This window comes from Pan troglodytes, chromosome 2 (genome assembly GCF_028858775.2).
Source record: "Pan troglodytes isolate AG18354 chromosome 2, NHGRI_mPanTro3-v2.0_pri, whole genome shotgun sequence".
NCBI lineage: Eukaryota > Metazoa > Chordata > Mammalia > Primates > Hominidae > Pan > Pan troglodytes.
Window position 1 is genome coordinate 138,931,635 of NC_086015.1, and position 131,475 is coordinate 139,063,109.

The 131,475-nt window shown below is 42.1% G+C and overlaps 1 long non-coding RNA gene across 1 annotated transcript; it reads right to left on the reverse strand.

Annotated features, from left to right (window-relative positions):
- Nucleotides 1-48,702: 48,702 nt before the first annotated feature.
- On the reverse strand, nucleotides 48,703-102,191 carry LOC107970508 (uncharacterized). Its single transcript, XR_001713104.3, has 4 exons — nucleotides 102,102-102,191; nucleotides 91,725-91,816; nucleotides 90,863-90,922; nucleotides 48,703-48,936 (listed from the first exon to the last, which is right to left on the reverse strand). It is a non-coding gene; the product is annotated as an uncharacterized LOC107970508 (long non-coding RNA).
- Between the last annotated feature and the right edge of the window lie 29,284 nt (nucleotides 102,192-131,475).

Genomic DNA, 131,475 nt, shown 5'->3' on the forward strand with positions numbered 1-131,475 from the left:
CAGTGAGTGAGTGATGGTGCATGTGATGTCCTAAGACATTGCTGTACCCTACTGTAGAATTTATGAACACTGCACACAGAGGCTACACTAGATTTACATAAAAAACTTTCCTCAATAATAAATTAACCTCAACATACTGTAACATTTTTACTTTATAAACTTTTTAATGTTTTTGACTTTTTGACTCTTATAATAATACTTAGCTTAAAACACACATTGTATAGCTGTACAAATATATCTTTTCTTTATATCCTTATTCTATAAGCTTTTTTCTATTTTACATTTTTTCTTACTTTTTGAACTTTTTTATTAAAAACTAAGACATAAACATACACATTGGCCTAGGCCTACACAGGGGCGAGATCAACAAGATGTCACTAAGCAATAGGAATTTTTCAGCTCCATTATAATCTTATGGGACCACCATCGGATATGCAGTCTATCATTGATCAAAAAGTTACGTGGCACATGACCGTAAATAAGTACTTGTGGCCAAGCGTGGTGGTTCACGCCTGTAATCCCGGCACTTTGGGAGGCCAAGGCAGGCGGATCACAAGATCAAGAGATTGAGACCATCCTGGCCAACATGGTGAAACCCCATCTCTACTAAAAATACAAAAATTAGTTGGGCATGGTGGTGCATGCCTGTAGTCCCAGCTACTCAGGAGGCTGAGGCAGAAGAATCACTTGAACCCAGGAGGTGGAGGTTGCAGTGAGTCGAGATCGTGCCACTGGACTCTAGCCTGGTGACAGAGCAAGACTCTGTCTCAAAAAAATAATAATAATATTTATTTATTTATTTATTTGTAAATATTAATACCCATTAACTACCCATGTCCACACCGTGGAAGCTGCATGTCGCCCCTTTCCTCCACATCTCCAGCACTTCTTCTTTCTTAAGACCAGCTCAAACATATCTCCCTTGTTAAAGCCTGCCCTGATGTTTCTAACCTCAAATACCGCCCCTTTTTTCTACGTTTACTTCAGTTCAGTTCAGTAAACATTAATTTAGTTCCTGCTATGTACTGGGCACTGGATATTTCCATAAGATTTTATTTACTTATTTCTGTTGCATTTACTACTCAAGAAAGTAAACAAAATATATTTTCTTAAAAAAAAAATAGGCCAGATGCGGTGGCTCACGCCTGTAATCCCAGCACTTTGGGAGGTTGGGAGGCAGAGGCGGGCGGATCACGAGGTCAGAAGATGACCAACATGGTGAAATCCCGTCTCTACTAAAACTACAAAAAAACCAGCCGGACATGGTGGCTCATGCCTATAGTCCCAGCCGCTCGGGAGGCTGTGGTGGGAGAATCACTTGACTCCGGGAGGCAGAGGTTGCAGTGAGCCAAGATCGCACCACTGCACTCCAGCCTGGGTGACAGAGCCAGACTCTGTCTCAAAAAAAAAAAAAAAAGGAATCCAAGGTTCCTTTCACGAGCATCCTCAATCCTAGCTCCTCCCAATCCTACCCAAAGGTGTCCACTATTATCACTGTTGCTTTGGTGGTAGCTTTCTGAAATTCTGGTCTTTGGTTGTTTTTTATTTTATATAGATATCTATGGCCCATAGAAAATGTATAAGTTTGTTTTGTGTTATTTTTTCTTTTGCTTTTTATTTTACATACGGTATATTATTCCATACATAATTACTTATCACTTAGTTTATTCAAAGGAGTTGTCCTAAAGATCTAGCGATAGATCTACCTTATTCTTCTTAATCTGTACAATTTTTCATGGTATTGCTTTAACCTCAGTTTATTTAGCTGCTCCCCTTTTGGTGGACATTTAGGCTGTTTGTAGAATAATATTACAAGCAGTACTTCATTTACCATACTTTCATATGCCCTATCTGTGCACATAAATGAATAGCCACCTGGTGTACAAACCAAGAAGTGAAAATGCTGGATCACAGAGTGTATCCATTTTTTACTTGGATGGATATTGCCAGATTGTCTTCGAAAATTACCCCGAAGGCAGATCTTAGTTAAATTTATCTCAGTATCCCGCCCCTCGCCTTGAGCCTTTCTCATAGTAAGCACTCAATAAGTATTTTTAAGTTGATGGATAAAAGAACGCATGGCAATAGTGAAAATATTCTGAATCATTTCTCTGACTCACCATGAGATGATTTACAATAATTTTCCTGAATGTCTTGTCTAGACTTCAACTGCTAAACCACAAATAATGTGTCTTCTATTTTCTGCATCACACATAGCAACTAGCACCTGCATGGGTGTTTAACAAATACTGGTGTTTGTTGAATCAATAAGCGGATATGTTTAATGTTAATAGTACAAATAAGTTGGACAAATAATCATTGTGATTATAGTAATACACAGTAAACATCACGTAAAGATGACATTGCACAGGCCAATTACTATGGGAAAGGATCTAGGCAGGTGGACATGTTTCTCTAGCCCAAATGACACAGTAATGAAGGTCATTAACTGGGAGCACAAAACAATTGGCTAGGTGCCATTCCTCTTCAGTAGCAATACATTACAGCAAGAGATGGTGGAATTGCACTGGGGAGGAGAATGTGGCTCCACTCCACATTAATGGGGCTCTCAATGTTCCACTGATATGCAAATGGGCCACAGGAAACATTCTAAAGCAAGGACAGTGGTGAGAAAGAGAACTGCCCTTGCTTCTGCTTTAAAGATCGTAGGAAGCAGTGTATCAGAGCTTCTTGATAAGTCTGACTTGCTTCTTGCCTAGACAGTTGGGCCTTGGAGCCATCACCCATGTCCAAAGTAGCCTCCAAAAAACCCACTATCTGAACCTACCTCTTTCTAATAGCATTGATTCTCAAAAGCCTCAGCCTTTCAGGTGAAATGAATCCCAATCATTAAAGCAAGAGAAATGCTACCTTCTCATTTCCACAAGTGTCCATTTCTTCTCAGTTTTTCTAATCATTTTCTCATTAGTCTCATTCTCAATCTCACTTCATTATTATTCTGTTTATGTAATGTCACTCACCAAGCACCTTCCAGACTCCTTCCCACCAGCATGCACAATAAATTCCAATTATGTAATTATGCCATTGTAATCAAATCATTAAGATTCACATTAAACATGTATTAAAGTTCACAAGGAAAAAAACGAGCACCAGACACAAGCACCAAGAGGGAGGGAAGCAGACAAACATGCTTATAATTGCAACTCACTTTTAATGAGCCTATGACTGTAGGTTTGGGGTCCTGCGAGGATTCTATAACTGAGAAGAGGTGGTTCATTTCTAAAAGTGAAAAGCAACTCTCCCCTCCCCACCCCTATGATTCCATTGAGCTAATCCCTTGATTATACAGTGAATTATAAGAAACAACCGAAAACAAGTTCACTGCATGTGGGGCACACACACATACACACACACACAGTGAATAAAACAGAAAGAACCATCCTGGAGACTTGCAAGCACTCACTGGCCTGGAAGAAATAATGCTGTACCTGTGAAGAAACTCAATTTACTAACTGATTTCAGTGGTGTGAGGTATCTACATAATCAATTTAGAAATACAAGACCAAACTAACTGAAGTTGATTTTTTTCTGTTGGACACAGTTGCTACAGTGCTACCAGTGGACAACAGGCAGACGATAAATCTACCCTGAGTTGGGTTGCCCAAGTCCAGTAGTAAGGCCAGTGATTTGCACATCTGGCAGCATATTAGAGAGTGTTGGTGGAGGGGAGCTTTAAAATAATACACAATACTGCTGCCCAGGCCCCATTTCAGACCAGTTAATCACACTCTCAAGGTGAGGAGTCCAGGATTTTTTTTTTTTTTTTACTAGACAGTTCTCTCTCTGTCCCCCAGGCTGGAGTGCAGTGATGTAACCACAGCTCACTGCAGCCGCAGCCTCATCCTCCTGAGTAGCAGGGACCACAAGTGTGCACCACCAGACCCAGTTAATTTTTTTATTTTTATTTTTATTTTTCTTCTGCAGAGATGAGGTCTCATTTGGTTGCCTAGACTGGTCTCAGACTCCTGGCTTCAAGCAATCCTCCTGCCTAGGCCTCCCAAAGTGCTGGGATTATAGGCATGAGCCACCTTTCTTGGCCAAGCAGCCATCATTATTTTTAAGAGCTTTCCCAGTACCTCTAATATGTAGCCAAAGTTGAGAGCTATTAGTACAGTACAGTAGTGATCAAAATGTGGTCCCAGACCAGCAGCATCAGCATTAGATAGGAACTTGTTAGAAATGCAAATTTTCAGGCCTCATCCAAGATGTACTGAATCAGAAACTTGGTGTTAGGTCATCATTTGTGTTTAAGCGCTGCAGGTGATTCTCAAGCACACTCAAGTTCCAGGACCACTGGGCTAAATCACGTCCAAGTCCAGACGATGAAGAGAAGAATACATGCACATTTTTAAAATAGCCACCATGCTATGGTCAGTGAGCTAGACACATTAGACATATCATTGCTTTTAATTTTTCAATAATTTACTTATTCACTTAATAAACATATCCTGTCTAATCCAGGACCTTGCTAGGCATTGAGAATATAAAGCTACATAAAACACAATGCCTTACATTCAAGGAGACTTGCGGTAAATAGATAATTTTAATATAAAGTGGTAACACTAATTGCTACACATATTGAGTGCTAATCATGTATCAAGGACTCTGCCAAGTGCTTTACCTACATTATACCTACATTATCTCTAATCCTCACAGCAATCTTAGAGGAACAGGTGGTGTTATTTCCAGCTCCCATTGGAGGAAACTGAAGACTTAAAGAGGTTAAATGAGCCACCCAAGGTCAAACACCTCACAAGTGGTAGAGCTGGGTTTGAGCCATGTTCTTAATTACTCACTACTCCAGTGGTTCCTAACCTATGGGCCCAATACTCTTAAGTACTATGTCATAGGAGTACAGAAAATCCACACATGCCCAAGCATTTTCCATAGCCTGATTAAATTCTAGGTCCAGTTCCTAGGTATACTTTTCAAGAGTTACTGACGTATTGTGCTCAATGAAAAACTGACTGCATTGTAACTGTTGTCATATATATTTTTCTTAAGGTACTATAAGTACAATTACAGTTTTATCGGAGAGCCACAAACTGTGGAGCTGTCAAAGCGGGATCTTCTTATTAAGAAATATTAGGAACCATGTACTATACCATACAACATTGAGAAGGCATGAAGTGTATTCCAATTATAAATAATGTATGAATGACTCCACATTAAAATAAGCAAAAATATACTTATAGTCCCCAAGTCTGTGAATTTTGTTGGAAAGCCACTTTATTAAAAGTTAAACACTTTCACTTCAGGTGACCACTTGCTGACAATTTGATTTTAAACATAAATACAAGTGTCTCTGCACTAAAAATCCACAGGAAAAAATTATCCATGGCAAATACTCTTACTCTTACAAACAGAACATGCAGTTGGTTCAAAACAAGCCTATTGGAAGATCCTTTTTTTTTTTTTTTTTTTGTCTACCTAGAATCACTTTGAGAAACCACCCCTCTACTCATTGTGCTTTCTGTTGTTCAAGTAGGGCTGACATCACCCTAAATTTCAGATTTGGGCCATTGGCCCCAACTTGGTTAATTAGAGAACCCCAGCCCATGGCACAGTGGCTCATTCAGGAATAATAGGCACATTGCCGGGCTGGGCAATTAGAGCCTTTTCTAGGTCTTCTAACAAAATTGTCAGAAAGAAGCATTCTATTTTTGCTGGAATACCAGTTATGAGAACAACATAAGCCAAGAACATAGGTTACCTTCTTTCCACCACCTGGAGCATCTGCTTGAGACAAAGCCAACACTGAGGAAAAATTGAGCCAGGAGATAGAGAAAAATATAGACTTCTGGTCTGTATACTTTTGAGCTATATGAGCTTCTGGATCCAGCCCCACCTAAGGCCACCTACATCCCTTGTACTTATTGGATACATGGGCCAACACCTTCCCTGAGCTTTTCATTTTTAAAGCTAGCGTTTTCTTTCCCTTACAGCCAAATGGGTCCTAGCCAATATATAAATCAGTACTAGGAATAGGATGTTATGAGTGACAGACCTACATGGAAGTGACAGAATTTAAGTAGACTGAGGTACAATAAGGATTCCCCTTTCCCACATTGAAGTTGGTAATCTTTTTATGGGATAGTGAAAGCGATGGTGAAACTGTCATGTTCCACCTTGGTACTCAACTTAGAAGAAAAAAATATCATGATGTTAGAGTGAGTTGCTATTTCAGTACAGACTGTCCAAACTAAAAGCGGAAAGGGAAGGAGATAGAGTCTTGCTAAGAGGCAGTGGCCAGAAACCTGAGATGTCTGGATAATATATTATCTTCCTAAAACTAAAGTTAGTGTAAGTACAGAAAGACAAATATGGCATCTTCTCACTCATATGTCGGAGCTAAAAAAGTTGATCTAATGGAGGTAGAGAGTAGAATGATAGATATCAGAGGCTGGGAAAGGTGTGAGGGGATGGCTAATGGGACAAACATACAGGTAGATAAAAGGAATAAGTTCTAGTGTTTAATAGCAGAGTAGGGTGACTATGATTAACAACAGAGTATCATATATTTCATAATAGCTAGAAGGGAGGACCTGAAATGTTCCCAACACATAGAAATGATAAATACTCAAGGGGATGGATACCCTAATTACCCTGACTTGATCATTACACATTCTATGCATGTAAAAAAGTCACATGTACCCCATAAACATGTACAAATATTATTCATCAATAAAAATAAATAGAAAATAAAAGTAGTGTAAATAAAGATAGTTAGGTGGGAAACACAGAAACAATTAATATTGGGACCTAGACAAAACCAGGACTATGGAGTGAGCCTAAAGGCCCAGGCCCCTTCCAACACCTCCTAAGTTTCACTTGCTGCTTGAAAAATATAACTACCTCCGTAGTAAAGACCTCCGGGGCAAAGGACACAACATTAGCCTTGCTTCAACCCATCGTTTGGACAGATAAGATGGAAGCACTTAAGCCCAAGGCTAGGGACATGCTCAGAGCTCTTGAGCTTATTGCTAAGAGAGAGATGCTATAAAAGCAATGTCAAAACTCACGGACCATGACTCCATAAGGTCTCTGACTTAGATTAATATTCCTTGAAATTTCTAGAAAGTTACCTACCTGGCCAGTTGATCCAAGCTCAGGTCCTGAAAATAAAGGCCTGTGATTGCTCAATCCCTCAGGTCAGCCCCGATGCCCTAGAACTCTCTCAACAGGAAGTGAACTAGGACAATAAAAACATCTTCTAGAAAAGAAGCATGCCCCATTGCCCATCTCACATATGGTTGTGGAGAGCAGTACATAAGGAGATGTTCTTGAGGCAGGGCAAGGCCAACCATCTTGGCCCAACGGGAACTCCTCCACTACCTCATCAGGGTGTCTGGAATGCTCACCCAGAACACTTTGGTATGTGGTACTCACTAATGTCAACAGCATCATTTCCACTATTCCCTGTTTTGTTTTTATTTTTGTTTTTCCCAAAAAAGAAGTTTCTTATAATGGCTATAGACTTTTATCTCCATCATTTCCTTCCTGGTATGTTGAGAATGATTAAATGTATGATTTGACCATGGTTTATATTTGAAGAGGCAGCACATCATACAGAGACAATGGCGAGAGGGGATGGGATAGGACTGATATATAAATGGAGCTTCAACTGCATCTATAATGCATTATTTCTTTCTTTCTTTGAATCGGTAGGGAAAAATTATATTTGAAGAGGGTTTCTTTATTTATAGTAAAAAATAAAATGCATTGGCTTATAGAATCCATATGGTATACTTTTAGTATTGCACTGGTTTAGGAGTCAAAACCTACATTTAAATCAAACCCTTTGTCTTCCCTCCCACACTAAAGGAAACTACTTTCTTTTAAATTGATGTTTTCTCTGTTTTTATACTTTCACTACCTTTGCACATGTTCATAAATACTATATGATATTGATTTGTGTTTTTAAAACTTAGATAAATAGTATGTTATGCTTATCCTTCAGAAAGTTGGCTTTCTCCCTCAGCATCATGTTTTTAAGATTTGTGCATTTGGATACGTTCATTCATTCTAACGAATTGGTAGTATTCTAACATATGAATAAATCACACTTTACTTATCCATTCGCATTCTGACTGCCAATTTGGATTTCTAAATTAGCATTACAGTTTATTTTAACAAACAAGGAACATCATTGGCCATATCTTCTTATATTACACATAAGAGAATTTTCTAGGGCATATACCTATACATGAGCTTGCTGGGCTGTATGGTCTGCCCAACTTCACATGTACTATGTATTGCTAAATTGCTTTCTGAACCATCTTTGACAAACCTACAGCCAACATCATACTGTACATGCAAAAACTGGAAGCATTCCCCTTGAGAACTAGAATAAAATAAGGATGCCCACTGTCACCACTCATGTTCAACATAGTACTGGAAGTCCTAGCCAGAGCAATCAGGCAAGAGGAAGAAATAAAAGGCATCCAAATAGGAAGAGAGGAAGTCATACTATCTCTCTTCATAGGCGATAGGATTCTATACCTAGAAAACCCCATAGTCTCTACCAAAAAGCTCCTAGATATGATAAACAACTTCAGCAAAGTTTCTGAATACAAAATCAATGCACAAAAATAAGTAGCATTGCTATATCCCAGCAACGTCCAAGCTGAGAGCCCAATCGGGAACACAATCGCATCCACAATAGCCACAAAAAGAATCAAATACCCAGGAATACAGCTAACCATGGAGATGAGAGAGTTCTACAATAAGAATTATAAAACACTACTGAAAAAGTCAGAGATTACATAAACAGATGGAAAAAACATTCCATGCGAGATTACATAAACAGATGGAAATCATTCCATGCTCATGGATAGGAAGAATCAATACTGTTTAAATGGCTATACTGCCCAAAGCAATTTACAGATTCAATACTATTTCTATCAAAGTACCAGTGAAATTCCTCACAGAATTAGAGAAAAAAACTCTCTTAAAATTCATATGGAATCATAAAAGAGCCCAAATAGCCAAAGCAATCCTAAACGAAAACAACAAAGCTGGGGGCATCACATTACCCAACTTCAAACTATACTACAAGGCTACAGTAATCAAAATGGCATGATAGTAGTACAAAAACAGACACATAGACCAGTGGAACAGAATAGAGAGTCCAGAAATAAGACCACATGCCCACAACCATCTGATCTTTGACAAAGTTCACAAAAACAACCAATGAGGAGTGGACCCCCTATTCACTAAATGGTGCTGGGATAACTGGCTAGCCATATGCAGAAGATTGAAATTGGATGCCTTCCTTACAACATATACAAAAATCAACTCAAGATGGATTAAACACTTAAATGTAAAACGTAAAACTATAAAAACCCTGGAAAATAACCTAGGAAATGCCATTCTAGACGTATACCCTGGCAAAGATTTCATGAAGATACCAAAAGCAATTGCAACAAAAACAAAAATTGACAAATGATCTCTAACTAAGCTGAAGAGCTTCTGCACAGCAAAAGAAACTATCAACAGAATAAACAAACAACCCACAGAATGGAAGAAAATATTTGCAAACTATGCATCTGACAAAGGTCTAATATCCAGAATCCATGAGGAATTTAAACAAGTTAACAAACAAAAAACAAACAACCCTATTAAAAAGTGGGCAAAAGATAGCAACAGACCACTTCTCAAAAGAAGACATACATGCAGCCAAAAAGCATATAAAAAAATGCTCAACATCACTAATCATTAGAGAAATGTAAATCAGAACCACAATGAGATATCATCTCACACCAGTCAGAATGGCTATTATTAAAAAGTGAAAAAATGGCAGTTGTTGGCAAGGTTGCAGAGAAAAGGGAACGCTTATGCACTGTTGGTAGGAGTGTAAATTTGCTCAGCCACTGTGGAAAGCGGTTTGGTAATTTCCCAAATAACTTAAAACAGAACTACCATTCAACCCAACAATCCCATTACCAGGCATATACCCAAAGGAATATAAATCATTCTACCATAAATACATATGCATGCATATGTTCATCACAGCACTATTCACAATAGCAAAGACATTGAATCAACCTAGATGCCCACCAACAGTAGACTGGATAAAGAAAATGTGGTACATATACACCACAGAACACCACACAGCCATAAAGAAGGAGGTCATGTCCTTTGTAGCAGCAAGGATGGAACTAGAGAACCTTATCCTAAGTGAACTAATGCAGAAGCAGAAAACCAAATACTACATATTCTCACCTTTAAGTGGCACCTAACATTGAGTACACATGGACACAAAGCAGGGAACAACAGACACTGGGGCCTATTTGAGAGTGGAGGGTGGGAGGAGGGTGAGACTCAAAAAACTATCAACAAGTACCATCCTTATTACCTGAGTGATTAAAAAATCTGTACACCAAACACCCGTGACATGTAACTTACCTGCACATGTACCCCGAAACTAAAATAAAAGTTTAAATAAAATAAAATAAATTGCTCTCTGGTGTAGTTTTACCATTTGACATTCCTACCAGTAGTGGATAGGAATTGCTGTTTGTGGTGTCTCCTGACCTGATGTGTGGTGGTTTGATTCATGAGGTTTGTCTGTTTTATATTGTAAGCTCCTCTTCATCGGGGCATTAGCTCTATGGAATTCTATGTGCCCTGGATTATGAAAGGATTCCTGCTGAGAAGTTTTATAGTTGCTTATACTGTAGCCTCCAGGGTTTCAATGATCCTTGACCAGGTTATGATAAATTCTCAGCTTGGATGTCCTGAACCAGATAGATAGTTTAAATTTGAATCACATGCCTTTACATACTTCAGGCCAGGAAATTTAGTTTTTCGAGTGATTTTTTTTTTCTACCTAAGGCTCTGGACAAATGGTGGCAAACTTCCATGTTGCCTCCCCTGGCCAATTTGTGCTGTTTTCCAGTATGCCTTTTATGAGCAGGGCAGCTCTTGGAGTTTCCAGGCTTTACACAGGCTTCTTCCTCTCTCTATCACCTGCGGTCTGGAGGTCACATAACCAGTCCTCATGTGTACATTAGAGGCCTAGCCCCAAGCCTTATATGGAACCCAAATGCCCATGAGTCTTCTTAGCATCAGGTCTCCCTTACTCACCCTCTCACAATAGCTTTCATCTCCTTTTCTTTCTGCTACACTTGAGATTGTCTTTTCTTTCTTTCAAGTTGAGCAATAGGGCTTTACCAATTTTTTTTTTTATCTAGCATGTCTACATATTCTAAGTTAAAGGGGGGATGATCAATTAACTTAGGCTGTCATGTGACCGAGAGTCTTCTAACATAATTAAGGTCACTTTCTAGTCTGATACACTACAATTTTAAGTAATTATAACAGACAAGTGAAGGAAGAGACACATTATGTAACAAGATCTAAAGAACCATACATACCTGGGTAAAAATGATGCCTAGTTCCCCTTAATAGTTGACTCCTATCACCTGTTACTTAACCTGACTCTGATACTCAGCCATTCATTGTAAACCCACTCACTCTTAGGTCAGAAATTTTCCCGGGGTATGCATAACATGATTCTTCAGTCTTTGCAGCCACAGAGGCACGGAAGAGTGAAGGCTAACAGCTTGTGCTTGATGCATTCTCCCTCTTCATCACATATGTGTCTTGTCAGGAAAGGTCAGTGAGTAGGTACATGCTTTATTCAAATTCCTCCACACAAGATCTGACTTCTTCCGCACCCAGAATAATCTTATTTCAGTAAACCTGCCACAATGAACTCCCTACACTGCCCTCCCCAACTGCTTGACCATACCAAAACAAGGCTTGAGAACATGCAGCCTGGTGTACAGGGGGCCTTCTGTTACGGTCCTGGGCTGCTGGCTTATCATGGCAATCCTCAGTACTTCATGTCCCTCCTTCTGTCTTCATAACAGTTATTTGCAGGCATGTCATTTCCACAGAAGGCTATAAACTCTTTGACAGTGGTGTTTACCTCTGCATATCCCATTATAGCTATCACAATGGCTAATACATGTAAGTACTCAATAAATTATTCTTGGATATGTTATAGCCAACCAGACACCATAAGTTGTGGGCACCCCCTTCCTAAATTCCCCTCATAGGACCCTGGTTGGCCCACAACCCTTCCTTTCATTGTTAACCTCCTATCCTTGGCATGTACCAACCTTTAGCTAAGGTGAAGGGCTGAAGACCATCTCTTTTAAAGACATCTGCTACAGCATGAAGACCAATAACCACATAAATGGAGTCAAGAGGGTTTCTTTGACTTCATATTGGGCAGAAATGGTTGAAAACCTGTGAGGGAAGGCTCTCTCTCCACTATGAGGAATGTGAGAAGTACACTTTTGTGAGAGGAGGCAAAACAAGGGGGAGAAGCACAGTGAGGGTTTGTTGGAGTGGGCCCTCCAGCTTGGCTGGTGAGGACACAGTAAGTACAAATGCTTGTAGAATCCAACTTCAAATTACGAATCAAGCACCTGAAATGCCCATGGGCTTTTTCTTGTCACCAGACTTCTAGAAACAGAACCTAACAAAATAACGCAAAAATAGGGGTGGGTGGGAACATATGCTTTAACAGTATCATTTCAATGATATAATGAAAATTTTTAAATGGCAAGCAATCTAAATATCAAAACACTCAAGAAAGGGTTATGTAAATTATTGTATTTTCACTAGAGGAAACATGCAATCATTAAAACTATGGTTATAAAGGCCATATAGCACCATGAAAAATGCTTATGACTGAATATAAGTGAAAAAAATAAAAGAAAATGTTTTATATACAGTAGGATTACTACTAGGTTTTAAAAGAAGGTGCATAGCAGAAAGCTTAGTAGGAAATATATCAACATGCTAACAGCAATTCTGTTATGTTGTTAGTATTATGGGTACTTTTCCTTTTCCTTTGAAATGTAGTTCTATTACCTTTAGAATGAGATACATTACACATAAATGTTCCAACTTTTTTTTAAATTGGAAAAAGAGTCAATCCTGGTGAAAAGCAGAAATGTTTTCCTTCATTCTTCCTCCCTTTCTTCCTTCCTTCTTTTTCTTCTTTCTTCGATAGGGTGAACAAAGGGGAACAGTTTAAAAATCAGGAAGAAGAAGTTTACTAAAAGTGTAAACTTCTTGAATAATTCTTTTTCCCTTTTGTATTAACAAAGGTAGAGAAAAATCCTGAAGAGAAACAGACACTGAAACCAGCAGCGAGGCTGTTCAGGGAGGTGGCACTGGGCATAGGTGCAATCAGTGAGTTTCAGGGAAATGCAGCAATCAGCAGCCCCGTGGAAACCAAGTGTCACGGGTATGAAGAATGATGGCAAAAGTTAATTTGGGGAAATGAGGGGCAAACATGGGCTAATCAGCATCGAATGACTGGGTAAAATACTATTTACAAAACACTATGGATGCTTTCCTGCTTTATCTAACCAGAATACAAAAAAACAGCTCCCACTGATTTTTGCTATGTTGTTGCTAGCAATGAATGTGGATTAAAGGATGAAGCAGGGATTGATTGTTATCTCTCATGGGCCTTGGGCTTGTACACATGAACTGTTCCCAGACACTTAGTTCAATCTCTGGTCACCAGTCAGGTCGTCCACATACCTGGAAACTGAAGTCTGATTAACTGCTCCCTCATGGTGCTCTCACAGGCTCAGCCTGCATGCTCGGCAGGCCCACAACTAAATCATGGTTGGTTTGGGAATTAACTCTTTTCCTGTCCATCTGCCTATCAACCATCTATATGTCTTATACAGCTCCATATCCAGGCAGGTCTTGGAAAGAAGAAGCCATGTGTCTAAGATAGCCCTCCTACAGCATCGACAGCCATGTTTGGGACAGTCAACCTGAGACCGTCGTCTTAGTCAAAAGATGGTGGAATCTTGAGGGACTGGCCTGAGTAAGGTGGGTCATTACCATCCACTCTGGCAGTCCTTGTTCAGGGTAATAACCAGGAAGCATACAGCCAGAGACTGAAAGAGAAGAGGCCACTACTGTTGTGGTAAGAGTGTTAGGAAGCCTGGGATCATAGGCACCTACAGAAGCTTGGAGCAGAAGTTTCTCTGACAGACGTCAAGGGCCTCTGCTACCTCTAAATTACAGCTTTCCCGCTTTAAACTCTCAGTCCTATTCATCTGATTGATTTTTGTTCTGTTTTGTTGTTGTTGTTGTTGTTGTTGTTGTTGTTGTTTGCTTGTTTGTACTTTTGAAACTCCTTCATAATCGAGTCCTTTTTCTTGGATAGAGAAGGTAGTCTTGACAGAAAATTGAACTCTCCAACACTTGACACTTGCCATTTTGTGCCATCCTTGCCTCTTCTTCATAACACCAATCAGAACCCAGACTAGGAGTAGCTATGGGATGGGGTGGGAACAGCCTAGAGCAGCCTGGCAAGTGCCTGAATGTGTGTTATAGCTCAGGGCCTCACAGAGGCCTGGGTCAACCTCCAGTGCCAGATCCCACCCAGAAAGGCGATAAGCACAATGTCCTTGTTTTCACCTCACTCATCTAAGTCTAGCCAGGATGAAATGTGCCTTAGACAGAACTGCTTCTCACTTTCCTCCAATGTGTCCTTTCTGGATTATTTTATATTCATAGGTTTCCCTCCCTACTTTTTCAAGTGTGGGATCACCCATCAACAGCAGCTGCTAAGAAATTATCTGTACTAGATGTGTGTACTTTAGTGAGAACTAACCTAATGGTGTTTCTCAAATGAAAACATCCATGAGTATCCTCAGAATTATTTTAGACAATGCACAGAAAACAATATTAATAGTTACATGTTTATTTTAATGTCGATTAAATATAATAAAATTAAAGCAATCATAACAAGCTTATGAGTTTATCACTATTAGTTAAAATAAGGCTAAGATAGGTAATTAAAATTAAAATAAATTTAAAGAAAAGTATTAAGTAATATCATTGGTGACATCTGCATATAACAAAAACCATAAGAAAGTGGGGCTTGATAATTGAAATTTGGGAAATACTCTGTAAATTACCTCCCTTAGATAATTTCACATTAAGCCTAAATCTGAGTAGGAATAAAAAGATGTGTCCCTCATTAATTCACATCAAGCAGACTGGGAAGGTGGACTTAGGGGAGGCAGCCTCCTGGCCCTGATGAAAGGTACCCACAGACAGGAGCACACACTGCTGAGATATAAGGCTAGGCTTGTTTCAGCAGCACAAATGATTGGGAGTTCTGCCAAGAATGAAACAGACTATCCCGCAGCTGTTATCTCATTTGTATGAGTAATATGAAAAACACTGCACAATTTAATATGCCATCTTATACTTTTATTCTTATCTCACCAGTAGGGCAGGTGATGGTATACACGTTCGAAAGCCAGTGCAGACTGGTACAGAGGGAGGGCCCCAAGAGATGATGTTAGCTGCTATCTGAGCTGAATAAAATGACATGAGCACGGATATTATTTTATAAAGGCAATCTCACTTGTATCTTTGCCAGTGAGATCTTAATCACAGCATGCAATGGAAGTGAATACCTCCTTTCCTGGTTATCTGGGTGCAGGATGACTGCCTCACCATCACTGGAAGAATGGTTATCTGTTATTTCACTTGTGAGAGACCAACAAGAACATTATCAGGGCATTTGTAACCAAACGTGTGTGGCTCCAAATGATAAAGGAAGGGGAAAGTGGCTCATCTCCAAGGATATGGAGATAATGCCACTTGTGGTGGGAGGAGATGGATGGTATTGTTGAAAGTGGTTTCAAATATTGGGAACTGATTAAGAATCTCTCACAGCAGCTCAAATTTTGGCTCAGGAGAAGAGATAAATAAATAAGAGGACGTGGGTGAAGAAAGAGACCCTGGATGAGCGAGTGATCATCTCAACCCCTTCAACCTTAAAAGAAATGTGGTTAAATAAATCTTTCATGACTCTCTGTATCTGAAGATGAACTACAGCAACCTTCAAACTACTGAGGGACACAAATAACATTTTTTCTTTCTCTTATTCTCAATCTTATTTATCTTTTCTTATTTTCTTTTTAAACAGCCAAGATCTCAAATAAGCTTTCAACAAATAAAACTGTTAAGACATTAAACAAAAAAGACGGGTTTGGGGGCACAAATTCTTTCCTGTAAAAGACACTAGAAAGAGGCTCCCTACTATAATACAGAAAGTGAACCCCAAAATAATCCATTCCTGTAATTTATAAGAATAAATAACAATGTCAGGTTAAAGAATCAGAACTCTACAATGGCATTTCTGTTAGGCTCAACTGCCTTTGACTTTTCACCAGTTTTTCCTGTGGTTGGGAAAAATCTATTTTTTTTTTTTTTTTGAGGCAGGGTCTCACTCTGGCACCCAGGCTGGAGTGCAGTGGAACAATGATAGCTCACTGCAACCTCGAACTCCTGGGCTCAAGTGATCCTCCTACCTCAGCCTCCGTAGTAGCTGGGACTACAGACACGAACCATCACGTCTGGTTAATTTCAGGGATTTTTTTGTTGAGACAGGGTCTCACTATGTTGCCCAGGCTGGTCTCAACTCCTGGTCTCAATTAATCCTCCTACCTCGGCCTTTCAAAGTGCTGGGATTACAGATGTAAGCCACAGGGCCTGACCCAAAACTCATTTTTTTTCTCTCCCATGAAGTCTGAAGTCCAAAGTGTTAATGCTCTGACTTTATTTCTTTTTCTCTCTTTCTCTTTTTTTGTTTCTTTTTTAACTTCACTTCTATCTCAATGGAATGATTAATCATGAAGATATTACTTATAACATTCAAACAAAACAGAAGTTTATTTAAAAGTCAATTAATTCCTCCTACCCTCAAACTCTCTCCCTTGAGGTAACTAATGTCAGTAGCTTAAGGTAATTGTTTTCATAACTTTTTTTAGGCCTCAATAATACACTTAATTTTTCCCTATAATAGAGATCCATTCAAGTCGATAAATATAAATCCAAGTCATGCTTTTTACTGGCATTATAATATTCTGTATGGTAAATGTATTGTAAGTTATTCAGTCATCCCCAAAATGATGAACATTCATGTTCTCCAACTCACAGTCTTTTTTATAATCACTGCTGCAATAACTACCTTTGTATTTTTCTTTTATGTATTACTACCTTTATTTCTCTGAAATAACGAAATTATTGGATCAAAAGATACGTGCATTGTTATTTTTTTAAATAAGTTTAAATTACTTCTTAATAAGGTGCTAGCTACTCACAAACCTACAAACAATAAATGAAAGAGCTAATTTTCCCCACACCACCTCAAGCTTTGGCAATCGTCAATCATTTATGTTTTGCCAATCAATTGAGTAAAGATGGCATTCCATTTTTTCAATATTCATTTTTCTGATTTCCATAAGAAGATCTTCCCCACCCCAGGAGCATATATGCTAATACTTGGAGGTTTTTTTGCATGCTTAATTTTATTTTGTTAAATTCTATAAAATGGAGAAATAGGATATACCTCGACGTGATCACTCAATTGGTTTCTGGAGATGTGGTCTTCTTGATATCACTCTATCATAACCTGGTTTTTTCAGCCCAAGCAACAGGCAAATAAATAATTCTTCCATCCCTCCTCCCAAAAAACAGTCAGTAAATATCAATAAGACAACTGAACTAAATAAAGTATACATCCTTTAGGGAAGGTGCAAGAAGTAGCATAAAAAATAGAAGAAGCAAGCTGTCAAAAGTCCAGGACGTTGACACTCAATCCCCACATGAGTGTCTAGACCTGATCCACCATTGAATCCCCACAGCAGCCCTCTCAGGGACTTGTACAGATTAAACACTTCAACAAGTATGCTTTTACTGGTTAGATGGATGGTTGGATGAATGGTTATCAAATAAACCTTTAACAAGCACATCTCCCACTAGAAAGTTAACTAAGAACAAATGTGAAGGAATTAGTGCTCAAAATTAAAACTCCTACAAATATAGTCTATATGCAATTAGTAGTTTACATTTCACTCATCTATGTAACAAAATCTATCTCTCAATTCATTCACAGCATGATTAAATTGCTTTCACAGAAACGTTTTCCACTTCAAGTAACAAAGAACTCTTAAGTAGCAGCCATCTGAGGTGGAAGTCATCGAGCCCAAAGGGAATCTATTTACCCTGTCTGGTCACTGAATGGCAAAAATGAGTCGCTCCTGATATGATTGTTGTGACAATATTAGAAACTGTGATACTACAGATGGCAAAAGGCTTTCTATACATTTTCACATATAATTCCCACACCCATTCTACAGATGAAGAAACTGAGTTCGAAAGAAGTTAAATGGCCTGGCCTGAACAACGAAACCAAGATTTAAATCAAGGGTTTTCTCTCTGTGAATCCCATTCTCTTGTCACTTGAGTAAATATATTCACCACCAACACCACAAACCTCATTCCCTAGCAAAGATGGAAAATAAAATTACGTGGTTATTGTCCCCTAAAGGGATAGTTACTTTTTACCTTCCAGGGATCTACACTTGAGCTTGCTTCTCTTTTGTCTGTTTGATAAAACCCACAGATTATCTTTAAATGGCACCAGAATCTTCGCCTTCCAATACATGGGTGTAGTTGAATTTTAAGCAGCAGAGACTTCTGTTTAAGCAACATATCTTACACCACGGTTACACCTCCACATTAGGGAGGTGGGAGGGAGACTGAACTCAGTCAAGTGAAGGATTCTTCTGAAATAATTGTAACAAGTAAGAATGTTGGTCCATGAACTCCAAGTGTAAAAGAATTATGACTTTCTATCAGTGAGCTTTGGGCAAGGTGGGGCTAGGGTGCAGCTATACATCTTCCTGGCATCTGCTGAAATGTCTTCACTACCGATTTGGGTGATCAGACCATGCAAGTCACTGCTGGGCCATTCTTGACTCCCAACACAAGCCTCCTTTGGATCTGACCTCTTCTACCTCCCACCCCTCTGCCACATTCACTTCACAATGATACCCAGGACACTCAATGTGGCCCTGTCTCTCTCTCTCTCTCTCCCTCTCTCTCTCTCTCTCTCTCTCCCTCTCTCTCTCTCTCTCTCTCTGCATTTCTAAGCCCACAAGCATCCTCAGGAATGGATATTCTCTTCTAGGCTACCCTAGGCCCTTTGCACCCCAACCCATAGCAACTCCCAGTCTTGGGTCTTGCCCTTCCCTAGTTCCTATCAAGGAAAGAAAACCCCTAAACCAGTAATTCTCAACCAGGACTGTTCCCATCCCCCATGGGATATTTTGGAAATTGGTGGACGTATTAATTTGTTGTCACAATTATGGGAGTAATATTACCCATGAATTTCATTTTACTTCAGGATAGTAAAGAGAACTTCATAAAATATTTACTACATAAAGGAGTTGTTAGTTTTAATAAGGTTGAGGATCACTGCCTTCAACTGACTGTTCTTCTGTCCTCTTCCCAGGATACACTGAAAAAGGGTAAGCACAGAGTCCTATGTTCTTGGGACCCTCACCCTCTTTTCACTCCCACTTACCCTCAGCTCTCCCTTCCTCCAGTCTTGGAAAATCCTATCCAATACTAGTGTACAGAAAGCCCAGTTGTGACTCCCTCTGACTTCACTATTCCTTGAAGCCCTTCACAGTCTCAGTGTTTTACACCCAAAGCCTGGCCAATGTTTCTGCTGTCATTTGCCTTCCCTGAGGCAAAGCTGCCCCAGGGTCCAGCTGCCCAGATAGAGCAAGGGTCCCCAGGTAAGGAATGGAATAGGAAAAACACGCCTGCTAGTATTTCCAATGTTATTCCACCACATAATCAAGAAAATACCTGATTACCAAGTGGTCATTTGAACCAGTTTCCAGAATGGTTTTATGGCCCCATCACGACCACAATACAGGATAGTTACTTAAGTGTGTACAAAGCTACTAGATGAATCTGACATTGCTAACAGCTGCAGCACCATCAAAAGATAGCAGACCCCTAACCAAGAGGATTTTATCAAGCATCAGGCTTGCATCTCCTTACCCTCTTCACCCAGAGAGCTCTTATTGGCCTTCAGGCCCTCGCCACAAACTCTCCTGATCCTGTTTACACAGAATCAATTGTTCTTGCTTCTGCTTCCCCATGGCACTTTTTAGAGTTCAGATCTAATGTGTTACATGCAGTAAGAGCTGTAGGTTTACCTCTGCATGTCTCCCTCTAGACTCTGAGCTTCTTTTGGGCAGAGGCCTTGTCATATTCACTCCTAAATTACCAAACTTCAGCATTGTACCCCTAGTTTAGCCCCCAGCATCCAAGGACTAAAAAAGAAAAAAAAATCAATCTAGTGCAATAGGCAGGACAGCTCTGAACCCATCTAAGAAATAGCATGTTTCTTAGTGTTTCTGACCACATAAATGTGAGTCAGCCCCAGCTACAAGGGTTGATGGGGAATTTTGGGAGATTCCTCACCCCACTTCTTGGGATCACCCAGGGAGTCCTGTGAAAATTCATGCAGCCCAGAATAATTGAGGCAGATATCTTGTTGTTGTTCCAGGTGCAACTGGCTGGGGCCAGCATCACAGGTGGTAAAAGAATTTACCAAGACAGTCATGGGTAAGAAAGGCAGATTTATTAGAGAAAGTACAAAGATAGATGGCAAGAAAGCAATGGGCAGCACACCACAGAAGGGACTGTCTGCCAAGAGACAGGGGCTGGAGGGAAGTTTTATAGGGTAATACTGCAGGGGCTACATGCAGATAAAGTGTGCAGATAAGGTATTGCTGCTGGGGCTACAAGCAGAATGAGGTATTTTGGAACAGAATGTTGTGCCAGTGGGTTGTCTGTGATTAGCAGTCACTCAGAACAATTGTTCTCCCCGAACTGGGACCACTTCCTTGTTGTTGCTTACTTATTAGGACTCCAGAGTTTTTCAGTTCCTAGTGTAATGGATAAACTACCTAATTTATAGAGCCCAGTACAGAATAAAAATGCAGGGCCCCTTGTTCAAAAAGTATGAAGAATTTCAATATGATGACAACAGAGCATGAAACCAAGCAGGAGGCCCTATACCACTGCACAGGTCACATGCCCATGAAGTCAGCTCTACTAGTGGGTATCCCTCCCATACTCCCAGCTCCAGAGCACAGGTGGTCTGTTCAGAAGCATGGGACTTCCCTGTGCCCTTGCCTGTTATAATGGGAGCCCATGTCCTGAGGTCACAGTGCCCAGGTCTACCCCCATGGGCATACAACTGGGACACTGCATAAGCAGGGGCTGGGTGTCTGCCACACAAGAAATGCATTATCTTCCATCTCCCACCTCTCAGAATGAACTCTTCCTGTCCCTGGCCCACAGAATTCTTTCATCCCCAGAGAGCAAGCCAGTCCCCTCTCCAGGCAGAAAGACCACGCTCCCTTTCTCCACTTCAGAGCCTTTTCCTTGATGAGCCTCTCCTTCCTAACAAAGGCCTGAGGTGGAGGATTTTTCTTCACAGAGGCCCCCTTAAATACAAAGAAGTGGTGCAAGAGGATCCTAAACCCAGAATATAAACCAAAGGGACAAGGTGGGCAACTCAGCCTCATTGTAGGGAGATGACGGTGAGTTATAGGTATGAGGAATGAACACTCAACATGTCATCCAAAGGGGTGACGATGGTGGTGTGCTAGTAAATGTTTAACTGGCTTACTGAGAGAAAAAAAATCTGACTTATAGCTTTTCATGGTATAAATACTCTCATCATGGCCGACTTCAATGATCTCAACCTACCAATGTAAAGCTGCTGAACATAGAACTGCTGAGCACAAATCTCTCTCAAAGGCCAGAGAGAGCCAGTTCCAGCCTACCACAGAGCAGCCACCACTGGCTGCAGCCCAGTATTAGCATGTGGACTGAGGCTGGCAGATCTAAACTTTTGAGAGACTGGAAATCAAATTTTCATGTTTGATGTCTTTGTTTCTAAATATTGGCTACTAGTTCAAATCTCTTTCAAACACTCTGGAGGTTAAAGTCATGCAGGCCCATGTGTCCCTGAGTTTGGAATCCTGACCTGGCCCAGAGAACTCTCGTGAGGAGATGCAAAGGGAAGTTTTGCCTATTGTCCTTCATATCTTCTACATTCGAAAACAAAACATTAACATTTCAAAAGATTACCCTACTCTACTGGGGCTCTCTCTTGTGCATTCACCATCAGTCTCACAGAACATTCTGGGGCTTGTGATCCCTCTGCCAGAACCATTCCCAGACACCACAGTGAAAGACCTAAAAGGTAGAGACTAATTCTTTGGTATCTCCTCAATGATATCCACAATATTGGGAAAGTATGAAAATAACTGATGGCAATAATAACGGTTGATGATGAAATGATTTTAAGAGCATGAGTCTCCAAGTTTGCTGGACCTTCAGGCCTCTGTTTTGGCCTTTTCCTCATCTCCTGTCATTTTTGATGATACTTTATGTATATTCCATGTCAATCAGCAGCTCCAGGAGATGGATGGCTATGGGAGCAAAGATAGCAGGTGGAAGCAGTGAGAATTTTCTCTTGCCTGCAGCAGATACATTTTTCAAGCCTGAAACATCACAGAAACGGAATGATTTTTTAGATGTCTTTTCTTTTATTTTCATTCACTTACTTTTTGTGAGTTTTTTTTTTAATTGCTCATTTTGCTTAAGGAGCCTCAAGGCTAGAGTGCAACCGAGTATCATTAATTAAAATATTTAAAATTATAGCAGTGGTGACAAAGCTCCCAAATAAGCCCAGGCAGCACAGACAGCAAACACAATTATTATCCATAATAACAGCCAAATCATCACTACCGCTCTCTATTCAGAAACAATGCATTCTTCCCGGAGTGCTAAGTGCCTGTGACAATGAGCAAATCATGACTACCTAAAATGGGACTAGACAGGATCTCTGGGGTGGTTCTCGATCTTTGAGGAAACCTTGCCATTTCTTCTCCCTCAGCCTCTCCTCACATGAGGGGTTTGGGAGCAGAAAGCTGCTGTGTGACAGCCACCCACTTCCCTTCACAGCTTTTCTCCAGGAGCCCAGGAGGATATGTGGCAGTGAACCACCCAGGGCCAGGGCCTGGTGTGTCAGTGGGTACACCATAAACATGTTAATGCTTTTCCTGCACCTGGAAGACCCCTCTGTAGGAAATGATTCCCATAAAATAAGTCTGCAAGAGTAGAAATGGTAATAATTTATGTGTAAACTTTTAGATACAGGAACATGTAGAGGATTACCAATGCTATCCCAAATGATGAAGAGAATTCTCCACCCATTTATTCATTTATTTATTCATTCATTCATTCAAAATTTATTGAGACCCCAGTATATGCCAGATTCTGGGCCAGGTCTTCTTCTAGGCACCCAGGGGTACTGAGGTGGAAAACTTGGTCTTCGTCTTCAGCAAGGTCAGAATTTAATGGGAGAGATGCAGACAGTTACAATACAGTGAAAGGCACATGGGATGGGAGCAAAGCAGAAGAGTACCCAACCCACTGCAGGAAGAAAACTAAGGGGGCATGGAGAACTTCCCACGGCAGGGGATGCCTAACTTGAATTCTAAAGGTACTCATAAAGAATGCTATGGGTGTCCCTTCCATATCTCCTTGGCACTTAACATGTCCCTGAAGTCCCAATTTCCAACTTCCAACTTCCAGCCCCTGCAACTCTGAGCCCTAGGGCTTCCTTCAGCTGCCACGTGAGCTCTGCCTGCTGGAGTGGCAGACAAGAAGTACCAAAGAATTAATCCTTCTTGGAGGCAGTCCTCCACTAATGGCTGACGGAAGTTAGTGGATATTCTAGGAACCTCGTCCCACAGGTAGAATAACTCAGAGTACAGATCTACACTGTTTCCCAGAGTTCCCCAGAGGGATTAAGTCAGTTGCCCGTAGGAATAACGTGCTTGCTCGACTGCCTTTACTTCCCTATCTCTTACCAGTGCACTTCCCCAATCTCCTGCCATTGTCTCATGGGATCACCTCTTAAAAGAACTACTTGCACTAAAAATTTGTGTCTCATGAGTTACAGGGAGCAACAAGGAAGAGGCAGGACACAGATATGAACTGGGTAAGGCTGAAGTACTGTTAGGTGAGAGAAGAGCTGGTCCCTGCAATAGTGACAGCCAAGGTTACAGATGCTTCTTAATATTTTGTTTTGTTTTTTCAGTCTGTGCCTTTGTGCAAGGAATACTCATATACACCACACATACTCAGGTTAAATATACAAAGTTGCTTACTTTGCTCCTTCATACCACTCTGGGTCTCATTCTGGTTTCCTCTTCTCATTTCATCCCATCTCAATTAAGTTATCTGGCTCCAGATACTTTTTCTTGGGGCAAGAGACCTGAAAGCCCCATATGACATCCTTATAGCCATTATTCTAATTCCAAAACCATTGGCACAAGAATCACTGGCCAGTCTCCAAGATGGCTCCCACTAACCCTACTGCACGCCAATATTCTTAGCTTGTGTAGTACCCTCTCACATTCTTTCAAGGTTGGTCTGTATGACAAAAAGAATATGAGAAAAACTGCAGCACGTGACTTTCAAGGCTAGGTTATCAAAACTGTTGTGGTTCTGCCTTTCCTTCTCTCTTGGATCACTCACTCTAGGAAAAGCCAGTTGCCATATTGTGAGAACCCTCAAGCAGCTCTGTGGTAAGGTCTATGTGGTGAGAAATGAAGGCCTCCTTCTAAAGGCCAGCAGAAACCCGAGGCCTCCATCCCACAGTTGTGTGAGTGAACCTTCTTGGAAGCAGACCCTTCAGCCAACCCCAGGCAAGTCTTCAGGATACTGCAGTCCCAGGCAGTATCTTGACTTTAACTTCATAAAACCCTCTGAGCTAGAACTACCCAGATATCCACTTCCAGATGCCTAACTCTCAGAAGCTGTGTTGTGTGAGATAACAAATATTTGTTGTTTTAAGGCACAAAGCTGTGGGGTACATTGTTATGCAGCAATAGATAACTAATACAGTGTCACATCCCCACTTTTTACCCAACCTAACCCCACCTCTCAATCAAGGTAAATAAGAAAGGAGGAAAGGATTATACCAAGAGATGAAAGAGATTATAGCAAGGGTGTTCATTTTGGACACCCTGAGGAACATCCAAAAGAAAATGATAGGAGATGAGCATTTGGAAATACGAAGCTGATATCAATGCAGGAAAAAACTAGGGTTGGAGCTCCAGTATATACTGATGAGTTGTCAGATATGAAGTCAGTGAAGACATTGTTGTGAAAGAAAAGGCCCAGGAAGTGCATATGTGGTATAAATTGTTTACATTTTCCCTCTCATAAACACTGGTACAGTGGGAAGGGGAAGGTAGAGTTACTCAGTTCTGAGAGTTGGGTTTAACAAGAAACTAAATCTATCATAGGTTTTTCTACTTTAAAGATTAAAAAGCTCAAAAATCCCAGGGAGCGCCAGTATTAGCTACTTATTGCTGCATAGCAATTTATTCCATTACTTACTGGCTTAAAATAATGAATGTTTATTATCTTACACAGTTTCTATGAATCTGAAATTCAGAAGCTGCTTAGCTGGGTGGTTCTGGAAATGTATACAAGAGCATTTATCATAATGTTGTTTATAATAGCAAAATATTAGAAACCATCCAAATGTGCAATAGGAAATGATCAAAAACTCTGTATCAGCTAAAAATGAGGTTTAAGAACTTTTGCTAACATGGGAAATTGCCCATAATATCACTGAAAAAGCATGTTGTAAAAGTATACAGTATGAACTCAATTTTATAAAAATTTTTAAGGTTTATTAAAAAACTAAAAGTGCATGTGCCAAAATGGTAATGGTACTTACATAAGTTATCTACTGATGAGTAACAGAGCACCTCAGAAATCAGTGGCTTAAAACAACCTTTAATTTGTTCATGATTCTGCAATCTAGATAGTTCTGCTGGTATCTCCTGGGGTCACCTATGCAGTTGCAATCACTTGGTAGCTTGACTGAGATTAGAAACCAAAAAGGGCTTCACTCACATGTCTGGCCCCTCAACTAGGATGGCTGGAACAGCTAGGGCCTGTATAAATATCTCTTTTCCTTTTCCTTTTCCTTTTCCTTTTCCTTCTCCTTCTCCTCCTCCTTCTCTTCCTCCTTCTCTGTCTTGTCATCTCTCTTGCCCACTCTCACTCTCACTCTCTCTCCATGGTCTTTCCAGAAGGGCAGCCAGGCCTCTTCACACACATTGACTTATATAATTGTGGGGGCTGGCAAGTCTAAAATCCATAGGGTAGGCCTGACAGGCTGAAAATTTAGATAAGAGTTAGGTTGCAGTCTTATTTTTTTTAATTGACACATTGTAATTGTATATTTTTATGGGGTAAAATTTGATGTTTTGATACTTGTATGTGTTGTATAATGATCAGATCAGAGTATTTAGCATGACCATCACCTTGTGCACTTAGCATTTCTTTGTGGTGATAACATTCAAAAGCCTCTCTTCTAGCTATTTTGCAACATTCCATATCTTACTGTTAAGCATCATCACTCTAATGTGCAATAGAACACTAGAACCTATTCCTTCTACCTAATTGTAATTTTGTACCAATAAACCAACATTTCCCCATCCTCCCCTCTTCTTGCCCCTCCCAGTCTCTGGTAATCACTGTTCTGCTCTCTGCGTCTATAATATCAACTTTGTCTTTTAATGTCCAATAATGAATGAATGGATAAAGAAAATGTGGTGTATATATACATAATGGAATATTATTCAGCCATAAAAAAGAATGAAATCCTGAAATTTGCCACAACATGTATGAACCTGAAGGACATAGTGTTAAGTGAAATAAGCCAGACACAGAAAGACAAATACCACACAATCTCTCTCATAGATGTTGTAGTCTTGAGTCTGAATTCCTCAAGGCAACAGGCTGGAAACTCAAGCCAGGCTTGTGTGTTGTAATATTGAGAGAATTATTTCTTCCTAGGAAAATCTCAATCTTTGCTCTTAAGACCTTCAACTGATCAGATGAGGATAATTTGTGTGACAGGTAATCTGCTTTACTCAAAGTCTACTGATTTAAATGTTAATCACATTTAGAAAATGCCTTCACAAAAACATCTACACTAGTGTTTGACCTAACAACTGGGCCCCATAGCCTAGTCAAGTTGGTGCATAAACTTACCCATCATACATGGCCAAGGCCTGAGTCATCATAGGAGGGGGCATGGATACCCAGAAGCATTGGTCATTAGGAGCCACCAATAGTAAATATATCTGGATGGCAGATTTTTCCTTTTCTTAGGTATGTTTTTCCTTTTCTTATGTATGTTTCAAATTTTCTGCAAAGAGCATGTATAACATTTTGGGACAACGATAAATGTTATCATTCACAGTCACTATTTTCAAAATGCAAGATATACAGAAAAGTACAAATCAGCAAATCACAAGAATTCTTATCAATCAGAAATGATCAGTGTTAACATTTGTGATCTTCCTTTAGACTCTCTCTGATACTTATACAGATGTTAGGATAGAAAGAGAGGGGGAAAGATGAGAGGGACAGAGAGATTTCTAAAAATAAGATAATCCTATAAATGCTATTTGCTATTTGCAAATTTAATTTTTTTCTTGAATGTAACAGAAAAGAAAAAAAAACAAAAGGAATTTGAAAGATTTATAGCCTATCCAATAAATATTTCTTCATCCCTAAGAGATATTACTACTTACAAATTACTCTAAGATTAAAAAAAAGAAAATATTATGAAAACCATTAGGAAGTTGCAGTTGTATTTTTTAAATAGAACTTTAAGTAGTGGACTAACTTGCTGTTACAAGCAGCATAGAGAGGATAATACTCTCACACTTCCACCTTCCCTCCCTCACCTTCCAATCAGGTTGGCTTTGCTTTGTCAGAATTTATAATAGTAGCATTCTATGCTACAACCATAATTTGCCTGGAAAAGTAGTTCTTTATTTAAATGAACTCAGTGCTCATCACCAGGCTTTTTTTTATAGCCTTGCCAAACCTGATCTCATCACCAAAGAGCTTTGGCTTTATGCAAGCCGGTTTTATAGATGTACCACTCCCACTGTTATTTCATACTTAAGACTGCTTATCTGTTGCCTTCATACATGGACAACTACTTGGGTGCATATAATTTTTTGAGGTCTCTCCAAACCTCAGAACTTTATAAACATTGCTCCATTATCTTTGAACACAGAAAATTACCATAGTGTATCTGAGGATGCCCTAATTTTTCCCACTGTCAGGAAATACTTTGTACCTAGATGCCTCAGGAATACCTTCTTTATTCTTTAAGTTTAATAATTCAACCTAGAAAAATCCTTGGTGTCTGTCATTGTGAGTTTGTTTTTCATGGTATGCAAGGTACCCTTCCTAGCTGCAGATCTGAGTCTTCTCTGAATACTTCCTCTGTCCTTTTGTTGGATTCTTTCCTGCAGGGACATCAATTACCTTATTTTGAATCACTTTTGTTTCTCTTCCTCTTCTAATTATTTAATCTCTTTTGCATGCAGTATGATTATCTCTAGCTTTCCTTTCATGTCTTTAATTCAGTTTTTAGCTATGTCTATTCTATTCCTTGCTATTTTATGTTACTTTATTTCAATTCATTTCCTTAGGTCTGCAATCTCCTTTTACAACTCATTCTGTTGTTTTATCATCTCATCTTTGAGCCCTTGTTTTATTACATTTATATTTCTACTAATTTATTCTCTACAGGAAAACATTCATGAGAAAGCCACTTTTATCACCCAACTTATATTTCATCCAGATTGGGTTCTGGACTTTTCCATAACATGCCTGACTTTTCCATACCATGCCTGACTTTTCGACTAATTGATTTTCCTGTAGTATATCTGCCTAGTTGCTCTGTCATTTCTTTTCATCTTGCTTATGTTTAATGTAAGCATCTCTGTCTCTGACACCCTTCTCTCCCTAACTGGAACAAGTTCACCTTCCCCCACTTTGTACTTCATACTGAGGCCTGGATGTTGTCAGTCTAGCCACTTTTCTGTAGCCTGAGAGAAGCCAGAGCTCAGCTAGGAATTAGATCTACTCTTGTTGAGGAATCTGTGCTCCAAGAGCACAGTGCCTTGTGTGTAGGAGACCACTAAATGCCTAAGACCAGGGCCCAGTGCCCAGTGCCCACAGCCGCAAGAGTGACCGACTCACCCCTTGGGCTTTGGCTCATCCTTCAACCAAGCCCAGTGTCTTGGATGATAACAAGCTCTCTACCCTGATAGTAGGATTGCAAACTGATAACCACCTTTCCAGAAAACAGTTTAGCAATAGGTATCAATATCTTAATATTTATAACTCCGATCCAGTAATGTCTCTTCTAAGATTCTAGTTGGAGAAAAAAGAGAAAATAAAGACTCACTTGCAAAAGAAATTCTTTGGAGCATCATAGATAATGGCAACAAATTGGAAACAAGTTAAATGTTCAGCATAGAGACATACTGTGATAAAGTTTGCAGCAAATAAAATAAGGTTTATGAAGAGCTTTTAAAGATATGACTAAATTATTATTATACTATACTGAGTAAAAAATCAGAATACAAAATTAAACATATGGTAATATCTCAATTATGTTTTCAAAAGGAAAGGAACCATACCCAGGAAGAACCACTAGACCAAAGCTCCAGGAGTGCAGGAACCATGACTGTTTTGTTCACTCCTATGTAACCAGAACCTAACATAGTGCTTGGCACATAACAGACATACAATGAATATTTATGAATAAATGAGTAAAATTAATTCAAAGCAAAAGAAATTTATCTCAAGTCTCAATAACAAGAATATTTTTGCTTCTGAATGGCTTTGATTTTATAGATTTGTGATCTTGCTTTGACTAGTTGAAACTATGACACATTTGATCTATCTGGATAGAGACTCTTACAAAACACATTTTGTATATCACCATCTCATTTTCCCTACCCTTATTTTCCCTTTGACAGGAATCATTTTTCAAAAAAGCAGCTTTGTTGAGATATAATTTGCATACCATACCATTCACCCATTGTAAGTGTACATTTCAATAATATTTAGTAACTTTATAGCATTATCAAAACCTAATTTTAGAACGTTTTCATCACCCCCAAAAATTTCGTCAGGCTCATTCGCAGTCAATCTCTATACCCACCCCTACTCCAAAGAACCACTGATCAGCCCTCTGCCTAAATCATTGTCTTAACTGCATATTTCATATAAATGAAATCATACAATATGAAGTCTTTAGCAACTGGCTTATTTCACTTAACGCTTTTGAGTTTCATCCATGTTGTAGCATGTATCAATACATCACTTCTTTTTATTGCTGAGGAGTATTCCATTGTATGGATAAACCAAACTGTGTTTAGCCAGTAGATGGACATTTGGATTCTTTCCAGTTAGAGGCTTTATGAATAATATTGCTAAGAACACTCTCATATAAGTCTTTGTGTACACACATATTTTCATTTCTCCTGAGTAGACTCCTAGGAGTGGAAATACTGGCTCATATGGTATGTTTTTATTTAACTTTTTTTAAATGTCAAAGTATTTTCCAAAGGGGCTGTACAACTTTATATCCCACCAGCAATGTAGGAGTGTTCCATTTTCTCCACATCCTAGCCAACACTTAATATCATCTATTTTCCTTGATTGTAGCCATTCTAGTGGTTGTATAGAGATACCACATTTAATTTTTAATTTGTACATCCCTATTGACTAATGTTGATCACTTTTTCATTTAATTGGCAGCCACTTATATTTATTCTTTAATGAAACACTTAAGTCTTTGTCCATTTTTAATTGACTTTTCTCATTATTGAGTTTTCAGAGTTCTTTATATATTATGGATAGAAATCCTTTATTAAATATATTATATGCAAATAGTTTCTCCATGTCTGTGGCTTGTCCTTGCATTTTTCTTAATGGTGTGTTGTAAAGTGCAAAACAGTTTTCATCTTAATTATGTCTAATTTATCATTTTGTTCTTTACCTTAAGCTTTTGATGTTATATTCAAGAATTCTTTGCCTAACCCAGTATCACAAAAATTTTTTCTGTGTTTTCTTTTAGAAGTTTTCTAGTTTATCTCCTATATTCAGATTTTTTATCATTTCAGTTAATTTGTGTATTGTATAAGTGTCTAAGTCCATTTTTATTTTTTCAGATGGATATTTAGTTGTCCTAGTTCCATTTGTTGGAAAGACTATTCCTTCCTCATTATCTTGGTACCTTTTTTGAAAATCAATTGACCATAAATGTAAGAAATCTCAGTTTTGTTTCATTGATCTATATGCCTGTTCTTATACCAATACCACACTGTTTTGATTACTGTAACTTTATATTAAGCTTAGAAATCAGGTAATGTAAGTATTCCAATTTCTTCTTTTTCAAAATTGTGTTTGCTATTTTAGGTCTTCGTATTTCCACATAAATGTTAGGATTTGCTTGATGCCAAGATACTGCTATAATAGACAATGTTCCAAATCAAGTAAGCCTCTTCTGGAAGTGGTATCAAAACAACTGGATTTCATGGCCTTTCCTACCCTATCCCGGATGAACTACTGCACCAGTAGAGCTGGAGTGAAGATGGGTGCAGCCCCAGATGAAAACATTATAGACTTTTACTGTTATTAACCATGACTCAGTAGTTTTCATAAATAAATGCTTTCGTCACTTTCCAGTAGACTAAAATTATTGTTCTTTATAGTTGTGTTCAGCTTTATAGTTGCATTGGGAGGGAAACATCTGTTGACCCCCTCACTTAGTCATGCTAGAAATCAATCAGGAAAACTTTTCTTTTAAGGTTTATTTTGTTTTTAATTGACACATAGTAATTATACATATGTATAGGGTACAGTGTGATGTTTTGATATATGTATGCACCATATAATGATCAAATTAGTGCAATTAGTATATCCTTTACCCAAATATTTATAATTTCTTTGTAGTGAGCACTTTCAAAATCATCTCTTCTAGCTATATGCAAATACGCAATACATTATTGTTAACTATAGTCATCCTACTGTGCAATCGAACACCAGAAATTATTCCTTCTATCTAACTGTAACTTTGTAACCACTGACCTACCTCTCCTCATTCTTCCATTTCCAGTATTCTCCCCAGCCTCTGACACCTACTATTTTACTCTCTACTTCTATGAGATAAACCTTTTTAGGTTCCACATATGGGTGAAATCGCATGGTATTTGTTCTTCTGTGCTTGGCTTATCTCACTTAATATAATGTCCTCTAGGTTCATCCATGTTGTCTCAAACAACAGGATTTTATTCCTGATATGATTTGGGTCTGTGTCCCCGCCCAAATCTCATGTCAAATTGTAATCCCCAATGTTGGAGGTGGAGCCTGGTGGAAGGTGATTGGATCATGAGGACAGATTTCCCCTTTGGTATTGTTCTTGTGATAGTTAAGTGTGTTATCATGAGATCTGGTTGTTTAAAAGTGTGTAGCACCTCCCCACTGCTCTCTCCCCCTTCCTCCTGCTCTGGCCATATGAAGACGTGCCTGCTTCCCCTTCGCCTTCTGCCATGATTGTAAGTTTCCTGAGGCCTCCTCAGGCATGCTTCCTTTACAGCCTGTGGAACCATGAGCCAATCAAAACTCTTTTCTTATAAATTACCCAGTTTCAAATATTTCTCTGTAGCAGGATGAGAATGGGTTAATACAATTCCTTTTTATGGCTGGATAGTATTCCATTGTGTAAACAGACACTTTTTTTAGCCATTCATCTGTTGATGGACACATAGGTTGATTCCATATTTTGGCTATTGTGAATATTCATGCAATAAACATGGAAGTACAGATATCTCTTCAACATACTGATTTTATTTCCTTTTAGATATATGCCCAGCAGTGGGATTGTTGGACCATATGGCAGTTCTATTTTTTATTTTTTGAGGAATCTTCATACTGTTTTCCCTAATGGCTGTACTAAATTATATCCCCACCACACTATATAAGAGTTGTTTCTCCATATTCTCTCCAGTATTTCTTATTTTTTGTCTTTTTAATAATAGCCATTCTAACTGGGATGACGTTCTCATTCTGGTTTTCATTTGCATTCCTCTGATGATTAGAGATGCTGAGTATTTTTTCATGTATCTATTGTCCATTTGTATGTCTTCCTTTGAGAAATATTTACTCAGGTCTTTTGCCCATGTTTAAATTAGATTGTTTTGTTTTGTTTTTCTGTTGAGTTGACCTTCTTATATATTCTGAATAATAGCCTCTTGTCAGATACATACTTTGAAAATTTTTTCTCTCATTTTGTAGGTTGCCTCTTCACTCTGTTGATTGTTTCCTTTGCTGTACAGAAGTTTTTAGTTTGCTATAATCCCATTTGTTTATTTTTGCTTTTGTTGCCTATGATTTTGCAGTCTTATCAAAAAAAGAAAAAAAATCCTCGCCCTGACCAATGTGATGAAGCATTTCCCTTGTGTTTTCTTCTAGTAGTTTCATAATTTCAGGTCTTATATTTAAGTCTTTAATCCATTTTTAGTTGAATTTTGTATACGATGAGACATAAGGGTATAGTTTCATTCTTCTGCAGATGTGTAAATATCCAGTTTTTTTAGCACCATTTATTGAAAAGACTGCCTTTTCCCCAATATGTGTTCTTGGCACTTTTGTGGAAAACCAGTTATTTGTAGGTGTGTGAATTTATTTCTGGGTTCCCTATTCTGTTCCATTGATCTGGGTGTTTGTTTTTAATGCCAGCCATGCTGTTTTGATTACTGTAGCTTTGCAGTATATTTTGAAGTCAGGTGGTGTGATGCTTCCAATTTTGGTCTTTTTGCTCAAGATTGCTTTAGCTATTCGGGGTCTTTTGTGGTTCCTTATGAATTTTAAGATTGTTTTTTCTAGTTCTATGAAGAATGTCATTGATATTTTGATAGATATTGCATTGAATCTGTAGGACACTTTGAGTAGTATGAACATTTTAACAATATTAATTCTTCCAATCAATGAACACGGGATATCTTTCATTTATTTGTTTCTTTCCATTTCTTTCATCAGTGTGTTAACATTTTCATCGTAGAGATCTTTACCTCCTTGCTTAAATTTATTCCTAGGTATTTTAATGTTTTTTAATTTTATTTAGGTTCAGGGGTACATGTGCAGGTTTGTTATATGTAAATTGCATGTCACAGGGGCTGACTACACAGATTGTTTTGTCACCCAGTTATTAAGCATAGTACCTGATTGATAGTTTTTTTACCCTCACCCTCCTTCCATCCTCCACCCTCAAGCAGGCCCTGGTCTCTGTTGTTCCCTGCCTTGTGTCCATGTGTACTCAATGTTTAGCTCCCACTTATAAGTAAGAACATGTGGTATTTGATTTTCTGTTCCTGCGTTAGTTCACGTAGGATAATGGCCTTCAGCTCCATTCATGTTGCTGCAAAGGACATGATCTCATTCTTTTTACAGCTGTGTAGCATTCCATGGTGTATATGTAGCACATTTTCTTTATCCAATCTATCATTGATGGGCATCTAGGTTGATCCCATGTCTTTGCTATTGTGAATAGTGCTGCAATGAACACATGTGCACATGTTTCTTTAGGGTAGAACAATTTACATTCCTTTGGGTAGGTATCCAATAATGGGATTGCTGGGTTGAATGGTAATTCTGCTCTGAGTTATTTGAGAAATCTCCAAATCGCTTTCCACAGTGGCTGAATGAATTTACATTCCCACAAGCACTGTATAAGTGTTCCGTTTTCCTTACAGCCTCACTAGGATCTGTTATTTTTTGACTTTTTAATAATAGCCATTCTGACTAGCATGGAATGGTGTCACATTGTGGTTTTGATTTGCATTTCTTTAATGATTAGTGATGTTGAGCATTTTCTATAAGCCTGTTGGCTGCATGTATGTCTTTTTTGAGAAGTGTCTGTTCATTTCCTTTGCCCATTTTTTAATAGGGTTGTTTGTTTTTGCTTGTGAATTTGTTTAAGTTCCTTATAGATTCTGGACATTAGACCTTTGTTGGATGAATAATAGTTTGCAAAAATTTTCTTCCATTCTCTAGGTTATCTGTTTACTCTGTTGATAGTTTCTTTTGCTGTGCAAAAGCTCTTCAGTTTAATTAGGTCTTATTTGACAATTTTTGTTTTTGTTGCAATTGCTTTTGGTATCTTCATCATGAAATCTTTGCCAGGGTCTATGTCTATAATAATATTTCCTAGGTTGTCTTTCAGGGTGTTTCTAGTTTTAGGTTTTTACATGTATGTCTTTAATCCATCTTGAGTTGATTTTTGTATATGGTGTAAGGAAAGTGTCCAGTTTCAAATATGGCTAGTTAGTTATCCCAGCACCATTTACTGAATAGGGAATCCTTTCTCCATTGCTTGCATTTGTCAACTTTGTTGAAGATCAGATGGTTGTAGATGTGCAGCATTATTTCTGGGCTCTCTATTATGTTCTATTGCCCTATGTGTCTGTTTTTGTACCAGTATCATGGCATTATGGTTACTGCAGCCTGGTAGTATAGTTTGAAGTTGAGTAATGTGATGCCTCTGGCTTGTTGTTTTTGCCTAGGATTGCCTTGGCTATTTGGGCTCACTTTTTATTCCATATGCATTTTAGAATAGTTTTTTCTAATTCGGTGAAGAATGTCAGTGGTAATTTGATACAAAGAACATTGAATTTGTAAATTTCTTCAGGCAGTATGGCCATTTTAACAATATTGATTCTTCCTATCCATGAGCATGGAATGTTTTTCCATCTGTTTATTCATCTCTGATTTCTTTCAGCAGTGTTTTGTAATTCTTGTTGTAGAGCTCTTTCACCTCCAGGGTTAGCTGTATTTCTAGGTATTTTATTCTTTTGGGGGCTATTATGAATGGGCTTGCATTCTTGATTTGGCTCTCAGCTTGGATGTTATTGGTGTATAAAAATGATACTGATTTTGGTACATTGATTTTGTATCCTGTGACTTTGCTCAAGTTATTTGTCAGACTGAGGAGCTTTTGGGCAGCAACTATGGGGTTTTCCAGGTATAAAATCATATCATATGTGAAGAGAGATAGTTTGACTTTTTCTCTTCCTATTTGGATGCCTTTTATTTCTTTCCCTTGTCTGATTGCTCTGGCTAGGACTTCCAGTACAATGTTGAGTAGGAATGGTGAAAGGAGGCATCCTTGTCTTGCTCTGGATTGCCAGGGAAATGTTTGCAGCTTTTGCCAATTCAGTATGATGTTGGCTGTGGGTTTTTTTACAGATAACTCATTATTTTGAAGTATATTCCATCAATACCTATTCTATTAAGAGTTTTTAACATGAAGCAGAGGTTGAATTTTATTGGAAGCCTTTTCTGCATCTATTGAGATGATTATGTGGTTTTTGGTTTTGGTTCTATTTATGTTGTTGATTTGCATACGTTGAAACAACCTTGCATCCCAATGATAAAGCCTACTTTATCTTGGTGAATTAGCTTTCTGATATGCTGCTGAATGTTGTTTGCTAGTGTTTTGTTGAGAATGTTTTAATCTATGTTAATCAAGGATACTGACTTGAAGTTTCTTTTTTGTTGTGTCTCCACTAGGTTTTAGCATCAGAATGGAACTACCCTCACAGAATGAGTTAGGGAGGAGTCTCTCTTCCTCAGTTTTTTGGAATAGAATAATTGCCCAATGGGTTCACCTTTCCTAATGCCTAGACAGAGCTGATCTATCAAGACATGGGAATTGCAATAGAAAAAGTGTAACTCAAACAGAGCCATCTGTGTGGGAGACCAGAGTTTTATTATTACTCAAATCAGTCTCCCCAAGCATTCAGGGATCAGAGTTTTTAAGGACAACTTAGTGGGTGAGGGGAAGCCAGTGAGCCAGGAGTACTGATTGGTCAGGTTAGAGATTAAATCATAGGGAGTCAAAGCTGTCTTATTATGCTGAGTCAGCTCCTGAGTGGGGGCAACAAGATTAGATGAGCCAGTTTATCAATCTGCGTGGTGCCAGTTGATCCACTGCAGGGTCTACAAAATATCTCAAGCACTAATCTTAGGAGCAGTTTAGGGAAGGTCAGAATCTTGTAGCCTCCAGCTGCATGACTCCTAAATCATAATTTCTAATCTTGTGGATAATTTCTTAGTCCTACAAAGACCGCCTAGTCACCATGCAAGAAGGAGGTTTGTTTTGGGAAAGGGCTACTATAATCTTTGTTTTAACCTATAAACTAAGTTCCTCCCATAGTTAGTTCAGCCTATGCCCAGAAAGGAACAAGGACAGCTTAAAGGTTAGAGCCAAGATGGAGTCAGTTAGATTTCTCTTTCGTTGTCACAGTCATAATTTTGCAAAGGCAGTTTCAATAGTTTCAGTAGGAATTGTACCAACTTTTTATACATTTGGTAGAATTTGGCTGTGAATCCATCTGGTTCTAGACCTATTCGGTTTAATAGGCTTTTTATTACTGATTCTATTTCTGAATTGTTTACTCATCGGTTCATGGATTCAGTCTCTTTCTAGTTCAATCTTGGGAAGTTGTATATTTCCAGTAATTTCTCCATTTCCTCTAGGTTTTCTAGCTTGTGTGCACAGAGATGTTTGTAGTATTCTCTGAAGATTTTTTGTATTTCTGTGGGGTCAGTGGTAATGTCCCCTTTGTCATTTCTGATTTTGTTTATTTGAATTTTCTCTCTTTTTTCTTTATTAATCTAGCTAGTTATCTATCTAACTTGCGTATTTTTTCAAAAAACCCACTCCTGGATTCATTGACTTTTGTATGGTTTTTTGCATCTCAATTTCCTTCAGTTCAGCTGTAATTCTGGTTATTTTTTTATATTCTTCTAGCTTTGGGGTTGGTTTGCTCTTGGTTCTCTAGTTCCTCTAGTTGTGATGTTAGGTTGTTAATTTGAGATCTTTTCAATTGTTTGGGTGGGCACTTAGTGTTATAAACTCCCTCTTAACACTGCCTTAGCTGTGTCCCAGATATTCTGTTATGTTACATCTTTGTTCCTATTAATTTCAAAGAATTTCTTGGTTTCTGCCTAATTTCATTGTTTACCCAAAAGTCATTCAGGAGCAGGTTGTTTGATTTCCTTGTAATTACACAGTTTTCAGCAAGTTTCTTAGTATTTATATCTATTTTTATTGTGCTGTGGTCCAAGAGTCTAGCTGGTATGATTTCTGGGGTTTTTTTTAATTTGCTAAGGATTTTTGTATGTCTGTGTGATTGATTTTACAGTGTGTGCCATGTGCAGATGAGAAGAATGTATATTATGTTGTCTTTGGATGGAGTGTTCTGTGGATGTCTATTAGGTCCATTTGGTCAAATGTCCAAGTTCACATCTTGAATATCTTTTTTCTGCCTCAGTTATCTGTCTAATACTGTCAGTGGGGTGTTAAATTCTTCCATTATTATTGTGTGGTTACCTAAGTCTCTTTGTGGGTCTCCAAGAACTTGTTTTATGAATCTGGGTACTTCTGTGTTGGGTGTGTATATATTTAGGATAGTTAGGTTTTCTTGTTGAATTGAACCCTTTATCATTATGTAATGCCCTTCTTTGTCTTTTTTGATCTTTGTTGTTTAAAATCTGTTCTGTCTGAAGTTAGAAGAGCAACCTGTCCTTTTTGCTTTTCTCCATTTGCTTGGTAGATTTTTCTCCATCCCTTTACTTTGAGTTTCTGGGTGCCATTGCATATGAGATGGGTCTCTTGAAGACAGCATACCACTGAGTCTTGCTTCTTGACACTCTGTGCCTTTTAATTGTAGCATTTAGCCCATTTACATTCAAGGTTAGTACTAATATATGCGAATTTGTTCCTACCATCATGTTAGCTGGTTGTTATGCAGACTTGCTTATGTGGTTGCTTTATAATGTCACTGGTCCATATACGTAAGTGTGTTTTTGCAGTGGCCAGTAACAGTCCTTCCTTTCCATGCTTAGCACTCTCTTCAGGACCTCTCATAAGGCAGGTCTGGTGGTAACAAAATCCCTTAGCATTTGTTTGTCAGAAAAGAAACGTATTTCTCCTTTGCTTATAAAGCTTAGTTAGGTTGAATATGAAACTCTTGGTTGGAAATTATTTTAAGAATGCTGAATATAGATCCCCAGTCTCTTCTGGCTTGTAGGTTTTCTGCTGACAGGTCTGCTGTTAGCCTGATGGGGTTACCTTTGCAGGTGACCTATCCTTTTCCTCTTGCTACCTTTAAAATTTTTTCTTTCATTTCAACCTTGGAGAATCTGATGACTATGTGTCTTAGGGATGGTCTTCCTGTGTGGTATTTTGCAGGAGTTTGCTGCATTTTCTGAATTTGAATGTTGACCTCTCTCATGAAGTTGGGCGGGGGTTGCAGTTGTCAGACAAACCTTATCCTTGCTGGGTTGGCCGTAATCTGCTGTCCATGTACTTCCCAGGGAAACATGGGGTTGTGCCTGCCTTCAGAGTTCAGGCAGAAGCAGGACTTCTGGGCCTGCAGCTCTAAACAGGCATGGCTTTCATGGCTACCAGTGGCAGGTTTGGGTAGAGATGCATGCCCTACTGTCCAGGTGCTTCCCAGGACAACAGGTGGCTGAACCCACCAGCTGAGTTCACACAGAAGTGGGACCACTGGTCCAGAAACTCTAGCAGGCGTTGCCTGCCTGGCTATCAGGTGTCTGCAAACTTGCCTCCAACAGGCTACATAGTAAATATTTTAGGCTTAGAGGAATAATCCCCAACCTTTTTGGCACCAGGGACCAGTTTCAGTTTCATGGAAGATAATTTTTCCTGAATTCTGCAGGCAGGCACAACCCCATGTCTCCCTGGGAAGTGCATGGACACCACATTACAGCCAATCTGGCAAGGGTAAGTTGTGTGCCCTGCCATCTGGGTGTTTCCTGGAACAGGAGGCTGCACTCTCCAGCTGAGTTCTCACAGAAGTGAGACCACTAAGCTGGAAGGTCTAGCAGGCATTACCTGCCTGGCTTCTAGTGGCAGGAGTGGATGGAGCCACCCACCCCTGCCATCCAGGCATTTCCCAGGACCACAGGAGGCTGCCTACTCCAGCTGAGTTCATGCAGAAGTGGGACCACTGGGCCAGAAGCTCTAGCAAGTGCTGTATGTCTGGCTACCAGCCACAGGGGTGGGTGGAGTTACATGCCCAGCTGTCCAAGTGTTTCTCAGGACAACAAGAGGCTGCACTCTCCAGCTGTGTCCACACAGAGGTGGGGTCGCTAGGCCGGAAGCTCTAGTGGGCATTGCCTACCTGGCTACCAGTGGCAGGGGTGGGTGGGGTCACACATCCTACCATTTGGGTATTTCCCAGGACAACAGGAAGCTGCACCTTCCAGATGAGTTCATACAGAAGTGAGATTACTGAGCTGGAAGCTCTAGCAAGCTTTATACTCCTGGCTACCAGTAGTAGGGGCAGGTGGGGTCATGCACCCTACTGTCTGGATGCTTCCCAGGACAACAGGAGGCTGTGCCCCCCTGCTGAGTTCACACAAAAGTGGAACTATTGGGCCAGAAGCTCTAGCAAGCATTGCCAGCCTGGCTACCAATGGTGGGGGTGGGTGGTTCAGGCTTCAGCCAAGTTCAGGCTGAAGCAAGACTGCTGGGCTGGAAGTCACCAGCCCTGTTTGTTGAGGAGGGATGAAGCAATCTTACTGTTCCCAGGAACTACAACTGCAGCCTCTGTTGGGGCTATGGCACCAGTTCTGGTCTCTTCCAGGGATCAAGGCCTGTAAAGGTCCCCATGGACTTGAGAGTTGCCCTGCAAAATGTCCAGATGCTTTCTGCCTCAGTCTAGAAGCATCGGAGAAGGGAGTTGCTGCGGGCCCAGGGAGATTCTTCCATTTCTTGTCTAGCACAGGTGCCTATGGAGACCGTGAATCTTCCAATCTTCCTGGGGCCTCTCACTCACTCACCTTTTCCCATGTCAGAGAGGTTCTCCTGGCACCACACTGAGCCCAGACAGGCTGGTGCTCAGCTTCACTTCTCTCTTCTGTGTCCCCTTGCTGCTTTGATGGATCCCAACATGGTTTCTCAGATGATCAGCCTAGAGGGTCAGCATTCACTAGCCATTTTTGTTTCTTCTCCATGAGAGCAGTGTACATGGGCTGCTTCTAGTCCACCATCTTGACCCCTTTCCAATTTTTTTTAGCCATTGTAAATGGAATCGTTTTCTTGATTTCTTTCTCAGATAGTTTGCTGTTGGAGTATAGAAACACTACTGATTTTTGTATATTGATTTTGTATCCTGCCACTTTACCAAATTCATTTATTGGTTCTATTAGTTTATTGGTAGAATCTTTAGCGTATTCTATATATAAGATCATGTCTTATATATAGAATACTCTAAAGGGACAATTTGACTTCCTTTTTTCCATTTTGGATGCCCCTTATTTCCTTCCTCTTGCCTGATTGCTCTGGCTAGGACTTCCAGTACAATATTCAATAGAAGTGGTAAAAGTGGGGATGCTTATCTAGTTCCAGATCTCTGAGGATAAGCTTTTAACTTTTCCATGTTAAATGTGGGGTTAGCCATTAGTTTGTCATATGTGGCCTTTATTTTGTTGAGGTATGTTCATTCTAGACCTAATCTGTTGAGGATTTTTTAATCATGAAAGGATGTTGATTTTTATCAAATGCTTTTTCTATGTCTGTTGAAATGATCATATGGTTTTTTCCTTGATTCTGTTAATGTAATGTATTACATTTATTGATTTGTATATTTTGAGCCATTCTTGCATCCTTTTGATGAGTCCCACTTGATCATAGTAAATAATCTTTTTAACATGCTGCTGGATTCAGTTTGCTAGTATGTTGCTGAGGATTACTGCATCCATATTAATCAAGGATATTCCCCTATAATTTTCTTTGGTTGTTGTTGTGTCCTCATCTGGTTTTGGTATCAAGGTAATACTGGCCTCCAATAATAAGTTTGGAAGAATTCTCTCTCCTTCAGTTTTCTAAAATAGTTTGAGAAAGTCCAGTATTAGTTCTTTTTTAAATGTTTGGTAAAATTAGCAGTGAAGTCACCAGGTCCAGAGCTTTCCTTTGATAAGAGACCTTTATTACCAATTTAATCTTGTTTTTTTTGTTATTCATCTGTTCAGATTTTTCTATCTCTTCGTGATTCAATCTTGATAGGTTGTATGTGTCCAGAAATTATTCATTTCTTCTAGTTTTTTTAACTTTTTGGCAGTTAGGTATTTACAACAGTCTCATGTGATCCTTTGTATTTCTGTGGTATCAGCTGTAATTTATCCTTTTTCATCTCTCTATTTATTTGAGTATTTTTCCGTTTTTCTTAGTCTAACCAAAGGTTTGTCAATTTTGTTTACCTTTTTAAAAAACTAACTCTGCTTCATTGATCTTCTGTAATTTGTTTATTTATGCTCTGATCTTTTTTTTTTTCATCCACTAACTTTTGGTTTAGTTTGTTCTTGTTTTTCAGTTAGCTTTCTGAATTGAGGTCTTTCTACTGTTTTGATGTAGGCATTTATTGTGTAAATTTCCCTCTTAAAAGGGCTTTTGCTATATTCCACAGATTTTTGGGATATGTGATTCCATTTTCATTTGTCTCAAGAAATTTATTTAATTTTTTTAAAAATTCATTTATGGACCCATTAGTTTTTCAGAAGTGTGTTGTTTAATTTCCACATATTTCTACAGTTTCCAACTTTCCTCCTGTTATTGATTTCTAGTTTTGTTCTATTGTGGTAGGAAAAAATACTGGTATGATTTCAATTTTTTTAATGTTTAAGACTTGTTTTATGGCCTAACATATGTTCTATTCCAGAGAATGTTCCATGTACTATTAAAAAGAATGAGTATTCTGCAACTCTTGTGTGGAATGTTCTGAAAATGTCTTTGGTTTAGAGTGTGGCTTACCTTGACAATTCTTTGTTGATTTTCTGTGTGGATGATCTGCACATTGCTAAAAGTGGGGTGTTGAAGTCCCCTGCTATTATCGTATTGCAGTCTATCTCTCCCTTTAAGTTTATTGAATATTTTCCTTATATATTTATGTACTCCAATGTTAGGTGCATGTATACTTATAATTTTTATATTATCTTTCTGTACTGACCTCTTTATATAATGGTCTTCTTTGTCCCTTTTTACAGTTTTTGGCATAAAGTCTATTTTATCTTATATACATATAGCTACTCCTGCTCTTACTTGGTTTTCCTTTGCATAAAATATATTTTCCCATCCCTTTGCTTTTGATCTATTTATGTCCTTCCAGGTGAAGGTGGGTTTCTTGTTAGCAGCATATAGTTGGGTCTTTGTTTTTTAATCCATTCAGCCATCTATGTCTTCTAATTGTAAAATTTAAATCTTTTACATTCAAGGTAATTATGGATAGGTAAGGGCTTTAGTACTGCCTTTTTGTTACTTTTTTCTAATTGTTTTGTAGATCCCTTTTTTTTTTTTTTACCTTCTTCCTCTCATACTCTCTTCTTTTGTGATTAAGTGATTTTCTCCAGGAGCATGCTATGATTCCTTGCTTTGTAACTTTAGTGTCTCTATTATAGGTTTTCACTTTGTCATTACCACGTGGCTTACAATAAGCATCCTATAGTTATAACAAGTTATTTAAACTGATAATCTAACTGATCACAAAGGGAAAAAAAGAAACAAAAAGAACTGCACACTTCAACTCCACTGTCTTCCAACATTTTGGATTTTTGATGTCACAATTTATATCTTTTATATTGCCTGTCTCTTAACAAATTATTTTAGTTATTATTTTTAATTGTTTTCTCTGTTAGTCTGCATACTAAGGATATAAATGATTTACACATCACAATTACAGTATTAAAGTATTCTGAACTTGTTTGTATACTTACTTTTGCCAGTAAGTTTCATACCTTCGGATATTTTATTGTTACATGTTAGCATCCTTTTGTTTCCATTTGGAGAACTCCCTTTAGCATTTTTAGTAAGATAGGTCTGATGGTGACAAATTTCCTAAGCTTTTGTTTTTCTGTTCTGAAAAACAGTTTTGCTGGGTATGATATCCTTGTTTGACAGTTTTTTCCCTTCAGCATTCTGAGCATATCATCCCACTCTCTTGTAGTCTGCAAGGTGTATGCTAAAAAGTTTGCTGCCATATGTATTAGAATTCCTTTATATGTTATTTGTTTCTTTTCTCTTGCTGCTTTCAGAATCTTCTTTGTCTTTGACTGAAATAGTTTTGATATATGTCCCCACCAAATCTCATGTTAAAATGTAACCCCTAATGCTGGAGTTGGGAACTAGTAGCAGATGTTTGAGTCATGGGGGCAGATCCCTCATAAATGGCTCACTGCCCTCTCTGTCGTACTGAGTGAGTCTCACTCTATTAGGTCACATGAGAGCTCATGAGAGCTGATTTTTTTAAAGAGAATAGCACCTTCCTTCCACCATCTTCCTCCCTGTCTTGTCATGTGACATGCCTGCTCCCCCTTCCCCTGCTGCCGTGATTAAAAGTTTCCTGAGCTCTTGACCAGAAACAGATATGGCACCACACTTCTCACACAGCCTGAAAAACCTCTTTTCTTCATAAGTTACCCAATCTCAGGTGTTCCTTTATAGCAACGCAAAATAGACTAACACATTGACCTTTCAGAGTTTGGTTATCCTATGCCTTAAGGTAGTCTTATTTGGGTTGTATCTGATTAGTGAACTTTAGTCTTCCTCTACCTGGATATGTATAACCTTTTGGATATAAAAAGTTTAGAAAGTTTTCTGTTATCATTTCATTGAAGAAGCCTTCTACACCTTCGTGTTTCTCTGCTACTTCTTAAATTCCAATGATATGAATGTTTGCTTTTTTGAACATAGCCTGTAGATTCCATAAGCTTTTTTCATCCCTTTTTATTATTTTGTCTTTTTTTCTATGTATTTTTAAATAGCCTGTTTTTTGAGGTCACCCTTTCTTTCAATAGCTTGATCAATTCTGCTATTTATACTGTCTATCGAATTTTTTATTTCATTCATTGTAGTTTTTACATCCAGAATTTGTTGTATTATTTAAATCTCTCTGTAAAATTTCTCTAATAAATTTCTGAATTGTTTATCTGTGTTTTCTGGAAGTTCACTGAGCTGCCTTATCACAGCTATTTTGAATTCATTGTCTGACAGAGCACACATCTTACCCCTTTAAGGTCTGTCACTGGTGCCTTGTTTTGTCTGTTAAATGAGGTCATAATTCCCAGATTGTTCTTTATCCTTGCAGCAGACATATGTTGATGCCTACGCTTTGAAGACTTAGGTATGTATTCCAGTCTTTGTAGTCTGCTTGTGTTTGTGCCCATCCTTCTTGAGTGGGCCTGCCCAACGATCTAAGCCAGTTGACCTTTTTCAGAGTCAGTGACTACTGGAACTATGTCAGCAGTAGAGGGCGCCCTAAGCTCAGATTCTCTATAAAGTCTAGCTGTAGCTTCAAGGTTGATGCGGCACCTCGACCCAGATGGACTTGGGGAAGAAGACTCAAGGAGGATACCCAGGTTGTGTAGGAAAGCTAACCAGGGACCCAATTCTGCAAGTCTGTCCCATGTGCCCAACAGGCACACATTTACCAGAAGTTTATTGTATAGGTGTGACAGTTCCTTGATTGCTGAGAGAGGGGCTGGAGCCAAGAATGAGCCCCCTCAGAATTCACCATGGGACAGAGGCTGACAGGCTTGCCCCATTGTCCCAGACTTGTATATTTCCCGGTGATTTCCTGCATGGGCAAGAGGGTTCCCCAATTGCAGCAAAAGGAGACATAGCTGATACTGTGCCCCCTCAGGATTTGCTGTGGAATGGTGGCTGGTGGGCTCCTCATAGAAGTTTAGACAGATAGGTAATGCCCAGTCTTCAAGATAAAGACAGCTTTCCCTCCGAGACCAGCTGAAGAGGGCTGGAGCTGAGATACAGGGTGACCTTCAGATCTGCTGCTGAGACTGATACCAGCGGACAGACAAGCCTTCCTGCCGAGGCATTAATGTGCATGATTCCTCCTGGACTCCTTGGAAAAGAGTTTTGGTTGAAGGCTCAAGGCCAAATGGGGCCGTGGCCAAGCTCTTTGGGGAATTAAGCTGTTTCTGGATTTGAACCTGGGAGCATGATTGTAGGGTCTGCTACCTTGGTGCTGGCATGCACTCTCAGAATGGCTTTCCTATGTCTTAGACTCCACTGAGGTTTCATAACCTCCTATCTGAATTCCAAGGCTCCCTCTAAGAGATTGCGTTCTATAAATGGGTACAGAATTTTTATTATTGTGGGGCAATATAAGTGGGTTATCTCTGATGCTGCCATCTTGCTGACATCATCAGCTCCAAGAAAACTTTTTAAAATCTGTTTTGTAGTATATGTATTTATTCTCCCCTCAATTCATCTTAAAGCCCTTTTCTAACAAGGAAGGAAGAAAAGGAAAAACAGGAGACAGCAAGAAAGGAAAGAAAGAGTTCCCCAAGCAAGAACATAGGGAAAAGAATTTTTGAAGAGATTTTACTGGTTTTTCCTGTTTTTTTTTATATTTTCGTTTACCATTTTGTAATTTTAACTTTGTGTTTTCTACTATTCATTTAATGTTTGGATAAGTAATAAACGTGTGTGGTTCAAAAATTGAATTTAAAAGTGTATATATGGAGTCTGCCTTTCAATCTAATTCTCACCCCATCCTTCCACTGGCTGCTTTTTAAATTTATTTATTTTATTTATTGATTTTGTGTACTGCCATGGTTTTTTTATGGAAATGCAATCATATATGAAGATATGTTCTTGATTCTCTCCCTTTTCTAATAGAAGTCAAAATGTAATACATACACTGCTTGCTCTTGCTTTTTTCACTTAAAAATAGATGCTGGAATGTTTTCCATATCATTCCAGCATTTCCTCATGCTTTTACTCAGCTGCATTGTATTCCATTATAGATGTAGCATAATTTATTTGAGCAATTCTTTATTGATAAATCATACACAGGAAAATCTCTATACATAATCTATGTCATACACAGGAAATCTCTATACACAATCTATGTGAAGGGAGGTAAAAATCCCTTCTGCTCTCAGTGTTCCCCTACGCCAGCTGGATGAGGGAATATGGATGAGGGAGTGTGGTTCTTAGCTGGATGAGGGAGTGTGGTTCCCTCCAGCCCTTTTCCCAGTCACATCACCCCAGCCCCAAGTGGGGTCACCAATTAAAATGTGATAAGAATGGGTGGATTAGGAAAATCCTGAAAACCCAGCCACCTTTGTCAACCATGGAGAACTTCCTCCCCGGTAGCCTAGCCAAATCTGAGATCTCCCAGATCTTGTACACACCTGCAGATGTGTTTCCTGATTCACAGTTGTAAAAGAAAAACACCTTTATAACATAGGACAGGCTAAGATTTTTACCTTTATAATAATTACTGTAAAAGATACATATTACTTTCCTGACATCTGTTGAAGTTAAGTAAAGGTTTCTATAACAGAAAAGATGTTTGGGTGAGGCTGACACTATATTTCTTTCTGTAAAAAGTCGTTCAAACCCATATTACTATTGAGGGGTGGGTAAGGGGGCTATGTTAATACTGCATGTCATTGGCCACCCACTCCTCTGTCTGATTCAGGATTGGACGTCCAGCCCAAGGAGCACCAAGCTTTAACTGGCCAGGAATTTATACATGTTTCTCAATCAATAATTTATTCCAGAAGACACAGAGAACAGAAAGGTGTAGTGGGCACTTGAACTGAAAAGTGATGTTCAACATGACTGAGGAAACGTCTGCCCAGGAACAACATTTCTGAGAGTAAATTGAAGCAAAAGCCCTCTCCTTGATAGCAACCTAAGGCCAATCCTCCCTTCTGGATCAACTTCAAAGCCCTTCTTTAGCTAAGGATGTAAATGACTCGACTGCTCAAGGCAAAGAGCATTTGTACAGGCAGCAGTGTCACAAATGATCATCAAACACAGTATTTGTTCTGCCTATCAAGATCCCAGCATAGTGAGGGCCTCTTAGATGCACCCTGTATCCCCCTTTTCACCCCCGAAAAGACTGGTCCTCCTCTGCCCTTCAACTGTCTCTCCTTTTTGCACTCCTTTAATTGCACTTGTTTTTGAAGCCCACAGAATTTATTATTCAGAAAACAACCTTCTCTGCAATATCAACCTTAATTAACTGTGTTCTTTTTCTATCGCCTCCCACCCTCCACTTTATGCATTTGAATTAAGGCACTCCAGAGCCCCTGGCCAGCACCCCTCCCCCATCACACACCCATCAGAGTCTTACCAGCCAACCATGACCAGATAAGGGAAAATGGAATTTCTTATCTCTGGCTGCCAATGTGAAAGGGTCAAGGTTACCAAGGAGAGACCTTCCAAAAGGAAGGAGAGAAAAAAGGAAGCCAAGCCTCCCTGGTTTCCATGGTAACAGAAGGTTGAATCATGGTGCATCCCCGAGAGCCTCGCCTGCTTAGCTCTGCTGACATCTTTCCACTTCATTAGCCTCTTTATCAAGTGACTCTGCATAGGACTAAGTGTATTTTGGTGTCAGGGTACACTGCAGATGATTCAAAAACAGGGTGACCTTTTCCACTGATCCCCAGTGCCTTCTGGGACCACAGACACTTTCACCCCGCCTCCTGGGTCCTCTTAAAGGCTTGGCTTGCTCTTCACTCTTTCTAATCAAAACTCCGTCACCGAGAGGCCCGGAGGTGCCCTTACCCAGCAGCCCAGGAAGCCAGGACCCCAGCTGTCAGTGATGCACAGCACCTGAGCCAGGAGGAAGATTAATGACTTTACCCACAGAAAATGGATAAAACGGGCCCCAAAAAGACAATAAACGCAGGGCAGGCTGCGAGGAAGGCTCTGACAGTAACAAATACTGACTGACATCGCATTGTGTTCCCTTTCTAGATGACTCAGAGCTGCCAGTGGAAACACAGATTCATTTAATAAGCACTTCAGTGAGACAAAGGGACCTTTGGGGGTTAAGATTGATCTCCATCTCATGTGTGTGCACTCCAACGTACGTGTGTGTGAGAAGGAATGTCCGTACTCAGTATTGTCCCTTTGGAAATCCAAGGAGCATGCTGTAATTTCCCAATCTCGTCTCCATGCTTCAGCAAATTTGTCACTGGTAGAGTATCTCAGCCATGAAAATTCTCCTGCAACCAAGAGCCCAGGGCTGAAAGAATCAGTTAGGAGACTTAAAACACCTTTGATAAGTTTGACCTCTCCTTCAGGAACCCTGTATAGGTCTATGTCCAGGGGAGGAACTTCCTTCTCCTCTTGTACACAGGCTGCAATGCTTTTTACCCCAGAAGCATGCTGGGCCAAGTGGCAGACAAAGGAGATAGGAGCCAGGGAAATGAGACTGACAAGGAGTTTCTGGGAGAGCTGGGGCTGCCTTGGTTTTATTTTGTTTTCTTCCTTCCAAATTAATTCACAAATGCTGTGTTGCAGAGTCCAGGGAATCTGGTTCCCCTGTCCCAGTGCCAATATCAACAATTGTGTGATATTGAAGGAGTGACTTCCTCTCCCTGGGCCTCACATTGCCCATCAGAGGAATTAGAGGGCTGGATTGGGTCATGGCTAAGATTCCTTCCAGGTCTCTCCAGAGCAGGGGTCAGCCCTAACTGCCTTGTCTCTTACACCCATATCCCAGTACTGCCTCCCTCCTAAATCTTTTTTTAAATCCCATTTACTCCACACTGTACCCACCCTCAATGCCCTGGCTCTGAACCTGGTCAGAGCTTCATTATCTCCTGCTAGACTAGTACCATGACCTCCTACTGGACCCACAGAATTGCTCTCTTCCCATTCATTCTGCAGAGCAGCAGTTCTGAAAGTGTGGCCCCAGGCCAGTAGCATCCGTATCACCTGGGAGCTTGTTAGAAATGCAAATTATTGGGCCCCACCCCAAATCAAACCTTTTGTGAGAGGGCCCAAAGATCTGATTCTCCCAGATCCTTAGTCTGGACTCCTCCGGGCCTCTCCAGGTCCCCATCTCACCACTCCCTTCCTTGGAAAATATTTACTCTCCAGTAACCCCAAACTTGTTATTTCCAAATACACCATGCTGTGTCATACCTCTGGCCCCACATAAGTCATTCCTTCTAGTTGGAACAGTCCTATGACCAATCTTCACTTTGTAGGGCTAAGTGCTTCTCAACCCTGTCAACTGAATAACTTTTGACATCCTTCCAAAGGCACCCCTACAGATAATAGCCCTCCAAAAAGACTTCCCTGGCTTCTCCCACCTCTAAAATTATGTACTCCTATGATTCCTTGTGTATGCCTCCAAAATAGCACATGCCACTTTGCATAGTAGGCAGGATTCTGTGATGTCCCAAAGATTTTCCATACACCCCCTCCCAGTGTACATAATTTCATAATTATGCGCTGCATAATTTCTGGGCCAATGATAATGATAGAGGCAGGAGGCAGAGAAATTCTAGGCAGACTGGGGACAGGTCTCCAGTGAAACCCCACCTTTGAGCCGAAAAGCCTGAAACCCACGGCCCAAAGTGAGAACTTCTATCCCTGTTTGCCGGCTCTCTCCCAGTTGGTTCTTTCTGAATAATGTCTTTTTACCAATCAAATGTTCCCTTTTCCAAAACTACCTATGGCCCACCTCGCCCCACATCCTGTGCCTATAAAGACCCCAGAATCAGTCAGTAAAGGAGAGAGAAGCAGCTTGACTGGAGAGAGGTGACTTGACTTCAGAGGGACAACTGGACTTCAGATGAGAGACAGCTTAACTTCGGAGAGATTGCTTAACTACAGGGAAGAGCTGACTAGAGACAGCTGGACTTCAGGGGAAGATTATCTGCCCGTCTTGTGCCCTCTCCAGCTCCCCTCTCTGCTGAGAGCCATTTTCCATTGCTTAATAAAATTATCCACCTTCACCATCCTTCAAGTGTCTGGGTGACCTCATTCTTCTTGGATGCCAGACAATCAGGACCTACCAAGTGTGGGTACCCAAAAAAGGCTGTCACACTGGCCCTCTGCCCTCACTAATGGAGGGCAGCCACTCCATGCAACAAGGCAAGGGGCCCACTGAGCTGATAACACACCACTGTCCACAGACAGCAGAGCTAAGAGAGCATTGTAACACATCCCCTGGGGCTTCGGGGGTTGCAGGCACCCCCAGCGGGGCACCGACGTCCCTTGAGGCCCACATAGAACCTGCTCCTGCTGGCGCCTTAAAGCAGCCAATCAGATCCCGCATTCACTCACTCACATGCTCCCTCCTGCAAGGGGTTGGGCCCAGTAAGCCAAGTAAACAGGGCACCCCCGTTGCAAGTCTGACAAAGGGGTCAAGAAAAATCCTTCATCAATTATAATGGATTATAGTCCTGTAATTACATTATGTTATATAGTATATGCTATTTGGTTGACCTTAAAATAGGAAGATTAATCAGGTGGTCTTGACCTAATCACAAGAGTGCTTTAAAAACAGCGCTTTCAAAACAGTACTTTCTCCAGCTGGTTGCAAAAATAAAAGTCAGAGAGATTCAACATGAGGAAGATTCTCAGCTGCTGAGATGGAGGGACCCTTGGGCAAAGATCTAAGAGCAGCCTCTAGGGGCTGAGAACTGTCTCTGGCTGACAGCTAACAAGGAAATGGGGACTTTAGTCCTATGACCTTGAGGAACTGGATTCTGCCAACAAGGATGAGCTTGGAAGTAGATTATTCCACAGCCTCCAAACAAGAAGTCAGTCCAGCCAATACCTCCATTTCAGCCTTCTGATGCCCTGAACTTGATATACCATAATGGGTTTCTGACCTACAGAAATGTGAGCTAATAAATCAGTGTTGTTTTAAGCCACTAAATTTGTGGTGACTTTTTGCACAGCAACGGAAAACTAATATACCTTATATTGTAATTCTCTATTTGCATAGCAACTCCCTCACTGACTGAGCTACTTAAAGATACTGCTGGCCGGGCATGGTGGCTCACACCTGTAATCCCAGCACTTTGGGAGGCCGAGGTGGGCCGATCACCTGAGGTCAGGAGTTCGAGACCAGCCTGGCCAACGTGGTGAAACCCTGTCTCTACTAATAATATAAAAATTAGCCAGGCATGGTTGCACACGCCTGTAATCCAGCTACTTGGGAGGCTGAGGCAGGAGAATCCGCTTGAACCAGGAGGCGGAGGTTGCAGTGAGCCAAGATCACGCCATTGCACTCCAGCCTGGGTGACAAGAGGGAAACTCAGTCTCAAAATAAAAATAAATAAATAAATAAATAGAGACCGCTTCATTAATTCTTGCATCACCAGCAACTTTCTGGGGCACGCCCAGAGGAGGTTCATAGTAAATGCTTACTGGGTGAATAGATAGATAGACAGGTGGATAGATAGATGGATGGATGGATGGATGGATGGATGGATGAATGGATGGATGAATCATGGAGCATGTGATACCATTGTTCCAGCAGTTGCTTTAAATATGGGGGGAAATGTAACATAAAAAGGGGATAGAGTATGTAAATAAACAATAAAAACCAGGATGAGACAGAGTGATTTTTTGTCCCATCATTGATTTTTGCAGCATAGAGGCCTTTTGCTGGTTAACACTGAGTGTCAACTTGATTGGATTGAAGGATACAAAGTATTGATCCTAGGTGTGTCTGTGAGGGTGTTGCCAAAGGAGATTAACATTCGAATCAGTGGGTGGGAAAGGCAGACCAACCCTTAATCTGGGTGGGCACAATCTAATCAGCTGCCAGAGTGGCTAGAATATAAGCAGGCAGAAAAATGTGAAAAGAGAGACTGGCCTAGCCTCCCAGCCTACACCTTTCTCCCGTGCCGGATGCTTCCTGTCCTCGAACATCAGACTCCAAGTTCTTCAGTTTTGGAGCTTTGACTGGCTCTCCTTGCTCCTCAGCCTGCAGACGGACTATTGTGGGATATTGTGATCATATGAGTTAGTACTTAATAAACTCCTCTTTATATATATGACTATTCCACCAGTTCTGTCCCTCTAGAGAACCCTGACTAATACAGGCCTCTTTATCTGTTAGGAGTTTGTCCTGCATTTATCTCTTACAGCTCAACATCTTATAGCATTAAGCTAAAGACACGTGCCCTTGTCAAGCAAGTGAGACCTGTTGCATATCACCAGGAGTGGCAGTATCAAAATGTCAACCCACTGCATGGTTTGTAGATGTCAAGATTACCAAGAAAGACACAACTCCCAGAGGCACTGGTTGGAACAGCATCTTAGAGAAAAGACAGAGCAAGGTCAGCTTCAATAGTGACCATTGGTCTCCCATGGCCAGTAAGCCAGCCCTGGAGCTGATGCAGGGAGATTGTCTGCATGCACTCCTCTTGTATTAAAGGCAAAGGACTGTGTTCTGAACAGATATAGCAGTGGGATTGCCAGGTGTGGTGCCACATGATGCATATACTTAAGCAAAACAAAAAAGTTAATATCAAACCCAGAACAGGGAAAGATACTCCTAAACAGGGCAATCAGTCCAGCATAGGCTGTGACGGCTTTTTATCTCTATATAAGAAAATGTTCCAGGTCTGAGGACACACTCATATGCAACCATGCAAGGATCAATGAGGCTGCATGTGACTGCCTTTTCCAGCCCCGATATGGACATCTATTATTGCTGTATCTAACTCCTCCTTCTCTTTGAGTCAATGTTGCCCTGTGTGTAATGCTGGTAGGGTTCAGTACCCAGCCTCTTACCTCAGAGGTCCAAAGGTTGGGGGTTCTGCCTGTATGTATTCCCTGGAAATTCAGACAGATAGACCCTTTATCCAGAAGCTAGAGTGAGTGGTATGAAGACTCTGGGATAGTCAGGTTTATTCCCGGCAGCCATAAGGGTATCTAATTCCTGGTGTCTAATGACAGGTCAAGCGCTATCCTAGAGAAGCAAAGGATGCTTCCTGGCTCAGTTGTCCTAAGAGGGTTCTTAACTCAAGCTCTCATTTTTTGTCCATATTTTGTACTGATTCTTTAGCATCTCATTGAATCACTGAAACCTCAATAGATTTCTTTTCTGCTTAAAACACAAAGAGTTTGTTTCTGTTGTTTGCAACCAAGAACCCTGACTGATACATACTCTGATCATACTGAACTGACAGCCAAGTGTTTTTCCTACTTCTAAAAGTCTCCAGAGACTCTATAAGAGCCCTCAGTTACCTGTTGTACCAGTCAAGGTTCTTAGGTGTGGACAAAAGAACACTCCCTAGCTGATTTAAGAAGAAAATGAAATTATTAAAAAGTATTGCTAGTTCTCTGGAGTGTCTCCGGGAAGCCCTACAGCCAGGAACAGTGGATCAATCACACTATCCTCCAGATTTTTTTCATGGGGTCCCCATCAGCATCCCCACTGACACAGAAACCACAGGTCCCACCTACAGCACTGAGCACTGTGTGTTTCCACAATCAACTCTGTGATTGCTGCATCTAGATGCTAAATATCTATGTCCCTTCTCTCACCAGAATAAATTCCTCTGGACATCTGCTTCCTAGCATCACTGGCTTCCTAACTGAAGCCAGACACAGGTGCCTCTGGTCAGGAACTTAGGCTTGCATTCTATACAAGGGAAGCTTGGAAAGCCCATTTCTGGCTTTCTACTTGAGGCACAGACTCAGTAAATGAGAAATTCCCCAAACTTAGAAAGGGTGTACAAGAGTGCTGGGCACCCAAGTGGCTTGACTGATATCCTGTTCATTGCAAGTAGCTTGACATCTGTTACAGTGTTAGAAATGCCTGGCATCCAAGAAATCCTTCCTAGAAGCTAACAAAGCACCTGCCTTCTGCAGTGCTCCAATTTAACCAGTCCTCTGTGTGTCATCTTCAGTGAAATCCTACAACAGCCTGCCACTGTCTTCCAAATGTTTGAACACTTACGTTCAATCCCCCTTAACTTTCCTGTTATTCTGGTCAAGAAGCAAGAATCTTTTCTCCTTCTCTTTTCCTTATGACTCCTTGGAGTTTTAGTTGCCTCTAAAGCCAGTCTCTCAACTATTCAGACCTCTCTTCAATTGCTCTAAAAGTCCCACTCCTGTACTGTTCTCTACCAAATTACGTAACTGTTTTCATTTTCTCTCTTCATGCTATATCCCCAGTTCATATCCTTAGCTACCTTCCCCAGTGAACAGCATCCCACATTGCCCAGGCTTATCCAACTCTGGTAGGTCATGCTGCCTCATGGTCAAATCACAAAGAAATTTCACTGTGACCTGGCATTATAAGCTGTTCAGAGCTAAAAACACAGCAGCCCCTCCACCCCACTGCATAGCAATAGTACATAGCCAACTAAAAGGTCTCTGGAATAAGAGGGGCTCAGAGAGAATGAAAGTGGGCACACTACCGCCATAGAAGGAAACTGTCCTCCAAAGACTTACACTAGCTGCATGACCTCAGGAAAGATACTTTACCTCTCTGAGGTTCAGACTCCTCATCTGAAATATTGAGATAATAATAATATTTGCCTCATAGAATTGTTGAGAGGGTTAAAGGACATGACGAATCTACATTGCATATGGTTAAGTGCTCACAAATGGCACCTCATAGAGATGACTTGGAGACCCAAATTGATCAAGGATATAAAAACACTGTAAACTAGACAAGCCCCACAAAATTTCAGGTTGTTATTAACATCATTGCAATTAATATTATTTTATAAACTGAATAAAAATAAATGGTTACACCCTTGATAAATTAAATTCACTTTCTGGCAGGGTGCTAGTGTGTTTCCATATTGCCCTAAAAAATGAGGAGTGAAAAAGCATCCAATATAGACAAGCCCGGAATGGTTGAGCTACAGAAACTCTCAGAGTTGGTTTTCAACTCTTGCAATTTACAGAGGTAGGAACTGAGGGGATAATACCTTGCCCAAAATGGTCAGTGGCAGACCACAGATCAGTGCTCCCGCCCCTGTAAACATCACCTTGGCAGAACAAGGCTTTCACGCCGGCCTTCATGGACCAGATGGTGCCCTCCCGCACCCACCCACACACCATAGCAAGGCTCCTAAAGGGGCACTCAATGTCCAAACCACCCAGAAAAGCAAGTCTTACAGAAGCCAGAGTTAGTGAATCCTTAAACATCATTTTAAGAGCAAGGAAATGTCCACACCAATAGTGCCTCCCGGACTCTAAGTCTAACCTGCCTTGTATTAATCTCTCTAAGAAAGGTGAAAATGGGAATAACAGTTTGAGAGTGAACTTTGGAACTGCTATTATCATCAACACCATACTGAGAACTAGCCTAACAGATCCCTAAGAGCCATGGTGAGAGTTTGTAAGAGGAGTGGGGATAAAGCAGAGTTAAATATACATTGACAAGAAGAGCAGAAAAATCCTGCAAAGATCCTGATATGATAAGAGATTATTCCATATCAAATCCAGGGTGGGGGCCACAGGGGATGTATGAGGCTCCCTGGAGGGAAAAGTTTATGAGTTAAAGAGTGGGCTTAGCCAGCCGGGCATGGTGGCTCACGCCTGTAATCCCAGCACTTTGGGAGGCCAAGGTGGGCAGATCATGAGGTCAGGAGATAGAGACCATCCTGGCTAACATGGTGAAACCCCATCTCTACTAAAAAAATTACAAAAAATTAGCCAGGCCTGGTGGCAGGCACCTGTAGTCCCAGCTACTCGGGAGGCTGAGGCAGGAATGGCGTGAACCCTGGAAGCAGAGCTTGCAGTGAGCTGAGATCGCACCAGTGCACTCCAGCCTGGGCGACAGAGCCAGACTCCGTCTCAAAAAAAAAAAAAGAGTGGGCATAGCCTCCCTCCTTCCAGATTCAGCCCAGCAGCCCCTCCTCTGGAAATCTTCCTGGCGTCCCCAAGATTGAAGGAGACATATGACCTCAAAGAGGTCATAGCATTTTGAGCCTCCCTGCCATGGTACTTCCATCTCACCAGCTGTGAGCTCTGGTAGTACAAAAGTAGGTCCAAAAGTAGGTCTTAATCGCTCACCAGCATGCAGCAGAGGACCTGGCAAAGTCTACCGGTTGGATCTATGAAGGGCACCTCAAGTTGAGGCAAGCTGCCTTAATACATTTACAAGCCAGACTTGGAGTAAGTCCCTTTAAGCCAAAGCTATTTCTCCTGAGATCTGGAACTCTATTGATTCTCAAAATTCCTTTAAATTCATAGAAGTCAGATGGAATTGAGCAGCTGCAAGGAGATAATACAAGAAGAACCTCTCCGGCTAGCCCAGGAGTTCAACACCCAGGAGCTGCATCTTCAAAAATTCTGAAGAGGATGGACAGGAACATGGCAACTTGGGTGAAGAAGGGCTGGGGAGCTAATCATAGAGGTGGCTTTGCATAGGTGGCACTCAGTTTTAAATTGGATTACATGTTTCAGGCCGACTTTTTAAAAACAGAATTTTATTTAAATGCTTTTATTCATACTTTATATAAGAATAAGAAACTTTCAGTGGTCCCTATCAAAGAATATGTAAGTATACATAAAGAATGCATATGTTGGGGTTGGGGGAGTCTGAGAAGCCTCTGAAGTTAAAGGGAAGGCTGTGCCCTTGTGTTCCCACTACAGACCTGCCAGTTTTGAGGACACCCAACCTGAGCCCAAGTGCATTTCTCCTGCTTGCTGCCTTTCTCTTGTGTCACAAAATGAATCTTCCAATTCTACCATGGAAATCCATGGCTTTCACCAAGAACTCACAGCAGGGCCCAGATGATGGAAAACTGAAGCAGAAAGAAAACACATCCCATCCAAATATAGGCCTTTATGTGGGCCTTACTGTCTGCAACACCAATTCAGAAAGCTGCTATCGATTTTCCATGGAAAAGCAGACTAAGGAACTGGAAAGCTCGTGGTGGAGTCAGGCCAGAGGGAAGCTAATATCTCATCTCTCTGTATTATCTTTTTCCACAGTTCAAAAATCAATTAGTGATGAATTTCTCTGGAAACTTCTTAGACAATGTTATTTCATTAAAGATCTGTGCAAGCACCATCAGATTTGCTTTCCAGGTGTGAATTAGAAAATTAGCCTCATCCTTTTAATAATTTCCTCCTTGGTAACATTACATCACTCTACACAATGTCTAGTGCCAGCTGAGTTGGAGTTGATGGGAAGCACATAATTCTTTTTTCCTTCCAGTAATACAAATGAAAGCAGGGAGGATGGAAATTGTGGCACTTCCTGCAATGGGAGCAGGAGACAAAATAGAGGAAAATCCAGGAGAGACCAGGAAGAGGAACTTCAGAAGACACATCTGCAATGGCTACTGCCAGTAAATAACAAAGAAAAGGAGTAGAAGATGATCAGAAGATTACAGTGCCTATGAAAGGGGCTGAGAGAGGCTCAGGCCAGCCTGTTGCCACAGCAGTGTGCTGCCTCTGGGAGACTTTCTAGAGTTGCTTTTTTTTTTGAGACGGACTCTCTCTCTGTCGCCCAGGCTGGAGTGCAGTGGCTCACTCGGCTCACTGCAAGCTCTGCCTCCCGAGTTCACACCATTCTCTGGCCTCAGCCTCCTGAGTAGCTGGGACTACAGGCACCTGCCACCACGCCCTGCTAATTTTTTTTTTTTTTTTTGTATTTTTAGTAGAGACAGGGTTTCACCGTTTCAGCCAGCATGGTCTTGATCTCCTGACCTCATGATCCACCCGCCTCAGCCTCCGAAAGTGCTGGGATTACAGGCATGAGCCACCACGCCCTGCCGAGACTTTCTAGAGTTGTATAGCCCCAGACCTAATCCCCTTGATCAGCCTGTGCCACAGGTAGTAGGCTACAGAGGCGTGTGCCGTTCTGTGAGTGAGGAGGGAAGTTACTGTGGTAGTCACAGTACCTGGCCTGGCACCGCAGCATGCAACTGCTTTATTTCCTGCCTCCCTCAACAGAGGGAGATGAACCCTCATTAATTCAGACTAATTTGCTAGAAGGCCAACCTAATAGACAGTAGTAAGATGCTCTTAAAGGATTCCATTTTATCACTTTCATTTACACATAGTAAAAGGAACTAAGTCTGCCTTTGATGAATAGATAAAAATAATCAGGAGTTAGCTCATTAAAGCACAATTTAAAAATAAATTAACTAACATTTTATCGATTGAATAAAATTATATTAAAGCTACACTGTGACAGGCAGAGAAAATAACCAGGTCAACATGCCTGTCCTCAAGGATCATGCAATCTGGGTAGAAGAGCCAGGTCAGGAAGAGGAAGTAAATGATTGCAACAGGGTAGAATTTATGTTATTAGAGGTCAGCTAAGAGTAGGGTAGTACAGTGAAGGGGGAAGGCACACCTTATCCAGAAGGAGCAAGCTTAGCAGCCAGGGGAAGCTTTTTTGAAGTGTTCCTGGAAATGGGTATTGAAGAACAATTAGAAGTTAACTAGGTTGGGAGGAGGTAAGGGGAAAGGGAGAGGTAATGGGGAAGGAGGGACGAGGACCACATGGCCATTCCAGGCATTCATGTAGTAGTGTATGGTTTGCAAATCACGTAGTTTACCCACGTTTCTCATTTTAACTTCATAACAGCCATGTGAGGAAGATGCTGTTATTTTATTCTATTGTAGATGAAAACAGAGCCCATGTGACTCCCCTACCTCAGCTGGTAAAGATAGGAGCCAAGGGATGGAATCAAGGCTCCTGGACCCTAAAACAGTACCCTGCTAGGAATCTAATAAAAACTACAGACTCCCTTCTCAGAAAAAAAAAAAATACATATATGCTCACACACAGAATAACATTTCACATAGAAGTCAATATTCAGAAGCCCGGAAAAGTGGGATCAGCCCAAGGATTCTAGTTAAAATACCATCCTCTGAACAGAGCTAGTGTGTACTTACACTGCAATCATCCTACATTTTAGACTTCTAGATTGCTCTAAGGATTCTATTTTTAATTGGGTAAATGGTCATTCCTCTTCTAAATCTGTTTACCCTAGTGCTAGTGAGTTTCATATCCAGGGATCAAGCATGGGTTGTTCAGCCCTACATCTGAGCAATCTCAGATTGTACACTAACTGTGTCTTGCCCAAAACGGTTTCTGTCTGCTGAGGCCCTGGGGATCCAGAGTTACAGGCTCACATTTTGCGGGGAGAGTCTGGGTGGGAGAGCAGGTAGGTAGTCAGGGTTGATGAGGCTGGGAAACTCAGCAGAGAAAAGCAGGCAGGCATCAGAGAAAAGAAATCCTCTGGTTCTTTCTCCCCATCTCCAGGTCTTACAATAGCATAAGCAGTTCCCAAGTTATTCTCCCAAGCTCTGAGGCTCTGCTAGGAATAATTCTCCCTGCCCCTGGCAGCAAACCCTCCTTTTCTCCAGACTGCAGGGTTGTGTCTTCCTGTTTACCCGCTATGCACAGTGTGGCTCAGTGCCTGGCCCACAGTAGGTGCTTAATAAATATGTATTGAAATGATGTATGGATATGCCATATCTGCCCATCACAGATTCAAGATCATCTCTGGAAGTTGCAAAGAAGAAAAGGAATTGAAAAACATCTCTCCTCCCCTTGCAGTTTTCACATCATCATAGCACATTTTCAGAGGTTTCTCTCCCTTACCTGGGTATCCACAGACACGATGATCTCATAGGCTTGTTCATGCACCAGCTACCTTGCCGCAGGCCATCCCTCTGCCCACAGCTGGTGAGGTCTCTGTGGGTCACAACCAGGCTCCCAGGAGGCTGAAAGCCCCTCCTTGTGTCTCCTGGTTAGCAAGCAGCCAGCCTGCCCCGCCCACAGTCCTCCTCCCCTCCCATAACGATACCAACTGGGAAAATGCAGAATTTAAATGATCCCACAGGAAGAAAATCAACATCTCTTAGAGACCAAATTTTAGGACCAGAGTAGAAACTGAACATTCTGGAAGCGATAATTGGTCTCATTTATCTAAATTTAGAAGGTCTAGAAAGGGAAAGAGTAACTATTAAGACATGTTATTTAGAAGAAGATAAGCCTTTAATCAAAGAGATGAGTCAAACCCAAACTCCAACCAAAATCCTGCTCAAGTCAGGGGTTTGAAATCTAAGTTCCTTTGGGGATAAAAGTCAGATTTTATTTAACTTGAAAATGAATAAGAACGTTTACAGAAAAAATAAACTCCACCAACAAAAATAGGTCAACTGATAACTAAAAAACACCAAAAGTCATTAGTTGCAAATCAGAAATATTTTGAACAAAAACGATGCCAATGAGCTGAGAGACAGCTGAGCTCTTTGAGTTCACGGTGCTTTGAAATCACCTAGGACACGGGAGCAGATCTGGTGAATAGGCGCCCACTGTCTTGCACTCTGATATCAGCCCCATCCTAGGTATCCCCGGATGGCCTGGATCATGCAGCTTATCCTCCCCAGCCTCAGTCTCCTGAACAGCAAAGTGGGATTGATAACTCCTCACTTCTTTCATCTTCAGTTCAGTTTCCTTTAACAAACCTTTCCTGAATGCCTGCCCTGTGCCTGGGGCTGTCCTAGGTAATGTCAATACAAAAATGAATAAGACATTGTCCCTGTCATTCTGGAAACCCACTAGCAATGTGTAAGGGTGATGGTAGAGAGATGTCCAGGGTCCTAAAGCCTGGGGCTTGGGGGAAGTGGCACCTAGGATACATCTAAAGCTAAGTGGGAGCTTGCAGGTGAAGAAGGGAGGGCATTCCACTCAGAAGGAACCTTGAGGGGAGCACAGAGAAGCAGGAGGTCATCTAGTGTGAGGGAGGAGCACAGGGGATTGGGTCCTGTCAGAGCCCAAGAGCAGGAGAGGCAGGACGGGGCAGCCCATGAGGCTTCACAGCTGGGGAGGCCCCAGGCTGGAAGTTGTGAGAGCTGAGTTAAGCATTTCAATGCTATCCTGTGGGTGAAGAAGCGCCATCTTAGGGTTTCCAATATAAAAGTGACAGCTGTTTTGGCATTTTGGAACAATCCTTTTTCAACAAAAAGGTATTAGGAAGACAAAATAAAATACCAAAGAGAAAAAGAGCAAATCTAAAAACAATAAAAAGCCATCATGAAATTGACTACATAAGTGACTTCACTTAAGAATAAGGATCCCTGTTAAGAGTGGCCCCAGCCAGCCGGTGTGCTATAGGCCTGAACTCAGGAAGAAGTTGAGGTCCTCTCAGCACCCGTCTCGGTGGGTTGACGTCTGTCCTCAGCCTGACTTGCAGCCCTTGCAGGCTCCTGCTGAGATTTCCTTTACTGGGTCTGTAAGCTATCTCTGGTCTGATGCATGCACCTTCATACCAAGTGGACCCTTTGGTAATCTGTACCTGGTACAGTCCACTGGGTGAACTCAGTGCTCTCCATCAATGCTTTGCTGATCTTCATAAAGTCCGAAAGGTAACATCCCTCAAGTCTTGTTAAAGACGCCTGAACTGGGAGGGTGAAAGGTACTTATAAAAAGTCCAGATTCAAAGGCTGGGCACGGTGGCTCACGCCTGTAATCCCAGCACTTTGGGAGGCCGAGGCGGGCGGATCACGAGGTCAGGAGATCGAGACCATCCTGGCTAAAATGGTGAAACCCCGTCTCTACCAAAAATATAAAAAATTAGCTGGGCGTTGTGGCGGGCGCCATGGCGGGTGCCTGTAGTCCCAGCTACTCGGGAGGCTGAGGCAGGAGAATGGCGTGAACCTGGGAGGCGGAGCTTGCAGTGAGCCAAGATAGTGCCACTGCACTCCAGCCTGGGTGACAGACCGAGATTCTGTCTCAAAAAAAAAAAAATCCAGATTCTGGCCCAGCATGGGTGCATCTGCTCGTACACATAAGATGAGTCTCAAATAGGGACTGCCTAACCACCTGCTATAATGAAATTCTACGTGTTGTGTTAGTCATTATTTCTAACTGTTGAGCTTCTGGAAATTCTACATCTTTCCAGATAAAAGATTTAGAGCTAAAAATGATAAGTCAGTCACAAAAAAATAGCCTTCAAATGCTATAAAATCTCTCTTGGTGTCTCTACCTTTATTTTCCTTCATAATACTTATCAAAGTCTGATGATATATACCTGTATGTTTGTTGATTGTCTCTTTCTCAAAACTGTATAAGAAGAAAAAGATTCTGTCTATTTATTGCAATACCCTCAGAGCCTAGAACAGTATCTGGTCAAAGTAAAGTCTCAATAAATACATGTGGAATAAATAAATGAGTGACAGTAAGACACCTATAGGTCCTTATACTGTCCACTAGCAGCCTTGATTTTTTTTTTTTTTAACTGTTCACTACCTCACCAAATGAAGAATTGGTACCGATTAGGGGGAGAAGCACGAATGACTGACAGGTTTTATTGTATTCATTCATTAGCTCAGAAAAACAGTTTTTGAGAACCCACAATATGCCAGGCATTTAAAGCAGCTTCAAAACTGGTATACGGGTAAAAAAATAGATACTCAGTTTCAAACAAGGGAAGGGAGTATTGGGAAATCTGTAGCCTTCAAAATAGGAGGTCCAGGTCTCATGCATCCTGGAATTTGAGGGAATTTCACCAAAATTACTTATTCACCATAATAGCAGATGTGGGAGAGAAAGATGAAAGCTATCGATTGCCATAAATAGCTCTCCAAATCCTTTCTTTCGTAACATCAATCATTTCAAAATAACCAAAAAATTAGGAGAAAGTCCCTAGTCAGTACAGAGGATAGAGTGACTTTTAAAGAACTAAAATGCCAGGCAGAATTGAGAGCTTTCAGCCTGAATACCAAATAGAAAGGTGCAAGAACACTATTGATGGAATGCATGCAGCTATAAGAAAAGCATTTGATATAGTGGTATAAAGTGTTACACTCAAAATTAACTCAAATTGACTTAGTAAGGAGTGCTGCCACATAAATTTAAAATTTGCTCAAAGTCTGCAAACAAAGGGTGAAGACAAATGGAAATGTATTGGGTTGGGGGAGGCAGGGTGCATGGGGGTCATCTTTAGTAATGATCTGAAAAAGGGAGAGTAAACAGCATGTTAATGAAACTTGCAAATGACACTAATTTGGGAGGTGTTGCTCTGATCACTGTGGACAGAGAGGGAATGTAAATGAACCTTAAGTGGTAATAAATATGAAGAGGAAATAACACAATGAGATTCAAGTCAGAAAATGCAAACCATGCCCAATGCAGTGACTCGCCCACTCCCACACCAGAGCTCTTTGCCCCTTATGTTTGCAGCATGGTGCTGGGGAGGAAAAGAATATAATGCTAACTCAAAAAGGTTTAATCTAACAAAATATTTCTTGCTTGTGCAATTTTTTTCACCGGCCCTTTAAAATTCCACAAAAGGCTTTCCCTGGATTCAGAGCAAGAGTAGTGCTCTTAGACGATGAGGCTCCATAAATTACAGTGCAGGAGAGGCTGTTAAAAGAAAACAACCAAATAATGAGGGGAAGAGAGAGATTGATTTATAAGAAATGACCCAAAGGGGTAGACATTTGTTAATTGATGGCTAAGTGGTAACATGATAATGACCTGCTGAGATCTCTCCATGACAAATAACCAAGGGAAGGAAATATTTAGTATCAGATGAGGAACTTCTTCATTCTCTCTGGCAGACAGTGCCTCTCCCTGGGGGCTGCTATTGCACTGAGTTTTTACCGGCCCAGTTCTGATGGACTTCACCTCTGGGCAGTCCAAGTGCTGGCCCTCTTCACCCTCCATATAAAACAATAGAAGAGATGCTTTCTAAACACCCTCACTGCTTATCCCATGTGTGCTGCTAGTCACACCCTCCTCACTTTTGCTCCTGACCTGATGCATGGCATCAGTTCAGGGGAAAGAAAGAATTCCAGCAGGGCACAGACACACTGGGAGTGGACACCAACTCCAGCAAAAGGACAGGGGTGGGAGGTGAGAGGCCTCAAGCTGCCATCCTCTTCTCAAACAAGCCTCCTCCCACAGCAAGAAAATGAATAGCTCTATGCAAATAGATAATTGTATGCAAATATGAGTTTTGATATGGTTTTTATTTCCCAGCAGGTTCAGCCACCCAAATTTATGGCTTCCAGCCGGAGATCTCTCTGGGCTGTGCCAGTGACAGATTGTGGATGGAAACTGTGCCAGATAATGTCTTGAGCTTCGTTCAATTCAGAACCCTAGGAAATCAAAGTGAAAGGAAGCTTAGAGGCTGTTTGTCCCACTTCTTTGTGTTACATTTGAGGACTTAGAACTTAATAAAAGTTTGTTGAATGTATATTTCCCTGAAGAGAGGCTGCCCAGGATCGAATGGCATTGTCTTACTAGTAACACTAGCAGCTTAACAGAGACCTTGGCTTGTTAGTCTCTGAGGCCCAAGCAATGGTCTTCCCTCTAACCCAGCTACCTCAAGAAAACTGGGAACATTGGGACCTTATGCCACAGAAGGGAGGAAGCTTTTCCAATGACTGAAGCAGACATCTCAAACCTAGGATTTCTGGATAATTCCTAGATGGGTCTAGAATGTGGGCAGTCTTGGCAATTTTTTCATATGCCAACAATGGCACCCATAAGGCAAGCACCATGGCCTTCTCCACCCCTTTCTCAACTTTCCCAGGCCCCTGGCTGTGCTCCTCTGTCACCGTGCCTCTCCTTGGCCTCATATCCCCAGGGTTCTGAAGCATATTCAGAGAATACAGGCAGAGAGTTACCACTCCTCATGCTTGGGCTAGCACCACAGAACATTCAAAGCATGTACCACCTTATTAGGTTATCTCAACCACCCGGATAAGAAAGCAAGGCAATTGTTAATAAGCATCTCCATTTATTCAATAAGCATTTACTGAGCACCTGCTATGTGCCAGACACTACTGGAGATACAGCAATGAGCAAAATGAGCAAAGCCCCCAATATCATTCCATGTGGAGAGAGGTGAGGCAACCAGAAAACAAACAAGTACACACAAAAAAATAAGATGGCTTCAGGTGATAGTAAGTGCAATTAAAGTAAATAAAATATGATAATGAAGTAAAAATAACTGGGGGATGGGAAAAGGGCAGTTGTTTTAAAGGGAGGTCAGGGAAGCCTCTCTGAGGAGGCATATCTAGCAGCAACTCGTAATAAGAAGGAACCAGCCATGCACAGATCAGAAGATGGAATGTTCTGAGAGATGGCAAGCACAAAGACCCTGGGGCCAGAATAAAGTCATGCTGTTTGAAAAACAGAAATTCCAGTGGCTGGAAGGTCATGAAGGAGATTGGCCTAGAGAAGGTAAAGCCTGGAAGCGGGCGGAAGCCAGATCGTGCAGGAGCAAGTAGAAGAACATGGCAAGCAGTTTGAGTGTTGTTCTGAGGGCTGAAAGAAGGAACCTTTACTTCCGCCTTTCATTTTAAATGGATGATTCCCTAAATCTCAGAGGGGTTCCTTAGTGCCTCAAAACATCACTCAGCCAAGCAATGGGAGCAGCCAGAACCCAAGCCCAGGAACTGTGACTAAGGTTCTTACCTGAAATCTTATTTTTTATTTTTATTTTTTTTTGAGACTGAGTCTTGCTCTGTCTCCCAGGCTGGAGTGCAGTGGCGCAATCTCGGGTCACTGCGACCTCCACCTCCTGGGTTCAAGCGATTCCTCTGCCTCAGTCTCCTGAGTAGCTGGGACTACAGGCACTTGCCACCACGACTGGCTAAATTTTTTTTTTTATTTTAGTAGAGACGGGTTTTCACCATGTTGGCCAGGATGGTCTCGATCTCCTGACATTGTGATCTGCCCACCTCGGCCTCCCAAAGTGCTAGGATTACAAGCGTGAGCCACCGTGCCTGGCAGGGGAGATATCATAATCCCTTAAATAATTTCTAATGAGCACCTATGAAAGCAAGAAAACTTGGTCCTGTGTCAACATTCTCCCACCCCTTTCCCAGATCCTCTGACAGGGCCAGGCAGCAAGAGGGCAGCTTCTGCACACAGGTCCATAGCCCTCAAAAAATGGCTGCCTCAAAACCAGGACTGCACCCTTCCCAGCTCCCATTAAAATGAAATTAAATGCAGGACAGTTGGAAACACATATCACTGTCTAAGGAGGGGCCAAGAACTGCCCAGATAAATTTTTGTTAAGTTCTAAAAGAAGTCAATGGCTGCCTTGCAGGCACCCCATGCAATTTTTTCATCACACCCTGGCAGGATGGTCAAACATGGCCGTCTCACACTGGATGAGGGATGCGGGAAATAAGGACGAAGGAGGATTCTGTTGGTCCAGAGAAGCCTGTCTCACTAAGACTCTGTCCCCAGGCTGGCAAGACCCTGCAAACCAAACCATGGAGTCCAGCATCTACCATGGTTTATCGCTGTCTAACCCACCCTTCATCCTTCATGCTGTGGTAACGTCAGAGACACACATGTCAGGCCACAGTGAGTGCAGAAAAGCCAACAGAGCCATTACCCCTGTCTCAGGATGCTGCCCAGTACAAACTCCCACTCTCCAGCCCTCAACTCCCTGCTCATCCCTGCCTGGCTCCCAGATGCTCTGACTCACTATCATTTGCGACCCTCCTCCTCATCAGTCTCATTCAGAGTCCCTTCACTAACTTCCAAATCTTAGCCCAGAGACTCAATTCTCTCTCCTAATTCTAGACAAAGGAGCTTCCATCCAGGGCCCTAGATTCAGGTTTGTGGGCTCTCTTAGCCTTCCCACCAGCATCACCAGTCCCCTTCACTGTCTGCCTTGAGTTTGGCTCCCACCGGGTTCTCTCTGCACAGCCAGGCCTCAACTCATCAGGTCTGTCGGTACCTGATGCTCCAAAAGCCCCAGAGGCCTGGGCTGTTGACATGGCTTAGGTGATCAGATCCCATAGGGCTCCTCACAGGTCAGGGTTCTCTAACAGCTCTCATTGGTGTCTGAATCCAAATAAGAGCCCAAAGCTGTGTAGAGTCAGGACCACCAGTGCCATTGTAAACTTCCAAGTTCACACTGGCTTTGTACTTTCAGACAGCAGTCAAGAGTTAATGGTGAATCTCAGGATTCTTTAAAAATCTGTTCCAGGATTTTGATTGGATCTGTAAGAAATTGAGAGAAGTCTGAGTTCTGGACTGGGTGTTGCCTAAAGTCAGAAATCCCTTCTCGCTGCCACTATTCTGGGTCTTCATATCTCCTTTAGGATCCTCCAGGAAGTTACTAGCATATCAGGGACAGTGTTTCTCTATTCCAGAGTTCCTAAACAATAGCCATCCTCTATGGCAAGCTCTGGGGCTTCAGAAAATTCACGACAGACCCTAATGATTGTCCTGAGGAGCCACCAGTGAAGCAGAAACCTTTATGGTCAGAAGTCTCAGTTCAGAAGTGCACTGATCCCATAGGGAAATCTGTGCCCATATTAGAAGTCCAGCTTCTGGAAGTGCAGTCCTCTAGCCAAGCCAGTGAGGGCAGTGGAAGTGGTGGCTGGAGTAGCATACAACAGCCCTCTCTGGGGCATGGAGGGACAATGACCTTGAGCTCTGAGTACTCTATGAGTCACAGGTAGGTAGTGACTCTATGAGTCTCAGCCCTGGAAGTGAAGATGGGTTGAGTACCACAGAGCTCCCAGCCTCATCTGCCTCACCAACCCCTGGCTTGGCCCCAGATCCCTAACATGAGGCTAAGATTTCATTAGAAGCTACACATCAAGTTCTTACGGCCCCTCCTTCAATGTGCCCATGGTCACTGTGATAGTTAATTTTATGTGTCAACTTAACTGGATCACAGGCTGCCCAGATAACTGATTAAACACTACTTCTAGGTGTGTCTGTGAAGGTATTTCCAGTGAGATGAGCATTTGACTCAATGGACTAAATAAAGTAGATTGCCTTCCCCAATGTGAGTGGCCACCCTCCAATCCACTGATGGCCTGAATAGAACAAAAGGCAGAGGAAAGAGGATTCACCCCTTTTTCTGCTTTACTGCTTGAGCTGGAACAGCTCTCATCTTCTCCTGTACTCGGATTGGAATTTATGCCATTGGTTCCCCTGGTTCTCAGGCTTTCAGACTCGAACTAAATTATACTACCAGCTTTTCTGGGTCTCCAGCTTACAGATGGTAGAACATGGGACTTCTCAGCCTCCATAATTGCATGAGTTAATTTCTCATAATAAATCTTCTTTCTTTCATGGATATATGTATACATACACACACACACACACACACACACACACACACACACCAATAGGAGATCTATAGATACGGATAAATCTATATAGAGATATATAGATGTAGATGTATATTAGTTCTGTTTCTCTGGAGAACCCTGACTACTACAGTCACCTCACCAGCAAGAGCCACAGGATCAAGTCAGTTCCTGGCAGTGGCATTAGGCCCTGTCACAGGGCTTAGCCCTACAAGGGCCCTAAATAAATGCCTAGTGAATAACTAGATAGTTGGAATGGCCATTTGTCCATCATCTTTTGTTCCTTATCTTCTTGTCCCTAGTGGGATGCCCCTGAGGTCAGAGGTATCAGTCGTCAGGGACAGTCACACCACAAGAATTCCATGAGGCCTTCACGATTGAATAATACTGGTTGCAGGGGAAAGCCAGGGGACTTGTGTTCTGATCCCGGTACTGTCAAATTCCCTGTTTGAGCCTTGGCAAGTCTGTCCCTCTCTTAGCCTCTGGCTTCTCACCTCTAAATTGGAGAAGGTGCTGAGAGAAGACACTGTTTCTACAATTCCTGGTACACTTGCAGGTGTGCCTCTTCTGTCTGGTCCTTTCTCAGACCTCCCCCTTTTGGAAATTGAACACCTGTTTCCATGCCCTGTCTCAGGGCTCATCACTGACTATGAGTTGACAAGAGGAAACTGGCCACAGAAGCTAAGCTGAGACCTTTTGGGGGATGCAGAGGCCTTTGGGATTGATGGGCCCTCCAGCATGGCACTTACAAATAGAATTTCTCATGTCTCCCAGTGTTGACTGATCAGAACAACTCTCAGACAATCTCATTCTCACCCCCCAATCCCCAGGTTCCTAAACTATGAGCAGGAAAGGGCTTTGAACTATATGATGGGGTCAGTAGCACTTGCCTCATAGAATCATTGTGACAATTAAGTGAGACACTGTAAGCAAAGCATTTTGCACATTGTGAGCACTCAACAAACATTACCTCTTATTATTTCCTTTCCAGTTTCATTTCCAGGACACACTTTCTGAAATTCCCTTCTCAGTTCTTGGTCCTCTTTTCTTGTGTGCTATACTATCATGATGACAATGTCTCCCCCACGGGGCCCTTAGACTTCAGGTCAAGGTCAACTCTGGTTTCTCTCTGTGTCCTCGGAGTCACCATGGGACCTGGCACCAGGTAGTCTTAGCAAGTGAAAGAGATGCTCTTTCTTGAGACTGCCTTGCTTCCTACCTGCTTCCCATTTATCACACCAGAGGAAGGTAGAGGTACCAGGAGGAAGGAAATGACATCTTGGTTGTACATCTTCAGTAGGTGAGACACTGTGCTAGATTCTTGCTCCATGCTGGGGTGAAGGGACTTGTGACCAATGACTTCATTATAGCCGCAGACCTCAAGAAGCTTAAAGTCTGCATTTCAACTGAAGCCGATGAATGGAAAACAAATACCCTCATGGCAGGCACAAACCTCAGTCCACAAATTTGGGGGTATAAGAAATCTTACTCTATTTTCTACAGTTTAACTTATTTCTAACTTTTCCAACAGGTTAATCAAATAGGTTGGGGTTTGCTGCAAGGAACAAATTAACCCTGAAATCTCTGTGATATAACGTTGGCTTATTTCTAATTCACGCAGGTCGGCTGGAAAGCTGTGCCTTCTACAGTCATTCAGGGACCCCAGGATATGAAAGACTCTCCTCTGTCCTCTCAATATGGTGACAGAAGTAAGAAGCTGGAAGGTCACAGAAGACCTTTATCTGCCTTAGCATGGTGATTCGTGTCACTTCCATGCATAGCTCATTGATCAGAACTAGTCACTTGTCAAGCCTTAAATGCAAGAGGCTTGGAGTCTTCTTATGTGCTCAGGAGGAAAAACGAAACAGGATGTGGTCTCTCCAACACTAACTAAACATCTGTTTCCCACTCCCATAGGTTGTAACACATTTCTAAGTTCTTACCCTGTGCCAAGATATTGAAGAAGGGGATTCCCACCTGTATACATGAGTTACCAGTGAGATGTCTGCTGTCCCTTTCCATGTGGCCCCTTCATGACTCGCATCTCTCTATTTCTGTTCCAGTCTTGGTATACGAGCCTCTTCCTTAAAAGTGGTGGGTGATCCCATCTGTACCACGCAGCTGGCTTCACTGAGAGTGACCTCACTGCCTCCCAGTGGCATAGCCAGGAAGCTGGGCTCAGCTCTTTGTTATTCTGGGCTCTTCAACCTCTTTCTCCTCCCATTCCCCAGCCTGAGGGAATAAGTTCTAGGGTGAGGTTGAGGGTGGAGTTGGGGAAGCCTATCCCCTTGTGTTGTTTCAAGAGGCTTTTTATCTACCCTCTCCCTTTAAAAAATAGGTTTCTTAAAATAAAAAACAAAAAAAGACCTAGAAGGGAACTGTTTTGCTGACAACATCTGCCTTTTACCCTATTATATACCTTCCTTGAGGCAATGAGCACAGAGCTTGTATTAATAGGAAGAAAGAATAGGGGAAAATGCAAAAACGAAAAAAGACATAAATTAGAGTTGCAAAGTCTTACCCAGACACACACACAAATAGCACCTTCCTGGACTTGGAAAGGAGGAAGTACTCCGCAGGTTAGGCCCAATATCAGGAGGGGACAAGCATGTGCCTATCTGCCCCAGCGGCCAGAGGGGCATTTCAGCATGGTAATTCCAAGGCAGTCTTAGACCCTCAAATAATGGGAGGCTTGGAGCTCTCCATCATCAATGAATAGAACCTAAAACACACAACTGACCTCATAAACATGGGGCTGGGAACAGGCAGTCAGGTTCTCCCAAGAGCATCACCAGCAATGGAAATTGCTACACAGAGATATCAGGGTGTGGGCTCTGTTTCCGTGCTCAAAAACGACAATGTTTTAACTGAGACACACCGCACTGGACACACCAAAGGAGGGGATTGATGAGGAGTATCTAGGACACACGAGGTAGGGCACAGAGTCAGGGGAAGAGGAGCCCCCGTCAGAAAACTGTGGGAGGCTTTGGTCCCATACTCCCATCACAGGTGCCCAAATGTATCTTCTAGAGGAAGAGAAGTCTTCCTGCCCACCATGGCCCATGGCTGCCCATCAGAGAGCCCTTTTTTGGTACTGAATACTTCCTTCATGCCTGGAAAAGGGATGACTAAATGTATAGCCACTGAGATATTTCAGCTAAATCTAGTCTGTTATCCTCAAAGGGATTCGATTTCTTTAAGATTCACTTTGGATGGCTTAAATTCCCATACCTATTTTATTGTTGACATAAGGCACTGGGTGTAGTGGTGGCTTTTAATGTTTCTTTGTTTATTTTAAGCTCACCACTGACTTTCATGCGGATTTAAATTGAATCACTCTGCCCAGCAGTGCGCTTCTTTATTGTTTAAAAGCTGATCACATCTCTTTCTGAAAAGCACAGCGTACTTGTTACCCTTGCTACAAAGCAGCCACAATTTACTGAGCTGAAAATCAATATGTGATTGAATCCAACATGTGCTCTTCTCTGGAATTCTTACAGCCTTTCAACTGATGGTCCCACATCACTGTTCCACCCAGGCATTTACCTTCAAAATCTGGAGGGAAAAGAATCCATTTTCCAATGAATGAAAAAAAAAACACTAAAAAAATGATTTCAAACACCAAAGAGAGATTCGGCATTACTTGGGAGCTGAGCAGACAATCCTTGGGCAAGGAAATAAATGACAAATTTTAAACTAAACCAGAGGTCTAGTCTATAATGTTCAGCTAGCTAGAAGGAGTCACTGTCTGGAACCTAGTATGAATTTGCTTTTAAGATGTATTATCTTTTACATATATTTTAAAATACATGACCTGGAAGATTTGGCACCCCTTCTATGAAGACATTCTTCTAGAACCCACCTGGCTTAGAAAGTACAGCTGCTAAGAAATGCTGCTTTCCTTTGGTCATGAATTTCAGGGAAGAGAAGAAGAAATAAGGCTATCATTGCCTGGTGCCCCCAGGAAAAGGAGGGAGCCCCAAAGTCAGGCAAATTTGCCCATCCTCAGTCCCACTTTCACTGAATGGAAGGCTCTGCAACAGAAGAACAGGGCTAGGGAGATGCCAGATTTGACTTTTCCTGTTTTACTAAAGTGAGTTACCAAGCCTAGGAAAGGTCTAAAGGAAAAGGTTTTGCTCCATCTCCCTCTGTGTGGGATGGGAGCCCTCCCCTGAGAAGTCAGCTAGACAGAATGGAAAGTCTATTTAAAGGACACTGAACCAATGCACCTCATTTCTGGCTAATAAAAACCCAAAGACAAGACAAAAATGCATGAGCAAAGTTCCTGAAGACTTTTGAATGTGGATGTTAAGGTCAGGAGAGTGGAGAAAGACAGAGGAAGAAGAAATTTACTCAGGTTGGAAAACATGGTTAAAGGCCACAAAAAGGCCAATGGGTTTAGTACATAACATGATGAAAGCGCATACATTGAAGTTGTCTGATTCCTGCTTGGTGCATGGTGTTTCATACCAAGTATGCCTACTATAACTGTGGCTTAATTTATAGTTTTTCACTCCAAACCAAAAAGTAGCTCTAGCTAGAGTAAGTATACCTGAAATGCAGTAATCAAGGCTTGAAGAAGACATTAAGACCTTTACTGTCTGGAGAGAGACCATCTGATATGGTTTGGCTGTGTCCCCACCCAAATCTCATCTTGAATTGTGGCTCTCCACATGTCATGGGAGGGACCCAGTGGGAAGTTATTGAATCATGAGGGAGGGTTTTTCCCCCTTGCTGTTCCTGTGATGGTGAACAAGTCTCAGGAGATCTGATGGTTTTATAAAAGGGCAGTTCCCCTGCACACGTTCTCTTGCTTGCCACCGTGTAAGATGTGCCTTTTGCTCCTCCTTTGCCTTCCACCATGATTGTGAGGCCTCCCCAGCCATGTGGAAATGTGAATCCATTAAGCTTCTTTCCTTTATAAATTACCCACTTTCAGTTATGTCTTTATTAGCTGCATAAGAACAGACTAATACACCATCATATAGTGGTAACTTTTTTTTTTTTCTGTTGCTCAGCCTGGAGTGCAGTGGCATAATCAGAGCTCACTGCAGCCTCGACTTCCCAGGCTCAAGCAATCCTCCCACCTCAGCCTCCCAAGTAGTTGGGACTACAGGCAAGTGCTACCGTGCTTGGCTAAGTTTTTTTTGTTTGTTTTTGTGGGTGTTTTGTTTTGTTTCGTTTTGTTTTGTTTTGTTATTGTAGAGACAGAGTCTCTCTATGTTGCCCAGGCTGGTCTCAAACTTGTGGGCTCAAGTGATCCTTCTTCCTCGGCCTCCCAAAGTGCTGGGATTACAGGTGTGAGACACCACACCCAGCCTGTGGTAACTATTTTAAATTGCCTACAGGTCACCCAAGTTCAATAGATGAAGCAGGGACAGATAATGGTGGTCACTGTAAGCCACAGAGATGAGTTAGATGTCAAGGGGAAGAAACAAGGAGAGGAACCACTGGGAGTTTTCAGATGGATGAAATCTGTGTAAGAGAAAATACTGTTCTGTCAAGTAAAAAGCCAACTAAGACCCTTCAGGTCTCAAATACTACAGCTGACCCCAGGGCTGGAAAGGAACTCTCATCTTCGGTGACACAAACACTATGAAGGGCTTATGTTTATAATGGCAGATTGAGCAAGCACTGAAAACCTCTCTTCCTTATCTAAATGCATAGAAATGATAGAAAATATATATTTGAAAACACAATGCTATGGTTAAAACCTAGGAAAGTATATATCCACAAGCCAACTTTTAAGAGTATTCCTAAACCAGAGAACAAGATAGCAGCCCATAGGACATATGCAGATACAAGATTAGAGGTGAGTCATCACAGGCATGGCTCCTGTGTGGAGTCAGAGACTAGACCCAAGTGAAAAAGAGACAGAATCATGTGTCACAAAGCCATCCCCATGAACAAGGAAAAAATTGCCCTCGTGGGTGGAGGCCCATGGTAAGTGGCCCTTGAGTGCTCTGGACAAGATCAATCCCCCAAAAAAAGTCAGAGTTGAGAAAACAATACAACCTTTCTACCTAGAGGCTGTCACAACTCGGAATATACGAAAGAGAAATTATCCACAAAGACTAACTTAAAACCTAAAGTTACTACGTATATGAGGAGTTCCAACTACATGACATACAAATGGGAAAACTCAAGAGATTTAAACTCTTAGGTCTAAGGAAATAAATATAATAAAGCATCTCATATATTTAAAGTCCTTAAAAAGATTTTTAAATATCATTTATGAAAAAGAACAAGGATATTATGAAATAAGAGCAGGTACTAATAAAACAAGTTGTAAAAAATATAGCTACTTAAATAAAAACTTAATGAATAACTTAACGCTTCCAGCCAAAATGGAGTAGCAGGGATTGGATATACCTTCTGGCATGAAACAACTAAAAACTAGACAAAATATATTAAACGACAGTTTTTAAGACATTGTATATCAGACAACAAAAGTCAGTTATCTCTGTTAGACAGTAAACAAACAAGGGGGGCCTCATGAGTACCCAAACTTATGGTGAACACATGCAGACCACCATGCAAGGAAGAAGAACACAGGCAGAGCCCATGAGACTCCTTGAGATAAGGACACAGAGTTGGATTCAGGGAGACCAAGTCAGTGAGAGTATCAGAGAACTCACAATACCAGAGAGGAAAGAGCAGCAAGAAAGGGAACCCCAAGGATAGGTAGAAGGTCCTCCATGTGCGTTCATCAGACTGCTAATCAGCAAATGCATGTGAGAAAACTACCTGAAGCCAGGGAAGGAGCCTTCCAAGAACATTAGAAGGGCCAGTGTTTGTTGGTCATGCAGGGCCAGGAATAGTGCCTGTTCCTACCAGCCAGACTGCTGTGAATAAATTTGAACCTTAAAGAGTCAGTCCTTCAAGATAGATCCTGAGTGGCTAACTGGGCCTAAATTTAAAATAGAACCAAGTGGCTATTTACTGACCAAGGGTCACACATGTACTCTGAGTTCTCTGAAAATCGGCACCTTTTTATCTTTGGAACTTTCAGAGCTCACCTGAACCATTCAATCAGAGCTCACCTGCTTTGGCCAATCAGGGTTCAGCTCTATTGACAAATTGGGGCTGAGTTGTTTCAGCCAATGAGAACTCAGCTGTATCAACCAATCAAAACTAGGCAAGTTTCCATCTTACATTTGCATAAGTGGACCTAATTGGGAACCTGGGTAGGAACTCTTGCTATAAAACCTGAGCCTTCTCTTTGTTCTATGGAACCCACCTTCATTTTGCACCAGAGGCTACATTTCCCTGGTTTGCAAACTGTTCAATGGAATAAAGTCTCTTTTCTCCAAGTTGCTTTTCAGAGAACTTTTGTCACACTGGAAAACTTTCTAATTAATGAACTATTTGGTAGAATATTCAGAAAGGTTTTTCTTCAGTACTGGAGAAAATTTGTTCTAGATTAAATATTGTCCTGGTCTTGTCCAACAAATCTGAAAGCAAAAATGATCAAACTGCTTCCAAGTAGTTTAACTGCATCTCAGACAAAGCTAAGAATCATTACAAACATATTAAAATATCAAACACCCAAAAAGGTAAAATTTACTCCAATAAAAAAATAAACAAGCATGCAAAGAAGCAGGAAAATACAACTAATAATAATGAGGAAAAACAATCAATTGAAACAGAATTTGCTTCGAGAGACATTAAAAACAGTTGTTACAATTGTATTCCATATGTTTAAAAGGCTAAAGAAAAGATTGATCATGGAAGATATTTCAAAACCCAAATCAAATCCAGAGATGAAAAAAATCAAAACCTGAGATGTAAAATAATGATAATAAGAAATCTGGATGGGTTTAATGGTAGATTAGATGTAACAAAAGATTAGTGAAATTGAAGATATAACAATATAAAATGATCCAAAATTATGCCCACAAGAAAACCTAGCTGTATTAATAGTCATGTTAAATATTAATGAGCTGAATCCTCAAATGAAATTTTGCAAAGATTATCAGATCAAAGTATCAAAATTCAACAATAACTGCTTATAAGAAACCCCCCACTTTAAATATAAACATATATAATACCAGTCAAGAGAAAACTGGAATGACAATATCATAGAACATATTTTAGAGCAAATAACATTAACAGAGATAAACAGTCATTTTATAATGATAAAGAGGCCAATTCATCAAGAAAAAATAATAAGCCTAAATATTTATGCACCTGATAACATAGCTTCAAAATATAGAAAGAGTGATAAAACCAAAGAGAAATAGACAAATCTAGAATATAAGTTGAAAATGTTAATAACTGTTTCTCAATAATTGATAGAGGAAGTAGACAGAAAATCTGTAAGGATAGAGACAACTTGAACATTATCAACAAACTTAACCTAAATGACATTTATAGAACTCTCCAACCAATAGCAAAGTATGTACTTTTTGAGTGTACACATGATAGATCATATTATAAGTCATAAGACGAGCCTCAATACTCATTCTGTTGCCTGGACTAGAGTACAATGGCACAATCATGACTCACTGCAGCCTCAAACTCCTAGGCTCAAGCAATCCTTTCACCTGAGCATTCCAAGTAGCTGGGACTACAGGCATACACCACCAAACCTGTTTTTTGTTTTTGTTTTTGTTTTTGTTTTTACTTTTGTAGAGTCAGGGTCTTGCTATGTTGCCTAAGCTGGTCTCAAACTCCTGACCTCATGCAATCATCCTGCTTCAGCCTCCCAAAGTGTTTGGGTTACAGGCATGAGCCACCATGCCTGGCCAAGCCTCAATGCATTTAAAAAGATTAAAGTCATAAGAAGCATGTTGTCTGAACACAGTGGAATTAAGTTCAAAGTCTTTGTGTCATTGGATCAGGTAAAGATTTCTTAGGTGCATGCCCAGAAAAATAGCGTGGCCTGGAGTCGAGAGCTAGCATGAGAGCGCAGAAAAAAAAATGCTCACCAAAGATCATCGTGATAACTGGTAACAAATGGGTAGAAGAGGACCTCTAAAAGATACCTCCAAGATTTCAAAGCTGGAAAGCTAGAAGTACAGCATTATGCATAGGGGCAGAAAAATTGTGATAGAAACAAGTTTGAGAACAAAGATAATATCTTCTGTTTGGGTCAGGTTGAGTCCGAGTAAATATGAAACCTCTAATAGGAAGCACAACAGACTGCAAGAGGTATGCAACTAGAGACTCAGGGGGTCCAGAATTTTAGGTAAGTTATTAGTGTGGTTTAAGCTATAGGAATAAGGGATGCTCTGGGGGAAAGACAATAGGAAGAGAGAAGTTGACCAGGGACAAAGTTGTCCAAGCACATTTGAGCTCAAAGAAGAAATTGCCAGGAAGTAGGAGACATGAACAGATGGTATTACTGCAAAAGCCAAGGAGACAGGCAAGAATTTCAAGAAGGAAAGTCTAATCAGTGTGTGGGTCACTATCAAATAATACAGGTTAAGGAAATAAAGATAGAAAAAGCTATTGGCTTTTTGACTTTAGTCAGCTCGGACTGCTAAAACAAAATACCATAGACTGGGTGGCTTAAACAATAGGCATTTATTTTACATTTCTGGAGGCTAGAAAGTCCAAGATCAGGGTGCCAGAATGGCTGGATTCTTGGTAATGCCGCTCTTCCTGGTTTGCAGATGGCCACCTTCTCACCGTATCCTAATGATGGAGAGAGGAAACTCTGGTGTCTCGTTCTCTTTTTTTTAAAGGCACTAGTCTCATCAATTACCTCCCAAGGACCCTGTTTCCTAATACCATTTTATTGGGGCTTTAACATATGAATTTGAAGGAGTGGGGACAGTGACACAAACATTCAGATTATAACAGAACCAGAGTCCAGTAGTGTCCTTTCATGAAATCGCTCTCAGTAGAGTGGTGAGGAGAACTCTAAAATGCAGAGAGCTAGTGCAGAGGGAATGGAGCCACAGATGTGGGCCATCCATCCTGGAGGTATGGTATTGCATGGGAAACCTTTGCATGCCAAACACACCAAGCACCTCAACATTTCTTCAATCCATCAGGCCCTTTCACACCTCACTCTCTTCCTGCTCCCTGGAATCTTGTGGGAAAAACTTGTTCTTTTCCTGCTCAGTAAATTTTTCCCCTTCTGGGAACAAAACCTCTTTTCTGTTACCCTACTGTCATCCTTCTGGACAGAGTAGGTACTCAGGAGTAGGCACATAACTATGTGTAGAGTCAAATGGAAGATGCATTTAAATGCTGGAAGAGGGCACAGGGTCTCTCTCCTTGTGAAATTGGGAGTAGAGGTAAAACAGAGAAGAAGGTGAAAATGAAGAGAGAGAAAAAGAGAGAGAAGAAAACAGAGATACTTTTAAGAGAAAAACAGATCCTCAACAACATTATGTGAACCCCTTATTCCAGCCATGTCTGAAATCATGCACTCTTCTTTATGACATGAGTTAATACAGTTCTTCTTTTCCTTGAGTTAGTTTGATTTTATTTTCTATCACTTGCAACTGAAAAAGTCCCAGCAAATAAATGTCCCCTACCCTTTCCTCTCCCACTTTCTGTACCTAGAAATTTCTTACCTATCTTTCAAGTCTCAAGTGTAATGTTACTTTCTCTGTGATGCCCTGGGGTATGATGGTAAACTCGCTCTAAAAAACACAAGCCCTGTTTTGTTAGTGTTTTCTCATCTGTGTTATCCCAGCACACACACTGTGTGACATCATCATTGGTTACGTTTTTGTCCTGCTGCTCAATTGTGAGCTCCTCAAAGATAGGAACTGTGTCTTCTTCATCATCTTCCCAGAGTTAGACTTGTAGAAGGTGTCAGTAAATACTTATAAAATGAGGCTAGATAGTTATAGCAGCAATGAAGCCAGGTGAATAAGGTAAAAGAGGCCTGTGCACATTTGAAGGCAGAAAAGTTGCTAATGGAGAGAAAAATACTGGGAAATATCTAAAACTCTGGCAAGGGAAGAAAGCAAGGTGTTTCAGGGGCTAGAAGAGACAGTAGTAACAGGCAAGATGGACAATTTGGAAGGAAATGATGAGAATCTGGGTGTGGAAACAGAAATGTGTCAAGATGAGGAGGGGATAAATCAGAAGAGGGTTCTCCTTGTTTCAGGGAAGTCAGAGACAAAGAGAGAGGGCAGAGAGGGGCTGAGAGTGGGACCAGACAATCAGGTCCAGAAGAGGTGCAGGGATTCAAGACAGGACAGAGCAAAGCTTCAGCGCAGCTGAGGCTGAACAACTTCCATGTCAGTCATTCCCATGTGTACAGTTCTGCATTGTGTTCAACTTCACAATTTCCAGCAATGACCTACAAACCATACTTAAAGCTGCAATTACTCTCAGAGAATAAGAGGCTAGGCAGTTATCCATCTCTTCCCCCAAACACATCACATTCTCCTGATTTACTTTTCCAAGGCCGTGCCTGACAGTGCTTCTGGAGCAACTACACAGGACAGCCATGCCCAGCTAGTAAGAGCAGCAGGGGAGAATTAAACTCAGCCAACTGCAGCCAGCAGGGAGTTATACCACGTTGCCCTGACAACTAATGGGCAGAGCTAGTGAGAGATAGATGGAGATGGCTGAGGTCAATGGGTAATAAAATTCTAGTTAAAGGCTGATTTTTCTCTCCTTCATTTCTGCTGATATAAACATGAGGAAAAAGAAAAGATAATTGGGAGGCAGATTTGTCCAGTGCCCATAGGAGCTGCAGATTCTAAGCATAAGACCCTGGGTTGAATTGAGGATAAAACTAGGAAATACCTAGATCCTCAAAGATCCTGCTCAGGAATGGCTGCCCTCAAAACACAAACCAAAGGCACTGAGAAGGAAGCACCTAAGTAAGTCTCTTTCATTGAGTGTCTACTGTGTATAGAACATGGCCCTAGGAGATGTTAACAAGAAGTCTCAAGAGACATTATAGGCCCCCGAGGTGCAGCTTAAATCTTATCTCTGACATTTACTGCCCAAGTGACCCTGGGCCAGATACCAGATACCAGACCTACTTGAGTCTGAGTTATATAACGGATGTATCAGTTCTTGTCTCACAGGATTATTGGTTGGCCAAGGAGATAATGAAAGTAAAGGAGGTAGCATAGTTGTCTCATGCATAAAGCACAGAATGAATGGCAGCCCAAAATAATAGATGACATCACTGAGCCCCTACCCTATGTATATTAAGCTGTTCTTGCATTGCTATAAAGAAATGCTGGAAACTTGGTATTTATAAAGAAAAGAGGTTTAGTTGGCTCACAGTTCTGCATGCCTTGTGGAAAGCATAGTGCTGGCATCTGCTTGGCTTCTACGGCGGCTTCAGGAAGCTTACAATTATGGTGGAAGGCAAAGAGGGAGCAGGCATGTCACATGGCGAAAGCAGAAGGAAGTCAGAGAGAGAGTGGGCGAGCAGATGGCACACACTTTTAAATGATCAGATCTCATGTGAACTCAGAGCCAGAGCTCACTTAACGCCAAGGGGATGGCCCAAGCCATTCATGAGGGATCCACCCCCATGATCCAAACACTTCCCACCAGGTCCCACTTCCAACATTGGGGATTACATTTCAACATAAGATTTGGGTAGAGACAAATATCCAAACTATATCACTCTGCTAGCACTATTTTCAATGCTTTACACATTTTCTTAAAATAATCCTATGGGACAGCAACTGCTACATACCCATTTTACAGATAAGTAAACTAACGCAGAGAAAAGGTAATATTCCAGCCCAAAATCACATAGGTAGTAAGTGGCAGAGCCAGGGCTTGCACCCAGGCAATCTGGCTTCAAACCTGGGCTATACGACATCAACAACACAGAGAAGTCATCAAAAATGGAGGTGCAAAAAGAATACTGACATATTATTTACATATCTTTGCATACACATATATAAAATAGTTCTAGAAGGAAACTATTTAAAAATTATAATGTTGTTTGCCTCTGGGAAAGAGAAAGGCAAAGAAGGGAGAATTTCTACTGTATATTTCCTGTGAATTTTGAACCATGAGAAGGGGTTGCCTATTTTAAAAATGAATGAATTAAATTAAAATTTAAAAATAGAGGAGCAGGGCAGGAGAAGTCACTCTGAATATATTTATTTCTGCAAACATTCATTGTATGTGAAAAAACAGGTTCCCATTCTCTACTCCCCAACATGACTGTGGAGGAAACAGGCCCATGAACAGGTGACTAGGGAACATGGTGATATACATCCATACAGGTGAATATAATGTGCTGCATAGCCCCTGAGGAGGACTTTAAAAATTCTGCACAGAGAGAGGAAGTCTGGAAGGCTTCACAAAGGAAGGACTTCTAAACTGAGATCTTTCCAGAACTCATGATCTTAAGTCAAGTCATATGTGTCCATGGGAAGTTACTTAACCTCTTTAAGCCTCAATGTTTTCTGCAAACATTCACTGCATGTGAAAGAATAGTTGGGTGAAGAAGCTGGGATTTGAAGCCAGACTTCACCAGAAGTCACTGCCCTCAGTCATCTTAATCCTCTGGTGGCACCTCTAAAGAGACAGGAAAGATGGGGTCATGAAGGCAGATGTGGTCCCTGCTGAGGATCTAAGCAGAAGATGAGCTGTGGCCAGGCATGTTGAGTGGGAGGTGGAAGGACATCAGGTGGGGAGTCAGTCCAGTGCCAGAGTCCCCACTGTGTGATGTCCTCAGCCAGTTTCTCTGGGATTTAATTTCTACCACTCCAGAGCAAGAAGGTAAAAGAGCTGCTTTCTAAACACTCTCACTACTTATCCTGTGGGAATTTTTTTTCTGGTTGCCTAATAGATTTTATGACTCAAGCCTGATATAATTTGGCCTCAGAAAACTCATCTGACCCTAGGCCCCCATCCTCAACTTTGAAGCTGCCCCTCATACCTTCCCTGAGAAGCAGCTACTGCATGCAAAGACCTGCACTAGCTACCGAAGAAATAGGCCTGGCCTCTGCTGTGATGGGGAGGAGGGGTTGCAAGTTTAAATGAGAAAAAATAATCCATAGAAAATGCCTAGATCACACAGATACATGTGAAGCCAGTCCAAGCAGCATGCACAAGGCTGAGGCCAAAGCCTCATCTGTCCTTTCCAGAACACTTTGGTGGTGTCTAAAGAGAATCTCCAAGTTGGGTCTTAAAGGTGAGAACCTAGGTTTGGCAAGAGTAAGTGGAAGAACATCACAGGTGGAAATGGGAATGAAAGAGTTAATGGCCCCAGACTGGGCTGGAATGGAGAGTCTGTGCAGGTGAGGAGTGCTAAAGAATCTTGAGGACACACGGGCCTGGGAATAGGCAGATGAAGCAATGGAATGAATGCAGGACTGACAAGCTTCTGGCTCAAAATAAAAAGGTAATGGATAATTATGAAAGGGAGTAGCTTGATAAGAATTGCCTAGACAGAAGATTATTTAAGAGCTGTTTATGTCTTAAACGGATGACAATCATAGTGTCTAAGCCAAAACCCAAATCACAGTCTACTCACAGAAATCTACTCTGAATTCTAATTTAAAATCAGAACACATGGTGAACACACCATATACTTCCATATCTGTCCAATATTCCTCTACATTAGCATTTTCAAAAGTAGTATTTGCATAATATTCATTCCAGAGAATGAAAATAGGTGTTGCAATGAAAAAAAAAAAAAACTTCAGGCCAATATCCCTGATGAACATAGACACAAATATCCTCAACAAAATCTAGCAAATCAAATCCAGCAGCACATCAAAAAAGCTAATCCACCATGATCAAGCAGGCTGTATTCCTGGGATGCAAGGTTGGTTCAACATATACAAATCAATAAATGTGATTCATCACATAAACAGAACTAAACACAAAAACCACATGATTATCTCAATAGACACAGAAAAGTCTTTTGATAAAATTCAATATCACTTCAGTATAAAAACCCTGAACAAACTAGGAATTCAAAGAACATACCTCAAGATAGTAAAAGCCGTCTATGACAAACCCACAGCCAACATCATACTGAACAGGCAAAACCTGGAAGCATTCCCCTTGAGAACTGGAACACGACAAGGATGCCCACTCTCACTACTCCTATTCAACATACTACTGGAAGTCCTATCCAGAACAATCAGGCAAAAGGAAGAAATAAAAAGCATCCAAACAGGAAGAGACGAAGCTGAACTATCTCTCTTCACAAACGATATGATTCTATACCTAGAAAATCCCATAGTCTCTGCCCAAAGGCTCCTAGAACTGATAAACAACTTCAGTAAAGTTTCAGGATACAAAATCAATGTACAAAAATCAGTAGCATTTCTATACACCAGTACCATCCAAGCTAAGAGTCAAATCAATAATGCAATCCCATTCACAATAGCCACAGAAAGAATAAAATGCCTAGAAATATAGCTAACCAGGGAGGTGAAAGAGCTCTGCAACAGGAATTACAAAACACTGCTGAAAGAAATCAGAGATGACACAAACAAATGGAAAAACATTCCATGCTCATGGACAGGAAGAATCAATATTGTTAAAATAACCATACTGCCCAAAGCAATTTATAGATTCAATGCAATGTTATTTTTCACAGAATTAGAAAAAAAACTATTCTAAAATTCATAAGGAACCAAAAAAGAGCCCAAATGGCCAAAGCAATCCTAAGCAAAAAGAACAAAGTCAGAGGCATCACACTACCCGACTTCAAACTATACTACAAGGCTCCAGTAACCAAAACAGCATAGTACTGGTACAAAAACAGACACATAGACCAATGAAACAGGATTAAAAACCCATAAATAAAGCCACACAGTTAACAACCATCTGATTTTCAACAAAGTTGACAATAACAAGCAATGGGGAAAGGACTTCCTATTCAATAAATGGTGCTGGGATAACTGGCTAACCATATGCAAAAGATTGAAACTGGACACTTTCCTTTCACCATATATAAAAATCAACCCAAGATGGATTAAAGGCCGAAATGTAAAACCTAAAATGATAAAAAATCCTAGAAGAATACAAAGGAAATACCATTCTGAACATAGGCCTTGGCAAAGATTTCATGACAAAGACTCCAAAAGCAATTGCAACAAAAAGAAAAAGTGACAAGTGGGACCTAATTAAAGAGCTCTGCACAGAAAAAGAAACTATCAATAGAGTAAATAGACAACCTAAAGAAGGGGAGAAAATGTTTGCAAACTATGAACCTGACAAAGTCTGATACCTACAATCTATAAGGAACTTAAACAAATCAACAAGCAAAAAAACAAACAATTGCTTTAAAAAATGGGAAAAGGACATGAACAGACATTTCTCAAAAGAAGACACACATGTGACCCACAAGCATATTTAAAAAATGCTCCACAGCAATAATTATTAGAGAAATGTAAATCAAAACCACAATGAGATATCATCTCATACCAGTTAGAATGGCTATTATCAAAAAGTCAAAAAATAACAGATGTTGGTGGGATTCTGGAGAAAAGGGAATGCTTATATACTGCTGGTAGAATGTAAATTAGTTCAGCCACTGTGGAAAGCAATTTGGAGATTTCTCAAAGAACTTAAAACAGAACTGTTTCAAGCCAGCAATCCCATTACTGGGTATATACCCAAAGGAATATGAGTCATTCCACCATAAAGGCACATGAATGCGTATGCATATCACAACACTTCAAAATAGCAAAGTCATGGAATCAAGCTAGATGCCCATCAACAGGGGACTGGATAAAGGAAATGTGGTACATACAAGAATACTATGCAGCCATAAAAAAGAATGAAATAATGTTCTTTGCAACAACATGGATGCAGCTGCAGGCCATTTTCCTAAGCAAATTAACTCAGGAACAGTAAACCAAATACTGTGTGTGCTCACTTATAAGAAGGTGCCAAACATTAAGTACACATGGACACAAAGAGGGGGACAATAAACACCAAGGCTTACTTGAGGGTAGAGGTGGGGAGAAGGAGTAAAATTTAAAAACTACCCCAATCAGGTACTATGCTCACTATCTAAGTGACAAAATCAGTTTTACACCAAACCCCAGCAACACGCTATTCACCCATGTAACAAACCTGCACATGTAACCCCTGAACCTAAAATAAAAGTTGGAAGGAAAAAAAAAGAAAAATAGGTGTTACCAAAAAAATCCAAGTTAAAAAATAATAATAGCTAACTACAAGCCAAACACAAGTGATCCACAAACATCCTTTTACTTAATCCTCTCAAAAATCTATGAGGTAGGTGCCATAAACATCCCCATTGTGCAGGTGAGAAACTGAAACACAGGCATCATTAGTAACTTGCCCAAGTTCACTGTGAAGTGGCACAAGTTTATTCCAGGCAATCTGGATCCCAAACCCATGCTCCTAACCCTCAGGCTACATTACTTATCATAATTCAGAAACACAGGCTAAACAAACTTCAACATTTTCCCTTCCCATAGGACTCCTCAGAGACTTTCAGTCATTCTTTCTCCCTCCTTCCCACTTCGGCTGTGACGTAAAACAGGTTAGGAAAGCCTTGGTGAGGCTGGGGATGTGAGGGACCCCACAAGGTACTGAGAAGAGCAGCAGGAGACATTACCTTTCCCCATCCCCTACCTCCAGCCCCTCCAGTACAGGCAGCTTTATGGTGAACACTGGGAATCAGAGAGGGAGAAGAGAGATGACTGCGGAGAGAGAAGGGCCGCTAGGGCAACCTGGGCCCACAGGAAGGGGTAGGAGATGGGGGCAGCCGGAGGTCCCATTATTTCTCTAGTGTACCTCCACTCCTTGTGACCAGAATAAGGCATTGTTCCTTTGGTTTCTGGATCATGGGGGTCAGTCCCAGGAGTCCCAGATCCAAGGGCCCTGGGAAGGAACCAGAGTGATGGCAGAGTGGGCAAGGGCAGAAGCTCTTTACTACTCAGTATAGAAAGATGTCACTATTTTAACAACCAGCCCTGGTTTCCTTCACATTTCACGTATATTCAGCTCTTCAACATTTCCAAAGCCCATTCACCCTTGATCTCATTTGACTGATATAGGGTAACTCTGGGATCTCAGCAGGACAGACATCATCATCCTCATTTTGTATATTAGGAGCCTGGGACTCAACAAGTGAGTACAAGAATTGATTCTAGAAAGGAAGTCTGAATCTGGTACTCACAGTATTGCCGCAATACTGAGGTTCCATCCAGCCTCAAGATTTGTCCTCAGCTGGAGCGTGATCACCTTACAGGAAGCAGTGGGCTCAAAGGGTGTACAGTTTTGCTATCCAGCCTTGCCACTTCCCAATTTTGGGACCTAAGCAGGTCTCTCCTCTGAGAAGTCACTCCTCTGAACCAGCGCCTCATCTGTGTGCACTGGTACCCACCTCACAAGGAGGTTGTGAAGACTGAAGAGACAATGTCAGAACATCCCCCAGTACAGGACCTGACACACACAGGAGGTAACCAAGCATGGCACTATTCCCTCTCTGAGCCAGCCTACCTTCCTCCAATCTCTACCCACCTTCAGATCTCATAGTATGAGTCTTAAACAACTTTTCTTCACGAGAAGTTTATTTTTAAAATGGCAGGTGAGAAAGCCAACCACAGACTGGGCCAAGATTGAAGGCCAAGTTCACACAACTAGAAAGCCCTATTTTGACAGGAAGAGGTAAGTGCTGTGTCTGACTACTCAGCACCTACTTCCCACTCCAGCACCAGCATCCCAAAGGTCCTTTGGGAACTAGTCCTCTCTCTGGGCTGCTCGAACTCACTCCCAAAGCTTAGAGATAAGCATGTGACCTGAGCAGTCAATCAAAGCTTTTTATCCTACAGGCCACAGTGATTGGCTCAGAGATGGACACATGACCTAAACCTAGCCAGTGAGATTCCATTTGGGGTTTTTGTTGAAACCACAGGTAAAAAGTTGTTTTCCTTCCACTGGGCTTGAAGCTGGGAGGGTATAAACATGGGTATATGTGCCAGGACCATCACATGAACAGAGCATGCCTGTGATCCAACAACAAGAATGGCAGAGCTGAGAGACAGAAAAGACAGCATGCCAAAAATGTTGTCTGAGTCCCCAAATGCAGCCATACCTGACTCTGAGTTAAGTGTGTGCTAAAACTTAACCTAAGTAGTCCATGTCTACTTAACTTGGTTAAATAAATTCCATAATCCCACATAGCCAAAACTAAATGGAATGTAGGTTTAACACTGAGCAGTGTACATATGGATGAAGGGCAGTATCTAACCACAAGTAAGAAAAGAAAGAAGAATAGTAGAAACCTAAAGCTGGAAACTTTCTGATATGCCCAGTACCCTACCTGAACTTATATACACGAACACACACATCACACACTACCCCCAGCACATCCCACACACATACCCATGTTCCACATAAACACACACACACACACACCCCCACATACACAGTTCTGGCCTGGGAGCCCACATTAATCAGACGTTGCTTGGCCTTTCCAGCTGATCCTGCCCCTGGTCTCATTGCTCCCGTCCGCAGCCCAGCACTGCAAGCAGGCCACACTGTACCATCCCCTCCTCCCCTGTCTTGCTCCCACTAAAATTCTCTCCCCTCACCCGCTGCCTGCCATGCCTCCTCCTCTCTCAGCCCCACAGAACAGCTCTCCTACCTCAAAAAGCTGTCCCTGACTCATTTCACTCCATCCCTGCCAAGTTCCCGTCACCACTTGGCTATTTTGCACTTCCACAGAAGGAATAATTTGCACTTGCACCCTGTATGGGTTTATACATGTTTGAACATTTTTTTGTAGGCAGCATATTGAGGAGGTAAGGAGGATCATGGCAGACCAGGCTGGGTTCAAATCCAAAGGCATGTTCACACACTGTGGGACCCATGCTCTGACCTTTGGGGCCCTCATCTGTGGATAAGAGGATTTGACCTCTAGCTACCCTCCCTCCCTGTGAGCCCCTCATGAGGAATAAGAAAGAGAAGGTGTGGAAGCTCTTGTTCAACAGAAAAAGGCTGTTCGTGTCAGTTGTGAAGATCAGAGTGTGTTTGGCAATGTGGCAATATTGTACCATCCTTGGGCCTCTCCTCCAAGCCCCTCTCCTTGTTCTTCTCTCTAGGCAGTTTCCTCAGTTTGGTGTATTAAATTGCCTGTCAGGAAGCTGCCCAGATAGTAGCTGGCTCAAGCAACCACAGTGTGTGAGCCTTGAGGGCCCAGGGAGTTACTGACTCTCAGGCCACCAGGCAGTTTTGGGAGGCTGAATTTCCCATTCACAGTCTATTTGGGTGGGCCACATGGAGCATGGAATACACACAGGAGTGGAAAGAGATGCCTCCACCCTCTGCCCCTCATCTTGCTAGCTCTCCATTAAGAAATCAAGAATTGCCAATCTGAATAGAGCATGTGTCCTGCATGATTTCGGTCTGGAGAGAGGTGGTCATGTTAGCTAGCCAGGGAGATAAAGACACCAAAAACCCATTGCGAGTATTGCAGAAGTGATCAGCAGGTGCTCTCCCATGAGACAGTGACCAGAGGGGTGTCCTTTCTCTTCCCTTCTGGGGAAGAAGCAAACCATCCACAGGAAGGATGCATCTGATAGACACTGTGGGCTGAAGGAAGGGGATATTGGTTCTCAAATGTGTCTACACTTGTATCCACTTTCTCACCAGTTGCTCTAGTTTTTCATTCAATGAACAAATGTTGGCACCTGCTCTGTGCCAGGCATTGTACTAGGAGCTAGGGAAGCAAAAATCAAGTAAGACCCAGTTCTCTGCTCAAAGGACGCCCACATATAGTTAGGGAGGCAGATAATTAAATCAACAACTGTGAAGTGGTGTGATGAGTATTGTGACAGAAAGTAGGAACATGGTAGGAGGACCTGTCCTAGCCTGAGGATCCATGGCAGGTTTGGGGGATGGAGGCAATGTTTGAACTGAGCCAGAAGTTGGAGGTGGCAAAGGGTAGGGTGGAAAGAGATTAAAAAATAAATAAAAAGAGACACCTTCCCTGAGGGAATTCTAATCTTGCTGAGTAGGAGCAATGAGATGAGGAAGAGGAAGAGGGCTCAAGAAGTATTGCAGAGACAGGGAGGGATGAGAGAGCAAACTTAATGAAGATTGGCAAGTAAGTTGTAATGCCTGGAGCAAAAGGTCCCATAAGAGAGAGGAGCCAAGGATGCCAGCAGCCCTGTCATGCTGGGCCTGTGTGCTGAGCTAAGGAGTTTGGGCTTTATTCTGAAAACTGCGGGCAGCTCCTGAAGGCGGGAGGTGACATGATCAGATATAAAATGTTCAAGTAGTGATTGTTGAGAATCTGGAACACTAATTCTTTGCCAAAGAGGAAGGCTGAGCAGGATGAAGTAAGTCCTCAAGGCATTAATAGTCTAGTGGAAAAGACACCAGGGAGAGCTCTCTTTCCTGATTTACCTCCTGTGTCTGAAGCCTCTCCTTCTCTTTCTTTTTTTCCTCTACTGACTTCATAAATGTTTATTTTCTTTCGGATTCTATCCTGGACCTTCTTCTGGGCTCTCCTCACTCAGTGGTTCTCAAAGTCCTGGCTAGCGACCAGCAGCATTAGCATCACCCAGGAACTTGTTAGAAATGCACATTCTTGAGCCCCACACAGACCTACTGAATTAGAAACCTTGGTGGTGAGACCTAGCTACCTGTAGTTCAACAAGCCCTCCAGGTGATTCTAACGCACACTCAAGTTCAAGGACGACTGATTTACATCAACCCTGGCTACATGTTACAATCACCTGGGAAACTGTTTTGACATATATATATGCGTGCCTTGGTCTCACCACAGACCAATTAAATTAGAATCTCAGTGCAGGGCCCAGGGACCAGAGATTCAGATATGCACCCAGGGTTGAGACAAAAACCACTGGCCTAGAGCAACGCTTCTCTGACTTTAACATGCCCATAAATGCCCTGGGGATGTTTTTAAAATTCAGATTGTGACTGGTGAGACCAAGATTCTGCTTTTCTAACTAGGTGATGTCAATGCTGCTGGTCTATAGACTTCATTTTCAGTAATGAGGGTCTACCTTCCCAGTTTCCTTGGACTCTCAGCTTCATCTACCAATTGTGTGTTAGTAACACTCCCCAGACCTAGTCCCCACGTCTCTTGAGCTCCTAACCTGTAAGAAATACTTCCAGTTGGAGAACCCACTCACACCTCAAATTCAACACTCTCTAATTCACCTCATCCTATCCACCCTCTCTCAGATTTCTACTCACCTTGGATGCTTACTAGCTCAGTAAGCCAGTCTGTTCACCCAAACCAGGATAGACCATGTCCTGAAGCCAAAACAGGACAGAGTTTTAAGAAGATATTCCCCTAAATGGTCAACCCAAATCCCGAGGCTCTTGGGCCATCCCCTTACCTGAGAACTCTAGCCCCCTGCAAAGAATACCCTCCCCTCATATTTGTGAGATTTCCGAGAGAGGCTTTGGGTGAGCCCTTGGGGGCTCTGCCACTACTCTGAATGATGACAAAACAAAAGGTCATCGGATACGAGAGTAAAAGGGTCCCAGGGAACTTTAGGGGAAGAGACACTGGAGTATTGGGAATTTCTTGAACTTAACCTTCCTGGTATTAAGGCTAGCATGTTTGCATATACGAATGTGAGCTCAGGCTCTCAGCCTCTGCAGGGTTTCTGAGGATGGGCTACAGGTGGCCCAGCCCCTGCCAGCTCTGAGAGAGAAGCAATGTGGGCTGAAAAGCCAATGTACCTGACCTCAGTCCCACTGAGTCCCCAGCACCTCCAGCCACTCTCCATGCAACAGTTTAGAGGCCATGTTCTCGTGGCACCCTTCTCTGGGGCTTCAAAAACTTAAACATCAGTTTTTGAGGACAATCCTGATTTACTCCTTCTGTCCCAACATTATTATCAACAGTGACTGGTGCCAGACACAGAGATGTGCTACTCAGATACTGGTATCTGAGTCTCCATCCCTATTAAAACATGGTGGCAAGAACAAAGCTTAGTACTTGACTTCCCAGATGTAGGAGAAGGGATGCACAGGGAGGATCCTCATTTCCTGTGATCTGAATGACATCTCGCTAATGCAGCCTAAAATTGTATCCCCTCATTCTCACCTCATGTCATCTCTGATGGATCTCATTACCAGCAAACTGCATTCAGGCAAGGTCTTCTCCAGCTGGCACTTGTACAATTGATGCTTTTGAACCTAAATGTAGAAATTTACATATGTCTCTGTTAACTTTCATCTTTTTGGTTCAGCCCCCATTCTAGTCTATCAAAATCACTTTGAACCTCTATTGTATCTTCAGTTGCAGAATTTTCCTTTCCAACTTTCTATTATCTACAGATTCAATATGCATGTCTGAGTTATGCTGTGTTCAAGGAACTCTGGACTCAGGAGTCAGGGAGATAGGCACTAGTCGTAACCTTCTATGTGACTATTGGAAAGTTATATAACTTCTCTGGATCTCAGTGACATGACCTCTAGAAATCCTGCTAGCTCAAAATTCCACAAGTTCAGGCCCTGCAAGCAAACCTCTTGGTTTAAAACCCAGCTCTACCACTTACATGATGTATGACCTTGAATAAGCCACATAACCTCCCTGTGCCTGTTTCCTCATTGTAAAATGAGTGATATTATAATACCAGTATAATCAAATAAGCATATAATATTACATATAAGCTTATATTATAAATGTTCTATATTGTATATTATTTCTAAGTATATGTATTATATGTAAGTATATAATTATAGTAAGTATATATGTGTAATTTATAATAACTATGATAATAGTATCTGCCTCTTGAAGTCATTAGAATTAAATGAATGAATTTATATAAAATGCTCAGCTCATGCCTGGCATATAAATAAGCGGTCAATGAATGTTGGCTATATTAGTCAAGACAAGCAACTGGTTAAAGAAAAGAATTAACAGAATAGGAGCAAGACAAAATAAGACTAAATCCAAGCCTGAATTCTATAAAAGTCTTCTGAAATATGGTGACCAGATGTCCTAGTTTTTGAGGACAATCCTGATTTACTCCTTCTGTCCCAACATTATTATCAACAGTGACTGGCGCCAGACACAGAGATGTGCTACTCAGATACTCACTCAAGGAAGGACTTGCTGGCCTCCTGCAAGGAATGTGGTTACCTACAGCTGTTGCATCCCCCAAGACCACTTTAGCTTTTGAGCCAGTCATCCTGGCCAATGACTGAGCAAGTTAGTACAAGGACCCAGACATTTCCACCCAATAAAGTCTTCTTCTAATAGTCAGCATTGGCTCCAGAGCTCCCCATTGGACTGAAAAGACTCTGGCAGGTCTGCCTTGTGCTTTCACAGCACCCCACCACCACCTCATTCTACTTCCTCCTTCACTTTTCTTTCACTTCCTCTCCAATAAACCTTTTGCCCTCTTGTCTCATGTCTGCTTCCCAAAGGACTCAGCTGACTCATCTCCTTCTACTCTCAAAAATGAACCCATGTACATGATGTTAGATGTTCACCCTATCTAGAGACCTTTAACATTGCCCCCACCCCTACTTCAACATCAGGACTCTCACAATGACATAATATGTGAAACACACATTTTTTCCTCTGAATCATGGAGATAATATGTGACTGCAAGGTCTCTGATATGCTCAAGCCAGGCTTACACAGGTATGACCTCTCCCCTGATCTGTCTACCTGGAAGATTATAATAGAAGCTCTGACCAACATATGAAGTTAATTTGACAAAACTTAGTAACCTGTGGTGAGTTCTAATGATCGCAACATCTTTCCTAAGTTTTCATAAACCAGGTGTTTAATACTCCATTATAGGGATTTTTCTGGCATCAAATCTGTGGCCTTAGTTCACATCTCCCAGTTCTTTCTGCAGGGCATATATAGTTTGTTCTCCTGGCTGGAGGCTCTCACCCTTCCTTAGCCCTCTCAGTCCTCAGTGCTACCTTCATACCTTCATCTTTATGGTCCTATCATTGCCAGCCTGTAGGGAGAACTGCATAGTTCCAGGCCACTGGATTCACAGTCCAGCTCTGCAGCTCTTCCTTGGCCAGAAGTGGGCCTCCTCTTGAATCTTCTCTGCCTCCTTTCCCCTGGGCCCCTGTGCCCCACTCCTCCATCCTGTCCTCACAGTCTTCCCCCACCTTCCAAGCTCCCCTGCTCTCCTGCTAGTCCAGCCTACTCTTGGGGTCTAAATCAAGCTCCATGCCCCTCATGAGGCCTCCCCCAGCCCCACGACAACCACAGTGACTAAATACAACTGACCTAGTCCAGCAAACACAACCAAGCTTCACCTGCAGGCCATGCAACCCGCTGGGCAGCTCTGCCACCCCTGGCTGTTTCCTGAACTCCCAGTAAGCTCCTGTCAGTGTGAGGCCCTGCCCACTTAAGGCAGCTGGCCCCAGTGGAGTAATGGACCAGGGGACAGAGTGGGGAGGTGGAGGCATCCCCACCTCCTGAACTCCCTGTAAGCTCCTTTTCTTGATGACAGGTGGTTCTGCTGTGCTGGTGGCTCTTCCAAGGCCCATGGCTTCCCTTATCCATATCCTGGTACTGACCAATAATGTCCTCCAGTCCCACCACATCCAGAGCCCAGAGAGATGGCCTGGCACCTCACTGCCTCCCTGCTGGAAGGTGCTAAGCCTTGGCAGGTCCTTTCAGGGAGAACATAAAGAAGAGGTAGAGGGCTAGAAAGTCAAATGCTCACTTCTTGCTGTGGTGAAATTACCTCATGAACATAGCAGGTAGGGTTCAAACAACCCTGTTCCTTTTTTGGCAGGCATGGGTAGTTTTCTCTTGCTTACTTGCTACAGACTTGCTTACTTTGCCATCTACAAAGAGTAAATAAATTCTTTCTAGCCTTTTCTCGTTCATTCACTTATTGTGTAATATGTTCGGTGCTGGCCGGGTGTGGTGGTTCACACCTGTAATCCCAGCACTTTGGGAGGACAAGGTGGATGGGTCACCTGAGGTTAGGAGTTCGAGACCAGCCTGGCCAATATGGTGAAACTCCGTCTCTACTAAAAATACAAAAATTAGCTGGGCATGGTGGCAGGCGCCTATAATCCCAGCTACTCAGGAGGCTGAGGCAGGAGAATCACTTGAACTTGGGAGATGGAGGTTACAATGAGCCAAGATCTTGCCACTGCACTCCAGCATGAGCAACAGAGCAAAACTCTGTCTCAAAAAAAGAAAAATGTTCACTAACCACTGTGTGCCAGGTAAAGTCGGGCATCTTAGCCTCAGGCTTCAGGGCCCAGAATCTAATTACTCTGTTAGCCTCTGAAAGCATCTTAGTGTCACTTCCTCCTTCCTTCAAATCTTAAATCACCTACTAGTAAGCACATCATGAGACTCTCTATCAGTAGATCCTGAGAAAATCGTTCTTCAGGAGAGAGTAATGATAGCTCAATAATAATATTCATTCATTCATTTATTTATTGGGCACACAAATATTTATTGGGTACTTATTACATGCCAGGCACTGTGCCAATCAAAACAAACTTTAGCCTTGCATAGTTTAATGTCTGAGAGAGACATTAAACAAATTGGCCCACTAGTAAGCTTATCATCACAAACGGAGGAAAGTGCTTGGAAGAAAAGAAAAGGTTGTGAAAGACAGAGGATACCAGGATTGGCTTGTCAGGAAGGTCTCAAAGCTGAGCCCTGAGGGACAAGCAGGGTTGATTGGGAGAGGATGGAGGGCCTCTCACCCCCTACTTGCTCTCTTCCTCCACTCCTGGCATGCCCCCTTCTTCCACCATGCTCAGGATCCAAAACAGAGAGCCTCTTCCAACCACTGCCTTGAGTGCTCTCTCCTCTCTTCAAAGTGCTGATCTTAGCCCAGGGGCAGATGATTACCCCCAAGGTGAGTTTTGTGGCATTCTCTGACTTCCTAAGAGCCAGTTCATCATAGCATATGCAGAAGTATGCTATCAAGCTCAGGAGAGGGGGGGTAGGTAGCAACGGCCCTACCCCCAGCAACCAGGGACTGCTGTACCACTGCAGGAGCAGAGCTTCCAGACAGGGGCTTTGGAATGGCCACATTAAGAATGATTGTGGCAATAAAGTTCTATTAGCCATCTGGAGCAATCGCATGCTCTCCAGGGCCAGGCGCTTGGTTGCTGATGGCTGCCAACACATGTGGGCAGAAAGAGGCTCCCAGGGTTGGGGATGGCTGACTGTCTGGAATGGAGGTCAGTTAGAGGGGTACTCCAGCAGTGGCACCCAGCTAAAGCACTCTGCATGAATTCTGTTTCCATTTTAGATATGATCCTTAAGACATGTGAGGGATATTAACATTTAAACAGATTGCCTTTCCCTGAGCAAATCTAAAAGATACATATGAGGTATCAGGGATTAAGAGGAAAGCTCCCTCCTCCCCAGGCTGACTCTTCCACGAGGGTTACGTCATTTGGAGTCAAGCAAATTCATGTTCAAACTCTGCATTTAATTGGTTGTGTGACCTTGGGACTTGCATAAAATCTCTGAGCCTCGTTTTCTCTCTTATAAAATGAATACAATAACTCCTATCTTTACCGGCTTCTGGGAAGATGAAATCAAATGGAGGAAGTAGAGCACCTCACCCTACCCATGCCCTGTCAAGGCTCCAGCTGTGGTCTTGGCCAGGGGTGAACAGGAATGTAGTTGGGGCTGACTAATGAAGGAGAAGCCCTGATGTCCCCCTCCCAATTCAGGTACTTCCGTCCCACAGCAAAGACCCAGTTATTCTTTGGCCCACGCACTTCTCAAGAAAGTACGTTGTACTTCCATCCCCCATCTTGTGAGAGCAAATTAACAGGAGCACAAACGCAGGTGTCACTATGATTTATGGAGTAATTAATAAACAATTAAGGTGTCTTGGAGCACAATCACACATTTTATTTCAGCAGCCCTGCCTGGCGATAGCTTGGCTTGCCCACAGTCAGTGTTGGGGACAGCACCTGGCCCATAGTTGTGGGTGATCTAGAAGGATGTGTGGCTTTTATGTAAAGCCAGCATGGGGGGTAGGCACTGCCTGAGAGGCGTAAAGTCAAATGCACTGTTGTCAAAAGCAGCCAGCCCTAAGCCTGCACTTCACTGTGTTAGGTCTCTGCATGGGCTCTGCACCACCCTGGGGGTAGAGAAGCTTCTCTGGAAGATCTGCTCACAGGCTGCTGGTGAGGCACACAGACCCCCTTGTTGCTACCTGTCACTGCTGTAAGCACACTCCCGAGGCTGGTGTGCAGACCTGTTTCTAACCAGGGCCACCTGCCTGTGTCCTGCACAGGAAGAGACACTATTGGTCCCCTCCTTTCCTGGGGACAGCAACTTACCCCAGAAACAAGCTTCCCCCTGTAGCCAACAAGACTCCTTCCTTTTGCCCCCACCCAAGCCAGTATACCAGGTTCCCTCCCCTTGGAGGCACTGCCACAGGATGCTGTGGGCATCCTCCCATCTGCCTCTCCCCACATTACATCAAGTTCCATCTCTAAGCCTTATCTACATACCTCCTAAACATGGCTCCAACCTGCCCACTCTACCCCCACCCCCACCACTCCTCTGCCCTCCTCTTCAGCCTATGGTGAACCTCTCTCCTGGTCCTTCTGTGTACCACACTGGACACAAATACTGTCCCTGCTAGGCCAACTCAACTCTTCCTGTCTCCTCTGATGTGTTGGGGCACTGCCTCATGACCCATCCACCCCTACCCTCACTGACCACCCAACCTGGCCCCTCCTCCCACTAGTCCCAGTTGACATTCTCACTGCTCACTCCTTTCCCCAACCCAAATTCAAACCCATTGGAGAGAATCCAGTTTTCTGGTCTCTTTTTCCAAGAAGACTTCCCCCGTCAATCTCTTCCACCCTGATCACCCTGAAGCCTGCAAACAGGGTCAGCAAGCACTATGCCTGGTTTTTGTTTTTTTGCTTGCTGTACTTGTTTGTGGAGTAGGATGGCATAGAGGGCAAAAGTGCAGCTCCCAGGATCAGGCAAACCTGGGTTCAAGTCCTGGCTCTGCCACTTGCTGGCTGTGTGACCTTAAGCAAGTTATTTAAACTCTCTGCAGTTTAATTTCCTCATCTATAAAATGGGGATCATTATTTTGAAGAATAAGTGAGCTAAAGTGCTTAGCGTAGTGGCTGATATGTGATAAATGCTCAATGAAACTTAGTTCTTATTATCACACACACACAATCTTTATAATTAGATTTCAAACGCCACAAAGGCAAGTACCAATTCAAATCTGTTTTAAAATGGGAGAAAGACAAGCTGGTGCTCAGAAACCACTCCTTCTCTAGTTCCCACACTGGCCCTGACCCCATCTTTCACTTCAAGCTTTCTTTTTTTCCCTTCCCATTGAAACTCCAGTATTAAGAATCTATCTATAGCTGACATCCCAAGCTCCCCAAAAACTGTAGTTAGTTCTCTGTGGCTCCAGGTTGAGGTGAGAATACAGGTAAAATACAGGATGCTTATGCACTAATTAGGAATACACACACACACACACTTTTTCGTTTACCTGAAATTCCAATTTTTATTCATTTTTTATTATTATACTTTAAGTTCTAGGGTACATGTGCACAACATGCAGGTTTGTTACATATGTATACATGTGCCATGTTGGTTTGCTGCACCCATTAACTCATCATTTACATTAGGTATTTCTCCTAATGCTATCCCTCCCCCTGCCCCCCACCCCATGACAGGCCCCCATGTGTGATGTTCCTCGCCTTGTGTCCAAGTGTTCTCAATGTTCAATTCCCACCTATGAGTGAGAACATGTGGTGTTTGGTTTTCTGTCCTTGTGATAGTTTGCTCAGAATGATGGTTTCCAGCTTCATCCATGTCCCTGCAAAGGACATGAACTCATCCTTTTTTATGGCTGCATAGTATTTCGTGGTATATATGTACCACATTTTCTTAATCCAGTCTATCACTGATGGACATTTGGGTTGGTTCCAAGTTTTTGCTATTGTGAATAGTGCTGCAATAAACATACTTGTGCATGTGTCTTTATAGTAGCATGATTTACAATCCTTTGGGTATATACCCAGTAATGGGATCTCTGGGTAAAATGGTATTTCCAGTTCTGGATCCTTGAGGAATTGCCACACTGTCTTCCACAATGGTTGAACTAGTTTACAGTCCCACCAACAGTGTAAAAGCGTTCCTATTTCTCCACATCCTCTCTAGCATCTGTTGTTTCCTGCCTTTTTAATGATTCCCATTCTAACTGGCATGAGATGGTATCTCATTGTGGTTTTGATTTGCATTTCTCTGATGGCCCGTGATGATGTGCATTTTTTCACATGTCTGGTGGCTGCCTAAATGTCTTCTTTTGAGAAGTATCTGTTCATATCCTTTGCCCACTTTTTGATGGGGTTATTTGGTTTTTTCTCGTAAATTTGTTTGAGTTCTTTGTAGATTCTGGATATTCGCCCTTTGTCAGACGGATAGATTGCAAAAATTTTCTCCCATTTCCAATTTTTAACTGGGTATCCTGTATTTTGATTTGCTAAGCCTGGCAACCTTAGGGGGAAAGTGCTCAGGAAGGAACGTCTGGTCTTCCAGCACTATGTCTTGTTTCTCCCACTGGGAAATTCCACTACAACCAAATTTGTTTGTCTGTGGCCCCCTCACACAAGCCTGAGATTATGTTTGTTATAGTCAACTCAGTTCTTCAGTAAACATTTCTAAATGCAAACAAGCATCAAAACCTTCTGAGCCCACCTAGCGGTTTAACAGACTTCCTGACATTCTCTCCATTCCCTACTATTAGGATGCCCTGTCCTTATCACACGGGAACACACACACTCACAAAGGGAAAAATCAATATGATTGATGGGGGGCTACAGTCATTTTTACCGTCCCTTCTAATTTTTGACCCTGCATGTGGAATGTGGGTAGAATCTTCACTGGTGCTTTGTATGTCCAAAAACTCTCTGAGAGATAATCATTCCCTTTTCTTTCAATATTGGTAAATATTGTTCCACAGTCTTCCAGTTTCCAGTTCCACAAATAAATGTAAAAGCCTTTTTTGTAAATGTCTCATTTTTTTCTATCCACAGTCTGTAAAATTTTCTTTTTCTCTGGAGCTCAGCAACGCCTCCTATGCCTGGGGTGTATCTGTTTACAACAATCCTGGAACTCTCACTGAGCCCTTCCTTACTACAGACCATGTCTTTCTTCAGTCAGAAAATGTTTCATCTATCATTTCTTTAGATTATCTCTCCTTCTACCCTTCTATAACCCCTGGCTTTTTTCATATTAGATTTCTTGGTTATATTTCTTAGCGTTTTGCTCATAAGCACCATATCTTTGTATTTTGCATTTTTACTTAGTTGGTGAGCTATGTCTCCCATATGATCATCCAGAATGCTAATTTGGTTCCCAGCAGTGACCAGTCTCTTTTACAGTTTGCCTATGAAATTTTTTTTTTTTTTTTTTGAGACGGAGTTTCGCTCCTGTTGCCCAGGCTTGAGTGCAATGGTGCGATCTCGGTTCACTGCAGCTTCTGCCTCCTGGGATCAAGCAATTCTCCTGCCTCAGCCTCCCAGGTAGCCGGGATTACAGACATGTGCCGCCATGCCCAACTAATTTTGTATTTTTAGTAGAGACAGGGTTTCTCCATGTTGGTCAGGCTGGTCTCGAACTCCCGACCTCAGGTAATCTGCCTGCCTCGGCCTCCCAAAGTGCTGGGATTACAGGTGTGCGCCACTGTGCCCAGCTGAAATTTTTTAAATTAAGAAATCATTTTTCGTTGTTTAAGAAAATTCATGTTGTTCTCTGGTTTTCCTTGAGAGCTCTTACTTCCAGTCTAATAAAGCTCTCTTCTGCCACATCGTTTTGTTCTACCTCAGTACAAGCTACCTATTCTCATTGTTTACTAAATTCCCTTAAGTGGATAATGAGTTTTCTTTTTCTACTCATGATTATATGTTCCCTGGGCACTCGCACTGTTTGGGCTGTTTAGGGTCTCTCAAACCAGAAGGCGTCAGAAAGATGGTGGATTTGTGCCTCCTGGTGGGCTGGCAGTGAATAAGCTGTCCAACAAACAAGCGCCCTCTCTGCAGGGGTCAAGAAAGCAGCTCTGTCCCACATTCCCTGACACAGGACAGTGTGGCAGTCCTCTTCTACCTGGCACCACTGGTCAGCAGGCTCAGGCAGTGTTTCCAGGGACCACACGCATCTGGCAACAGGTGCAACAGCTCTCTGAGGGTCCCTCTGGCCCTCTTAGCAGCTGGGCCTCTAAGGGAGTTGTGAAATCTCCCTTCTTCACCCCAGTCTTTGAGAATGGAGAGCCTTCTCTACCTTATTCACTCCATCCTCACCTGAACCAAACTCCCAGCATCACATCTGCCTTCAGGCTCACCAGCAGGCCCACCCACAACTGCTTGACTCCACCAAGGGAATCATGATGGAAAAAGCCTGGAGCACAGGGCTGGGGGCTATCCTCAGGGAACCAGCTTCCCTCATCTTCCACTGCAAATATTACTGTTCTAAACCTCCTCATCACAAAAGCATAGTTCCTCTGGAATAGCTGTGTGAATAGCTGCTCCTTTCAAGGCAGTATGGGAGAGCAGAAAATAATCTAAGCTTAGAAACTAAAGACTTGGGTGTGAGACCCAGCTCTGAGCATTTTGTAAATGTTAAAGTGTTGTGTCACCATGAGTTATCTCTGTAATCATATTACTGAACAAGACTAATTCCAGGCCTGAGTCCTGTACAGGGCCCTTACAGTGCTCTCCCAGGCAGCAGATATTTTTCTGCAGAGCACTCCATTCAAATTCTTTAGGGAGAGAGAACTATGATAAATCAAAGACAAAATAACAATAGCAGAGCCAACACCATATTTTCATAGCATGTTTATGAGGACATCATATGGAACAGAGCTAAAGGGCTTACTGAAGTCAGGATATTTTACGTCTATTGCTTTTGCCTTATCTTCCAGACCTGTCATTCTGACCTGGAGGAAATTAAATCGGTCTGATGTGATTGGCTCCCTGCACAGTCATGTTGGTTTTCATCCAGTACCCTCTGGTTTTCTGGTATTTGTAAATTAATTATTGGATGATTTGTTGCAATATTTCTCACAGGATAATAGTGCCTGTCATAGCACATGACATTTGTAATATGTTTTTTAGTTTCTTGGCAAAATGTGCTCAGTAAATGTAAATTATTATTGTTGGTCACTATCAAAGGTGTCGGATGATCAGGCATGAGAATGAGTGGACAGGTTGGGCTCTCTCTGAGCAGGATATGCCACTTACTAAGTACTCCCTCTAGGAAACAGAACTGCAGAAATTATCCTTATCATCATCTAATTTGCAAAACACAGCCACTTTTCCCTTCTTCCTTCCCTGTTCTCACTCATTCCTGTGGTCCACTAGGTAATGTACCTGTCTAGAGAATACTCCTTTTTTCAGAATGAAGACATCTTTTGAGCACATATGATCATTCGACCCAAGAAAGATGTCAGAAGTGTCTACCTTGCCCCAATACCTGTCAATTCAGAGATTCTGGAAGCCAAACCTGGGGCTCCGAGTCCCAGCTACAAATCACAAGCAGAAGTCTGTGTCACCATTTCAGGGTCTGTTATGAAAGAGAAAGATAGAAGTCAGGGGAATGGGGTCCTAGGATCAATGCCCCACTGGCTGGCTGAAGCAGGTCTACACAAACTCTCAGGACTTCACCTGCCCAGTCAAGGGACTTGACTAGATGTCCTCAGAGGGTCCTTCCAGAGTGCAGTTCTATTTGATATTGAGTTCTTAGCACACAGACATGGCAGATGCACTCTTAGACCAAAGGAGAATCAGATTCTCTGACTACTGATTAGAAAGCCCAATGATCATAACGTCTGGTGGGAAATCACATGGACTTAGCCAAGGATGGTAGCAAGGATGAATCCCAGGAAAATGTTGAGCTAGGCAGTGGAGGTTTTTGGAGCTGCTACTCCCTGCCCTTTCAATTCTTTGTTGGTTCTCTCTCCCTCCTCCACCTTTAGGCCGTTGGTGCCTTTATATTGTCCCTGATGGCCCATGAAATTCCCAACTTAGTATGTCTTCTCTAGGCCATGTTTACTGCTCACATATTTCACAATCTACCTCCAGCCTTCAAACTTACCTATCCACTATCCCTATCAAAATATCTCCTTGGTTATTTAAACTCATCAGGAAAACAAAATTGGAAGTCATATATATATGGCTAATAATGGCTCATTGCTTTACGTTCTAACTGAGATCATGAGGACCTTACAAATGGAGGCCATTTGAGCTCTGTAGCAGAAGTGGTTTGGGAGCCTCTCTAAGCACTCAAAACTCAACAGATCAGTTGAAGATATCCTATTTTAATGCATAGCTCATCCTCTCATCAAAGGAAGAGAGCTGGGATGGCATTAAAAAGGTTCAAAACTGAAAACTTGCCACATTAAAAGTCAGAAAATGCCTGACTCCACTTTGCACCCTGGGTCCCATGTACTAAAGACAACAAGAATGGATTAAGAATAAGTATCTCTCCCTCAACCAGGCATTTGATGCTCCAGGAAGCTTCAAGGTGGCATGATGAGCAGGAGGAGTCCTGGGTTCCACTTATGCACTTGGTGACTTTAGAAAAGACTCTTCTCCACTCTGAGCCTGGCTTTTGTACTGAAAATAATAAAAGGTGATCGGGGGTCTCTGAGGTCTCTTTTAACTCTTAAATATTGTGGTTATCATCTTTACTTATCTCCTCTAGCATGAAGACACTGTAATGTCTTTATCACCAAATGGATACAGGATTGGGCAGACACCTAGTTAGCATTCACCATTCCTGCTGGCTAGGGATGAAGGCTTTTATTCCAAATATCCCCTTGTGTTTTCTTTCAAAAGGATGCATCCTGGCCTTTAAGAGCTGGTTCTTGTCCAGAATCACTTCCAAGGAGCAGGCTGGCCTTCCTCCCCTAGCAGCACTTTGAAATGTAAAATAAAGGTTTGTTCAGTTGCTTTTCACCACCACCAACTTACATTTTGGAGGAATGGAGCCTAGCTGTTGCATTTGGAAATGTGCTGTGCATCCTAATGATTTCAATGTTCCCACCAGAGGAAGTGTCACCTTCATAACCCCAATTCAGCCAAAATTTGCAAGCTGATCAGATAGGAAGTTTTCCTTATGTACACAGCAGGAGGCTCAGTCTAAGCTCCAGAGCTTTCCTATCTCAGACCCTATGGCCCACTGAGCTATAGCACAGTCCAACAAAACATCTGCCAGTCACACTGCTCACGGCCCAAAAAATGCCACAATGAAGGAAGTGCCCATGAGGTCTTCACAGAAAGGAACCTGCCAAATGGTTTCTAGAGGAGACAGAAATTCTTGATTCAAATGTAGCTCTGAGATTTACAAACTAGTCACTTAAGCTCCCTGTGCTTCAGTTTCCTTTTCTGTGAAACAGGTAATAACACCTGTCTTGCCTTTTGCAAGGATCAACTGAGGTGACAGATGTAAAAGAAAACACCTTGTAAACTACGGCTCTTTGGAGGAAAGTGGCAGCATAATTGTCAAAGAATTGTTTCAAAGTAGACCTGCCAAACTCTCACTCTCCAGAAATCTAACCCAGGGTCCAGAGTAGGGCCTGATCATATGTATTCTGAAAAGGTCCCCAGAAGATTCTGACACACTCCCCTGCTGTGTGCTGTGCAGAGGTAAGAGGTGATTGATAGGATGTGGGCTCCATTCCTAACCAATATCTGGGTTAGGATACTTATTATATCTAGAGGGAACCATGCAGAAAATGTGAGTATGGACCCAAGGAGTCATGAAGAGTTTTAAAGCTCAGGGACAGGATCCTGGCCCCCCAAACCCTGAGAGGTAGCTAGGTCATCTGTCCAACTGGGAACAAAGTAGAGTAGGGCACATTTTTAAAAAAAATGAGTCAAGGATGGTATCTCAGGTGAGATGGCAACATGGATGTCCTAGGCTAGACTGAGGTACCAATGAACACAGGTAACTATCAGGGCCTTCTGGGATTTCTTCTCTGTTTCACTATCTTGTCCAAGGTTGATCAAATCAGGCATTGACATTCAAGGTCCTAAAACAAAAGTCTATTCACTAAAAGTCAATGGTCAGAACCAGGTGAATCTCTCTTTGTTCCTTCACCCTGGTCCTGGGGATGGGACTCCTGTAGTGCAGACATGGTAGGGGCAGTGGATTAACCACTTCTTGGCTGGTCACAAATTTGAGGCTTGCTGCTGGGCTCCCAGGTTACTCCCCAGAGAAGGCATCAAAAACAGAGTCCTCCTGCCTGACTGGTCTCTGAATCTCCTTCCTGATGTCAGAGATGCCTGGGAGTCATCAGCCAGCCAATCCTAGATCAGTGATGGCACTCAACCCATCACTGGCCTTGAGTCAAGGCCATGGACTCTTGACTCTTCGTTCACATTGACTAACAAATCTCAGCCTGCTCATGTTTTCCCATATTCACATATACATGAACACAACACAAGACCCATGACAGTCACCTTGCATATCCTGGATGGTCTTTGAACCTCTTCTTAGACAAAGGTCCTTCAAACACTTGAGTACCATTGATGGTGAACATATCACTAATGCTGTTCAGCCAATGCTTACATGTAATATAACTTCTATGACAGTTTTTTTAATAGCCTTGGATCTTTGACATTTCTCTTACTTTAAGGTGAAGTCCATATTCCCTCTTCTTGAATCTGGACAAACTTATGACTGCTTTGACTAGTAGAGTATGGTAGAAGTGACACTGTATGACTCCCAAAGCTAGGTCAGAAAAAGCCACACAGCTTCCACTTGGAACCCTTGGAACACTCACTTTGGAATAAGCCAGCCACCATGTCAAAAGTCTAATACCATAAGATTACCATGCTAGAGAGTTCACATGTGGGAACTCCAGTCAACAGCCCCAGCTGAGCTCCTAGGCAACAGGAAGCACCAAGTGCAGCTGTGTGAATGAGCCATCTTGCCTGTCTAGCCTTGTCAAGGACTTCAGATGATTCCAGCCCTAGTGAATTTCTGACAGTAGCCATGTCAGAGATCCCATGAAAGAACTGTCCATCCAAGACCTTCCCAAATTACTGTTCCAGAAAACTGTGAATAAGATAAAGTGGTTACTTAAGTTGATAAGTTTTTGGATAAGTTCTTACCCAGCAAAAGTAAGTGAAAAATCTAATTCCAATTTTTTAAAATTACAGTGGTGGATATGAGGCGGGGGCACTTGCTCAGATTATTTGATCCCTACATAGTCAGGCATTCTCATTCTCTGTGAATAGGAATAAAACTTGGTAAAAATCTTCCTGGAAGCAATTTCGACAATACCGAGTTAGAGCTTTAAGCCATGCATGGCCTTTCACCTCTCAATTGCAATTCTAGGAATCTGCTGTAGTGAACTGATTACAGATATATACAAATAATTCTCCGTATCAGCTCCCAGGATACTGATGAGTGTTATCTGCAACATTAAAAGATTGGGAATAGCCTAAATGTCCTACTGAGGCATTTGTTAAATAAACTATGATATAGTCACACAAGAAAACAATTTATACCCATTTCAAACCATATTTTTGAAGTATATTTGATGGCAAAATCTTCATGATCTATTGCTAAATAAAAATTGAGAATATAAATGGTATTTCCCTTATATTAGAAATACATATATAAAGAAGGAAAAAGCTCAAATTATAAAAGTGGTAATGTCTAAATAGTTCTATAGCTCAAAGTTTTTATTTCCTTCTATAGGTTTTTTTCCATGTTTTTTACATTTTCTATAACCAACATCCATTACTTTTATAACCAGTAAAAAGGATATTTTAAAGAGAAAGAAAAAAATGTGACACCCAAAATGCCAAGAATGTGAAAAGAGTCTTTGTACCCAAGCATCAGCCACTTCCGGAGGGCTAAATGGATGGTCAATCACAGCTACAGAGCCAAGGCAGAGTCCCCAGTGCCTCATAAGACTGTGAGAATCTAAACTTCCTAGTGGACAAGAAGCAAAGTGAGTTCTGCAGAGGAGAAAGAGCACATGGAGCTTAGCTAGGAAACTGGAGGCCCAGAGAGTAAAGATCAGAAACCAAAAGTTAAAGTACACTTTACTATAGAATCACAGGAGAGTAATCATTAAGTGTGTGCCCATATATGGGGGTAGGATGGAAGGAGTGTGAGCAGGAGCCATTGATTAGGAGCTCCTGGAATCTCCTTGAGGACTTGCATCAGCAAAATGCAAGCTCTAGGGCTGCACTATCCAATATGGTAACCACTAGCCACATGAGTTACCTAAATTTAAATTAATTGAAATCAAATAAAATTTAAAACTCAGTTCTATCACATTAGCAACATTTCAAGTGGCTAATGGTTATCATATTGGACACAGCAGAACAGAACTTTTCCATCATTGCAGAAAATGTTCTGATGGACAGAGCTTCTCCAGGCAGTTGCTCAACTTGGATTCTTAGATTTCTGGAGAGCTAACAATGAATAGCGTAAAGATGAAAGTGGGAGTCAACAGACCAATTGAAACCCAACTCTCACATTTATCAGATGTGAGATCTTAGACCCATTGTTCAGGACTCTCTAAGTGTCAGTTTTCTTATCCATAAAATGAGAATAATAATACCTACCTTATAGGGAGGTGAAAAAGATTAAATAATTCAAAGAGTGCAAACCACCAGATCAGAGCTTACATATGGTATGTGCTTAAAAATCACTTGTGTTATACTAATGAGGATCCATGGGGTCTTTAAAAGCCAAGGGCATCTCAGAATACCCAAACCAAACAGACCCTACTCAGAACCCAAGAACCTTTGCACCCAGACTCAGCCTAAAAATAAAAGGCCCTTTAGCCTTTCTTAAGGTTCTTTTAAGGTCATCTGGCCTCATACCTCATGTAAGCCCAGGCTGATGAACATCTAAGGAAGCAGGTTGGAAGATGCCCAGGAGCTTGGTAGCCATCATTCTTCCCAGCGACAGAGCTTCTCAGTCCCACCCTCCAGATGAGAAAAATGGAGCTCAGTGAGGTTATCAGCAGTGCAGCTGGGACTCAAGCCAGGTTTCAAGTGCCCCATGCATACCCTGTCACCTGCTAAAATGTCTTACCATGGTGGCATGCAGGAGACTTTCTGAATCACAGTCTAAACCCCTCCTTGGGCAGGAAAAGCCTGTCATGGGGGGATGAGAGGAGAATGGAAGCCTCATCTTGGGAAGGTGGGCAGCAGAACTCCTGGTATTCATCCAGATGCATGAAGAACTCAGTTCAAGCCAACAGGGGTTATAGAGAGGACACAGAAAGCACTTCTGGGCATCACTTAATGGGGAAAGAAAAAGAGAAACACAACACGCAGCTCATGGAAATGGACTCGTATGTCTACTCCAATCAGGATTGAGCACTGACCTCGGGAAGGAGAAACAAGGAAGAATTGGCCTTCCAGGGGAGGGCAGCAGGTATAAACACAAGCAATGCTATTCCTGTTCAATTCCTACATAAAGCACAGTTACGGAGTGAAGGAGCCAATTTCGGCATGACAGGAGTAGGCATAAAAAGGATATGTGGAAACATACGCTTTTCCCCAGCATGGCATAACCACGTTATTACTAGATGAAGTGCTTGAATGGGTGCCGCGGCTAATTAACAGTGGCCCCCTTAAAAAGAGAACTCTGCTTATTTTTATGGATGCGCTGAGCACAAATAGCAGGATTTAAAATCAGGCTTTCCCTACTCATCTATTTTTCTCTATAACTTGACCACGTTTTCCCTGGGTTCCAGACAAATGAAATGCTTATTTAGAAACTATGGCCATCTGCAGCTGGTACTGCCACGTTTGTTTCTGCTCCCTGCCTGAGGGTTGATGAGGTTCTGGGGCATGGAAAATTTCCTAGGATGCCTGGGCCTAGGAGCCCAGTTGTGTGAGAAGGGAGACTCTGGGAAGAGAGGTCGAGCTTGAGCAAAGGGGCCGGCTCCCAGCTTCTCCATCAGGAAATCCTGACAGCTGGTACACTGGCAGCCTCACCTGCCACTAGGGCACATCAGCCCATGCAGGGAACTGGCAAGCCTCTCTCCAGCACCATAGGCATGGACTCTGCATGCTGGTGACTCTAAAAGCTCACGGTACCACTCCCATCTGCTCCCCACCTCACTGTCTCCATCCATACAGAGGAGAACGCCAATCTGTGCTACTTCTTCCTTGCTGCTTTAGTGCTTGCTCCGGGATGGTTTCCCTCCATTTACCCATGTGATTAGAAGAAATCAGGTGCATTACATTCCCCTCAATTAATAAAGTCGGCTCCAGGACCCCCCTGCCACTGTGGCTCCTTGCACACTCTCCTGATACCTGTTCCCCCTCCCCCAGCATTGGCAGCCACAGATCCGAGACCTGTCCACAGTGATGGCACTTATAAACAGCTGGCAGAGAATGTGCAGCCTCAGCCTTGGATGATCCCTGTGGACAGCAGGCTCCTCATTAATGCTGTTCTCACAATGGTCTGACCTGCTGGGCTCCCTCCCCAAGCCCACCTCGGCCAACTTGATTTTCTTGGTTTCTAGTCACTTTTCTTCCCTCCCAGTTCTAGACTCTCTTTATGTATGATAACAATAAAACATTAACTCCCTTCCCCGCCTGACCTCTCCAAGTAACCACATCCTCAATTCTATTCCATAAGCATATGATGTGGGCCTACTTTGTGCCTGGCGTTGTCTCGGCCATCCATCCTCCCACTTGGCTCCATCAGGGCCAGAACCCTGCCTGTGCTGTTCCTCATGTTTCCCAATATCTGGCAAAGGCTGGTACTTGACAAGTGTTCGTGGAACAGATGAATTGTCTGCTTAAGAGGAAACAGCCGTACAAACAACCAATAAAACACAATGTGATTGGTGCTATAAAAAAGGTGAATACAAAGTCCTTTGGGAACTCAGAATTAGAAAAGAGAGCAATTCATTGTGCCTGGGTAGAGGGCGCCAATTTTGCAAAGGCATGACTGTGTAAGTGTGTGGTGAGGCTGAGGAGGTGACCAGCTCTGCTGCCCATATTCTTGCTCAACAACAAAGTGACGAGGACACAGAGGGGCTGACAAGACACCTCTATGTGGGGGTCAATGAAGAAATCAGCTGGTCAAGCTGGTCCTGCTTCCTGATGAGCACTTCTCAGGAAGTCCAGTCTCTGAGCCTACTCTGTTGGGTTCCTGGGACAGGCTCTCAGGACACAAGGGTGAACCAGACAAGTCCCTCTCCTCAAGGAGCTTGCTGCCAAATGAGGGAGAAAGACTGATGGGCAATTACAGTGTGAGAAGGATGTCTGATGCCCTGCCATCCCTGGGCACATGGGCTACATTGGATCCAACTGCTAAGAGCTCTGAGGTGGCAGGAATACCAGGCATGGGGGGGTGCACAGCACTCAAGACATTAGTTTGTTCTTAGAAGGACTGAAATGGCCAGAGAAGGGATGGAAGACATGGCCAAGAAAAGCTCAGGTCTCACTGCCACCAGAGAACAGCCTCTGATGCTCTGGATAGGCTGGGCTCCCCAAACCTCAATCCAAAACTCATCACTGAGGTGACCCACCTTCTGCATGAAGTCTGGCCCGTCTGCTGGGTACCAGGTGATCTCTTCTCACTCCCCTTCCCTTTCACCCAAAGTGAAAGGGTACCAGGTGATCCCTTTCATCCATTCCTTCTTCCCAGTCTTATCCCTCCTGGAAAAAAGAGGCAAAGTAGAAAGAGAAAAGAAAAAAGCACATCGGGAGAAAAGATAGAGCAGCGAAGAAATGAGAGAGCAAAGAGAGATGGTAACATGATGAAGGCCACTTAGTTCTAAATCAGTGATAAACCTTGGTTTTTACAAGGGCACGGCTAGAGCCTCATGCCAGGCAGGGTGTCGGAGCCCTGGCATTGGGAAGTGATCCAACTCGTGGCTTGGTAAAAAGAATTTACCAACAATAGTATAGGTTTGAAAAAGGAAAGTTTACTAGGAAGGAAGAATGCTGCAAAAGGGTGCAGCGGGTCGCCTCGGCGACAGAAGACAGAGCAAGCCGCGGTGGATTTTTCCTTGGAAGCATTTATGGACCTTAAGGCATGAGCTTAAGGGTAATTTGGATTATATTAGCCACGTAGGTCATGATAAATGACATTGTAGACATATTGGTGCCTTAATGTCAGCAAAGGTTGCAGATTGAGTTTTAGCATGGCATTCCACAGATGTATAGAAATTCTAATTCTTATAAATTTTGGAGAGGGAAAGAAATCTAGAACCAGATGCCTGCTTTAGATTATAAGGAAGTCTAATTACTTCTAATTTCCCCAGGTAATGAGTTTCATCTCCGGATGACCTGTTTGATAGTCACTAGGTGGTTTTTAGTTCCTTCTAAATTCCTCAGATGAGGCGTTTTTTCTCCGGGGCCTGTTCAATGGTCACTAGGTGATTTTGCTTTCCTCACCTAGTGATCTCTGCTCCAGGGCCAGGCTTGGAAAGAACCTGCCAAAGGGCCCTGGTGAAGACTAAGACCATTGTCCCAGGCTCTTGCCCTCAACACCACAGCCCTCCTTCCCAACACAGCTCATGCTCTGAACCCAGAGTATCAGCCAGCTGGGATGGGGGCTGATTAACAGTGGCTGCTTTGGATTTCTCCCCACATCAGGTGCCCATCCTGCACTAGAATTCTAGTGAGGTTACTGGTCTCACCTGACTCTGAAGAAGGGCATGGGAGGATTCAGAGGTCCAACAGTTTACTGGCTTCCCCCCTGATTCAGACGATTCTGCACTTCAAATTGCTTTGGTTCAAACTCCTTATGATTTTTCTGGGCTGCTGGGAGGAGAGTGTATTGATTCTGTGTTCTGATAAGGTCAGCAGTGATCAGCTCTGACAGTCAAGCGGATGGCCTGTCCCCTTCCCCCTCCACTAGATGTGGCTCCACATGCAGAAGAGGAGGGAAAGAAACAAAGACGGGGGAGGAGGAGACAGCGTCCTTTGTCTTACTGGTTCTGAAAACCTCTTTAAGCCCCATCAGCAGAAGTGGGCTCATCTCGGATTGCAGTCTAGGAGGAGAAGTATGGGCACACTTGATCTTTTCTGTGTGCAGCTTCATTTTCCTTTTCCTCTGTGTGTGGCTGCCCTGAAGCCTAATCTCATGGATGGTGACTCATTTTCCTCCAAAGAACCAATTAACTTCCATGTAACATCCACAGACTCACAATGACACTGATTAACGTTCAGAACCTGTAGGATTGCTCAGACTGAGATGGCTAGGCAGGCATAGAGAAGGCCCCTCTGAGGTTTCATACAGTTGATCTGAACTCGATGAGAAAAGTGCTTGGATCCTTCTCACTTTTCTGAGGCCATGGGAGGGCAGGCTGCCTGGATCTCCCTCCCCAGAAAGAGTTCACAGCTCCCCACAAGTGGCAGGCATGTTCCCAATCCAAACTTGCCAGCCAAGGGTTCACACTCCTTGGAGATTTCCCATATAGTATGTGAAACACTGTGTAAATGTATATGTGGATGTTTTCTAGAGAGGAGGGCCAGGACTTTCATCCAATTCTCCAAAAGATCCATGAGCCAAGGGAGGATAAGAATTATTGTTCCATGGAATTCTTTCAAAGGTCCTTTAAAAAGTGTCAGGCTCCCAAAACCACCTCCCAGCTGGCAGTGCCATGGGAGATGCCCTGAGATGTCAAGGCCTAGGACCAAGAGTGATGTCTTAAGTCGACCTGGGTGAGTTAGTGCAATGCTACTGCCATAATGATCTAAAGGTCACATCAAGAACAAGTGCCATGAAATGACCAGTGACTTGACAGGCCTGCTAACTAGTGGGAAGGAGCATGAGTACTGAACCCACAGCACAAGAAGCAATGGTGCCCTGAGCTGACATCAGTTGGATACCAGCTACAAAACTCTGCTCAGATCCAAGTGCCACTGCATTTGAACCAACCTCAATATATTCAGAGCCCCTAACCAGTTTGGTTGAAGGGTCTGAGATCACAACATCAAACCCAACAGAAATCACAGCTGCTGCTGAGTGGGAACCTACTCTACAGAGCACAATGTTGGGCGCTTCAGGCACAGGATCTCATTACATGCAACAGTCCTGTAAAGTGCATACATCTCCATTTTACAGGCGAAGAGTTTGAGATTCAGAGAAACGATGTGTTCATGATCACAAGACCAGTGTGTGGAGATATAGTTGAATTTGAGCTAATGTCTGTGACTCCAAACCCCATGCTTCAGGACCTTATTCCATAAAGGAATAAGGTCACAAGTGGGGAGCAGCTTAGAAAAGGGAACCCCTGGAAACATGACAACAGAGAATGAGATAAACTACTGCTACAAAAAGAAGATCTGGGAATAAGACGGGAAGTTACTAGAAGTCAGATTTATGTTATATAGAAGCTCGTTTGGGTTTTTTTTACCTAGCAACATTAGACAGTAATTCAAAATAACTGCCATACTCATAATCCCCTTCCAAGAAAAATTTCCCCACTGAAGCCCCTACTGAGAGAAGCCTTACACCATTTTCTGAGCAGAGATAACCATGGTTTTCTCTACAGGAGTCCTTTGCCACAACTGATTGGACCAAAAGTGAGTTCCTGATCCCAAGCAGATCTTGGTAGGAAAACCTCAGGGCTCACAGTGTGTTTGTTAAGGTACTGCTTGCTGCTATAGTAAACCCAAACATGTATGATGGCTTAGTTCCCACCTGACTCCAAACCCCAACCTTCAAAGCTGCCTGACCAACTCCAGAAGCCACTACCCACAATCTGTGTAAATGACACCCCTTAAGTCAGATACCAGGAGAGGTGTCACTGGCCCCACATGCGAGCATCTCCAAACCTTACCTCTTCCCATGTTAGGAACTCTGACACATGGAGTATTCTAATTGTTCTGGCTAAAGTTTAATATGGAGAAAAACTAAAGCACTGGGAGGTTAAAGGGCAACCTTAATCGCACAGAATGCAGTAAGTTCAATGGCATTTGGATTGACCTGCCTGTTTTCACCTAGCAAAGTAAAGCGCTGTCCATAGTTTCAAGGCCAATGGTGTTTCTATCTGTTTGTCTGTCTGCCTATTTGTCTTAACATCCTTTGACATAGTAATCAAAGTCCCTGATAAAAACAGAAAATTTACAACTGTTAAAATAGAGTCATTTGCTGAAAGCACTGGTCTTTTGCAAAAAAAAAAAATTCTTTATCTGTGATATATCTATTCTAACTTCCTGGCCCATGACTATTTCCAAGAAGATTGTAACTCAGACCTTACCGTAAGGTCACTGACACATGACAGCCCTTAATGAATATTTGTTGAATGAATGAGTAAATGAATGAAGCCAAGCCTTTACACAATGTGTTCAAAACTGACCTTGATGGAAGGAGAGGAAGAATTATCCAACGGAGGAAAATAAAACAAGAAAGAATCATGTAACTCTTGAGACTGAGCTAGAATTATCAGGTGGTCCACACCGATGGCCCTCACCAAGCTACGGGCATGTGCAGGTCCCCCAGCTAACCAAAGTCTCCCTCAAGCTGTTCCAGTGGCCAACCACCACCAGCACACTCACACTCTGCCTAGACCCTGCCTTCCCTCCCTGCCCCAGGCAGCCAGAGCTATGTGGTCCTTCACTGCCAAAAGCATTTCTAGGAGCTGGCATAGAGCCCTTACAAGCCTGTGGGTGGGGCGGTCTGTGAACAGGTATGGGCACAGCTTATCTTGGAACCCCTCAGGTGAGCAAATACATCCTTGCTGACTGTAGCCACCAGGAGCCTGTCAGATTCTCATTTAGAAAATGTGTTCTGGGCCCAAAAATCAGCCCAAGGACCAGAAATGGCCAACAGGCACAAAGGTCTGCACTTCTGAGCTTCAGCTTCATCTATTTAAAATATCAACTCTGAGATGTCACCCCATTTCTTTCCAGACAGGATGCGTTATCCAGTCTACAAGATGTAGCAGATTAGGAAAGCCAGAAAGGATCGACATGTCCATTCCAAGCGGACTCCCCAGGGTAGCCGATCTAGAGACTGAAAACATTTCTCTTTCATTTATTGTTCAGCTTTTATTTAAAGGGAAAGGCCCCAAGTGAAATTGAGAGCATTTGGGTTGTTTTAAGGGCATCTTTCCTTTCTGTGACACCATGAGCCTGCTCTCCTGCTCTCCATTTTTCCAAGCTCCAGAGAGAAACTGCGTTTGCCAACACTTGAGTGATTTCACCTCCAGCGTTTCCATGGTGATGCACATTCCCGCACAGCCTGGAGAAAAGGTGCAGCTCCAAGTGAGGATGAATATGAACAAAGCCCAGCAGCCTTGCTGGGCCTGGGGGCTCTCTTGGAGGAGCTGGGCTGCATAGAGCCCTAGACCCAGATAGCCTCTGCCCTCAGGTATCCTGAAATGGCCTTTCCTTACCTAAGAGAGGACAGGCCTATTCCTGGAAACCTCAGTCGGCAGGGGCTCCAGGGACCAGGGAAGAGAAGAACAAGTTGTCCAGGAAACGTGCACAGAAAATCTCCAACAGAGCAAACTCCAAACAGCATGCTGTCCTGCACTATACAGGGTCTCCATGGCCCCTGGAGTCTGTGGGGTCCTGGCCTTTCCCCTGCCTTAGCTCAGACCAGGTCACCTGCAGCCTGCCATTGAATTGTCCGGCCTTGGCTGTAAAACAAAAGCAAAACAAAATAATTCCTCAAGAGGCTAAGGCTGACTTCTGCTACCTGGGGAGCACTGCAGCCTAAGGTAGGGCTTTGGGGTATGGACCTCCTCATTTGCCCTCCCTCAGACAATAATAGTAATAAAGCTACCATTTATTGAGCACTTGCTATGTGCCAAACATTGCACTAAATGTGTTATATACATTCTCCCACTTGATCTTCACAATAAAGCAACTCTATGCAGTAGGTGGTATTATTATCTCCATTTCACAGATAAAGAAGTTGGAGCTCAGAGAGGTTAATTAACTTCCTCCAAGGTCACTCAGCTAGTTAGTGGTACAGCCAGGATTTGAATTTAAGCAGTTTCAACTTACAGCCTTAAATTGGGCATGTTCCCAGACCTCTATGTCTAGGGCTAGGCTTAATCCTAACCCCAAAATGAACAATGACACCCTGAATGTGATTTTCAGAATTCACATTTGTTCAGCCTTCCACAGTTAACAGTCATGGCTATAGCTTCCACTTCTTCAGCATCTTCCATGTGTTAAATATTTTTTATAGTTAATCTGGTCTACACAAAAGTCTTACAAGATAGGTGTCAATGTCCCATTTCATTTCATTTAAGGAAACTGAGGCCTCGAGAGATAAAGATTGCCCAAAGTCAGAAGATAGTTATAAACCCATTTCTGGCTCCAAAGCCAGGGCTTCTACACCTGCTACACTTTTCCACTTAATCCACTTATCTCACTTAATCCATACCCATCAGGTCCTACGCTGGGTGACCAGCTTTCCAACTTTGGGGAAAATTCAGGCTCCTAAGCAGAATGGGGATGCTGAGGTCAAGACTACTCCCCTTTTACTGCTGCCTACCTGGTCACATGGATGGCCCTAACATGCAAAGTCTCATTAAATTCTCACAATAATGCAGATCCTGTGATCATGCTCACTTAATCAGCAAGGAAACTGAGGCTCAGCATGGTTAATCAATCAGTCCACAAGGTCACACAGTGAATAAGTGGGAAAGCCAGGATAGGAACCCCAGGCAGCAACCCAGGCCAGCCTAATTCTGGAGACTGAGGTCATGTGACCTTTTATGCTTTGCTTTGCAGCAAGGGCCACATGCTGTGTAAGCTCTGAAACGGGAGTGATTCTGCCTGGGGCTTAAGGAGGAAGACCAATGGAGAAGGAGCCTATGGTGCAGAAAAGACTAGAGGCAACTACAGCAGGGATTCCTTATCAGAAGTCTATATGTTCCAATGGGTTAATGGATAAACCTCAGGATTCCACAGACCACCTGAAAGGAGACCAAAAAATGTGTACCTCTGAGGAACTGTTCCTTTTTCCAGGGAGAATTACCATCATTTTCTCAGATTCTTAAAAGAGTTCCTGATCCTCCAAAATAGATTAAGGACCACTCACTGCCTTAAAGTGGTGCACTTGGTCTGAGGGGTGACTTATGGGAGAAAGCTGTCCCTTTGACTAGTGCAGTGTAGGAACCTGGCCTCACAAGGGATTGAGGTGAGCACACCAGGAAAGCAAGCCTGCTCCAGTGAGCTCAAACCTTTCCAGTCGCGTCAGCAAGCTCAAAGTTTTCCAGTCTGTCGTCTAGACCTCTTCTTGACGAGGCATGCTGGCCTACCGGAAGTGGCAGGAGCTGCCAAGACAGGAGATGGAAAAGGAGAAGCATCACTCTTCTCAGACTAGGAAGTAACCTTTCTCCACTCCATTTTTTTTTTTTCACCAGCACCTGCAACCTGAATAGCCCTTCCTTGGGCTCCCAGACTGCCTAAAAAGACCAGCGTTTCCTCTCAGCTTTCTCCATCTGGTCTTGCTGCATTTCAAGTGGCATACCTAATGCTCTGTGCTTTCAAGTCAGATTCATTCAGAAAGACTTATGCCTGGAGCACTTGGCATAGCACGTGACTAATCTGGATGATGCCCACTGTGAAGATGGACAAATTAAGGCCTTTCAGGGTGAAAGAGTCTGGGAAGATACAGCAGCAGCAGCAGCAGCAGCAGCCACTGCTGCCTCCCCAGCAGAACTGATATCCAAGGCAGGGTCTTACCAATAACAGCATGGCAGACTGATGCCAGGTTCCCAGGAGTGTAGGGTCATAATGCTTATCTGAGAGAATCAAAGCATTTCCAAGATGATTCTGTTTGAAATGTGTTCTGTTCACTGCCTATGCACACATTTACGGATCCAGTTGGACTCAATGCCGTCATCCAATTAGCACATGCCAGCATCTAGCTCCCCAGGGCTAAGATGAAACAGGCAGAGTGAGATCAAACTCTAGCCCCGTTACTTTAGGGTAGCTGTCCAGAGGCATCTGGAAGCTGTGGGAGGAGGCTAAATACACCTGCTGCAGGCAGCTGATAGTGCCACCGTAGCCCAGCAACTCCAGCAAAGGTGGGTACTTAATATTATTCCATCAGGAGATCATTACTGTGCCCCTTCTCTGGGTCTGGCAGTGAGCCAGGCCCTGGAGAGTCAGAGATGAAAGACAATCTCTCTTCTGAGCAAGCTTACAGTCCGGCAGGAGATGCAGCCTGGTAAAAAGGCAATTATAACACAGTGAGATAAGGGCTGTGATAGAGTGAAGCATAGGGAACTATGACAGGAGAAGTGCTTAGCTCAGCTAGGGAAGTGTCAGGGAAGGCTTCCTGGAGGAGATGACACATGCACTGATTTTTGAAGACAAATCAGGGGCCAGCAAAGGAAGCCCCTTAGTGAGTAGCCAAGTTACTCAGTGTGTTCCGAGCAGAAGGACAGGAGAGTGCTGGAGTATAAAAGATGGAATTTGAGATGTGGATAACTTCTTAAGCTACTGATACACTTCAGCATGCATCATGGAGAGGTTGTTAAACAGATTGCTGGGCCCCAGAGCTCCTCATTCAGTAGGTCTAGGCTGGGGTCTAAGAATTTGCATTTCTAATGAGTTCACAGGTGATGCTGACACTGGTGGTCCAGGTGAATGGGAGAGTTCCCTGATTCCCTTCACAGGATGTGCAACAGGTGTGTGGCTCGCCTGTTCAGTCTCTCCGCTGCTCAAACCCCTGAGGGAAGGGGGAGCTCGCAGACAGACAGGTGCTGGAGCCCAAGTGGGCATGTGTTACAGTGTGCCCCTTTAGCCTTGCAGTCCAGGGATGACTGTTAACCCCACTCTCAGATTCTTGTCTGGCTTTCTGGATGAATCAGGTCACACGAACTGTTTGAAAGATCAGGGAAAGGTTAGCAGATTTATATTTTAAAATCACTCTAACAATGGGTTCAAGAATGGACTGAGTGGGGTGGGATTAGAAGCAGAAAGACTAGTCAGAAGGCAGTTGCCATGATCCAGGTCAAAACAAAGGCAGCTTCAGCAAGGATGGAGACAGTAGTCACATGAAAGATCTGGAGGGATCTGGATCTGGGGGTTGACTGTGGGTGACAGGGCAACAGAGGAATCAAGAACAGGACCAAGGTTTCAGGCACAGAGATTTAATTCACAGTTAGGTGTCACTCCCTTAGCAGAAAATGTGGGAGGATCATTTTTTTAGTCAAGCAACAAAGGCTTGGGATGATTACTTCTGTTTTGCATATGCGAAGGTTGAGGTGCTTGCAAGACATCCAAGTGGAGAGCTCAGCAAAGTAGAGACACACAGATCGAAGACTGGGGAGAGACACGATCTGAGAGAGAGATTTGGAAGTCACCATTGTGGCAAAGAGTGAATGACAGGTAGGAAAATAAGGTGATGACCCAAGAACAAAAGGTAAGGTGAAAAGAAAAGGGCACCTAGACCAAAGCCTTTGAAACACCATCATTTAAGACACTTGCAAAAAGTAACAGCAACAAAGGAGTACAAGGAATGTGTCATTTGGGTCCCCCAGGAAACAGACACTGAGACAGGAGAGCAAAAGGTTTACTGGGAAGCAACACCTGTGAAAGGAAAAAGACAGGAGGATTGGGCAGGGGGAGTGGTCAGACCATGATGCAGGCATGACAACGTCTCCATCACCCAATGGGGAACTCCGGAGCAGACACTCCTGTTAGAGGAATCCACATTGGAGAGAAATGACTGCGCCCTTCTACCACTGCATTGTTTAGTCATTGGATGGGGCTGCTTGAGAAGAGCAAGACCTTGGCCCAAAGATTGAGGAAATCCTATAGAAGCCTCAACTAGATGGGAAGTCCTTTCTCAAAGGGGAATATAAGCATTGCATCCTCCCAACTGTCCCCCAGGAGTAAGTGGAAAAACACCATCAAGAGTTGCCAGAAAAGCCAAAGGAGGAGATATCAAGAAGGGAGTTGTGGACAATTTCCAAAGCCTCCTGGCAGAAGATGAATCACATGAATGTCCATTAGATTTGCCCCCGAGAGGAGTGAGATGAGTTTTGTCACCAAGGGGCATCTACAAGGGAAGCATGAAATCCCAGATTGGGAGGTGTCTGGGAGGTGGGCATGTAGAGATAGCGGGTGTAGACAATTCCTTCAAGAAGTTTTGCCGAAAAGAGAAAGAGGGTAGTGGCTAAAAGAACGCATAGAAGTGAAGAGAACTGGATGGAGCAGAACGAGAAGGGGAGAGGTTTGGGAACTGGGACAGCTGTTGGTCCCATCTCAATGGCTCTCCTTCCCACCTGGATCCACCTGGAGATCTGGGGGGAGGCAGACAGTTGGCTGGGTGGTGAGCAGGCATGGGAGTTGGGAGCAACATGGCACCCTGAGAGGGAAACAGCAAAATCCCATTCGGCAGAAAAGCTGAGACCACCTCCTCTGTCATTGATCCATGCTCAAGCCCTTCTGCTCACACCCCCTCCTTCATTCCCTGGAGGTCTCACTGAGCCACACAATCATAAGTCATTGTTCTAATAGCTTTATTAGGGGAAAAAAGGCATTAAGATCCAGCTTAATGAAGCCAGGACTCAGAAGGCAGCAGGCAGCACACTCGTCATATCACTTCCCTCGGCCTCGTGGGAGTCCACCAGAAAATGCTGTCTTCAAGAGTGAGGCAATTAACCTCGGACAGAAGTAACGCAAGCCATAAATATATTGTGGGCTTATTTTCTTCCTTAAAGGCTTTATAATAAGAACAAGCATCTCACAGTAACATGTCATCATGGGGCAAATAGAGTCAGGTTAGAGCGAGTGCCTGAAGCCTTCCTCCTCTCAAATCTCTGCCTTGATCAATAAAAGATCACAACGAGGCAGCTTGGAGCTTAATTATTTACTATTTCTGTGCTTTCGTATAAGAGAAATTTTCTAAAGAAATCAAACTGCCTGCTCAGTGCCATATGGAGTCAATATCCTGTGCTCTACGAGGTGTTAATGAATTAATTAATCAACTAATGGCAGTGAAGGTCTTCGGAGACCATGGATGCTCAGCTCCCAAAGGGAACACTTTTCACTCATGTTGGTGATGATTTTAAATCATGCCTTCCTAAAAATCCTGGATAATGTCTTAGCCAAGCATTCATTAGATTGTACATATTTTCAGTGCCGAGTATGTTGAGAATGTTTTTCTATTTTGTTGTTCATGTCATTTCCACTTTATAAGGCCAATTCCCAATTATCCGTGAAAATGAGAGGAGAAAGTGACAGATGTCTGTGGAGAATGGAAACACCTCCCCTTAGCTAATCAGTTGCAACAACTTCCCTTGGTCAAGGCATTGTGTTTTGCCTTCCCCTTGACTTCTTTTTCCCCTTAGGTAGAAGCATCAGACATGAGTAAATTTGGGAAAATCCAGAAAATTGAAGGAAAAGAAGCAGAAATCCAGGTCCAAAATATTTCATAAACTAAATTATGAATCCTTCATGTAATATTAATAATAACCAAGGGCAAAATAATCCGATGGCAAAAGGGTGGCTAGTCTAGAAACAGGAGATGAGGGCTGAGTGAAGTAGGTGAGATGAGGCATAAAGAAGGTTATGATGGCCCTTTCCTGGTGAGATGCCAACTGGGGAGAAATGGGGGGCAAAATCAGAAAGTTCATCATGTTTGTTTTAAAGTCACATTTTATTGAAAATTTACAAAGTTAAGTTCTGCTCCAAGTTGGGATTTGAACAATCACCAAGCCCTTTTATCAAGGCTGTGTCAGTGGCTGAACCATAAACAGGTGGTAAAAGCAGAAGAAATGTAATGAGTAGTATGTGCATTTCCAGCTCAGCTACCCAGTGGGAGTTGGGGAGCCAATGAATTTGAAAGAGATGGACACAGGCTGTCGGGAAAACAACAGTATGGGGTTCATTCCAGGCCAACATATCACACTGATGTATTCTCTCTGTCGCACGTGCACTCTCTCTCTTGCTCGCACACTTGCTCGCTGCTCTTACTCTCACTCTCTTACCCTCCCCCTTTTCTTAGGCTATTTAGGAGAAAACAGAAATTGGACGGTCAAAGGGGGACTTTAGCTGCCAGGGCTGAGAGATGTGCTTTTGGCATTGCAAATGGAATTTGGAATGTATTTTTTCATAAAAATGTGAACGCAGATCGTGATTGAAACCCATCAGGAGGACAGGGTGAATGCGAAAACAGCCAACTCTGGGGCAGGAGAGACCACAGGGTCTAATTTTGCCATATACATGCTGTGTGTCCTTAGGCAAGTTACATAACCTGTCTGAGCTTTGGTTGCCTTTGACATAGAGATGTTGTGAAAATTAAATCACTGAGACAACACATATAAAGACTAGATTAATGAGTCTCAAACACAGTATATGCTCAGCAAGCATCTATTAGTGTGATTAGCTAATGACAAGGCTACAGAACATTATGGATTATGTGGGCAGTTGTGGTCCACACTTGGAACTCAACCATCATTGTTTCTATGAGAAAAAGCATTCTGAGTTCAAGAAACCCACTTTTTAAAAAAAGTTATACTTCCAAATTAATTTACAAATTGGGCACTGTCTGTTCTTGTTTTATAGCATCCTTTGCAGATCTAAAATCACTTGATACATTTAAGAACATAAAATGTATTATGTATAACTTGGTTGCTCATAAAATTATCATGTTTGATATATTTAGAGATGTGAGGACTAGGGAAGAAAAGAAATTCAGGAATATGTGGGGGATTTATTTTCCTGTTTTTCTAGTTTGAGGAAGAAAAAGTAAAAGGTTCTAGGAAATAACATTTCTTGAGGTCTGCCCATATGTTCAGTGACCTAACACCCCTCTCCCAGGCAAGCAGTATTAGCCCAGAGAAGAATCCTGCAGTGTGAGACACTATGCCCTTATCAGAGGGCCAGTCAGGTAGGCAAGTCAAAATGGACCATCATAAAGCACTCTGCCAAAGAGCCTGGGTCCTTGGCATTCCTCTGAAATGTCATGAATGCCTCTCTGCACTCTAAAGGAAGAGTGTGGAAGTGGCATTTATCAGTTCGCCACTTGAAAGGTGTTCCTTTGCAAGCCATCTAGGAGGATTCAAAGAAGGTTTGAAGAATTCCTGTCCTATACATATCCTCAGAGGGAAACACCATTGTGGGATCCAGATGGATGCTTGAGCTTGCAAGTGCCAACTATCTATGAATATCTATGAAGAAATAAGTCTTCAAAGGCTGGGCACAGTGACTCACTCCTGTAATCCTAGCACTTTGGGAGGCTGAAGTGGGAAGATCACTTGAAGTTGGGAGTTCAAGACCAGCCTGGCCAACAAGGAAAAACACCATCTCTACTAGAAATGCAAAAATAATTAGCCAGGCTTGGTGGTGGGCTCCTGTAGTCCCAGCTACTTGGGAGGCTGAGGCAGAAGAATCACTTGGACCCAGGAGGCAGAGGTTGCAATGAGCCAAGATGGTGCCACTGCACTCCAGCCTGGGTGACAGAGTAAGACAAAGAAAAAGAAAGAAGGAAGGAAGGAAGGAAGGAAGGAAAGAAAGAAAGAGAGAAAAAAAAAAAGAAAGAAAGAAAGAAAGAAAGAAAGAAAGAAAGAAAGAAAGAAAGAAAGAAAGAAAGAAAAAAGAAAGGAAGGAAGGGAATATGGAAAGGCAAGGTAAGAAAATTGGGAAAAGGGAGGTAAGGATGGTGACTGTATGTCACCACTTTGGAATCCTTTCAGCTGCATGTAATTCAAGACACAACTCAAAAAGGCTTAAACAAAAAGGGCACTGATTTCACAAAATATGAAGTTTGGAACTGAGGCATATTCAACATAATTCAGTGGCTCAGTCCTTTCATCCAGGATCCAGGTTCTTTCCATCTACCTTCTGGCTCTGCCATCCTCAGCATGTTGTCCTTTGTCTTCAGGCTTGAATTTTCATGGTGACAAGATAGCTGCAGCAGCTCCAAGCACCTCATTCTCACATAACACCCAAAGGCCTAGAGAGAACATCTTTTTCTGTGTCTCTTTTTAAGTACAGAAAACATTCCCAGAAGCACACTCCCTGACACAGACTTCACTTCTGTCTCATTTGCCTGAATTCCATCTTGTGTTTATTCCTAAAATAATCACTGACAAGGAGAATATAATTAACATGGTTGATTTGTACTAACAGAGATTTACCTCCTGGGACCAAGGAGAGACCCAGCACCCAACAGCTGGATACCTGAACAAAACTGGTTCTGTTAGTAAGCAAGGGGTACAACACCATACCCAAGTGATCCAAGCACATCAAGAATGCCAGGAAAAATGGGGTAAAGCAATATGGCCAAATAGAAGCCTTCACTGATTATACCCCCACCACCCTCCCAGGAACACCAAATGTAACAACTATCTACACCAAAAAAATACCTCCGTAAGAACCAAAAATCAAGTGAGCAATCACAGCACCTGGTTTCAACTTCTCTGAAAGAGGCACTGAAGCAGGTAGGAGAAACAGTCTTGAATTACGAATATTACCCCTCCCCTTTACCCTGGCAGCAGCCGCCTGGTGTAGAGAATCTGTGTGCTTTGGGGAGGGAGAATGCAGTGATCATGGGAGCCTGCATTGAATTCAATTCTGCCCTATCACAGCAGAAAGCAAAACTGGGCTAAACTAAGCCAATGCCCACCCACAGAGGGAGCATTTAGACCATCCCTAGCCAGAGGAGAATCACCCATCCAGAAGTTGGAACTTGATTTTCAGCAAGCCTCACCACCCTGGGCTTTTAGTTCTCTGGGGTTATAAATAAATTTGAAAGGCAGGCTAGACCACTAGGACTATAATTCCTAAGCAAGTCCTGGTGCTGTGCTGAGCTCAGAGCCAGTGGATGTGGGGGGCACAGAACCTAGTGAGACACCGGCCAAGATGACTAAGGTAGTATTTGTGCCACCTCTCCCCTGACCCCAGACAGTGCAGCTTGACGCAACAAAAGTGACTCCTTCCTTCCACTTGAGGAGAGGAGAGGGAAGAGTAAAGAAGACTTTGTCTTGCATCTTGGATACCAGCTCAGCCACAGCAAGATAAGGCACTGGGCAGAGTCATGAGGTCTCCATTCCAGGCCCTAGCTCCTGGATGACATATCTAGATGCATCCTGGACCAGAAGGGAGCCCACTGCCTTGAAGGCAAAGACCCAGTCCTGGCAGAGTTAATCACCTGCTGACTAAAAGCCCATGGGCCCTGAAGAACCAGCAGCAATACCCAGGTAGTACATGCTGTGGACCTTGGGTGAGACTCTGAGATGTTCTTCAGATGAGATACAGCACATGCCCAGCTGTGGTGGCTATGGTGAGACACTCCTTCTTCTTGAGAAAAGCAGATAGAAAACTGAAAAGGACTTTGTCTTACACCTCTGGTACCAGCTCAGCCACAGTAGGGGAGAGTACCAAGTGGGCTCTTGGGGTCTCTCATTCCAGACCTTGGCTCTTAGACAGCATTTCTGGACTTGCCCTGGGCCAGCAGGGAGGTCACTGCCCTGAATGGTGAGTCCCTGGCCAAGCAGCATTCACCACAAGCTGACTGAAAAGTCCTTGGGCTTTAAATGAACATTGGTGGTAGATGGGCAGTACCTCTCTAAGGGTCTATGGTGGTAGTTACCATAGGATAGGTTCCTCTTCCTGTGGTAAGGGGAGGAAGAGTGGGAAGAATTTTGTCTCATGGTTTCAGCTCCAGGTCACCTACAGCAGAATATCTAAGGCTGATCTCTAAGGTTGTTTACTCTAGTCCCTGGCTCCTGGACAGCATCTCTGGACCTGCCTGGGGGAACCTGCTGCAGTGAAAGGAAGGACATAAGCCTGGCTGGGTTCACCACCTGATGATTGTAGAGCCCTAGGTCCTTGAGCAAACATAGGAGGTAGCCAGGTAGCAGTTATAGCAGGCTTTGGGTGAGACCCAATGCTGTGCTGGCTTCAGGTCTGACCCAGTGCAGTCCCAGTGGTGGTGGCCACAAGGGTGCTTGTGTCACCCCACCCCCAGTTCCAGGTGGCTCAATACAGAGAGAGAAACTGTGTTTTAGAGAAAGTAAGGAAAAAAAGAAGAATCTCTGCCTGGCAATCCAGAGAATTCTTCCAGATCTTATCCAAGACCACCAACGCAGTACCTCTACAAGTCTGAAAGAACCATGGCATTATTGGGTTTGGGGTGCCCCCTAATGTAGATATGACTTTGATCACAACATCCAAGTCCTTTTGAATACCTGGAAAGCCTTCCCAAGGAGGACAGGTACAAACAAGCCCAGATTGCAAAGGCTACAATAAACACCTAACTCTTCAAGCCCAGACACCAACTATCCACAAGCATAAAGACCATCCAGGGAAACATGACAACACCAAATAAACTACATAAGGCACTAGGGACCAATCCCAGAGAAGCAGAGATATATGACCTTTCAGACATATAATTCAAAATAACTGTTTTGAGGAAACTCAAATACATTCCATATGACACAGAGAAGAAATTTAGAATTCTATCAGATAAATTTAACAAAGAGATTGAAATAATTTTTTAAAATCAAGCAGAAATTCTGGAGCTGAAAAAAAATGAAATTGACATATGGAAGAATGCATCAGAATCTCTTACTAGCAGAACTGATCAAGCAGAAGAAAGAATTAGTGAGCTTGAAGATGCCTATTTGAAAATACACAGTCAGAGGAGCCAAAAGAAAACAGAATAAAAAACAGTGAAGCATGCCTACAAGATCTAGAAGGTAGCTTCAAACAAACAAATCTAAGATGTATTGGCCTTAAAGAGGAGGTAGAGAAAGACATATGGGCAGAAATTTAGTCAAGGAGATAATAACAAGGAATTTCCCAAACCTGGGGAAAGATATCAATATCCAAGTACAAGAAGGTTATAGAACACCAACCAGATTTAATCCAAAGAAAGCTACCTCAAGACATTTAATAATCAAACTAATGAAGGTCAAGGATTTTTTAAAAGGATTCTAAAAGCAGCAAAAGAAAAGAATCAAATGACATACAATAAAGCTCCAATACATCTGGCAGTAGACTTTTCAGTGGAAACCTTACAGGCCAGGAGAGAGTGGCATAACATATTTAAAGTGCTGAAGGAAAAAAACTTTTTTCCTAGAATAGTATATCTGGCCAAAATTATTCTTCAGTTGTGAAGGAGAAATAGAATTTTCCAGACAAACAAAAGCTGAGGGATTTTATCAACACCAGAGCTGCCCTACAAGAAACGCTAAAGGAGTTTTTCAATCAGAAAGAAAAGGTTGTTACTGAGCCATAAGAAATTATCTTAAGGTACAAAACTCACTGGTAATGATAAGTACACAGAAAAACACATAATATTATAACACTGTAATTGTGGTGTGTATACTACTCTTAAGTAAAAAGACTAAATGATGAACCAATCAAAAATAATAACTACACACCTTTTGAGACATAGACAGTACAATAAAATATAATATAAATAGAAATGAGAATCTAAAAAGTGGGGGAACAAAGTTAAACTATAGAGTTTTTATTAGGGTTTATTTGTTTATGCAATCAGTGTTAAGTTGTCATCAGTTTAAAGTAATGGGTTATAGCATATTACTTGCAAGCCTCATGATAACCTCAAATCAAAAAACATACAACAGATACACAAAAAATGAAAATCGATAAATTATACCACCAGAGAAAATCACCTTCACTAAAAAGAAGACTGGAAAGAAGGAAAGGAGGAAGAGAAGACCAGAAACCAAATAAGAAAATGGCAGGGGTAAGTTCTTACTTATCAATATCAAAATTGAATGTAAATCAACTAAACTCTTCAATGAAAAGACATAGAATGGCTGAATGGATTTTAAATAAAAAGACGCAATGATCTGCTGCCTACAAAAAACACCACTTCACCTATAAAAACACACATAGACTGAAAATAAAGGGATGGGAAAAGATATTCCCTGAAAATGTAAACCAAAAAAAAAGCAGGAGTAGCTATAGTTAGACAAAATAGATTTCAAGATAAAAACTGTAAGAAGAGACAAAGAAGGTCATTATATAAAGATAAAAGGATCAATTCAGCAAGAAGATATAACAATTGTAAATATATATGCACCCAATACTGGAGCACTCGTATATATAAAGCACATATTATTAGAGATAAAGAGAGAAATGGACCCCAATACAATAATAGCTGGAGACTTCAACACCCCACTTTAAGCACTGGACAGATCTTCCAGATGGAAAAAATCAGCAAAGAAACCTCAGACATAATCTGCAGTATGGACCTGATAGATAATTACAGAACATTTTATCCAATAGCTGTAGAATACACAATCTTCTGCTCAGTACATGGATCATTCTCAAGGATAGATCATAAATTATGTCACAAAACAAGTCTTAAAACATTCAAAAAATTAAAATATATCAAGCATCTTTCTCTGACCACAATGGAATAAAACTAGAAATCAATAAGAGGAATTTTGGAAACTATACAAACACATGGAAATTAAACAATATGCTCCTGAATGACCAGTGGGTCGATGAAGAAATTAAGAAGGAGATTACAAAATTTCTTGCAACAAATTATAATGGAAACACAACGTACCAAAACTTATGGGATACAGCAAAAGAAAGCCTAAGAAGGAAGTTTATATCTGTAAATGCCTTCATCAAAAAAGAAGAAAAACTTCAAATAAATAACCTAACAATGCATCTTAAAGAACTTGAAAAGCAAGGTCAAAATTAATAAGAGAAAATCAAAACCAAAATTAATAGATGAAAAGAAATAATAAAGATCAGAGCAGAAATAAGTGAAACTGAAATGAAGAAAACAATGCAAAAGATTAATGAAACAAAAAGTTATTTTTTAAAAGATAAACAAAATTCACAAAACTTTAGCCAGACTAAGAAAAAAGAGAGAGAACACCCAAATAAATAAAATCAGAGATGCACCAATACTGTAGAAATTCAAAGGATCATTATTGGCTACTAGGAGCAACTATATGCCAATAAATTGGAAAATCTAGAAGAAATGAACAAATCCCTAGACACATACAACCTACCAAGATTGAACCATAAAGAAATCCAAACCCAAACAGACCAATAAAAAGTAATGAGATCGAAGCATAATAAAAAAGTCTCCTAGCAAAGAAAAACCCAAGACCCAATAGCTTCACTGCCAAATTCTACCAAACTTTTCAAGAGGAACTAATACCAGTCCTACTCAAACTATTCCAAAATATAGAGGCGGGAATACTTCCAAACTCATTCTACAAGGCCAGTATTACCCTGATACCAAAACCAGACAAAAACACATCAAAAAAACAAAACTACAGGACAATATTCCTGATGAATATTGATGCAAAAATCCTCAACAAAACACTAGAAAACCAAACTCAACAACACCATGTGGGATTCATTCTTGGATGCAAGGATAATTCAACATATGCAAATCAATCAACATAATATGTCATATCAACAGACTGAAGGACAAAAACCATATGATCATTTCAATTGATGTTGAAAAAGCATTTGATAAAATTCAACATCCCTTTATAATAAAAACCTTCAAAAAACTGGGAATAGAAGGAACATAACATAATAAAAACCATATACAACTAGTATCATGCTGAATGGGGAAAAACTGAAAGTCTTTCCCCTAAGGCCTGGAACACAACAAGGATGCCACTGTCACCACTGTTATTCAACATAGTACTGGAAGTCCTAGCTAGAGCAATCAAAGAGAAAGATAAAAGGGCCTCCAAATTGAAAAGGAAGAAGTCAAATGATACCTGTTTGCAGATGATATGGTCTTATATTTGGAAAAACCTAGACTCTACAAACAAAAGAAAAACTACTAGAACTGATAAGCAAATTCAGGTCAGGTGCAGTGGCTCATGCCTGTAATCCCAGTACTTTGGGAGGCCAAGGCAGGAGGATCACCTGAGGTCAGGAGTTCGAGAACAGCCTGGTCAACATGGTGAAACCCTGTTTGTACTAAAAAAACAAACAAACAAAATTAGCCAGGCATGGTGGTGCATGCCTGCAGTCCCAGCTACTTGGAAGGCTGAGGCAGGAGAATCACTTGAACCTGGGAGGCAGAGGTTGCAATAAGCCATGATAGCACCAATGCACTCCAGCCTGGGCAACAGAGCAAGACTCCATCAAAAAAAAAAAAAACAGGAAACAAAAAAAAACCTGATAAACAAATTCAGTGAAGTTACAGGATACAAAATCAACATTAAAAAATCAGCAGTATTTCTATTGCCAACAGTGAACGATCTACAAAGAAATCAAGAAAGTAATCCAATTTACAAAGCTACAAATACCTAGGAATTAACTTACCAAAAGAAGTGAAAGAACTCTACATTGAAAGCTATAAAACATTGATGAAAATAATTGAAGAGAAAACCAAAAACTGAAAGGATATTCCATGTTCATAATTGGAAGAATCAATATTGTTAAAATTGTCTATATTCAATATTGTTAAAATCAGTATTGTTAAAATGTCCACACTACCCAAAGCAATCTACAGATACAATGCAATCCCTATCAAAACACCAATGGCATTCTTCAGAGAAATAGAAAAAAGCAGTCCTAAAATTTATATGAAACCACAAAGACCCAGAATAGCCAAACCTATCCTGAGCAAAAAGAACAAAACTAGATGAATCACATTATAATTCAAATTATTGTCCAGAGCTATAGTAACCAAAATAATATGGTACTGGCATAAAACAAACACATAGACCAATGGAACAGATAAAGAATCCAGAAACAAATCCATTCATCTGCATACTCATTTTTGACAAAGGTGCCAAGAACATACATTGGGGAAAGGATAGTCTCTTCAATAAATGGTGCTGGGAAAACTGGATATCCATATTCAGAAAAATGAAATTTAACCCCTACCTCTTGCCATATACAAAAATTAAATCAAATTGGAATAAAGACTTAAATCTAAGACCTTAAACTATGAAACTACTACAAGAAAACATCGGGGAAACTCTCCAGGACATTTATTTGGGCAAAAATTTATTGAGTGATACCCCACAAGCACAGGCAACCAAAGCAAAAGTGGACAAATGGGATCACATCAAGTTAATATGCTTCTTCTTGGCCAGGTGCAGTGGCTCACGCCTGTAATCCCAGCACTTTGGGAGGCCAAGGCGGGTGGATCACGAGGTCAGGAGTTCGAGACCAGCCTGATCAACATGGTGAAACCCTGTCTCTACTAGAAATACAAAAATTGAGAGGACAGCCAAGATGGCCAAATAGGAACAGCTCTGGTCTACAGCTCCCAGCGTGAGCGACGAAGAAGATGGGTGATTTCTGCATTTCCATCTGAGCTTTGAAGAGAGCAGTGATCCTCCCAGCACGCAGCTGGAGATCTAAGAATGGGCAGACTGCCTCCTCAAGAGGGTCCCTGACCCCTGACCCCCGAGCAGCCTAACTGGGAGGCACCCCTAAGTAGGGGCAGACTGACACCTCACACGGCCAGGTACTCCTCTGAGACAAAACTTCCAGAGGAACAATCAGACAGCAGCATTCGCGGTTCATGAAAATCTGCTGTTCTGCAGCCACCGCTGCTAATACCCAGGCAAACAGGGTCTGGAGTGGACCTCTAGCAAACTCCAACAGACCTGCAGCTGAGGGTCCTGTCTGTTAGAAGGAAAACTAACAAACAGAAAGGACATCCACACCAAAAACCCATCTGTACATCACCATCATCAAAGACCAAAAGTAGATAAAACCACAAAGATGGGGGAAAAACAGAGCAGAAAAACTGGAAACTCTAAAAAGCAGAGCACCTCTCCTCCTCCAAAGTAACGCAGTTCCCCACCAGCAACGGAACGAAGCTGGACGGAGAATGACTTTGACGAGCTGACAGAAGAAGGCTTCAGACGATCAAACTACTCCGAGCTACTGGAGGAAATTCAAACCAAAGGCAAAGAAGTTTAAAACTTTGAAAAAAATTTAGATGA